This window comes from Schistocerca nitens, chromosome 1 (assembly GCF_023898315.1).
Source record: "Schistocerca nitens isolate TAMUIC-IGC-003100 chromosome 1, iqSchNite1.1, whole genome shotgun sequence".
NCBI classification, from domain to species: domain Eukaryota; kingdom Metazoa; phylum Arthropoda; class Insecta; order Orthoptera; family Acrididae; genus Schistocerca; species Schistocerca nitens.
In genome coordinates this window covers 205,411,583-205,555,761 of record NC_064614.1, presented here as the reverse complement: position 1 = coordinate 205,555,761, position 144,179 = coordinate 205,411,583, and the positions used below count along the sequence as shown (strand labels likewise).

The 144,179-nt window shown below is 41.7% G+C and overlaps 1 protein-coding gene, 1 non-coding gene and 1 pseudogene across 2 annotated transcripts; 1 reads left to right on the top strand and 2 right to left on the bottom strand.

Annotated features, from left to right (window-relative positions):
• Positions 1-15,276: 15,276 nt before the first annotated feature.
• On the bottom strand, positions 15,277-15,394 carry LOC126211808 (5S ribosomal RNA; annotated as a pseudogene).
• A 12,795-nt stretch (positions 15,395-28,189) lies between these two features.
• On the top strand, positions 28,190-28,264 carry Trnat-ugu (transfer RNA threonine (anticodon UGU)). The gene has a single exon. It is a non-coding gene; the product is annotated as a tRNA-Thr (tRNA).
• Positions 28,265-54,999: 26,735 nt separating this feature from the next.
• On the bottom strand, positions 55,000-138,247 carry LOC126237166 (protein D2-like). The gene is made up of 4 exons (XM_049947064.1): positions 138,020-138,247; positions 91,025-91,117; positions 72,709-72,757; positions 55,000-55,199 (listed from the first exon to the last, which is right to left on the bottom strand). The coding sequence occupies exons 1-4, from the start codon at positions 138,245-138,247 to the stop codon at positions 55,000-55,002; spliced, it is 570 nt and encodes a 189-aa protein (XP_049803021.1).
• Between the last annotated feature and the right edge of the window lie 5,932 nt (positions 138,248-144,179).

The following is a 144,179-nucleotide window of genomic DNA, read 5'->3' as shown; positions in this document are numbered from 1 at the left end:
ACAATGTATTCTTGTTAACATTGTTATAAGGTTTAGGTAAATTTACAAACGGTATAACCGCAAATTTAGCTGTATTCAACCTATGTTCCAAGATAAACTATATGGTCCTCATTGCCTCGTTTGCAGGCCGGTGTGGCCGTGCGGTTCTAGGCGCTTCAGTCTGGAACCGCGTGACTGCTACGGTCGCAGGTTCGAATCCTGCCTCGGGCATGGATGTGTGTGATGTCCTTAGGTTAGTTAGGTTTAAGTAGTTCTAAGTTCCAGGGGACTGATGACCACATATGTTAAGTCCCATAGTGCTCAGAGCCATTTGAACCATTTGAACCATTGCCTCGTTTCTTCCTACATTTTTCTAGAGTTTAACTGATCTTCCCGAAGACGGATTCCACCAGTTTTTACATACATCTGTAAATAATTCATGACAGCATTTTGCATCCCTGACTTATTAAACTATTGGTATTCACAACTTTCGGTAACTCCTTTCTTCTCAGCTGGAGTTCTTAAGTTCTTGAAGTCTGAAGACGTTCGGTCTCTCTCACATACGTATCTTATGTATCAGAAATGCAGCAACACGCGAGGCAATGTTGATCCTACGACTTATCTTAGAAGATAGATTAAGAAAAGGCAAACCTACGTTTACAACATTTGTAGATTTGAGAAATCTTTTGGCAATATTGACTGAAATATCTTCTTTGAAATTCTGAAGGTAGAAGGGGTAAAATACGGGACCAAAACGCTATTTACAACTTGTTCAGAAACCAGGCGGCATTAGCAAGACTCGAGGAGCATGAAAGGGAGGCAGTGGTTGGGCAGGCAGTGAGACAGGTTTGTAGCCTAGCCACGATGTTTTTCAGTTTTTACACTGAACATACAGTAAAGGAAATCAAAGAAAAATTTGGAGTAGGAAGTTCTGGGAGAAGAAATAAAAAGTTTGAGGTTTGCCGATGACACTGTAATTCTGTCAGAGACTGTAAAAGTTTTGGAAGAGCAATTAAACGGAATAGACAGTATATTGAAAGGAGCATATAAGATGAATATCAACAGAAGTGAAACAAGCATAATGGTATGAGTCGAATTAAATAAGGCGATTCGGTGGGAATTATATTACGAAACGAGTAGTAAATGGGTTTTGCTATTTGAACAGTAAAATGACTAATAATAGAGAGGATATGAGATATATATTGGCAGTAGCAAGATAAGCATTTTGAAAAGAGAAATTTATTAACATCGGATACAGATTTAAAAGTTGGAACTCTTTTCTGAAAGTAGTTCTGTGGAGTAAAGCCACGTATGGAAGTGAACCGTGAACGATAAACAATTTAGGCAAGAAGAGAATAGAATTGCAGAAGATTGGATGGGTAGATAACATAACTAATGAGGAGGTACTAAAGAGAATGTTGGAGACAAGAAATTTGTGGCACAACTTCACTGAAAGAAAGGATAGATTGACAGGACACATTGTGCGACGTCAAGGGATTACCAGTTTCGTGTTGTAGGAAGGTAAAAATCGTTTAGGGAGACCAAGAGATAAATACAGTGAGCTGGTGCAGTAGTTATTCGGAGAGGAAAAGGCTTCCCAGGTTAAAGTAGCATGGAGAGCTGAATCAAATCAGTCCTCGGACTGAAGACCGCAACAGCAACATGTATCAGTCAGAATAGTTGGCTCTCCCAATGGTCACTATAATTACAGTCGCTTGTATCTATTCCTTACGAGTTCCTCTACACCTGTAAAACAGCCGCACTCAAAGTAGTCTCTAGGCTTATTTAATATTGTAACACTGTCTTCTGCAGGTTTGGGTAACTATTCTTATTGGCAAAAGATACCATCGTAGATCCCTCATGACAGAGCTCGTGAATATAACTCTCCCCTTTTCATTCCTTACGCGTATCACTTCACGAACCATCTCTGCGATCGAACAGGTTAATCCGCTGCCTTTTACTGACTTCACCGTAGAGCTGCTCTGACGGATACGTCCGCACAGCGTTTTGATGTATTGTTAAGAGTACTTAACTGAGCTAGAGTTGGTCTGGTTTCAGACATGCTTAAGTCGTCCCTTGCGGATGAAGTGTTACTGACTAAAAAAAATTAAATTGCGTATAGTAGACGATATGACAAGTGGGTTGTGTTGCAGTGGTGTTCATTGATATTGAATCGAGTTTACTTGTTATCTTCCCCGCCACTAGATCGCGTGGCACTACCGTTCGACTCCCGGTCGGGTTGGAGAATTTCTTTGTTCGAGACTGGGTATTTGTGTTGTCCTAATCATACCATCTCATCATCAGACGCGGAAATCGCCGAAGTGTCGTCAAATAGAGCGACTCTCACTAGTCGACCGAACAAACAACGACGGGGTCTCCCGGCCGTAAGTTCCATCCCAACATTTCATTTTCTTTTTATTTTTATTTTTTATTTTTTTTACTGGAGACCATCTAATGTACAGTTCTCGTGAACTGAAAACCTCGTGCAAATTCTCATGTATTCGCCACCACTTTAGCTAAACATATTGCATAAAAACACTCGTTATGTGTGATTCCTGAGCTCTACACCCTCTCTTCCATACTGATTGCGTAAATGGCATATAAAAATCGAAGTATGGTAAGAACTTCATCAATTATTTGTTGCAGGTATTCCAGTCTGCTTTCCTCTACAGCTTTTACCCTCCACAGCTCCCTCTAATACCAAAGGAAGTTACACTCCTGGAAATTGAAATAAGAACACCGTGAATTCATTGTCCCAGGAAGGGGAAACTTTATTGACACATTCCTGGGGTCAGATACATCACATGATCACACTGACAGAACCACAGGCACATAGACACAGGCAACAGAGCATGCACAATGTCGGCACTAGTACAGTGTATATCCACCTTTCGCAGCAATGCAGGCTGCTATTCTCCCATGGAGACGATCGTAGAGATGCTGGATGTAGTCCTGTGGAACGGCTTGCCATGCCATTTCCACCTGGCGCCTCAGTTGGACCAGCGTTCGTACTGGACGTGCAGACCGCGTGAGACGACGCTTCATCCAGTCCCAAACATGCTCAATGGGGGACAGATCCGGAGATCTTTCTGGCCAGGGTAGTTGACTTACACCTTCTAGAGCACGTTGGGTGGCACGGGATACATGCGGACGTGCATTGTCCTCTTGGAACAGCAAGTTCCCTTGCCGGTCTAGGAATGGTAGAACGATGGGTTCGATGACGGTTTGGATGTACCGTGCACTATTCAGTGTCCCCTCGACGATCACCAGTGGTGTACGGCCAGTGTAGGAGATCGCTCCCCACACCATGATGCCGGGTGTTGGCCCTGTGTGCCTCGGTCGTATGCAGTCCTGATTGTGGCGCTCACCTGCACGGCGCCAAACACGCATACGACCATCATTGGCACCAAGGCAGAAGCGACTCTCATCGCTGAAGACGACACGTCTCCATTCGTCCCTCCATTCACGCCTGTCGCGACACCACTGGAGGCGGGCTGCACGATGTTGGGGCGTGAGCGGAAGACGGCCTAACGGTGTGCGGTACCGTAGCCCAGCTTCATGGAGACGGTTGCGAATGGTCCTCGCCGATACCCCAGGAGCAACAGTGTCCCTAATTTGCTGGGAAGTGGCGGTGAGGTCCCCTACGGCACTGCGTAAGATCCTACGGTCTTGGCGAGCATCCGTGCGTCGTTGCGGTCCGGTCCCAGGTCGACGGGCACGTGCACCTTCCGCCGACCACTGGCGACAACATCGATGTACTGTGGAGACCTCACGCCCCACGTGTTGAGCAATTCGGCGGTACGTCCACCCGGCCTCCCGCATGCCCACTATACGCCCTCGCTCAAAGTCCGTCAACTGCACATACGGTTCACGTCCACGCTGTCGCGGCATGCTACCAGTGTTAAAGACTGCGATGGAGCTCCGTATGCCACGGCAAACTGGCTGACACTGACGGCGGCGGTGCACAAACGCTGCGCAGCTAGCGCCATTCGACGGCCAACACCGCGGTTCCTGGTGTGTCCGCTGTGCCGTGCGTGTGATCATTGCTTGTACAGCCCTCTCGCAGTGTCCGGAGCAAGTATGGTGGGTCTGACACACCGGTGTCAATGTGTTCTTTTTTCCATTTCCAGGAGTGTATTTTGTTGTCTAGGTAGCAGAATTCCTTAACTTGATCTACTTCGTGATCCCCAGTTATGATGTAACTTTTGTCGCTGTTCTCACCTATCCTACTTCTCATTACTTTCGTCTTTTTCTATTTACTCCATACCATATTCGTACCCATTAGACTCTTCATTCTGTTCAACATATCCTGTAATTCTTCTTCAGTTTCACTGAGGACAGCAATTTCATCAGCGAATCTTATCATTGATATTCTTTCACATTGAATTTTAATCCCACTCTTGAACATTTCTTTTATTTCTGGTACAGCTTCTTCGATATATAGATTGAACAGTAATGGCGAAAGTCTAAATCCCTGTCTTACGCTCTGTTAAATCCCATAACTTCGTTCTCGGTGTTTCAGCCTTATTGTTGCCTCTTGGATGCAGTACATATTGTACATTACCCATTTTTCCTTATTGTTTACCCCTGTTGTCCTGAGAATGTCGAACGTCATGCACCATTTTACATTGTCGAACGCTTTCTCCAGATCGACAAATTCTACGAACGTGTATTCGTTTTTCTTCAGTCTTACTTTTATTATTAACAGCAACAACAGGACTGCCTCTCTGGTGCCTTTATCTTTCCTAAAGCCAAACTAATGGTAATCTAACACAACCTTAATTTTCTTCTCTATTCTTCTGTATGTTATTCTTGTTAGTAACTTCAGCTGGTAAGCTGATTCTGCAGTAAAGCTCGCACTTGTCAGCTCTTCTTCGGAATTGTGTGGATGAAAGACAGATGGTATGTGGCAAGCCTCATACATTCTTCACACTAACGTGATAGTTGTTTTGTTGCCAATTTCCCCATTTATTTTAGAAATTCTGATGGAATGTTGTCTTTCCCTTGTTCCTTATTTGATTTTATGTCAGAGTACACAAATATAAAATATACGTACACGAATATACACAAAAACAATTCCTCTCTCTGCTCAGGGATTCCATCCTGCTCTATTCTCAGTGTTAAGTTCTTTCGTTGTTTCTTTTTCACTTTTTTCATGAAAGAGAATGGGTACTGCAGAGCTCTCTGGCCAGTCAAAACAAGTGTTGGTCAAACATTGGAATCACTTTTCCGATCAAGAGTTTGTTCTATGATCGAGGAAACGAAGCCTAGGATGTCGACTTCTACAATCTTCTCGCAGGAGTCAAAAATGAGTCAGCTTAACTTTTGTCCTTGTAATTTTCTTTTTTTAATCCGTCTGCTTGATCTATGCAGAATTCTACCCACAACTTTATTCATCGTCGATTAATAAGTTTATGCTTATTGTACTGAGCTATGGTATTTGTCTTTCCCATTCTGGGGTTCAGTATCCACCAGGCTGTAATACTCGACATCCAGTCCTCTCAGCAGAACTGTAAAGGAGAATATTTGTGTGTGGTCTTGTCTTTACATACTTTTATCTCGCTACGGTCGCAGGTTCGAATCCTGCCTCGGGCATGGATGTTTGTGATGTCCTTAGGTTAGTTAGGTTTAACTAGTTCTAAGTTCTAGGGGACTAATGACCTCAGCAGTTGAGTCCCATAGTGCTCAGAGCCATTTGAACCATTTGAACTTTTATCTGTAAAAATAATCGCCTGAGCTGTCAAGTCGTCTCTGCACAAGTCTCTTACTTTATTCCTGACGGAGCTACGATATATTACGGTAGTAACTCATTTGATATGTATTATAGCAATGTTAATTCCGTTTTTAACTATTTCTTTCCGATATTACTTCATACTCCGCGATGATTGTATCGGGTCTATAGGGAGCTTAACTTATTGTTGTCGTCTTGTAAACTTCTTAAACTAGTGCCTTGTATGCAGACTGATGAGAATACCTTTTCCCAGCAATCTTGGAAGTTTGAGCCGTCGTGTGACGCTAGCATAATTTTAACGTATTCCTTGATTAGCCTTGTGGCCACTGTTGTTTTTAAACTTTCTGTGTGTGTGTCCGTTTAATTTGAGTAGTAGAGCGTAGCTGTACCATCAGCTAGTGGCCTAAGTTCGATACGAGTCGTTATGTATCTTCATAACTAGAGTAAATTTTTTCCTTGGTCGTGTTCCTACGACTGTAAATGGCTCATGTAATTAAGCTAGACTACTTTATGAATAATTATTTTCTTATTTTAGATTTTCTTCGAAAATAATAGCAATGACCAGTTTCTATGTATACAGGTTGTAAACCTCTTGGATCCTAAATCGTTTTTCTTTGAGATAAATAAAAATGGTAGGAAATCTACACTCCTGGAAATTGAAATAAGAACACCGTGAATTCATTGTCCCAGGAAGGGGAAACTTTATTGACACATTCCTGGGGTCAGATACATCACATGATCACACTGACAGAACCACAGGCACATAGACACAGGCAACAGAGCATGCACAATGTCGGCACTAGTACAGTGTATATCCACCTTTCGCAGCAATGCAGGCTGCTATTCTCCCATGGAGACGATCGTAGAGATGCTGGATGTAGTCCTGTGGAACGGCTTGCCATGCCATTTCCACCTGGCGCCTCAGTTGGACCAGCGTTCGTGCTGGACGTGCAGACCGCGTGAGACGACGCTTCATCCAGTCCCAAACATGCTCAATGGGGGACAGATCCGGAGATCTTTCTGGCCAGGGTAGTTGACTTACACCTTCTAGAGCACGTTGGGTGGCACGGGATACATGCGGACGTGCATTGTCCTCTTGGAACAGCAAGTTCCCTTGCCGGTCTAGGAATGGTAGAACGATGGGTTCGATGACGGTTTGGATGTACCGTGCACTATTCAGTGTCCCCTCGACGATCACCAGTGGTGTACGGCCAGTGTAGGAGATCGCTCCCCACACCATGATGCCGGGTGTTGGCCCTGTGTGCCTCGGTCGTATGCAGTCCTGATTGTGGCGCTCACCTGCACGGCGCCAAACACGCATACGACCATCATTGGCACCAAGGCAGAAGCGACTCTCATCGCTGAAGACGACACGTCTCCATTCGTCCCTCCATTCACGCCTGTCGCGACACCACTGGAGGCGGGCTGCACGATGTTGGGGCGTGAGCGGAAGACGGCCTAACGGTGTGCGGGACCGTAGCCCAGCTTCATGGAGACGGTTGCGAATGGTCCTCGCCGATACCCCAGGAGCAACAGTGTCCCTAATTTGCTGGGAAGTAGCGGTGCGGTCCCCTACGGCACTGCGTAGGATCCTACGGTCTTGGCGTGCATCCGTGCGTCGCTGCGGTCCGGTCCCAGGTCGACGGGCACGTGCACCTTCCGCCGACCACTGGCGACAACATCGATGTACTGTGGAGACCTCACGCCCCACGTGTTGAGCAATTCGGCGGTACGTCCACCCGGCCTCCCGCATGCCCACTATACGCCCTCGCTCAAAGTCCGTCAACTGCACATACGGTTCACGTCCACGCTGTCGCGGCATGCTACCAGTGTTAAAGACTGCGATGGAGCTCCGTATGCCACGGCAAACTGGCTGACACTGACGGCGGCGGTGCACAAATGCTGCGCAGCTAGCGCCATTCGACGGCCAACACCGCGGTTCCTGGTGTGTCCGCTGTGCCGTGCGTGTGATCATTGCTTGTACAGCCCTCTCGCAGTGTCCGGAGCAAGTATGGTGGGTCTGACACACCGGTGTCAATGTGTTCTTTTTTCCATTTCCGGGAGTGCATATATATTTTTATTAATGTAAAATAATGTTCTGTTATATTAAGTCAATCTCATTGTAAATGTTCAAAATAAGCCCCAGTAGTGTCAGTACATTCACTACAATTGTGCATAAAATTTTGCCGCAGTATTTCAATTATCCCTGTTACATGTCGTGCAATGTAACGTCAAGATACATATTCCGCTGCAAGCCACCATACGGTGAGATACGGAGGGCACCCTGCACCAATACTAGTCATTCCCTTTTCTGTTCCATTTACAAACAGAGTGAGGGCAAAATGACTCTCGTGCTTACGTATAAACCCTGATTTCTCTTCTCTTCGAAGTCCTTACGCAACATATACGTTGGTGGTAGTAGAATCGTTGTGCAGTTAGCCGAAATTGCCGATTCTCCAGACTTTCTCATTATTGCTTCTCAAACAGAATGTCTTCTTCCCTCCAAGAATTCCCACTTGAGTTCACGGAGCCTTTCCGTAATACTTGTATACTGATGAAACCTGATGATAACAAATCTAGCACCAACCTTGTGACCTGCTTCTATATCTTCCTTTAATCCGACTTGATGGAGATACTAAACACACCATTCGCCTTTCCTACAACAGACCTAACATGCTTTTTCCATTTCATGTCACTTTGCAGCTTCACACCTAGGCATTTAGTAGACATGGCTATCAATCAGCACGTCATTAACAGCGTTTGGAGTATTGAAGGTTGTATTGCCTCTCATCTGTATTAACTTACATTTTTCCACATTTAGAGCATTTAGGAGGCAGTTACCAACTCTTATATGGCTTCTATTGGGATTCGTTCACTTTATGTAACGTTGTTTGTTGGTGTGGTCTTCAGTCCGAAGACTGGTTTGATGCAGCTCTCCGAACTATTGTATCCTGTGAGAGTCTCTTCATATCCGAATAACAACTGCAGCCTACATCCTTTTGCTTCTGCTTGCTGTATTCATCCCTTGATCTTCCTCTACAATTTTTATCCACCACACGTCCCTCCTGTATTAAACTGTTGATCCCTTAATGTCTCAGAATGTGCACTGTCAACCGATCCCTTCTTCTACTAAGGTTGAGCCACAAATTTCTTGTCTCCGCAATTTATTCAGTGCCTTCTCATCAGTTAGGTGATCCACTCATCTAATCTTAAGCATTCGTCTGTAGTACCACATTTCAAAAGCTTCTGTTCACTACTCATCCAAACTTTTTATCGTCCATGTTTCACTTCCATACACGGCTTCACTTCAGACAAATACCAACAGAAAACACTTCCTGACACTTAAGTCTGTACTCAGTGTTAACAAATTTCTGTTATTTGGAACCGCTTTTCTTTCAGTTGCCGGTCTACATTCCATACACCCTCTTCTTCGACCATCAATAGTTACTTTGCTCCTCAAATAACTAAACTCATCTACTACTTTAAGTGTCTCGTTTCCTAATCAAACTCCCTTGGCATTCAACTGACGTAATTGGAATATATTCTACACTCCTGGAAATGGAAAAAAGAACACATTGACACCGGTGTGTCAGACCCACCATACTTGCTCCGGACACTGCGAGAGGGCTGTACAAGCAATGATCACACGCACGGCACAGCGGACACACCAGGAACCGCGGTGTTGGCCGTCGAATGGCGCTAGCTGCGCAGCATTTGTGCACCGCCGCCGTCAGTGTCAGCCAGTTTGCCGTGGCATACGGAGCTCCATCGCAGTCTTTAACACTGGTAGCATGCCGCGACAGCGTGGACGTGAACCGTATGTGCAGTTGACGGACTTTGAGCGAGGGCGTATAGTGGGCATGCGGGAGGCCGGGTGGACGTACCGCCGAATTGCTCAACACGTGGGGCGTGAGGTCTCCACAGTACATCGATGTTGTCGCCAGTGGTCGGCGGAAGGTGCACGTGCCCGTCGACCTGGGACCGGACCGCAGCGACGCACGGATGCACGCCAAGACCGTAGGATCCTACGCAGTGCCGTAGGGGACCGCACCGCCACTTCCCAGCAAATTAGGGACACTGTTGCTCCTGGGGTATCGGCGAGGACCATTCGCAACCGTCTCCATGAAGCTGGGCTACGGTCCCGCACACCGTTAGGCCGTCTTCCGCTCACGCCCCAACATCGTGCAGCCCGCCTCCAGTGGTGTCGCGACAAGCGTGAATGGAGGGACGAATGGAGACGTGTCGTCTTCAGCGATGAGAGTCGCTTCTGCCTTGGTGCCAATGATGGTCGTATGCGTGTTTGGCGCCGTGCAGGTGAGCGCCACAATCAGGACTGCATACGACCGAGGCACACAGGGCCAACACCCGGCATCATGGTGTGGGGAGCGATCTCCTACACTGGCCGTACACCACTGGTGATCGTCGAGGGGACACTGAATAGTGCACGGTACATCCAAACCGTCATCGAACCCATCGTTCTACCATTCCTAGACCGGCAAGGGAACTTGCTGTTCCAACAGGACAATGCACGTCCGCATGTATCCCGTGCCACCCAACGTGCTCTAGAAGGTGTAAGTCAACTACCCTGGCCAGCAAGATCTCCGGATCTGTCCCCCATTGAGCATGTTTGGGACTGGATGAAGCGTCGTCTCACGCGGTCTGCACGTCCAGCACGAACGCTGGTCCAACTGAGGCGCCAGGTGGAAATGGCATGGCAAGCCGTTCCACAGGACTACATCCAGCATCTCTACGATCGTCTCCATGGGAGAATAGCAGCCTGCATTGCTGCGAAAGGTGGATATACACTGTACTAGTGCCGACATTGTGCATGCTCTGTTGCCTGTGTCTATGTGCCTGTGGTTCTGTCAGTGTGATCATGTGATGTATCTGACCCCAGGAATGTGTCAATAAAGTTTCCCCTTCCTGGGACAATGAATTCACGGTGTTCTTATTTCAATTTCCAGGAGTGTATTATCCTTTTTTTCTTTCGTTGATATTCAGCTAATATCCTTTTTTCAAGTCATTGTCCATTCCGTTCAACTGCTCTTCCAAGTTCTTTGTTGTCTCTGACACAATTACAATATCTTTGGCAAACCTTAAAGTTTTTATTATTTCTCCTTGAACTTCAATTCCTACTCCACATTTTTGTTTGGTTTCCCTTACTACTTGTTCAATGTACAGATTGAATAACATGGGGAATAAGCTACAGCCCTGTCCCACTCCCTTCTCAACCACTGCTTCCCTGTCCTGTCCTTCGACACTTATAATTGCCGTCTGGTTTCTGTGAAAGTTGTAAATAGCCTTTCGCTCCCAGTGTTTTAACCCTGCTACCTTCAGAATGTCTAAGAGGATACACCAGCCAACAATGTCAAAAGCTTTCTATAAGTCTACAAATGCTATAAAAGTGGATTTGATTTCCTTAATCAATCTCCAAAGGTAAGTCATAGGATCAGAACTGTCCCCCGTGTTCCTACATATCTCCGGAATCCAAAGTGATCTTCCCTGAGGCTAGCTTGTACCAGTTCTTCCATTCTTCTGTAAGGAATTCGTGTTAGTATTTTGCAACAATGACTTACTAAACTGACAGTGAGGCAATATTCACATCTTTCATAATGTGATTTCTTTGGAACTATTATATTCTTCTTGATGTCTGAGGGTGTTTAGTCTATCTCATACACCTTGCACACCAGTTTTGTCATGGCTGGCTCTTCCAAAGCTATCAATATATGTGACGATATGTCGTCTACACCCGGGCTCATGTTTCGTCTTGGGTCTTCCACTGTTCTGTCGGATTCTTCTCGCAATATCTTATATCCCATCTCACCTTCAATTACATCCTCTTACAGTTCTGTAATATTGCCTTCCAGTTCATCTCCCTTGCATAGACCCTCTATATACTCCTTCCACCTTCCAGCTTTCACTTCTTTCTTAGGACCGCTTTTCCGTCTGAGTTCTTGATATTCATATAGTTCGTTCTCTTTTCGCCGAAGGCCTCTTCTAGTTTCCTGCTACCTGTATCTATGTTTCCCCTAGTGACATATGACATATGTTTCTAAATTCTTATATTTGTCCTCTAGCCATTCCTACTTAGCTATTTTGCAGTTCCTATCAATTTCATTTTTTTTTTTTACCTTTCTACTGCCTTTCACCTGCTTCATTTACTGAATTTCTATGTTTTCTCCTTTCATCGATTGAATTCTGTATTTCTATATTTCTACAAGTCCTTGTCTTTTTACCTACTTGAGCCTCTGCTGTCTTCATTATTTCAACTCTCAAAGCTACCCATTCTTCTTCTACTGTATTCTTGCCCCTGTTCTACGCACTCGTTGCCTAATGCTCCCTCTGAAACTCTCAGCAACCTCTGGTTCTTTCTACTTAATCTTCTACCTTTCTACAATTTCTTCACTTTTAATCCTCAGTTGATAACCAATAAATTGTGGGTAGAGTCCACATCTACCCCTGGTAGATCTGGTCCCGAAATCTCTGTTTTACCATTACATAATCAATCTGAAACCATGCGGTGTTTCCAGGTCTCTTCCACGTGTACAACCTTCTTTCATCAGTCTTAAACCAAATTTTAGGTATGATTAAGCTATGCTCTGTGCAAAATTCTACCAGGAGGCTTCCTCTTTTGTTCGTTTCCCCCCCAGTCCATATTGACCTACTATTTTTCCTATTCTTCCTTTTCCTACTATCAAATTGCAGTCCTCCATATCTATTAAATTTTCGTCTCCCTTAACTATCAGAATAATTTTTTTTAGCTCATCATACAGTCCTTCGATCTCTTCATCAATGTACGGAGCCATTTTACATATAAACATGTGCCACTGTGGTGTGTGTGAGCTTCGTGTCTATGTTGGCTACGATACTGCGCTATACATTGAAGCTTACCAGCATTCCTATTTTATGGTTCATTATTAAACCCAGTCTATTTCCCTTTTTAAATTTTCAAACCTACGCGCGACATTCCAAGCTCCAATCCGTGGAATGCAAGTTTTGTTTCTCCTGATGATGACATCCTCGTGAGTAGTCCCCGCCCGGAAATACGAATGGGAGACTATTTTATCTCTGGAATATTTTACGCAAGAGGACGTCATCATCATGTAACCACGTAGTAGAGTGGCATTCCGTCGGGAAAAAGTATTACTGCAGTTTCTCCTAGTTTTCAGCCGTTCACAATACTTGACCGATTGAGGGGTGTAACATTTCAAGCTCCTACCCGTAGAATGCCAGTTTTGTTTCTGCTGATGGCGATATAGGTCGCTAGTTTTGTTTCTTCTGATGATACCCTCCGGAGTAGTCCCCGCCCAGAGGTCCGAATGGGGGGCTGTCTTGCCTCCGGGGTATTTTACACACGGGGATGCTATCATCATTTACGTATGTAGTTGAAATGCATGCCCTCGGTAAAATAGTGGGACTGTAGTTTCTCCTTGCTTCTATCCGTTCACAGTACCAGCACAGCAACGTCCTTTTGGTTGATGTTACAAGACCGGATTAATCAATTACACAGACTGTTCCCCCTGCAACTACTGGAAAGGCTGCTGTCCCTCGTTACGAACCAAACGTTCGTCTGGCCTCTCGACAGATATCCCAACGTAAATGTTGCACCTACGGTACGGATATCTGTTCCGCTGAGGTCCGCAAGCCACGTTACCAACGGCGAGGTCCATAGTTCATTTGTGGTGGGAGGGGGGGGGGGGGGGGGGAAGAGGGGGAGTACATGTAATACAATAGAAAAAAACAGCAGAAAAGAGGAAGCACTGATTAAGAGACGCATTGTTCGCGTGTTCAGGAATATTGATGTCGAAGTGAAATGGTACACGGTTGTGTATGGAGTTGGCGTCAAACATATAAATATGACATTACGAGAAGCCACTACTACCGAAAGTAGCTGCGAATGTGAAGTGGATTTCTTGCATGCAGCAACAATATAGTTTTTTCACAGAATCAAATAAGGTTAGGCGAAGGCTATGACAAATCTAGATGGCAACGCAGCTTAGCAACAATTTGCAATGATTTAGTTACAGAATTTTTATAGAATATGTTTAACTGAAGTATGAAGATTGTGCGTGGCCTTATAGATCAATGATCACTTACACTGATAGCTGATAAACCAAGAGAACATCAGTTACATAATTTCCAGTTCGCCCCTTCTTAGCGGCAACTTTAGATGTCCTGAGACACTCGCTGAGATCTGTCCTGAGGTGCTGGAGTCCATTAGGGATTTTAGTGCGAAAGAGGGGAAGAAGTCCATTGTTCACTCTGTGTGCATACCAGGGTGAGTTGTCTCAGATATGGAACGGGTCCTTCCATGTGTCACGAAGTAAATAGGGTTCCTGTGGGTGGTGGCTCATGTTCAGTACTAACGATGTGTGTCGCTTCGGATTAGAATAAATACTGTCAGGAATGCGGTGGCTAGCTGAAGTGGTAAAGACCGCCAGTCTTGCTTGCAAGATGAAGGTGGAGCTCACCACCTGCAGTATCGATGACAGGATCGATAGCCGACCTTTGATACAGAGCAAAGAGCAATATCTGAAAGAGAGTAGATCAAACACAAAGCGGAGGTAGACCACGAAAACGGTATTACAGTTGTATATTGTCGAAGCTGTGTTGGGGAAGAACCACGGCTTCAAGATTCCATAGAAACCACTAACGTATAAATCATTATAGGTATTAAAAGTTTCTACCGAGGTCCGTACGGTCTATAGAAATAATAGTCTAAACTCAATTGACAGTGAAGTGTTGCTGTTACAGTTAGTTTATGTAGGACTAAAATCGAGGTAAATAGCTTTTGTGAGTCAATATGGATAGAAGCTAGTCGACAACCGAAAAAATTTATAAGTTAACATGTTCTTTTTACTAACAACCCTCGCCCCCGTCCCCTCCCCGCCACCATCCCACCTCGACTCAAGGGATACACTTTATGAAAGGTTTACGGAGAATTTGAGTCTTATTTTCGAATAGGTAGCCAACTCATGCAGTTGTAGCTGGTGATGACTTCAGTCTACTTTAGATATTTTGACAAACATTTATATTGAGTGTTGGTGAAAGACACAAATTTTCGTCCAAAATTGTACTAAATGCTTTCTCCGAATATTGTTTTTAGCAATTAATTCAGAAGCTCACATAGGGTGTAAATGGTTGCAGCAACATACGAGACCTCTTAGCAACAACCAATGCAAGGCAGCCGCAAAACGAATGGAGAGATGACGACAAGACCGTTGTAACGAGATGAATACTGTAATATCTAATTCCAGCAAAATATGCAAAATATATGTGTTTAAAAAAGAAGATAGAAATTCATTTGACGCCTTCCTAAGCGACAGTCTCCATTCCTCTACTTCTATGTAAGCGTCTATCAAAAAGCACTCCGTCTTCAGGCCACAAGTGGCCCATCGAGACCCTCCGACCGCCGTGTCATCCTCAGCTGAGGAGCGGATAGGAGGGGCGTGTGGTCAGCACACCGCTCTCCCGGTCGTTATAACGGTTTTCTTTGACCGGAGCCGCTACTATTCGCTCGAGTAGCGCCTCAATTGGCATCACGAGGCTTAGTGTACCCCGAAAAATGGCAACAGCGCATGGCGGCCCAGACGGTCACCCATCCAAGCGCCGGCTACGCCCGACAGCGCTTAACTTCGGTGATCTGACGGGAACCGGTGTATCCACTGCGGCAAGGCCGTTGCCCAAGCGTCTACCAAACTTGGCTCAAAATTAAGGAAATTCTGTTGGTGACAAATTCTTGTAAAATGCAGCTGAAAGTTGATTCATGCGAAGTAATGAAAGCTATTAGAGTATCTCAAGCTGAATCCATATTTAAATATTTCCTTATAAGCGGCTTTCAGTTACATTGACGGCTCATGGAGTTTCTTTTCAAATGTGCGATAATCTCAATACCACCACTGCAATGGCGCATAAAATTTTGCGCCACTCTCTCAAACACCCCTGTTACAAATAGTGAACTGAGGCAAGCACCAAGGATCTTGCCAACAGATCCTCTTCGACTGCTACTGGTGTTTCACACACCAACGACACCATGGACACTGTAGGTGTACATCTTGTTCCATCATAAGTTAAATGTAGTTTTGAAAGTTCATGTAGTGAGTAAAACTCCGTATCTGAAAACCAGTCAAGGTCTGCAAACCTGTAAACTGTTCAATGGAAACACTAACGATGGTTGTGTAGTTTTACAAGAAAGCGTCACTAACGTAAATACGGCAGGTTGTTGTCTTATGACATATAAGCTGCTTACACACACATGCCACACACACACTGCGCATTCAGATCTTAGTACTGCTTGAGATATTAATTTCCATCATTGGTTTCTTGTCTCACATTTATTTCAGAATCGTCCACCGTCTGTATAATTTTGACTTTCTCTGTATCTACTAACGTCGCTGCAGTCTCAAGAAACGAAGCGATTAAGCGATACATTACCCTGTGGCGTGCCTTTGCTTCTTACCTTCTGATGAATGTTTTCCAGAGGCGGCCCCAGTCGCATCTTCTGAGTGAACCCTTTTGTTTTATACTTAATCGCAACAGGCAGGTACTTAATGTCACTGTTTTGAGGAAAGACCCTAGTGGAAGTTGTTTGCGATGTTTATAACTAGATGTACTCCGTGAAGAGGTGTGAGATTTAACCCAGTATATTGGAGCATAGCCTGGTGATCAGCATCGGAAACTGTACCTCATTAACCCTACTCCTCTTGCCACTCTAATCCCGTTGATTACATCAGAAACCTAATTCCACTTGTGAAATTTTTCCTGCTACCAGCATAATAATTTAAAAAAAAATTTTTATTCAATGTACGCTGTTACAAAACAGATTAGTTTCTTACTACTGAATAACAAATTTTAAAAAAACACTACGGTTTTTTTACAAAACTTTATTTCATTTATGAAAGAGGTTTTTATTAAAATTTCCACTCTGGATAAACTAATTTCATTAAAATATCGAACTACAGCCTAGATCCTAAGACTTGTATGTTTGATGTGAACGACAAATCGTCAATTTTTCAGCAGAAGTAGGCTCTTAATAGCCCACTGAGTTGAATATGCACATTCCTCTGCTTACATAGTGCTGACAATTTTCTTGTGACCTAGTCTGTGAAAGCAGACACGGCCATTTACTGTGTTCCTTAGTTCCATAATATTCCACTGTTCCGCATTTTGCGAGATACTGCATCATTGCCGTAACAGATTACCCAACAAGTAATTTAATCTAAGAAAGATTCACCTGTTATACTAATGATTCAGTTCAGAAAGAATACATTAAATACAATTGCTGGTGGAGTATTTATTGTTGTCAGAAGTAATTTACCTGCAGTGAAATTGAAGTAGATAGTTCCTGCGAAATACACTCCTCGAAATTGAAATCAGAACACCGTGAATTCATTGTCCCAGGAAGGGGAAACTTTATTGACACATTCCTGGGGTCAGATACATCACATGATCACACTGACAGAACCATAGGCACATAGACACAGGCAACAGAGCATGCACAATGTCGGCACTAGTACAGTGTATATCCACCTTTCGCAGCAATGCAGGCTGCTATTCTCCCATGGAGACGATCGTAGAGATGCTGGATGTAGTCCTGTGGAACGGCTTGCCATGCCATTTCCACCTGGCGCCTCAGTTGGACCAGCGTTCGTGCTGGACGTGCAGACCGCGTGAGACGACGCTTCATCCAGTCCCAAACATGCTCAATGGGGGACAGATCGGGAGATCTTGCTGGCCAGGGTAGTTGACTTACACGTTGGGTGGCACGGGATACATGCGGACGTGCATTGTCCTGTTGGAACAGTAAGTTCCCTTGCCGGTCTAGGAATGGTAGAACGATGGGTTCCATGACGGTTTGGATGTACCGTGCACTATTCAGTGCCCCTCGACGATCACCAGTGGTGTACGGCCAGTGTAGGAGATCGCTCCCCACACCATGATGCCGGGTGTTGGCCCTGTGTGCCTCGGTCGTATGCAGTCCTGATTGTGGCGCTCACCTGCACGGTGCCAAACACGCATACGACCATCATTGGCACCAAGGCAGAAGCGACTCTCATCGCTGAAGACGACACGTCTCCATTCGTCCCTCCATTCACGCCTGTCGCGACACCACTGGAGGCGGGCTGCACGATGTTGGGGCCTGAGCGGAAGACGGCCTAACGGTGTGCGGGACCGTAGCCCAGCTTCATGGAGACGGTTGCGAATGGTCCTCGCCGATACCCCAGGAGCAACAGTGTCCCTAATTTGCTGGGAAGTGGCGGTGCGGTCCCCTACGGCACTGCGTAGGATCCTACGGTCTTGGCGTGCATCCGTGCGTCGCTGCGGTCCGGTCCCAGGTCGACGGGCACGTGCACCTTCCGCCGACCACTGGCGACAACATCGATGTACTGTGGAGACCTCACGCCCCACGTGTTGAGCAATTCGGCGGTACGTCCACCCGGCCTCCCGCATGCCCACTATACGCCCTCGCTCAAAGTCCGTCAACTGCACATACGGTTCACGTCCACGCTGTCGCGGCATGCTACCAGTGTTAAAGACTGCGATGGAGCTCCGTATGCCACGACAAACTGGCTGACTCTGACGGCGGCGGTGCACAAATGCTGCGCAGCTAGCGCCATTCGACGGCCAACACCGCGGTTCCTGGTGTGTCCGCTGTGCCGTACGTGTGATCATTGCTTGTACAGCCCTCTCGCAGTGTCCGGAGCAAGTATGGTGGGTCTGACACACCGGTGTCAATGTGTTGGCTTCAAATGGCTCTGAGCACTATGGGACTCAACTGCTGTGGTCATAAGTCCCCTAGAACTTAGAACTACTTAAACCTAACTAACCTAAGGACAGCACACAACACCCAGCCATCACGAGGCAGAGACAATGTGTTCTTTTTTCCATTTCCAGGAGTGTAGTATGGGAGGAGGTTATGCTTGAAAATCGGACTAAACTATTAATCGGATCGTTTTACCGACCCTCCCGACTCAGAAGATATAGTTGCTCACCAATTCAAAGAAACTTTGAGTCTCATTTCACGTAGGTACCACATTCATACAATTATAGGAGCTAGTGCCTTCAACCTACCCTCAATATGCTGCAAAATTATACGTTTAAAGCCGGCGGGAGGCATAAAACGTCATTCGAAAGTCATTCGAAATTGTACTGAATGCTTTCTCAGAAAATTATTTTGAACAATTAATTCATGAGCCCACTCGAAGAGTAAATGGTTGCTAGTGCATACTTGATCAGTGAGCAACAAATAATCCTGGACAAACGGGGAGTATCATGACGAATACAGGAATTAGCGACCACATGGCAGTTGCTGCTAGGCTGAGTAGCGTAACACACACAACCATCAAAAAGAAACGCAAAGTACCTCTACTTAAAAAGGCTGATGAAAATGCTCTTAACGCCTTTTTAAGAGACTGTCTCCAATCCTTCCAATCTGATCGGGTAATTGTAGAAAAGATGTGGAATGATTTCAAAGACATAGTGTCGACGGCAATTGAGAGACACATACCACATAAATCAATAAGTGATGGTACTGATATCCCATGGTACACAAAACGGATCACATCTCTGTTGCAGAAGCAACGAAAAACAGCATGCCAAATTCAAAACAACGCAAAATCCCCAAGATTGGGAAAGTTTTGCAGAAGTTCGAAATATAGCGCGTGCTTCAATGCGACTTTTAATAATTTCCACAACGAAACTCTATCTATGAATCTGGTAGAAAACCCAGAGAGATTCTGGTCATAAATGAAGCACACCAGTGGCAAGACGCAATCAATACCTTCATTGCGCAATAACAACAGTGAAGTCACTGTTGACAGTGCTACTAAAGCAGTCATTAAACACAGATTTCTGAAACTCCTTCACCAAAGAAGACGAAGTAAATATTCCTGAATTCCAATCAAGAACAACTGCCAAACATAGAATTAAATATCCTCGTTGTAGCAAAGCAGCTTAAATCACTTAATAAAGGCAAGGCCTCCGGTCCAGATTTTATACCAGTTAAGTTCCTTTCAGAGTATATTGATACAATAGCTCTATATTTAACAGTTATACACAACCGCTTGCTCATAGAAAGATCCGTACCTAAAGCCTGGAAAACTGCTCAGGTCACAGCAATAACCAAAAAGGGAAGTAGGAGTAATCCGCTGTATTACAGGCCCATGTCACTAACGTCGATTTGTAGCAGGATTTTGGAACATATACAGTTTTCGAACATTATGAATTACCTCTGAGAAAACGATTTATTGACGTATAGTCAGCACGGATTCAGAAAATATCGTTCTTGTAAAACACACCTAGCTCTTTATACTCATGAAGTAATGGATGCTATCGGCAGGAGGCGTCAAGTTTATTCCATATTTTTAGATTTTCAGAAGGCTTTTGACACCGTTCCTCACAAGCGTCTTCTAACTAAAATGCGTGCCTATGGAATATCGCCTCAGTTGTGCGACTGGGTTCGTGATTTCCTGACAGAGAGGTCACAGTTCGTAGTAATAGACGGAAAGTCATCGAGTAAAACAGAAGTAATATCCGCCGTTCGCCACGGAAAGGTTATAGTCCCTCTATTGTTCCTGATCTATATTAACGACGTACACTAGGAGACAATCTGAGTAGCCCTCTTAGATTGTTTGCAGATGATGCTGTCATTTAGCGTCTTGTAAAGACATCAGTTGACCAAAATGAATTGCAAAATTATTTAGATAAGATATCTGTATGGTTTGAAAAGTAGCGATTGACCGTGAATAAAGAAAAGTGTGAAGCTATACACATGAGTACTAGAAGAAATCCGCTAAATTTCGATTACACGGTAAGTCAAAAACCTGAAGGCTGTAAATTCAACTAAATACTTAGGCATTACAATTACAAATAACCTAAACTGGAATGATCACATAGATAATGTTGTGGGTGGAGCAAATCAAAGACTGCGATTCATTGACAGAATACTTAGAAGGTGCAACAGGTCTTCTAAAGAGACCGCTTACACCATGCTTGTCGGCCCTATCCTGGACCACTGCTGAGCGATCTGGGATCTGCATCAGGTGGGACTGACGGATGACATCGAAAAAGTTCAAGCAAGAGCATCTCGTTTTGTACTGTCGCGAAGTGGGGGGAGATAGTGCCGCAGACATGATACATGAATCTGAACGACAATCGTTAAAACAAAGGCGTTTTTCGTTGCGACGGGATCTTCTCATGAAATTTCAATCAACAATTTTCTCCTCTGATTGCTAAAATATTTTGTTGTCACCCACCTACATAGGGAGAAATGATCATCAGGATAAAATAACAGAAATCAGGGCTCGCACAGGCTTCCACAGGCATACCGACCTTCATTGCACGCCAAATGTTTGCCTGTATCCCAAGATATTAGCGACTGGCCTTCCGTTCACAGTGAATCATTGCTATTTATTATCTGGCCAAGTCAAAAGTTAGGCCTCCCAGCACTTGTGATCTGGTATGCTGACCTAAAACATCCGTGTCGTGATTGGCTGTGTCTAGATCTCGATTCTATATTTGGCGTTTTAAAGTCTCACCGCGATTTTTTTCTACGACTGAATGACAGCTATTCAAATGTGCATCCTCGTCTATGTACTTACTCCACAGATCACCATACGGTGCATGGTGGAGGGTACCTCGTAACCTGGTACATTACTAGTCACTTGCTTCCCTGTTAGACTTGCAAATGTAGTGCGGGAAAAACGACCGCCTATATGACTCCGTGTGAACCTCAATCTCTCTGATTCATCTCCGCGTTTCTTGGGCGAAATGTCCTTTGGTGGCAGTAGAATCAGAAGGAAGGAAGGTGAGGGTTTAACTTCCTGTCGGTTGCATTAGAATCGTTCTGCAATCAGCTGAAATTTTTGGTTTTCTAATTTTTCTCGATAGAGTATCACGAAAAGAGTGTTGTTTCCCATGCAGGGATTCCAATTTTGAGTTCAAGAAGCACCTCTATAATACTCATGTCTTGATGAAACCCACCAGTAACAATTCTAGTACCCCGCTTCTGAATTGCTTCTATGTCTTCCTTTAACCTGAACTGGTTGGGATTCCAAACACTGGAGTAATACTCAAGACTGTTCTGTATGCGGTGTCCTTTTATAGATGAGCTACACCGTCCTAAAATTCCTCTCATAAACCGTGGTCGACCGTTCGCCTTCCCTAATATCGCCCTACGTGCTCGTTCCATATCGAAAAATGATGCTTAAATATTTTATTGACGTTCTGTGTCAAGTAGCACAACACTAATACCGTATTCTAACACTACAGGATTGGTTTTCCTACTCCTCTGCACTATCTTACATTTTATCTAGAAGTCGAGAAATCTACATTTATCACACCAAACAGAAAATGAATAGAAAATCCTTCCTTTCTCTTTTAACTCACTATTTTGCCTCAAATCTGAGATACTTCGGAATCAGTTGCAAACTGAACCGATCAGATCCTTCCTCTATTTTGCAATCTTGCTACTTTTACGGACCCATTGAGAATCGCTTCCTGACTGAGATCAGCTTTTTATCTTTTCCGGAAGTATCACATTTAAATCGTAAATAAACCGCCACATATAAACACCATACTAACCCGCTGTAGCACGGGTCTTTGTGTCTTTGTTACCGATTGTAATAGTTATTTGTGTAACTATATAGCCGTTATAACAACTTCTGCGAGATGATATCTATATCAGCTCTGACTGATAAAACTCAAATCTCGAGCTGTTTACAAACTGCCAACCGTGTTTGCTCCTGTGAGTAAACGAAGTAGGCCTAGCGGTTGTAACTGTTGCCATAACCCAGTCCAACGAATAAAATTTAAAATGGCGCTGTTTCTCGTAGATAAATACCCAATAGGCAAAGAAGTGGCTTTAGTAATTATGTAGAAATTCGAACAGTGAGACAAAACAATGAAGTGAATACTCTTCTTGTGCACCTAAAAAACGCACTTAACGCAACCACTCATGATTTAGCGCTCTTACTAGTTTAAGATTTCATGGAAACAGTTGATAATATAACACAGTAACTAGAAAAAGCACTAACCCATTTACCTACTATGATTTGTCAACAAAAGTGAAATTTCGCTCATTAATTTTAGGAGTAGTTTTCCGCATTTTAATACTTCTCACAACACTCAGTTAAGGAAGTTCAGCCAAGAACTCAGCCAATCACTATTGGATATTCCTTTTCTAACACGCGCACTTTTACATGACCCTTACATTCTGACGTATTCCATGACCGACATAGGGATAAAATACTGCATTGAATTAGCATTCAAATCGTAAAGGACCTGTCCCAATTTAAACTTACTTATTATTTTGCATAAGTTTTAGTATCTCCCTCTTTCTCAAAATTGCCTGGTATCCTGTCTCACTAGCGCACTCCGTCGACAAACGTTAAACGTTTACAAAAGTGAAGAATCAGCCTGTGATTTATTGTCTTTATACAATGAAAGACGTGTTTGTATATGCCATCAATGGCAGTACAAATTTTGTTGAAATGCGCTGCTACTGTCGATCTGCGTGTACCGTCTCCTGCCGCCGGACAAAACGTCGTTTTGGCACCTTGCTTTCTGATGTACTACACATATTTGCCTTAATACTGACATAAATAGGCAAGCATCAGCAATTATACACACATATATTTCAACAATATCTTCTGCCCTCCATATAACATTCATAAAATACTTGATATGTTGCCGGCCCGAGTGGCCGAGCGGTTCTAAGCGCTTCAGTCTGGAACTGCGCGACCGCTACGGTCGCAGGTTCGAATCCTGCCTCGGGCATGGATGTGTGTGATGTCCTTAGGTTAGTTAGGTTTAAGTAATTCTAAGTTCTAGGGGACTGATGACCTCAGAAGTTACGTCCCACAGTGCTCAGAGCCATTTGAACCATTTGAACTTGATATGTTACTTTCAATTTAAACAATGTACTGAAACACAGAGAATGCAAACTTGACTGTTCTCTTTGCAAGTGACATAGTGATGTGTTTGCACAGGCTGACCGAAAAGGAACAGAGCAGATGCTGTGCTTCAAAAGAAAGATTGGTGGTAGCCGTAGCTTTTAACACAGTGTGTGTTATGTCGGCTGATACGCGTGAAAAAATGCCGCTTCACGCATGAAGTTGTAATACATTTATTCTTTACTGCTAAGACACCCCTACAATCGATTCAAGCTAAGTAAATCCCTGACACCTGGCAGCAGTTTAGACAGTTTTCAACTGCGAAGCGCAAACGTCTATAGAGCTATGTAGAGGTGTTGCCATAGAGACGTTTACAAAATCTCGTTGTAGGCACGCGAAGCAGCTGCTCCTAGCTCACAGGAACTGATTCATAATTTCAAAGATGTTTTCATGAATACATGCAAATGAAATTTTTTCGATATTACACTACAAACGCAGTTCATTTTTTGGTTTTCTTTCTAATAGGAAATTTTCAAAATACGAGGGCGGTTCAGAAAGTAACCTCCGATTGGTCACAGAGCGGGTTGTGGGGGGAGTAGTGACGCCATCTGTGCGTTCACGCACTCAACAGGTCAGTCGGCATCAAGCCGTGGTCGAGTGAACGTCGTACCTGCGCTAGTTTAGTTTTTGTGGCAGTTTGAAATGTGTGCTGCAATAGAAAACCCCGCCAAATGTGAAGTGCGTGCTGTCATAAGGTTTTTTACAGCCAAAGGATATTCTGCAGCAGCTATTCATCGTGAGCTTTGTGCCGTGTACGGACCAAGAGTTATGAGTGAAGGAGTTGTCCGTGAATGGGTACGTTTATTTAAAAGTGGACGAGAAAACGTTCATGATGAAGAGAGGAGTGGTAGACCATCATTGGTGAGTGACGAACTCGTTCAGACAGTTGATGCAAAGGTTCGTGAAAATCGACGTTTCTCAATGTCGGAGTTGTCTACTGGTTTTCCACAGATTTCTAAGACTCTCTTGTACGAGATAGTGACAGCAAGATTGGGTTACCGTAAGTTCTGTGCACGATGGGTGCCCAAAATTCTTACCGACCACCACAAAACTCAAAGAATGGCCTCTGCATTAGACTTTCTGTCACGTTATGAGGACGAAGGAGAACCATTGTTAAACAGAATCGTGACCGGTGACGAAACCTGGATTAAGTACGTGAACCCTGAGACGAAAGAACAATCAAAGATGTGGGCACATTCAAATTCGCCTACCAAACCAAGAAAAGCCTCGCAAGATTTTTCTGCCAGAAAACTGATGGCAACGGTGTTTTGGGATGCCAAAGGGGTGTTGTTGGTTGAATTCATGGAACGTGGTACGACCATTAATCAAGACGTGTACTGTGAAACAATAAAAAAGTTACGACGGGCTATACAGAACAAACGCCATGGTATGCTGACTTCCGGTATCGTTTTTTTGCACGATAACGCCCGTCCTCACTCTGCTCGCAGAACAACGGCCCTTCTTGAGTCCTTCAAGTGGGACGTTATCAACCATCCACCTTACAGCCCAGACCTGGCGCCAAGTGATTATCACCTCTTCATGCATTTGAAGAAATGGCTCGGGTCACAGCGGTTTGATGACGACGAAGAGCTCAAAGATGCGGTCACAGGCTGGCTCCAGGCACAAGCGGGTGATTTTTATGCAGAAGGAATTTCAAAGCTTGTGAAGAGATACGATAAGTGCCTCAATCGCTATGGAGACTATGTAGAAAAATAGTGCAAAGATGTAGTTGTAAGATGTATATATTAAAATATTTTTATTTAACTTGGTGTATTTTTTTAAATCAACCGGAGGTTACTTTCTGAACGGCCCTCGTAAATGCTCAGATAATGCTGGGTTTGTCAGGTAGTAATATATCATTCCTGTACCAGTATGTTAAGAAAAATTAAGAAAAAAACCGTCGACACACACACGCACACGCACACGCGCGCGCACACACACACACACACACACACACACACACACACACACACACACACACACACACACACAAAAGTTGATTACTTGCTTCATCTTGCTTTAGATACGAAAAGGAATGAAATGTCTAGACTCCGCCAGCTACATACAATTAATTTTTCATGTCCCCACTTACTTAACTGATATTCCAAACTTACTCTTGTATAACAGACGAAGGACGAATGATAAACATAGCATCTCACATACATAACGTTTTAATAACTGAGTATTGTACTACATTGTCCTCTGACAGCCCTCGGTATCATACTTTGAGATGACATACATTCTTGTTAACTTGTTCTTTAGCCTTTTGCGTATGACGTCATGACCTCGATGTTTCAAAATATTATTATTTGAATTGCAATGTACAGTCAACTAGAGAGTCAAACTGCAGAAACTACAGAAATGTGAGCCTTCCAGTGTCGAGTCCCTCCTTTCCCATCGTCTTCCACGTAGAAACCTGTCTTCTCCGATCATTAAGTGGCATATATAAAATAACGAAGCGTAGGTAAAACTTACAAATAACTAGCGGCTTATTATGAAGTCTTAATCACTGCAGACAACACATCGTATACAATTAAAATTACACAGAGTCTTGCAATAACAAGCACGTCAGCTTTATCAGAAAATTTCACATTTAATAAGGCCTCTTGAAACACTCAACATTTTGATAAGAACAACCGAATTGACATCCATTGTCAAACAAAGCTAGTACTCAACTTGTGACTTGATACTAATCTTACTGTTCATGCAATGTTATAAACACTACATCTGTCGTCGAGTTTTCGGCAAACTATTGAGTGCAATAATTTGTCACAATCAGTTAAAATCCGATATACCTCCTCATTTCATCGTGAATTTACTTCTTTTCCTTACAACAGCAAAAGCCAAATCAGAGCACAATCTTCCACAATTGCTCAGAAAACTGTGGACAGACAAAGCGTACAGAAACATGAAGCTGTTCTCAGTATCTCATAAATTTCTGAACACCCATAGTATCTTCAAACTCCACGACATAACCTCAGCAGCCACATTCTTCTGTTTTCTCATTTAGAGGAAAATTGTAAAGAGATTAAAAGCTGTGCCAAATTATTGAAGAGTGTGTCACAAGACAGTTTTCAGAGTGTTCTTTCACGCAGATTTGAAGCTTCAAGGCCAGAAACACAAGATTTTTTCTAACAAAGTAAAAAATATTTCTCGAAACGTAAAAATTTCACTCAAAGTTGCAGGTGACACCACCGCCTGTCTTTATTACCTCACCTAGAAATTTGAATTAACTACAATATTTACAACCAGGGCTGGTCGGGGAGGCTATTTTACAATGTTTACCCTCATTGGGAAACTTTGTAATGATGCTGAATGCGTTGATTTGGTACAAAATGAGGCTAAAAAACTAATTTTTTAAAAAATGTTGTGGTTCACCAAAATATCAGTGCATTCACTACAGCAGGCCTCTAATACGTTTTCTATTCCAGTAATAACATGCTCTCGTGGATTGCTTCGACGTATTTTATTTATAAACTGACAACGGATACAGGTAAATATATTTATGTATCATAAAGCATTACTTTCTTATTACATCTCAAAATACAATCAGAAAATAGACAGAGGTCTATTTTGCTCTGCAGAAATGTGAAAGCCTTACATCAAGGCAACCCGCTTCTGAAACGACATTTCCGGTTTTTTTTTTTTTTCATGATCTCAAGTAGATGTATATCAGGGAACATCCTGGCTGTTGGTGATGGCACAGGCTTTCGTAATCTGGGACGTTTTCTCATTGTTCCCTTTCGTCTTCACTCTCTTCTTTCTCTCGTATACTCTCTTCACTATCACGGGTTTATTATGAGAAAATAATCAATTGTTTGATAGTGTATGGTATATTAGCACTTGTTAAACACGTTCTAGTACGATATTACTACAAAAAGCAGAAATTATCTTTCTTCTCGAAGCCATGCTAACACTATGATAAAGATATATATGACGGTAGTATCTGTTCCCGAAAGAACAGTTACCGTGGATGACCATGCAGCTTTGCTAGAAATGAATGATAATTAAATGGACACCCTAGCTGCAACCAAGCGTTGATATACTTCATTGGGGACATGTTGAAAATGTGTGCCCCGACCGGGACTCCAACCCGGGATCTCCTGCTTACATGGCAGACGCTCTATCCATCTGAGCCACCGGGGGCACAGAGGATAGTGCGTCTGCAGGGACTTATCCCTTGCACGCTCCCCGTGAGATCCACATTCACAACATGTCCACACCACTACATTCGTAGTGCGCCTAATAGATGTTTGCCCATCATACTCACTACTCGTGGCAGATTAATCTACTACCGTCATATATATAGTTAAAATATGGCTTCCCGGCCATTGACCTTCTTGTGCGAACGCACACGCTATGCCCGAACTCGTACGGGACTTGGTAGATTAATCTGCCACGAGTAGTGAGTATGATGGGCAAACATCTATTAGGCGCACTACGAATGTAGTGGTGTGGACATGTTGTGAATGTGGATCTCACGGGGAGCGTGCAAGGGATAAGTCCCTGCAGACGCACTATCCTCTGTGCCCGCGGTGGCTCAGATGGACAGAGCGTCTGCCATGTAAGCAGGAGATCCCGGGTTCGAGTCCCGGTCGGGGCACACATTTTCAACATGTCCCCAATGAAGTATATCAACGCCTGGTTGCAGCTAGGGTGTCCATTTAATTATCATTCACTATGATAAAGAGCTTCCTTCAGCTAGATGCAGGAATCTATTGGAAGCATGTAGAAAAGAAAACAAGTGATTCACAAAAAGCACGTGGTGTAAAATACACACTGTAATCAGGCAAGTTTAATTAATTGCCTCCGCTATAAGAATAAAAATTGGATATAGCATAAATCCCCGTGTTCACTTACGTCTGCGATTTCTGATCGGGGTCCTTGTATTACTTCTGTACTAATTACTAGTATACTTTGTGTTGTTATACACGTGAGTTCTGGTGCTGAATTTGCATGTTTTGTATTCGTAATTCTTCTTGCAATACGTTCCATAGTGATTTTGTCTTACGTTCCTCGTTTCTTAAATTTCATACTTTCATGGAACATCGCACTCAGTATCCATAAATATGTCTGTTGAAAGAAATTGTAGTAACTGAACTCAGGCATACAGGCTTATTATATTTGCACTACAATAAATACGATATTCTATCACAAAAAATATCGCATACAGTCAAAAATATTGATTTTTTTATAGACAACGCACTCTGGACCACTCTGTGGGTCCTTCATCAAGCGACTACCACAGCCTCTTCACGCTGTGCTTCGAGTTTCTGTCACGGAATTTATGAAAATGTGTGTGCTAGTTCAACTAGTTGCAATGTTTGTTGTAAGAACAAATTAAGGACATTCACACACTCTACAAATAAAAAAAGTTACAGCTTTAAACATGAAATGAAAATTGTTGCTGACTGCAGAGCTGGTAGGACGAGGTCACCAAACGTCAGTAGCACGTTATGGGAATGATCAGTTTGTGTGATTGCTTTAGGCATGTAAAATAGCATAGCTAACGAAATAATCCGTTTATTAAACAAAAGATACGTGGTAGAAGATCTCTATCAAGAACCAGAAACTTATTTGCAGTTTTTAATGTTATATGAAAGATTTAACCAGAGAATCGATCTTAACCTCTTTGCATGGTGTATTAGAGACAGTCGTCAGTGCCATGGAAGTTACTTGTGGCAGCCTATAGCGTGCCATGTCGGCAGCTAACAGTAACTTAATATGTTTGCAGCACAACCATAACGTTTACGTGTTACTTGCAAATTAGGTAACGATTGTAAGTAAAGCTTCTTGCATTCCTTGCGAAATACAATCCAAGAGAAATTCGACGAAGGCTATAAGTAAGACCGATTGTTTACTACAGCTTTAAATTTTCGTTGTGAATAATGATTAAAGGCATATAACTAATCACAGAGATTAATAAAAAGCAGAGAAACAGTTTTAACAAGGGCTTAAAGGACTCATTGAAGTATTAACCATCAAACAATGAATCCGAAGGTGCCTATTGCATCAAAATATAATGTCCGCGGGTACAGTGGTTTTCTTTCTGTGATAGACGCACGGATTCAGACTACTTCAGGAGTCTGCCATCTTTAATTTAACATCTGTTTTACCCCAGTGCATGACAGGTATTCGTTCACCTTGACTCCTCGACATTTTCTATAATCGTATCTTATCTCAAATTCTTTACAGTATCTTCTCTTCGGAGAGCTGTGCAACCATTTGTATAACATAGGAAATTCGTTTCTAATATGTGTTCTCTTAGCTTCTCTCGATGCCAGTGTCTCTGCCTCTCTTTTGTACATTAAAGTAGACACAGAAACAGCTCTGTTGAGCTCAAGGTATCTATCGTTCCTTCCGTACCCGTTCATGGTAATTTTTAAGAGTTCGGTGTATGATGTCATAACAATACCGTTGAGTGTTTAATTTATTAGTAGCTACATTGTTATTCTCGATCCACAGTACTTTACACCGCATGTAAGTGATAAAATTAAATAATGTACACACGACAACATTGTGTACACTTTTGCACTTATAACTGTACCGCAAACATCTCTGTTCGAGTGGGAGGCGCAAGGCACTTTAGACATAATCATTCATATTTTTCTTGGGCAGTAATTTTCAAATAACTCACGGGAAGCAGGCTTATTGCTCTTCTAGATCAATCATAATGTAAGGAAATGAACGTAGACCTTCAGGAAGTTAGTAATATAAATTCTGATGAGCGAAAGATTTGCGTTGACAGGCTGCTTGCTTCAACCAAAAAAATTCTTTTCACTACGTACCCCACTGCAAATAAATGATTTATTTATGTATTGAAGTAATTCTTAAACGTACAGTTCAGATGCAATCCCTTTATCCGTGCTAAATGAATTCATTTTGTCTGTCCTAACAAAAAGAAGTGCGCTGCAAAATGTCATTAAACAAAGTACGCAAAATTCAATGATTTTTCCTTGAACGATTCTGGTTCATTCTTAACCCGGTCCACACATGCTCTCTTGTTGAAAGTAAACATTATGAGAACCTCGGTTGTACTATAGTTATCAGGTTTATAATTTAATGTCTTTGAAAATTTTGTTACGTCACGTATGCGAAGTTGGTTCTCGTTTTGTAAATTTTGAGCGTGTATGCTGCCATAGAACATAGAATAGTGGGTGTTGAAGCAGTTTCCAGAGAATTTAACAGCAGTTGCATAGTGCAGTGTGAAAAAGTGTTCACTTTAAAACGTGTAACACAAATAAATATACGGTGAATTCCTCTCATTCAGTCAGACCCCACTTAACTTTTCCACGCATTTAAGGTTTTAATAATTATAAAATCATTTCAAGTGTATTTCCATGAAGGTCGAAGAAATGGAAACTAACACTTCTCGTAAGTTTAAACGAAGAACGTTTTGTATTTATCTTACTACATAAAATGAACAATGAGCACAAAAAGAGGCCCCAGTAGGAAACCAAGAAAATCTGGAAGAGGCATCTGAAGATGGATTTTCAATAAATCCGAACCAGTATAGGTTTGTTTTAAATAAGCTCTTTCAATGAAATGATTGCTATTTTAAATTATAAACTTTATACATATAATTCTGTAACTTCAGGCAAATTTGCAACAGTGAAACCTAACGATAAACGGTTACACTATTTCGTATAGTAGCATCAGTAGTGAAGTTTTCCTCGTTCTTGATGCTCTGGCTCTATTTCCATCAGCATCAACACGATCTCATTGTCTTCATTTGGTGTTACATAGAATATTTCTGTAGAGACAGCCTACTTTTCCTTGATTTTTCCAAGTGCCCTCATTACTGAGAGAGTCCTCCTGTACTATACTACAGTGGTAATTCCATTCTTTCTGCTAACTGAATTATATTTTTTTCTTTTATAAATACCCTGTACTTTTATAATTTTGATGTTTCGGGTCTTTCTGACGTAACTTCATTACAACTGTTCGGTCTGCTCTCTGAAACTTGGATATGACGTCCCTGATGTTGGTTTCTAACCTGTTGAATAATTTGCTTTTCGTAATGCTGGGGAAATGGTTATTTTTTTATAAAGGTTCACGGTCATTTGTTTCTTTGTTTCGTTTTTGTGCTCCGCGTTTTGACAGGTTTTCATGTGAATCACTATTGTCTTCGTAAGCCACACCACAGCCTAAATAATTAATTTGATTTAATAACTGTATTATTTCATAATTCACATTTTATGTAATTGGGAAATATTTCCAACAGAAACAGTTTATATCAGTGACCACATTCTCCACAAATTCTTTTCAGAACTCGATTTTCTTCTTTAAGACACCTTTTTGTTGCTAGCAGTACGGTATGATCTGTGCGTAAAAGGCAGTTCAAAGAAATGTGCATATAATCTCCAAAAATACTGGAAAGATGAGTGAAATGAGAAATATATTCTGTCCTCCTTTTCTGTTGTGACAGGTGTTGTCAAGATGTAGTTATTGTCTACAGACAAATTTTCGTAAAGTTTATTGCATATTATTTGATTATTCCCCCTTTTTTACAAATTGCTAAAGGTTTTCCCTAATTAACGTAATAAATTGCTTGTTCGAGACAAATTAATACTAAATGAGTCCCACTGTAACACTCTTTTTTAGCAGTAATCTGCCGTAACACGTACGACAGCAGTTGTTAAAATCCCTTTTCTAAATTCCATTTCTTATTCGCGTACGGTGGTTTCCAATATAGCTTTTAGTTTGTCTAGAACTGGACATTCCTTATATGCTGCATCTAATAGACTGAGTCCTCATAATCTATCATGTATTAAGATCACAAGCATAGTAATACTTTGATCTTTGAGTATAACTCCACTTTTCTAGCACACGGTGAATACGTGGTTATGTTTTGAGGATTATTTTTTATTCATCATATCAAGAACACGAAGTGGAGTTTATCATATTATCGTTAGTCTTAAGCATGACTAATAAAGTCTATGACCGATTGTTTTTTGTGGTTTGGTGTGGAAAATAAACATTCTGCACAAATTTAGTTTAGTTATTTTGTTACTTTATTATCCTCAGTAACATTTAGGTTGATTACAAAGTGACGAACGACGAACCAAAAATTAACCAATATATGGTCTGCCATTATAGTTACTGCCAATAACTTCATAATTGTCTCTTCGAATCTAAAGTATACGGGTATGCCCTGAATGTTTGCACCACACCGAACACATATGACGAAAGAGTTGCCTAGCCACAAGGCGGCTCCTATCTGGAGAATTTTCAAGACACAGCGTACAACGGCTGCTTTTAGCAATTTCTTGTTGGATCACCCTTCACACAGAAAGATTCATACTTTACCTTTTATATTTAACTATGAGTTGTCTAACGAACGTACACCTGGCATCCCTACAATGTGCAGTGGAGTGTAGATTCTGGGCCTCTTGCTGCGTTTACATGCAAGAAAAATATTTTCTCGAAGTGAAAACTGCCTTACTGCGTGTGAAAATGCATCTATAAGTCTAACTAAATCCCCAGTAGTATCATTTGGTACACTGACTTTTATAATATTAGGATAGAAACCCGCGAATTTTTACACTTGCTGGAGTGACACGTTGGGTAATCAACATGTTATTTCCTCACTTTCAGGACTGATTCCAGCTGTATGTGTTTTGTGGAACAAGTCTGAACAGCTTTACAGACTTCCTTGATGTGTGAAAATTTAAGAAAGCTGTAATACTGCTCACTACAGTGGTGCTGAACATTAAGTGTCACGGAAACCAGCTCTGTTAAATAATCCGAGGTCACCCTGTTCTTGTGTCTGTGGTAGTTCAACAGTTCGCAAATCGACAGAATTGGTGGTTTTTCGTACATTTTTTACAATGTTAATATGCATTTAGTGCAGGTGTATTTGGTATTTCCTCTTCAGTTTCAATGAATTGTAGTACAGTGAGTATAGTCCAATTTCTCCTACTCGTTTTCAACTTCAATGTGGATATAATAATACACACTAGGTATTCTATAATATTGTAGCTTTTTCGCACACACAACAATTAATTTAGTTTGAAAAAATTGGGGAAATTGTGAATCTATGGGTTGTAATATTTTCCAATGTTATAGACACCTCTTCCACTTCAAAGTTTTCAGTGCATTAAATAAAAGTGCGGTATTAAATTGTGTATTCGTCCGTACTTTCTAAATATCACGATCGTGCTGCAGTGTAGCGGCTTACGGGTCTCACGGACACGGGTGACCATACTGTAGGTGCAACCACATCAGAAGGTATCTGTGGAGAGACCAGATTAACATAAAGAAGACGTTATTAGTAACGTTGAAACCTAGGGAAACGATAAAGTTAACCTGCACCTGTAGGCTGTATATTCTTATACAAACAATATCAGTTGCTGTCGCTGCATAAAAATGTTAAAAATTATAAAATTCGTGTCAGCCAAGGCCCAGAAAGCAGCTAATAAGTACGTAAATGTTACGCATAAGATCTGCAAAACAGGTATGGCCATCACTTTTATTAAACAGAAGACGTTATTACTAACGTTGAAACCTAGGAAAACGCTAAAGTTAACCTGCAACTGTAGGCTGTATATTCTTATATCAACAATATCAGTTGCTGTCGCTGCATAAAAATGTTAAAAATTATGAAGTTTTTGAACTGGGGCGTCAAACTATTCAGCAGTTGCAGGGTCAATAGTCTGGATGGCTGACGGTTCTGGCCTTGCGTCATGAGCCAACACTATCATGCTGTAACCAGATCTTCGTAATGGTTTATTGCTGATGACATCCTACAGCGTAGAAAGTTCTCCCCCATTCATCTCCGGATGTGGATTAGTCTGGAGGTTGTTACTGAGAAGCGAAAAGATTTGCCGTTTTACGTGTAGAATCGTGGAGTATTACATCCATTACTCGTGTAGGTAGATCTCAAAGGGAGAAATAATGGATAGGCTTAAGTAACATGTAATGGGAACAAAGCATACCTTTTTCTGCTCAAGTGAGTACTGTTTATTAACATCAAAACAAATAGGGATAACGACGAAGCAGATCTAATAATGAAGAAAAAACTGAATTGAGTTTAACTAAGCAAAAGAAATGAAATGATCGTATGGCACTGTTGGCCGGGAGGCCCCATGCGGGGGAGTTCGGCTGCCGTATTGCAAGTCCTCTTTAGTTGGTGCCACATCGAGTCAATGATGATGAATATGATGATGGACACACAACACCCAGTCCCCTGGGGGGAATCGAACACGGACCCACTGCATGGAAGGCAGTAACGCTACCGCTACGCTACGGAGGCGGACTTAACTACGCAAATCGTAGCGAACAGAATATCATAGACAAAACTTACACAAAGCCACGACATATCTCTGTAATATAAGTACATATACAGACGGTCCGACAAGTTCCGAAAGTGCTTTTATTCTGAAATTATAAGCCAAGTCAGTACAATGACTATTGTTCCAGCTTGCACTAACAACTGTAAACAACAGATGTGGTTTCTGCCAGTCACTTGTTAGCAGGCAGTCTTAAGGGGCTCCGGAACGCCATATACTTGCAATGTTAAAATAACGCTTATAAATTACATCTTTCCTCACAAAGTATTTGAGGTAGGAAGTTGAACTTTTTACAGATTATTTATTAGAATATGGGCTACAACTTAACACAGGGATTTTACAAAATTTTAGTTCAGTTATTAAAGATGATTTTTTTCCAATTGTAATGAAAATTCACAACATTTTTTTGCAATTTTTTATTTATATATTCAAAAATATACAGTTTTTTGGAAAAAGGCTGTGTTCAATTATGCAGAAGGTGCTGTGTAACATTTACTGAAAGTTTGAAACAAATATGTTTGGAAGATCCTCAGAAAACATGTAATTAGTATGAGAAAATAAAAGTTTTGGGAATCGAGCGACAAAGATTGGATTAACTTTTTAGTGCATTCCAGGTCCATAGGATGGATTATCTTCATCCTCTGCAAACTCCTCCTCCAGCTTCCTCTTGTTCCTCCTCCTGTTTACTCTTGCTTGTATTTCTAGACTCTTTACAGCCCTGTCTGCAGCCCGAAGGCGTTCCTTGTCTAAAGCAAGCATCGCTCGTACCATGTTAGAACCTATCTTCATTCCCATATTTCTAAATACCTTTGGCTTTCCAACATTTCTCCTTTTCTTAAAAGCCTTCAGAAGATTTCTAATAACTTTACTTTTACTCATTATTATACTTCAACAAAACAGAGACTCAAGAAACAGAATTAATTACGAATATTTTCGAGATAACGACAGAGTAAATAAACATGAAACAATCGACATTCACACCAGCGATATATATTGAACCATCACAGGTTAGACACAACACATACTTTATCTCACATCACTAAAATGTACCTGATGAACACGGACGTTAATAATAACTCCATTTGACAGCAGTTTAACAGCGCCACAGTGGGTCACGCCCATGTAGAACACATTTCAAAAAAAATTTAAAAATAGTTGTACTCTTCGGAATTGAATAAATTATATATCTATTAAAAGGTAATAGTCTGCAGATTCAGAAAACGCAAAAAAGTAAAAATTGAACTTTTCATGATTTTGAGCCTTTCCGGAGCCCCTTAAGCAGTTTTCGTGCAGCTGTAGTGTGTCAACGTTGATGCGTCACAATTTGCAATGAAGTAACTTCTCTATATCGTGTTAAATACTTTTAACAAAGATAAAAGTGTGTCCAAAATTTGCCCTGCAAAAGAAACGACACACGGACGCATGCTGCAAGTGATTAGAATGCTAAACGCTGACAGCTACTTCCTCGAAAACGTGATCACGGGTGACGATACTTGGTGCTAATCTACCACAGAACGACAAAGTGCAGAAATCTGCATGAAGTGTCAACGCTATGACGACATAACCGACACTGAAGCCAATGTGACGCGCGAGCTGAGCAACATCCCAAAGAAGCACTTTTCTGGCAATTTCATATGGCTCTATGAACTTTTTCTGTGTTGTACTGCAGTGTATAACAATTGAAGCACTACAATCACAATCTTAACTTTTCTCTTTTTTAACACGTTTTTATTAGTTCGTTTTCTTGTCTCTTTGTTTGCTCGATGCAAATTTTGCAATTGATTTAAACTAAGTTTCCGATGAGCTAGACGCTTGAAACTTTCAACATAGCTCAGATCTGGATCACCAATGCAATATTAATTCGCTTTCGTGCCTGCTGTGTGTCGGAGGGCACAATCTGTCTGTCTGACTGTTCAGTAGAAGCCGGCCGGAGTGGCCGTGCGGTTCTGGGCGCTACAGTTTGGAACCGAGCGACCGCTACGGTCGCAGGTTCGAATCCTGCCTCGGGCATGGGCGTGTGTGATGTCCTTAGGTTAGTTAGGTTTAATTAGTTCTCAGTTCTAGGCGACTGATGACCTCAGAAGTTAAGTCGCATAGTGCTCAGAGCCATTTGAACCATTTTGTTCAGTAGAAATTCAGCATTTGATTACAAAGTAACCTTTCGATGAGCTAGTTAGTGACTTGTAAGTTCCTACATTGTTCAGAACTTGATAACAGTACAATATTAAATGGTATTCGTGTCTGGTGTGTGACGGAGCGTACTTAGTGTACCACTGTTAGTTCTCCCCTTTTCCTGTTCTTGTGGCGAATGATTCGCATTAAGAATGATTGCTGGCAAGCCTCCGTGTTAGCTCAGTTCTCTCTCATTTTTACTTCACGGTCTTTTCTTGAGATATACTGACGAGGAATCAATATATTGGTTGACTCAGGTGAAGGGAAACCTGAAATGTACCACGTATTTGTTGTAATCTCATCAGAATATTGAAACCAATTGAAAAACTTCACACTCACAGGACTAAAAAGAAGAAAATGATCGTTTAATTATTTTCTTAATATAACACGTTTCAAAAAAGTACTGAACAATTTCTCCTAGCTTCATGCAGATGTCTAACCCCATACAGACAGATTAAAGTTTGTCCTTGTGAATTTTTAATAGCTACGACAATACTTGTAAAATTCAAAAGGAAATACGTGGGGCGCATGCTACAGATAACAGTAAGCATCGTAGAGAGTAGCTGTCGTTGAGGGGGTAATTACAGAACGGTTCATATCATATGCAGTACCAAAAAATTGTGAGTAACTTAGGTGAACAATTGATGTACCAGTTTTGTATTGCATGCGCCCCATGTTTTCGTTTTGTCAATTTATGCAATAAATTGCAGAGAACTGTCACAGCTGCATTATTAATTTTCTTCATTACTTGATCACTAGTTTCAATTGTTACAAGTACTACCACAGATGTTAAAAATTCACAAGCACAAATTTTCAGGATTATCTGCGTGGGGTGAGGAATGTGTATTGTGCCAGGAGAAATTACTTCATGCTTTCTAGTCCGTTTTAAAAAATGTTATATTAAAAAGTTTATTATTTAAATAATTATTTTACAAACCATGTCTTGAAACTTTTTGGACTGCAGATAACAAAGAGATTGAAAAAGGTATGGTGAAAGAAAAGGAGGCCGTAGAGAATACATTGCTCTAACAAGGGAACCTCCCCATCGCACCCCCCTCAGATTTAGTTATAAGTTGGCACAGTGGATAGGCCTTGCAACACTGAACACAGATCACTCGAGAAAACAGGAAGAAGTTGTGTGGAACTAGGAAAAAAATGAGCAGAATATACAAACTGAGTAGTCCATGTGCAAGATAGGCAGCATCAAGGATAATGTGAACTCAGGAGCGCCGTGGTCCCGTGGTTAGCGTGAGCAGCTGCGGAACGAGAGGTCCTTGGTTCAAATCTTCCCTAGAGTGGAAAGTTTACTTTCTTCATTGTCGCAAAGTTATGATCTGTCCGTTCGTTCATTGACATCTCTGTTCACTGTAATAAGTTTAGTGTCTGTGTTTTGCGACCGCACCGCAAAACCGTGCGATTAGTAGACGAAAGGACGTGCCTCTCCAATGGGAACCCAAAACATTTGATTGCAAGGTCATAGGTCAACCGATTCCTCCACAGGAAAACACGTCTGATATATTCTATACGACACTGGTGACGGCATGTGCGTCACATGACGCGAATATGTTGTCGACTTGTACACTTGGCGACTGGGTAGAAAGATTCTTCTACCTTGCCCTATTTAGGTTTTCTTGTGGATGTGATAATCACTCCCAAAAAAGTGATGAAAACTTAAGAATTTGTCACATAAACTGCAACAAATGAATGCAACAGTTTCACAGTCGCTCAGTTTTCCTTGTGCTCTGTCAAAACATATGTTTTTAATGTTTTCAAATTTTTCCGTGTGTAGATCGTCAAATCCTGCATATGTCCAAGCAAATCTGAACATGTCCTGGAATTTTGGAGAGCGAAGTTGATTTTATGTGAGTGCCTGAACTTTGATAATTGTCTGAAAATAAAAAGTTAAAATTTTCACTCTAGGGAAGACTTGAACCAAGGACCCCTCGTTCCGCAGCTGCTCACGCTAACCACGGGACCAAGGTGCTCCTGAGTTCACATTGTCCTTGATGCTGCCTATCTTGCACATGGACTACTCAGTTTGTATATTATGCTTATTTTTTTTCCTAGTTCCACACAACTTCTTCCTGTTTTCTCGAGTGATCTGTGTTCAGTTTTTCAAGGCCTATCCACTGTGCCAACTTATACAACTTATAACTAAATCTGAGGGGGGTGCGATGGGGAGGTTCCCTTGTTAGAAGAACAGGTTAAACGAAATAGTGTCGTGAAACAAGGCAATAACACAATTACAAAAGTAAATGAAAGTAACGCTTCTTACTCGAATCAGATGAGGCTGGGGGAATTTGACTTCAAAACGAAACACTAAAAATACTGGACGAGTTTTGCTATTTGGGAAGCAAAATAACTGTCACTTTCACAAGTAAACAGAACATATAATACTGAACGGTAATAACAAGAAAAGTTTTCCTGAATGAAATGTTGTAGCAATTGACATTAATTTAACTGTTAGGGAGCCTTTTCTGAAAGCTTTTAATTGCAGTGTCGCCTTGTATGGAAGCGAATTAGAGACAAACAACACACACTAGAAGAGAACAGAAGGATTTGAATCGCGGTGCAACAGGAGAATGAAGATTACCTCGGCAGACTCATTAGTTAATGAGGTAGTGAATCGAACTGACGAAAAAATAAATTTATGGCACAACTTGACTAAAGGAAATCAATTGACAGGACTCATCATGAGCCATCAACGAATAATATCGGTTTCAGTGTTAGGAGGTTTTGCTTTTTGAAACATTATTTGTCTAGAGAGAAGCATTACACAGAAATAAAATGCAGAGAATTGAATGTTTTGATATGTGGTACTACAAAAAATGCTGACGATTAGAGAAGTAAATTGAGTGAGTTATGAAGAGATACTGAATCGAATTGTGGAGAAAAGAAGCTGTGTGGCACAACTTGACTAGAACGAGGAACAGTTAATATCGTAAGAGAGAAAATTGTTTAGCAAGATCAAGGCTCGAATGCGGTAATGCGGTAACCAGGTTCGAGTGGGTGTGGGTGGCGATGAAAAGACTTGCAACAAATTGAATAGCCCACAGAGCTGCATCAGACCAATCTTCAGAAAGAAGACATCAACATATATCTATATCCTATTGGCCTGATATTCTCACACATCGCGTCCCATTGTGCATTTTTCAAAATGTAGGTTATGAACTGCAAGATGAAATACCAAAATCTGAAACAGAGCATAATATTCCAGTGAATCACATACAAATGCATATTCTGCCTGCCTGGAATGTTTTCATTGGTACGATGTAATTATTTCTGCGTCCCATCCGCTTCAGAGATAGGTTCAAATGGCTCTGAGCACTATGGGACTTAACATCTGTGGTCATCAGTCCCCTAGAACTTAGAACTAATTAAACCTAACTAACCTAAGTACATCACACACATCCATGCCCGAGGCAGGATTCGAACCTGCGACCGTAGCAGTCGCGCGGTTCCGGACTGAGCGCCTAGAACCGCGAGACCACCGCGGCCGGCAGAGAGATAGGTACTTCGGCCAAAATTTAGCTCCTTATCAAACTAAAACGATTTCAGTGTGACTTCCTGGTAACACTGAGTTTCACGTACCTGTGTCAGTATCTAGTCGAACGAATTATGTGCGTTAAGTAATTCGTATACGAAGCAGTACTTTTTTATTCGTCAAGCATCTTTCAGTTTCATTCCATTTTAGTGTATATGAATTGGAAGTCTGCACTCTGCAAAATGCTGTTGTCTTGATTTATCTTGTAATTCAGGAATGGACGACCACATTACAAAAGCGTGCAGTACATGTGCGTAATAAGGTGTAATCTAGATTGATCAATTCCCAGGAACAATTAGATAGTATTTATCTTTCTTAATCATTAACTTGTGCGAATGAGACAATGTAAAGTATCCATTATTTGTATTAACAGAATTCATCAGTTTTACTTGTAATTCTAATAAGCTTGAGCAGTCGCCGATTAAAGTTGTCGTCCTACAGTTAGCAACGAGCAGTGATTCCTCACAATTAATTATTGCTATAGTACAAATCTAAGATCTGCGAGATTATTGGTTCACCTCTGCACAATATTACAAGTCTTCTTGTTTCCTTCTTCATCTGGCACGTACGCTAAATCATTACTTGTAACATAGCAATAGAATTAGCGGATCACACGGTGGAGTACTTGTCGTTTTAAAGGTGATATACAAACAGTTACTTTAACGAATGTGTTCGTAGTGAGCGTCCACATAAAATGAGACGTTTTAGGCCTAATTTTGCGCTCGACAAACGTTAGTATATCGTATTTACATTCCTCAGTTTTTACTAAAAGCATTTAAACTAAGTGATGTTTTGATTCATAGAAATGTTTTAAAGGGTCTGTGGGATAGATAAACGACTTTACAGAAATATACACTCTTTATTAGGGTCCACTTAAGTGTAACTGCACTATTCGCATCCACTCATTTATTGCGATCCATTTCCCTTTAAAAACTTCATAAAACCGAAAAATGCCTGTGGCAACTGTGGAAGCTGCCGTAGATTCGTTTATTACAAAGGGCATTGCAAAGATTGTACATTACGCATTAAACCTGAAGTCTCTATGCAGAGAGAGACTTCCACGGAAGTGTAGAAGAGTAGAAAATAATCCGTCAGGACAAGAAAATTTTGGTAAAGCAACAGTGCGTGAAATCTGAACGAAGCAAGTTAAAGGAGGGTGCGGGGGGGGTTGTGTGTGGAGGATGACTGCTACAATAAGACAGCAAGCAAATAAAGAAATGGTACAACAGGATTAGCACATTCGACCTAAACCTAATCATTTTTATTTTACTCGTCACCTAAGCTAGACAAGCAACAGCCTCACACATAGAGAGAACAGAATGCGGTTGACGTAAACTGTGACAAGAATCTGGAGAAAAACCTTTCAGGAAAAGACGACGTGTGTTGTAGATCTGGGAGGAGTGTTAGCCACCAGCGATAGAAAATATTCGCCCAAGAGCTATGTGAAACCTAATGCTAACTATCCAGGTAAGTAAAGTTTTAGTAATATTATACAGTGCTTTTACCAAGGTTGATGATAATGCCATGAAAAGCTTTCCTCCTTATACAGTGATAATGCCTATATCAATGAAACTTTTTTTATCAGCACTTATTGGCCCATAAAATAAACCTAGTACAACTCCATATTTTCGTACGATTTTTACAGCAGTTTTGTGTATTTCGCTCATACGTATCCACCGTAATTTATTCTTTTGTTTAAATCAGTTTAAAGCAATTCTATATGACATCTAGTTTTGTGAGGGGTCTGTTCGTTTATATTCAACAGATGCGAAACGGACAGATGAGTGCTATGTAGCGCTACTTCTCTTGAAGATGAGCAATATTGAAAGACGTCCAGATCTGCAACCACGGACGAAAACTTTGAGAAGATGCACATTACACTCTTGGACGATTAGCAACTAATTATGGATTAAATATTTTACGAAATATGCACGGAAATCAGAATGAACTCCTGCGTCAGTCAAGTTGACTGTCTAGTCTGCTTAAAACCCAACCGTAAGCTAACCATAAAACAAATGTTTTCAGTAGCGGCTGAGCCACTTTCAAAGAAAAATAACTGATTTTATTCACTGATATGTTAATACGAATGAGATGATTCACTATTTCGCGCCAGAAACGAAACAGTAATCTAAACAGTGGATGTGCAGCCGGTAGTCGTGGAATAAAATGTTGGTTTTTGTATATGAAAAAGATGGCCAGTATTTTCTAGAATCCAAACGCGATTTTTCACATTGACCTTGAATTTTAAAATGCAAGACAGAGCTTTCATTTAACTCCTGATATTTAATTTTTTCTTGAAACTTTATCATATTATGTTTCCGGGATACGGTTACGTTTTACACTACTGTTGTTGTTGTGGTCTTCAGTCCTGAGACTGGTTTGATGCAGCTCTCCATGCTACTCTATCCTGTGCAAGCTTCTTCATCTCCCAGTACCTACTGCAACCTACATCCTTCTGAATCTGCTTAGTGTATTCATCTCTTGGTCTCCCCCTACGATTTTTACCCTCCACGATGCCCTCCAATACTAAATTGGTGATCCCTTGATGCCTCAGAACATGTCCTACCAACCGATCCCTTCTTCTGGTCAAGTTGTGCCACAAACGTCTCTTCTCCCCAATCCTATTCAATACCTCCTCATTAGTTACGTGATCTACCCATCTAATCTTCAGCATTCTTCTGTAGCACCACATTTCGAAAGCTTCTATTCTCTTCTTGTCCAAACTATTTACCGTCCATGTTTCACTTCCATACATGGCTACACTCCATACAAATACTTTCAGAAATGACTTCCTGACACTTAAATCTATACTCGATGTTAACAAATTTCTCTTCTTCAGAAACGCTTTCCTTGCCATTGCCAGTCTACATTTTATATCCTCTCTACTTCGACCATCATCGGTTATTTTGCTCCCCAAATAGCAAAACTCCTTTACTACTTTAAGTGTCTCATTTCCTAATCTAATACCCTCAACATCACCCGACTTAATTCGACTACATTCCATTATCCTCGTTTTGCTTTTGTTGATGTTCATCTTATATCCTCCCTTCAAGACACCATCCATTCCGTTCAACTGCTCTTCCAAGTCCTTTGCTGTCTCTGACAGAATTACAGTGTCATCGGCGAACCTCAAGGTTTTTATTTCTTCTCCCTGGATTTTAATACCTACTCCGAATTTTTCTTTTGTTTCCTTTACTGCTTGCTCAATATACAGATTGAATAACATCGGGGAGAGGCTACAACCCTGTCTTACTCCCTTCCCAACCGCTGCTTCCCTTTCATGTCCCTCGACTCTTATAACTGCCATCTGGTCTCTGTCCAAATTGTAAATAGCCTTTCGTTCCCTGTATTTTACCCCTGCCACCTTGAGAGTTTGAAAGAGAGTATGCCAGTCAACATTGTCAAAAGCTTTCTCTAAGTCTACAAATGCTAGAAACGTAGGTTTGCCTTTTCTTAATCTTTCTTCTAAGGTAAGTCGTAAGGTCAGTATTGCCTCACGTGTTCCAGTATTTCTACGGAATCCAAACTGATCTTCCCCGAGGCCGGCTTCTACAAGTTTTTCCATTCGTCTGTAAAGAATTCGTGTTAGTATTTTGCAGCTGTGGCTTATTAAACTGATTGTCCGGTTATTTTCACATCTGTCAACACCTGCTTTCTTTGGGATTGGAATTATTATATTCTTCTTGAAGTCTGAGGGTATTTCACCTGTTTCATACATCTTGCTCACCAGATGGTAGAGTTTTGTCAGGACTGGCTCTCCCAAGGCCGTCAGTAGTTCCAATGGAATGTTGTCTACTCCGGGGGCCTTGTTTCGACTCAGGTCTTTCAGTGCTCTGTCAAACTCTTCACGCAGTATCTTATCTCCCATTTCATCTTCATCTACATCCTCTTCCATTTCCATAATATTGTCCTCAAGTACATCGCCCTTGTATAGACCCTCTATATACTCCTTCCACCTTTCTGCTTTCCCTTCTTTGCTTAGAACTGGGTTTCCATCTGAGCTCTTGATGTTCATACAAGTGGTTCTCTTATCTCCAAAGGTCTCTTTAATTTTCCTGTAGGCAGTATCTATCTTACCCCTAGTGAGAAAAGCCTCTACATCCTTACATTTGTCCTCTAGCCATCCCTGCTTAGCCGTTTTGCACTTCCTGTCGATCTCATTTTTGAGACGTTTGTATTCCTTTTTGCCTGCTTCATTTACTGCATTTTTATATTTTCTCCTTTCATCAATTAAATTCAATATTTCTTCTGTTACCCTAGGATTTCTACTAGCCCTCGTCTTTTTACCTATTTGATCCTCTGCTGCCTTCACTACTTCATCCCTCAAAGCTACCCATTCCTCTTCTACTGTATTTCTTTCCCCCATTCCTGTCAATTGTTCCCTTATGCTCTCCCTGAAACTCTGTACAACCTCTGATTCTTTCAGTTTATCCAGGTCCCATCTCCTTAAATTCCCACCTTTTTGCAGTTTCTTCAGTTTTAATCTACAGTTCATAACCAATATATTATGGTCAGAGTCCACATCTGCCCCTGGAAATGTCTTACAATTTAAAACCTGGTTCCTAAATCTCTGTCTTACCATTATATAATCTATCTGATACCTTTTAGTATCTCCAGGGTTCTTCCATGTATACTACCTTCTATCATGATTCTTAAACCAAGTGTTATTTACACAACTATGAAGAGTAAAATAAATCTGCATGTATGGAAACAATTTATCACACAATTTTTAGTCCCATTTTTTCATTATTTTTTTTTCTTTGAATGAATCGACATGTTTACTTGGATGTAAGCAGGTTCATAACTACAACAACTTTAATTAAGGTCGTTAGGCCAGTGCATACATAAAACGAAGTGCTTACGTGTTCCATCAATGCTTCAAAAGCAAGGGCCTTCTTCTGCTACAAAGTTATGACGTCACCAACAACTATCGATTATCAAACCAGAACTACCGCTTTGATTAAAATCAAAAACGTAAGTACTGATTACTGATACACTTAGCTGGGGAAATTTGAGAATCGGATTGGGTTTTTCTAAGTGGAATTTTTGCAAGTCGCTATGAAAGAAGTGACAGTGAGAATTTGCTGGACAGTTCTATAACATTAAAAATGCCTGCCAGACATAAACAGATGAGTGAAATGACGTTTTCAGCTTTGGATTGTGTTTGTTACTTCTATTGCGGTATTGGACAATTTCGGCTGTTATGACATTTTCGAGTGATACTTGACTTGTACGAAGACAAGCCACCAAGTTGCCAAGTTACCGGCATATACCGGCACACATTGACTTACAAATAGCGTACAATCCACATAATAATGTCCGCAAATGATTTATTTTAGTTCCTGTCAAAGACTGACGTTACAATTCGAGAAGTCGTAATTCAAAGATTGTAACATATCTCATCACAACTAAGAAAGTGTCTGCAAACAAGTAAGCACATTACTGTCTATGTGTACGAAGTAATTGCCTTTAATACAGACAGGCAGCATAAACAATCACATGGATGAAATTAGGAAAAACATTCAGTCGAAAGATTATCTTTCGTCGCTGCACAAAAATATTGGGTGGCTTGGACCATTCAGTTAGAAAACAAAGTGAAACACCAAGCTTTTCTACACGGAATTGGTGCTAGCGCTGAGCTTGCTGCTTGCGACGAGGGTCACCTCACTCAGTTTCCGACTGTGTTGGACATTTATATCCCTTCTACTGACATTAAAAATTCGTCACAGACCGGAGGGGCATTTGCTCTGCCATCGTCCTTCGTCAGCATTATCATTTTTAATACTTTATGTACACACAGAAGTAGAGGACTGCACCATATCACCCATGCGAAACATTTATTGAGGAAAATGTAATATGAATTCTTGTGAATAGTTGATGAACGTTTTTCATTTTGGTATACTTGTACATATCTACATTCCTGTATCTAGTTGTCTATATTTTTGCTTACGGAAAGTACATTGCTATAATTTTTTGTTGTAGTTTGTCACACGTCTTTCATGGTAATGTAGAGAATATGGTATTATGAAGATGGTACTTGCTATGTACTGAAATGTTTTATATGTTTAAGGAACTAATATCCACAAAGAAAATTAAAGCAAAAAATTTATTCTAAGGAATGCTACATAGAAGGAAATGTTCACAATTACATAATGAAATGAAACTAACTAATGACAAATTTTGGGAAATATGCATGAATGAAGAAAACAATAGAAGACAAGAGCGCTCTTTTTTTCTCTTACCATAAGCAATACATTTTCTTTTCTCCTTTAAATTTATTTTTTTCTGCTATGGCATAGTTTAAATTTTAATGTCATAAGATTAAATTATGTAGAAATATTTGCTTGTGAAAACGTTCTTTTCAGCTTTTAGGAATAACAATACATAATAAAGGTGAAATTTAGGGACGTAATGGATTTAGGTAAGTTACAGTATACGACAACATGAAGCTGTAAGCCTGGAGAAAGATCAAACGAGCATAAGAACTTTTTTTTCTTGTAGTGAGCGTGCTGGAGAAATGTAATATTTGATTGAGTGTGTGTATTTAGGTTTCACCTGCACTATGATGGCAGTGGTTATGAAGAAGTAAGATTAAATCTGTAGAGTTGATGGCATGTATTTATGTTTTCCAGCTTTTTGTGATGTTGATGATTTTGAAATAGAAAGATGGGTATAGAAGTATCCTAATGAAGTAAAGATGTTTCTGGAAAAAATAAATTATGAAATGTTGACAGAGGAAATAAAGGAAGCAAGTGAAGACATTTTTGTTGTTGTTAAATGTATATGAAACTAAAGGCGTATAAAGTTAGGATAATAAGAGTTTTTGTGTCACTGGTGATTAATGACTTATCAACAGTTTTCTTGCAGCCAATTCTTCAGATGCTTTCAATAATCTTTTCATGAATTAGTCCAGTCATCATTGTTCACTGTCCTCGTGTGTTTGAAGTTAATCGTTACCTGTCCTTAGATAAGTTGTAGTTGAATTATTTCGTGTCCTTATATGTGCTTGTAGTGGGTTAATAGTCGTTTGTGTTCTGTGTATAGTTGGGTCAAATTTAAAAAAAAAGTCTTAGATTGTGCACACAAATAATTTTTTTCATTCTTTCTCGCCATTTATTATTAATAGGTAATATTTTCATGTTTACTGCTGTACATGTTTGCTTTTCCTGTTTGTTTTGTAACATTTGAAATATTTTACATTTTATATTTTTGCTTATTTCGACTGTTGTAATTACATTGCATGGGCGGTTTTACATTAGCACTTATGAATGATTACTACGACTTATGTTCCTAGTTTTTGTGAAAAATTTACTTATATCAGCTTAAGCATACGTTATCATACATCTCACTGCTCATGTTTCACAATTTCCTTTTGCTTTGTACGGCTTGTCAATCTTAGATTATAAAATATGTTCTACAGTAGAGCGTCGATTATCCGAACGTCGGTCAACCGAACGACCGCTTAACCGAATTGTGTACTCGCTCGCCTCGCACCTGTTACTCTCAGACCCTACCGTCCATCATCCCCCTCACTCCCAAACCAAGCAATAGATTGCCACGAATGTGATGAAGAAGACGTTCACGAATGGATGAATATCGATGATGCAGATCCAGGACACCAAATCGTGCAGGACACCGAGATTGTAAACGTCGTCACTGATAAAGATGACGCCGCCAGCATCTCATCAATCAGTGCTCCAGAAAGTGAAGATGAAAGTATACCAACAGCTTCTGAGGCGTTCACTTGTTTAGATACTGACTTGCGATGGTTTGAAGCCCAAGATGAATGTGACCAGTTTCAGATATCTGTAATGAAAAAAGTACGTGACTTAGCTGCTCGTAAGCGTGTAGGCTTGCTTAGACAGACCAAAATAAAGGACTTTTTAAACGTTAATTTTGTATACTGTGTGTATTGTTCATACAAAATGCGTATGTAATATGTATATATATATTTTTAATAAACTGTGACACATACTATGTATTCCTACTGAAGCTGCCTTTGTATGTTACTTTGTAATACTAAAAGAGATGCCTGTTTTTATGAATAAATTTACTGTACAGTCTTCTTTTTGGCAAATAAACATGTACTGTTCGATTATCCTAAAAAAACAGTTTTCCGAACACCCATGTCCCCAATTACTTCTGATAATCGACGCTCTACTGTGTTATGTTTCATGTTAGCTTTGTGAACTTGCCAGGGACAATACTATCACTACCAAAGCAACACTCTGAGAGAAATGGGCATTCTCCAGGTTAACCCTGTATGGTTCCCATCACTAAACTGCAATACTGGTCTGATGGCATGAGTGAGCCATCAGCGGATGCGCCACTATGAATAACGGATTTGTGGGCTGTCACTAATAATCACACACCACCTGTCATGCTGAGTGTTCGTCTACCGGAAATACTGCCTCATGCATCAATGTTACAAGTGATGTGCCAATCATTGTGGTTTCAAAGAAGATGCTAGACGGGTTGTCAGTGGGGGACATATCACATAACTCCCTATCCGAGTCTATCATCTAGTCGTTACATATGTACTGTTTCAACACTTTCTACTGATTTCATTCTTGACAGAAAACTTTGGAGAATCTTGATGTGTTGTTGTGTGATGTGTGTATGACAATTGTGTAATGCACTTTTACTTACCTCTCTGAGCAGAACATTGTCCTTCATTTCTTATGTTATACTACTTAATTGTTTGTTGATTAAGTCATAACCTAAGTATACACAGCTCATGTAATCAAAAGTCTAATTTCATTACTACTGTCTTATATATTGGAAACGTAATAGCTTTTCTTACTTGTCAGAGTCCTTCTACTGATAGTTTTGTTCAAGATTTCGACGTATTTTTTTCTTTTATCTCTTTTTATGATTTCCTATATTAGGGCTCCTTGTCTGTTCCTTCCTATTTGTAAATAACATCATGCCAAATTCCAATCGATAAAAGGGGGTTGGGTAATGCTAAGGTTTCTGGTTTATTTTCCGCATTCAAGGAAAGTGAAATCAGATTTATATTTTCATTGGATATGTCATATTTCACAATTGTCATTTCTGGACTCTAGTTTTCGATAGTCGATATGTTATGCCACAGAGGTTCTGAGTACATGCACTATAATCTGTGGTTTCCAGTAGTATTGATATTGTAGTAGGCATTCTGAGCTAAGCTAGTGAGGAAGACTGGTGTTGATTATGCTACTGAGCGGATGGAAATAGCTTGCAGAGCACAGAGATAAAGATACAGAGAAAGATGAATTGTGAATTATGACTTGGTTAAGATTAATTGGACAAGTAAAACTTTTATGAGGTAAAGTTTTGGTGCATTGCTTTGCTTGCGCATAATTCAAGATTGAATAATGGAAAGTTTTGATGGAGTTTTTCTTTATTAGTCTGAGTTAGTTAGTGCATTGTTCAGATTAGAATAAGTAAAGTTAACAAGTCACATGGCTTGCACTCAGAAGTTACTTTTATCATTCATTTACCGTATTGGTAATTAGGCAGAGTAATATTTGGTAGAAAATGTCATTTTTGCTAAGATCATTGTAATTGTCAGAGGATGAATTCATTATTCATAATATAGCTTTTTAAAGATCAGTTCTTGTAATCATTTAGAAACTTCAAATTCCAGCACTGTCTCCTCACGAAAGAATTTTATTTCCTGATTATGTGTGTCAACACATTGCGTGTAGGGGAACACATATGCACAAATCAAAAGCAAAATCTCTTTAGAACAGTTGCACGTCCTTGCATTCCACTGCACCACACTTTTCATTCCTGTTTGCTAGCTTGCTGCTATGCTGTATACTTTATGTTCATAACTTCAAGCTCTACCAAGTTGCCGTTGCCACAGATAAGCCATAAAAAATTTGTCACAGCCAGTTACATTTCAGTTATCATACAATGAGATCGTTCAATGTTAATCATTGTTTTTCTGAATTACTATCAGGTTCGGGTTAGGTAAAAATCAGTACAGTTTTCGTTTCATACACAAACAGTTTTATTTCACAGTGCAGTGTCACATTTGCGTGTGCAGTATTCATTAGTTGGAATTTATTTAGTCAGACTGTGAACATAAATGCACATGGAATTTTTATACACACATTTTGGTGGTTCATTCTTTAAAAATTTGATTAGTAATTTTATAGAGCGTTTTTATTCCATTAGCTTGTGTGTTGGAATTACAAGTCACGTTTTGTGACGTCACACACGCACTTCTCACTCCTGCACAATACGTAGTCTCATAGGATATCTTATTTAACTTACAGTTTTGGTTTTCTAATTAATTAAAAATACATAGAGTTTCAGTGACTCATTTTATCAGATATAGCACTACCGTAATTACATCAATTCTACTGTTCAGTATTATAACATAGATACACGAGCTATAAAGAATAGTAGTTCACTTTACTCTAGTTCCAGTCCACAAAATTAAACACTAGAAAATGTACACCTTTCAATGTCGTATTTGTTGTAATGAAAACATAATCAATATATTTATGCAAGAAGCAATCTCATTCAATTAATCTTCATTTTACTTACTACCTTTCATTGGTATTTTCTTTGACTTCTGAAGTTATTACTCATCATCTTCTCCTCTGGTGATTCATATTTATCACTTGTCTGTTTCTAAATACAGAGTGTAATGGTTAGAAGTGCAGATATTTTTATATACAATACCTTAAAACATACATATATCAGTGAATTGGTTGTTTTCTTCTTTTTTTCTGCATCGAATAGTCTTCGCACAAACACGACACATAATTTAATACAAGATTTTTTGTGCACAATAATAACTGCACCACTACATCTTCGGCAACTGCCAGTATAGACTAACCGTTTTGTGTCCATACATCCACATGTCGACAACTGACCTGCTACCCAGGGGAAAGTATGTCTTAATGTCCATCTCTTGCCTGATGTACTTGGATGTACTAACGAAACTAAAAGCATAAGACTTGTAATAGCTATTATTATTAGTCTGCAAATGTTAATGTTGTTCATTACACTGCCCTCAGTGACCAATAGAATTCTCTGTACTGAAACACTTTGTACCCTGTAGAAAACTACGGAAGCCATTGTACAGTGTGTGGCAGAGAGTGCTCCGCATTCTACTTCATTCAGACTTTGATCGAGGAAAAAATTGCTGTCAGCATACCTCCATGCGATTACTTAACTTCCTCACTCCTGAGATCAGATGTTGTGACAGAGAAGTTCATAATAGTGATCAATCCGGTTTTCTGAACGAAATAAAGCAAATTTTCCAAAAATGTGATTCACTAAAATATTAGAGCACTCGCTACGTTAGGACTCAGTTTATCCTAATAGTATCATGCTCTCAGGATATGTTTTAAGAAGGAAGTATTCCACATCTTGTAAACATTTGAAGAACGTAATGATATACCCCGAAAAGCTGTGATAAAACTGCTGTATTGAACAACCAGTTTCCGTTCACAGACGATCAGCAGGTACATAAGAAAATTTTCTACATCGTAAATTTACAGCGCTGTACTACGCGATAAAATCAATAATGTCAAGTAACAAAATCCATGAGTTCGTCACTGTTGCCAAATAGTACAAAATTACATCGTCAGTGATAAAAATATGCGAAACAGTGCGCTCATTGATGTTATATGAACAGTGAGAATTAACATTACGAATGGCGGCATTCTATGTAGTAACCAGGGAACGGTTTGACGGATGTTATTTATAAACTGACAACTGAAAAACATAAGCATATTTATGTAAGTACCCTAGAGTGTTATTTACGTAGTACATCTCAAAAGACAGTCCGTAAATTTTTCACATGCTGCCGGCCGGTTTGGCCGAGCGGTTCTAGGAGCTACATCTGGAACAGCGCGACCGCTACGGTTGCAGGTTCGAATCCTGCCTCGGGCATGGATGTGTGTGCTGTCCTTAGGTTAGTTAGGTTTAAGTAGTTCTAAGTGCTCGGGAACTGATGACCTCAGAAATTAAGCCCCATAGTGCTCAGAGCCATTTGAACCATCTTCAGATGCTACTTTTTTACGCAATTGCAAAAAAAGTCTTTTTTGTGAAAGATAGATCTATTTTGCCTTTAGTGTTCTGCACAAATGTGAAACGCTTACATCAAAGCAACCCACAAAGATTTTTCTGGGTATCTGACGCAGATGCATGGCCTGAAACATTAAGGCTGTTTTCTCGTTGGAAGAGCTTCATCTTCAACATATCTTTTCTTCTTCACTCTCTTTTCTCCTTCCTCCCCTTGCATTCTCTCTCGTGATTGTGAAGCTACACATCGCCGTAGAACGTAGACCAAGTGTTACACTGAAAAAATGTACCGCTGTGTTGTAGTGACGAAGCAAACATGCACTTATTCGCTAGCGTATGTACCATAAGCTAGCGTGTGTACCACACGCATATTAAACGTATTGCAAAATCATTCTAGTTCAAAATGACTTGATATAAGCAGAGATTTTCTTTATTTCGAGAAGCCATGCCGAGACTGCAAAAATTAATTTCCTTCTGTTAGGTGCTGGAACCTAATGAGAACTTACAGGAAAGAAAACAAATGATGCACAGAAAGCACATGATGTACAGTACATGCTAAAATTGGGCACAGCAAGTTTAAGTAAATGCCTGAGCTAGAAAAAAAAATGTTGGATGTAGCATATATGCTACATAGTGAATGAGGTGGTTAATCTAAAACCAATAGTTAGTGTGAAGTAAAAAAGGACATCTGCTTGACCCTTGCACTCTCGGTTATTATTACAGCAGAAATTTTCCAGGTGGTTCTGTTAGCAAGTGTTCAACTAAAGTTGCACCACTGTACCTACATTAGGAACAACACATTTTAGCAGAGTTCTCAAATAAACAGAAAAGTAAATAACCCAATAAAGTGAAGTTAACAAACAGTAAAAGTAAATAATACAATAAAGTGAAGTTAAAAAACCCAGCTTATGAATAGAAATTTCTTTCAGCTAATTAATACTTATGTTTCTTTGCTTTAATTAAGTGGTACAATTGTAAGACCTGTATATTTCTACTGTCTATTGTCGAACCACAATTTATGAAAGATATGTATATTTTGTTAATAGGATTAAGTAGGAATAATTAATATTTGTTATGTTGGAAATAATTGTGGTAGCAGGGAATGTCTGCACCAAAGTATTGTTGGCAAGAGAGACCGCAAATTGATGTAATTTTAAAAAGGGCGGGAGAGACCGCGTATGGATACATTTTAAGAAAAGAGCGGGAAAGACATAGCATTGATACATTTTGTAATGGTAGCAGGGATTGTCTGCACCAGAAAGCATTGTTGGCAGGAGAGACCGCACTTTAGCGTTCGTAGGAACTCAGTAGTAAGCGAGACGCAAAGCGAGTCGGTAGCAGGTCTGAAGCGAGAGGTTGAGAGGAGCAGTGTGCCTGCCAGCCACCAGCTATGATTTACAAGAGATTATAAACGGATGTACAGAGACATCAACTAACTATTATCATAAGAGGAACTAATATTATTGAATTATTTTCTTTGCGAAACTCAAGACTACTGAAGGTATGTTTGCGCAATGCTAGTTGTAAGATTATTGTAAAAAGTAAGTACCATTTGAACGTTTGTAAAATCATTTCATTACCAACAGTAAATATTTGAAGCGTTTTCAGAATAGAATTAATTTTTGCCAGCAATGTTGCATTACTTATTATAATCCATCCCAAAAACCATCAACGTAAAACTTTGCAAAAATTTTATTGTTGTAAAGAAAAAGTGTAACTATGAATTACGTAACTTCAGTCAAATTAATTAAAGAATAACGTCAGCTTTGCTATTAAAGATTAACGTCAGGTTTGGTAATAAATACAGCCACTTATTATGACAGTCCACCAGCAGTTAATAGAGTATAGTAAACCAGAGTAAGTATATTCATGTCGCAGTTCGATGTAGCAGTCAGATGGCGATCCAGTAACAGTAAAAAAGGTAAGGAACAGTTTTGCATTATTGCAGATAACGAATGAGGGCCACGACGACGACATATTCTATGTTTCGTCCAAATAATCAGAAAATCACTTTTAATAAGCAGCAATTAAATTTGTATGCAAAGATTGAGAAAGAGAATAAATTTCAAAGGGAAGATTTCATTTGTTATTATTAAGCAAGAGATAGAAATTCTTAGGAAAGGTTTCATAGGTTATTTAGAAGGGAACAAAAGAGATACAGAGGAGATGGGATGGTTTCACAATCAACTATCTTCTCCTTCTCGATTTCTTCTTCCCTAACGTACAGCTTCACGTCAGAGACACAAAAGCAGATGGTGGTTGCTCGTCAAAAACTGGACGCCTGTGGCCGCGAGGGAGGCGCGGTCAGTAGGCGGCGCGGAACTGCGCGCCGGCCAGCGGTCCCTGCAGACAGTAGGGGCCGGCGTCGCGCAGGAAGTCTACCAGGCGGAACTGCGGGCGCAGCGCGGGCGCCCGCAGCAGGGCTCGGCCCGCGGGCTGTCGGTAGGCCAGCAGCAGGTAGCGGTGCGCGCCCGTGCCCACCGGCGGCTCGGGCTTCTGGTACTCTGCAACAACACGTCACACACTGACCACACCGGGGGTACCTAAGGCGCTGGGGACATTCCTATAACTTAGTGCAGTCGTTTCTCAACCTTCTCCCGAATCAGAACGGACTCAGAAAAAACCTTTAATACTTGACACCTTACAAACTGTCGATTCAGTACGAAACGAAGCTGGAAAGTTCCTGACGCCATTTCTTTAGTAAACAACATGATACAAAATTCTAGCGAACTATACGATACATTAATATTTCACATACGATTTGTTGGATGTATGTTTGATTACTTACGAGTATTACTGTCAGGTCATTTGTACGAGGGTTGAAACTTAAATAGTGGCAACTACTTATTCACAACCGATACAGAAGAGTACATGTTTACACCTGTTACTGTCCTTCAAAGTACAGGGTGATGAAAAAGTCAGTATAAATTTGAGAACTTAATAAACCACGGAGTAATGTAGATAGAGAGGTAAAAATCGACACACATGCTTGGGATGACATGGGGTTTTATTAGAACCAACAAAAAAAAAACAAAGTTCAAAAAATGTCCGACAGATGGCGCTGGACAGCAAAACTGCTACCGTGATGGGTGAGAGGTACGCCAATATATTACAGAATCGCATCATCCCAAGCCTGGCTGATAAACGCCTGCTGGAATGTACGATGTTTATACCGGATGGAGCTCCACCCCATATTGCTAGACGCGTGAAAGATCTCTTGCGCGCATCGTTTGGTGATTATCGTGTGCTCAGCAGCCACTATCGTTATGCTTGGCCTCCCAGCTCCCCAGACCTCAGTCCGTTCGATTATTGGCTTTGGGGTTACCTGAAGTCGCAAGTGTATCGTGATCAACCGACATATCTAGGGATACTGAAAGACAACATCCGACGCCAGTGCCTCAACCATAACTCCGGACATGCTTTACAGTGCTGTTCACAACATTATTCCTTGACTACAGCTATTGTTGACGAATGATGGTGGACATATTGAGCATTTCCTGTAAAGAACATCATCTTTGCTTTGTCTTACTTTGTTATGCTAATTATTGCTATTCTGATCAGATGAAGCGCCATCTGTCGGACATTTTTTGAACTTTCGTATATTTTTTTTTTGTTCTAATAAAACCCCATGTCATTCCAAGCATGTGTGTCAATTTGTGCCTCTCTATCTACATTATTCCATGATTTATTCAGTTTTCAAATTTATACTGACTTTTTGATCACCCGGTAGTCACCAGCGTTGTGTAGAACCCGTTGTCAGCGATGTAGAAGGCGTAGTATACCGTTAGCAGGGCCTGTTCTGTTGGTGGTGCGAATGGAGCGATCTAGGAGCGGTCTACTGCCTGTCGAATCTCTGGAACAGTTCCGAAGCGAATGCCACAAAGTGGTTCCTCCATCTTTGGTATCAAATCAAAGTGACTAGGACTTACGTCCGAGGAGTATGGGGGATGGTACAGTACTTCCCAGTCCTACCGACCGAAGAGAGTAGCCACAGTTCGCGCTCTATGCTCCCGTTCATTGTCGTGCAAAATGATGGGTGGGTTGCGCAGAAAGTGTCACCGCTTCTTTCGCAAAGCAGGTCGCAGGTGATGCTCCAAAAACGAACAGTAATACTGTGCATTGACGGTCTGCCGTGAAGGAACGTAATGTGTTAGGATAACACCATCACAGTCGTACACGAGAATCACCATAACTTTAGACTGCTCCATTTGCACCATCAACAGAACAGGCTCTGCTAACGGTATACTACGCCTTCCACATCGCTGGCAACAGGTTTTACACTACGCTGATGACTTTGAAGGACAGTAACAGGTGCAAACATGTAACTCTTTTGTATCGGTTGTGAATAATTACTTGCCACTACCCTCGTATTAAGTTCACGTTTGTGCGAGGGTAGTTTGAAAGTTCTCGCATTAGAATAATAGAAACGACTTACGTCAGTAAATTTTTTGTTATTTTCTTTTTTTGTTTTTCAGTGAAGTCTTCCTGTACAATAATATACTCTTCCACTTCCTTCATCCAACGTAGAAAATCTCTTCCACTTCCTTCATCCAACGTAGAAAATTAAATGCCTCCAGGCGTGCAAAACTACGGTCAGCTTCAGTTGTCAGTTCTTTGTCTGAAGAGAATCTCCATCACTAAGCCCAATTTTGAGCTTGAGGAACAGATTGATGGTTGAAGGAACCAGATCGGCTATTCTCATTTGTGAGTTGACGCGCATTGTCTTGCTGAAACATGACTTTCTTCCTTGCCACACATGTCCTTCTTTGGCGTATTTTTTGCTGTAGTTAGGCCGTAAGATTAGCGAGGTATTGTTCAGTAATCGTTTGACCAGTGGAAAGATAATCTTCAGCAGAATCCCTTTCGCATCTCTGAAAACTGAAGCCCCAATCTTTCTGTCTGACCGTATTGCCTTTGCTTTCTACGGTGGTGATGAATCAACACGTTTTCACTCCTTTTGCTGTTATTTTACCTCTAGGGTATAGCAGCGGACCCAAGATCCATCTATTATCACAAACCGGCACTAAAAAATCTTTTTGGTTGCTCTGAAAATGAATCAAATATTGCTCAGACACTACCATTCTCCTGCATTTAATGTGCCTCTTCAGATGACATCCCTACAGCTTAAGCAATTTCTCGCACTTTCAGTCAACGATCGCCGTGACAATTGTATAAACTTTTGCAACAATTTCTTGGATGGTGTTACATCTTCGCTGACCACTATGCAGATCATCATATAAGATGTCCCGAACAAATTTAAACTCGTTTGTCTACTAGGCAACAACTGAAATTTCCCTTCATATCTTTTTTTACGAAGTAGTTAATCACAGCTCGAATCTCGGTTTTTTATATCTTCGCTAATCAAAAATCATCGATAAGTCGAAAAGCTAATTCCCTTTTCTACATACCTCACTCTGGCCAGGACATATTCGCCATTGTTGTGCATTCGTTCATCTATCTTAGGCCAACCATCTGTGACACGGGAAGCTGTGAAGATGAGATAAGAAGACGGATCATACTAGGGTGAGTGGCTATGGAGAAGCTCACCAAGATCTGGCAGAACAGAATAATAATGAACACAACAAAGTTCGCGCTTGTTGAGATGTTTTTTTTCTGTCTCGTTTTATGGTGGAGAGACATGAACCATTAAGACCAGAGAAAAACAGCGCATCGATGAATTTGAGCTCTAGTGCTGGCGCAGGATGCTGTGCATAAAATGGACTGAAAGAAGGATAGATATGCCTGTTATTGAGCAAATCAGTATTTCCACATGCCTATCTTCTCGTGTCAGCCAAAAAATTCTCCAGTTCTTTGGGCATATTGTTAGAAGAGATGGAGAGAACCTGGAGAAAATAATCATGGAAGTGAATATCAAGTGCAAAAGACCGAGAGGAAGAATAGCGAACAGGCAGATTAATCAAATCAAGAAGATATTGGGTCTGCCTATTCTGCAGGTTCTGAAATAAGCTGGCAACCGTCCAGGATGGAGATGCTTGGTTCATTGGGTCATGACTCTCTGCGGAGGCCACAACGACTTGTGATGATGGAGCATTTTTCATTCTGGTGATCTGTTATTTGAACAGGTATAATCTCGAGCTATTGTAGATGTAGCACTTGATAAGAAGGGGAAAAAAGCAAGAGATACCATTGAAGTAAATGGCTTTGGAAAGAAAGAAGCAGAATGAGTGGGAACCTCCAGTGAGTTTTCAGACAGACCTTATTTTAATGAAAACATGGGAAAGTAAAGAAAAGTAACAGCCGAAACAAATGAGTATACTGAAAAGCATATAGATCCATTTAGAATAATAGAGAAACTGCATCCTAATGCTTACCGAATGGAATATTGAAAAAAAATAAAAAAAGCTTTATGATTGAAAAATACTGTAGCATAGATTTAAAACGAAATGTACATTAAGAAAAAGGAATGAGGATGATACTTTAGGAGGCTTGCATTTTTGCTATCCTAGGTGACTGATGATCTCCAGATACCCATGTTATTGGCAACACTACTTCATTTTCTTTTAGCATATCATTCTTTGCCTTCTGTGATTCTGAACTGTATGTATCCCCTTATATATTCTTTCCTATCAAGAGAATCTGAAATAGGTGTTGAGGAATGTTAGAATGAGCATGATGCTTAAAATTGGCATCTATCTTCTGTACGAAAGTTTGATCTTGTTGTATGTGCGTTGAAATGCACATCTGACAAGATCAAACTTATGATATATTTGTGTCCTGGTTTAACCTTAATCATATAATCTGAACGGCAAAGTGAATTTTCACACTTCTGTTTGAAGAATAATTTATCTTCTTCAGTGTCTGTATCCCCTCTCATATCTCCTGGACTTTAGAGAGCGTTCAGCATTGTTGTACATATGCTTTACTTGGTGTGGTTGATGTATTTCAAATGTGTAAAAGGTGCGTTAGTACGTTGTATTAGTCTGTCATTATAATCTCGTTATTCTACTTCGGTAGTCCTTCGGTTTTCTTCACTGCAAGGAATTTATGACTTCTAATAGTAACATGAAATTTTTTTCACCGTTCTTGATAGTGTACTGAGTCAATAGTTGTTATTTGTCGTCTGCTCATCATTACTTATGGGTGAAGGTCTTAACATACTGTTTAGTTTGTGCCTTAAGAGCTTCATTTATTAGTTTTAGATTTCAATGCGAATGTTATCACTAGTATCAATTTAACGTACTACCACCATTAGAGTCACATTTCTTCGAATGCTTAGTATCTACTGATTCGTGTGTAACAGCTGGTTGGACGAAACTTTACTTAGAGTTAGTATCGTATGACTACAATGGAGTAGTCACTGGTATATTCGAAGTTTTTATCGTTCTAAATGGAGCATTTCATGATTTTGTATTTGTTACCATCATGGGGTAAATGGGCATTAGAAGCGAACTAGAGAAACACAACTTCCCGCCCCCCCCCCCCCACACACACACACACAGAGCTAAGTTATGCTGAGAGTTATGGTTCCTTTATATGCAGTGCAATACATTTTTTATTTAACTGATTCTGTGATTATATTTTACTATACACCTCACAACAGCATGTCGTCAGAGGCTGATGAAGATTGCTGAATTTGATTAGACAAGGGAGTAATGAGTAAAAGAACGTAAACGTAGACATAATTTGAGAATTATGCTGAAACTGACACATGTGATCTTCTGAGAATACAGTCTAATACAAGAACACGAGCCAGATGCTTTGTCGACTGAACCTGTGTCCAAGAGGCATTATTGTTTAAGACATTGATATAATAAAAAAAAGGAATTTTTGTACCTTCACATACAGGGTGATTCAAAAAGAATACCACAACTTTAAAAATGTGTATTTAATGAAAGAAACATAATACACTCCTGGAAATTGAAATAAGAACACCGTGAATTCATTGGCCCAGGAAGGGGAAACTTTATTGACACATTCCTGGGGTCAGATACATCACATGATCACACTGACAGAACCACAGGCACATAGACACAGGCAACAGAGCATGCACAATGTCGGCACTAGTACAGTGTATATCCACCTTTCGCAGCAATGCAGGCTGCTATTCTCCCATGGAGACGATCGTAGAGATGCTGGATGTAGTCCTGTGGAACGGCTTGCCATGCCATTTCCACCTGGCGCCTCAGTTGGACCAGCGTTCGTGCTGGACGTGCAGACCGCGTGAGACGACGCTTCATCCAGTCCCAAACATGCTCAATGGGGGACAGATCCGGAGATCTTGCTGGCCAGGGTAGTTGACTTACACCTTCTAGAGCACGTTGGGTGGCACGGGATTCATGCGGACGTGCATTGTCCTGTTGGAACAGCAAGTTCCCTTGCCGGTCTAGGAATGGTAGAACGATGGGTTCGATGACGGTTTGGATGTAGCGTGCACTATTCAGTGTCCCCTCGACGATCGCCAGTGGTGTACGGCCAGTGTAGGAGATCGCTCCCCACACCATGATGCCGGGTGTTGGCCCTGTGTGCCTCGGTCGTATGCAGTCCTGATTGTGGCGCTCACCTGCACGGCGCCAAACACGCATACGACCATCATTGGCACCAAGGCAGAAGCGACTCTCATCGCTGAAGACGACACGTCTCCATTCGTCCCTCCATTCACGCCTGTCGCGACACCACTGGAGGCGGGCTGCACGATGTTGGGGCGTGAGCGGAAGACGGCCTGACGGTGTGCGGGACCATAGCCCAGCTTCATGGAGACGGTTGCGAATGGTCCTCGCCGATACCCCAGGAGCAACAGTGTCCCTAATTTGCTGGGAAGTGGCGGTGCGGTCCCCTACGGCACTGCGTAGGATCCTACGGTCTTGGCGTGCATCCGTGCGTCGCTGCGGTCCGGTCCCAGGTCGACGGGCACGTGCACCTTCCGCCGACCACTGGCGACAACATCGATGTACTGTGGAGACCTCACGCCCAACGTGTTGAGCAATTCGGCGGTACGTCCACGCGGCCTCCCGCATGCCCACTATACGCCCTCGCTCAAAGTCCGTCAACTGCACATACGGTTCACGTCCACGCTGTCGCGGCATGCTACCAGTGTTAAAGACTGTGCTGGAGCTCCGTATGCCACGGCAAACTGGCTGACACTGACGGCGGCGGTGCACAAATGCTGCGCAGCTAGCGCCATTCGACGGCCAACACCGCGGTTCCTGGTGTGTCCGCTGTGCCGTGCGTGTGATCATTGCTTGTACAGCCCTCTCGCAGTGTCCGGAGCAAGTATGGTGGGTCTGACACACCGGTGTCAATGTGTTCTTTTTTCCATTTCCAGGAGTGTATATGCCGAGTCTTAAAGTGTAGACATTGGTTGAAAACAGATCTTACTTATGATTTGTCAGACTGAAATTTGGAGGTTCTAAGTCTACTATGCTATTTTTTTAAATTGCTATAGAAATTTAAGAACCACAGCTAGCGTAGCAATATGCCTTGACGCTTAGGAAGCGCTATGATTTCTCTGTGCAGCTGCTGCTTCAACAAAACTGCAGATGCTAGCCAAGCTTGCAGATTATGTTGTTGTATTTGACCACGAACGTCCTCAAAACGATGAAAGTGTCAGTCGTGGTCACGACAGTGTTCTGTGTAGCTGTGAGTGCGTTATGTCGAAGATAAGTGAATTCGAACGTGGTCAAATTGTTGGTGTTCGTATGGTGGGTGCCTTCTTGTCCGTAGTAGCCAAACTGTTGTGTCAAGAGGCGCCGTATGGAAGAGTAATACCATAGGCCTATACAGGACAAGCGGAGAAACATCATTCGCCAAGTCACAATGCGGGGGAAGTGTGTGTTGAGCGCTCGTGACAGGCGGTAATTGAAGGGAATTTTGGCGAAAAGTAAGAGGAACATGGTGAGAGTTCGGTGACGATTTCGTCAACCATATCGCGGTATTCCATGGGCACCATGATTACTGTTCATGGTCGCATTACTGCCAACTATTACAATTTTGGGTGATCAGGTCCATCCCACGATAAAAAAATTTGTTCCATAATGATGTTGTTCTGCAAGACGACGAGCCACTGATTCACACAGCTCGCAGCGTCCACAACTAGTTTTGTGAGCACGACGATGAAATGTCACACTCCTAGGCCTTCACTGTTACCAGACGTCAATATTGTTGGGTCTTTGTGATTAACTTTGGAGAGAAGGGATCGTGATCGCTTTCCGCCTCCATCACCATTACCTGAACTTCCACTGTTTAGCTGGAAGAATGGTACAAGATTCCCTTACAAAACATGCAGGACCTGTACTTATCCGTTCCCATACGACTGGAAGTTGTTTTTAATGCTAACAAGTTTTCTACAGCGTATTAGCATGCTAATGTGTTGTTTCCTTTTTGTGTTTGTGTGTGTGTGTGTATGTGTGTGTGTGTGTGCTTCCCCATTTTTCTCCAAACCCCGTAGGAAAAAATTTTACTGCAAGGACCTTTTTTCTTTTAGTACGTATGGCAAGATGTGATACATTTAGCTCATTCTGAATCCTGTGCACACATATAGTGCAGCTCATTTATTCTACAGCTTAAGTCACCTGAAGAATTAGGATAGACCGTGCGTCTGAAGATTTCGCCTGATGTAAGTGCTTTCTATGTTAGTAGGAAGACAGAAGAGTAAACCAAGCTGCCAAAGGATGTATTCACATACTTGGAAAAAGAGTTGAAACCTTGCAAAAGGAAATCAACATGAGGTCCTCTATCTCAAAGGTTACTGTTAACGGCACAAAGATGCTCTGTAGAGGTGAATGTACAACAGCAGTGTTATTACAGAGATCAAGAATGCTCACTCTTAATCAAAATATGTCCTGATTTGAAACTTCCTGGCAAATTCAAACAATGTGGCGGATCGGAACTCCAATCCGGAAGCTTTGCCTTTCACGGGCCAACGCTTTGTCGTCTGAGTAGCGCGTGGATAGCTCAGACGGCAGATATTTTGCCCGCGAAAGGCAAAGGTTCCGGGTTCGATTCCTGATCCGCCACGCAAATTTAAACTGACAGGAAGTTTCAAGAAATGGCTATATTGGTGTGCCTTACCCATTTGTTAACTCTTGTGACATATTATGAGACCTCTAAAACTGTGATCATCTACGATTAACGTTTATAGTAAACTGAGTAGTATACGTATTGTATCATTACTGGCCTGTTTCTGTTACTCTTGACTGTCACGTATGCCTCGTATTATGGGTAACACTGACTTGCATGAAAATAAAGGGCTCGATATTTGGTTGAGCACTCTCCCCAAATTGTGCAGTCCTGTGCTTATGTGTCAGTTTATTTCCTGACCTACAAGTAGTGTAACTAGCGTTCGGCAAAAGACTGGGAATAAAGTATGAAATTTCGAAACGATAGAAGGGTCCACATTAAAAAAGAAAAAAAAGAGAAATGCATAAGTCTGTAACGGCGCAAATATGTTTTCACACGAAAGGAAAACACGGTAATAAGAGAAAAGGGAATGAAGGTTAGAACTTAAAGCTTCCTCGTAGTGAAGGTCGTTACTAGTCGAACACTGGATGAACCTGAAAGATAATAGAAGGAATCGACCGCGGCCTTTTCAAAATGAGCCTCCAGGCACTCGCCTGAAATAATTTAGCGAAATTGCGTCAAGCCTAAAGCAGGATGGCAGAATCGAGAATTTAACTCCGCTACGAGAAGTAAACCACTGTCTTTATCACTGCATCGTCTCAAAATAAATTTTCAACTTTTCAATGGTTCTTGCATTACTGAAGCACAATACACTTCTTAGACTGATTAATCATCAGATGACGGATGACCATGTAGTTACAACGTTTAATATTATTGAATTATCACAAAAAATTAAATAGCAATGTTTGTATTTAAACTGACTTTGGGGGTTTGGTGCTTGATTAATATTACATGACCATAAAAGTAATCTATATAATTACATCATCAAAGCTATTGATTGAAAATCTTGGATGTAGGTCGAACCAGCATCTGTTACTGTGCTATCAAAGACTAATTCTCACGTTTTCTTGTTGTTGAATGAAGTACCGGTCCAATCTGGACTGCTTAAAAGTTTCCACGTTGCTGTCTCTACTGTTTTCGACATCTGCTCTCCAGCCAACGGAATATCAATACCCTTTGTGCTTGTCTCTCGTCAACAACCCTGTCAACATTGCCTCACCTCATCCAAGTACGCAGTACGTTATACAAACCACCCACGTTGCTTCAGAAGGGGATTCCACTACAAATTATACTTGCTTCTGTAATTGTTCCACATTTCGCACAAATTGTACGAATATCCAAGTACTGCTCTGTATCATTTCACAATGACGTACTTACGCCAATTTTTCCTTTCTTGACGGAGAATCAGATAGTTAATTCTGAGACACCTTGAAGCAAAGTCTATTCAATGAGCTTCAATGACCTTTCATTAGAGACAGAGTTCGGCTTAGTGGACTAGTCGTAAAGAGCACGCCTGCAAACGGAAAGGTCGTGGGACCGAATCGTGGTAAGATTACTGACTTTTTTGTCTCCCTTTGATCGAGCCTTCACCTCTCAATGACGTGAAGATTCGCCACGAATGAAACGTGGTTGGGTTTCCGCATTAGCCTGTAGTTTCCCATCCCCTGACGTGGGCAGCTGTAGAAGGGTTAAAATATCCTAATGGGTTTGTTACTCAGGTAACATCCAATGCCTAGTCCACGTTGGAAGACACTGAGGTCTCCTGATCGACCCACACTGCTATGACTGCTTCTTTACTGACAACACAATACTCCCCGCTTCGTGTCATTCGGCCAGTGGATTGGCGCAGTGGTGTAAACACTGTACACGCATTCGGTAGGATGACGGTTCAAGTCTGCCTTCGTGATTTCCTTTATATTGGCGGGTCCGCTTCTCGTGACACACAGCGATCAATTCCGTGTAACATAGAGATGTCCAAATCAGATAGTTTACCTCATCTGTGATGTTACCATCTTATGCTTCAGTTGATTAGCCTCAAGTTCATATCAAACAAAGTGCTTTAGTTTTATTTCTGAAGCCTTCGACTATATAGAGTCGGTAAATTTATCAGTGAAATGTCAGACATGTTTTAGAAAGTTGAGCTTTCGTCTACGACTGTACATTTAGCTTCGTTCAGTGCTTTCTGCACTGACTGTACTGCGTTGTTTCTTCAGTATCGATTAGACACTGTATTGCTTTCAATAAATGTTATGTTGCTATATTCCTGGTACGCGAATCTTTCGTACCGTAGATGACTACTCAAAAAATTGGAAACGTTCTGCTTCTTTTGGCTTTGGTACTTCAGTTCGTTGCTTTCTTGGACGCCTGGCTGTTGGCAAGGCTCTCATTTTTTGTGAGATTGTCTGCATCGGTGTAGTCTATTATTCTTGGCGTTAAGTTTCCGTTTCGCTATTTTACAGATGTATATTTTTAAAACTCCCCTGCAAATTTTCTACCGTGACATTAGCAGTATTTCTGTACTCTGCAGATTCACTTGTGTAATAGTGCAAGATTAGTAATGTACCATCTGTTAAGGATTTTCCTTTAAATTTCTCGAGACGCTTCATTTGCGAATGTAGCATAGAAGTAAAAACAGCTTATATGCCTCTATGGAAGCAACTGTTACTTAATATTATGTCCACTATCCCTATGGAAGCAGTATTTAGGACAGTGTAGGATATACCTCGATTTCTTACTGAAAATACACTCCTGGAAATTGAAATAAGAACACCGTGAATTCATTGTCCCAGGAAGGGGAAACTTTATTGACACATTCCTGGGGTCAGATACAACACATGATCACACTGACAGAACCACAGGCACATAGACACAGGCAACAGAGCATGCACAATGTCGGCACTAGTACAGTGTACATCCACCTTTCGCAGCAATGCAGGCTGCTATTCTCCCATGGAGACGATCGTAGAGATGCTGGATGTAGTCCTGTGGAACGGCTTGCCATGCCATTTCCACCTGGCGCCTCAGTTGGACCAGCGTTCGTGCTGGACGTGCAGACCGCGTGAGACGACGCTTCATCCAGTCCCAAACATGCTCAATGGGGGACAGATCCGGAGATCTTGCTGGCCAGGGTAGTTGACTTACACCTTCTAGAGCACGTTGGGTGGCACGGGATACATGCGGACGTGCATTGTCCTGTTGGAACAGCAAGTTCCCTTGCCGGTCTAGGAATGGTAGAACGATGGGTTCGATGACGGTTTGGATGTACCGTGCACTATTCAGTGTCCCCTCGACGATCACCAGTGGTGTACGGCCAGTGTAGGAGATCGCTCCCCACACCATGATGCCGGGTGTTGGCCCTGTGTGCCTCGGTCGTATGCAGTCCTGATTGTGGCGCTCACCTGCACGGCGCCAAACACGCATACGACCATCATTGGCACCAAGGCAGAAGCGACTCTCATCGCTGAAGACGACACGTCTCCATTCGTCCCTCCATTCACGCCTGTCGCGACACCACCGGAGGCGGGCTGCACGATGTTGGGGCGTGAGCGGAAGACGGCCTAACGGTGTGCGGGACCGTAGCCCAGCTTCATGGAGACGGTTGCGAATGGTCCTCGCCGATACCCCAGGAGCAACAGTGTCCCTAATTTGCTGGGAAGTGGCGGTGCGGTCCCCTACGGCACTGCGTAGGATCCTACGGTCTTGGCGTGCATCCGTGCGTCGCTGCGGTCCGGTCCCAGGTCGACGGGCACGTGCACCTTCCGCCGACCACTGGCGACAACATCGATGTACTGTGGAGACCTCACGCCCCACGTGTTGAGCAATTCGGCGGTACGTCCACCCGGCCTCCCACATGCCCACTATACGCCCTCGCTCAAAGTCCGTGAACTGCACATACGGTTCACGTCCACGCTGTCGCGGCATGCTACCAGTGTTAAAGACTGTGCTGGAGCTCCGTATGCCACGGCAAACTGGCTGACACTGACGGCGGCGGTGCACAAATGCTGCGCAGCTAGCGCCATTCGACGGCCAACACCGCGGTTCCTGGTGTGTCCGCTGTGCCGTGCGTGTGATCATTGCTTGTACAGCCCTCTCGCAGTGTCCGGAGCAAGTATGGTGGGTCTGACACACCGGTGTCAATGTGTTCTTTTTTCCATTTCCAGGAGTGTATTTTGGTACTTAATTTCTCAGTAGATATTTGCGAGATAGCACATGTCTTTCCCTAACCACCTTTCACTTCGGAAGCTTCTATACCTCTGTGACACCCTCTGATGAATTAAAAGAACTTGTGATTAACTTCCATTTTAGCAAACTAGCAATTACGTGACAGTTTCAGTCATTTCTTATTTGCTCTTTTCATCCAGTATTCTGTCGTGTGTTATTCGATTTTGAAATAACGATGACTGCACACTTTTGCAAACAAATGTGTTTTTTCTATAAATCGAAACATGCTTAGGCCCGTTTGTGTCTTTGTATTTCTGAAGCACAACAATATCACCAAAATGTCCTGTGACCCAACTACAAGGTACCAGGGAAACATTTAACCAACACTGAAAAACATCAACAATACAATCACAAAGGGCCAGATAAAAACAATGGCACGCAAAAATCCAAAAGCACCTACTCTAAATTCCTTAAAGAATGTTCACAAACAAAATATGTCCAGATGACCAGTCATTTACTTCAGAAAGGCTCTGTCTTATCACCTATCCCAGCACACGTATACATCACTAAAGAAAACACACATTTCTGAAAACAGTAGGAACCTAGAAAAATCAAAGGAATTGGTACATAGGTCCAAGAGGATAGACTTTCCAAATACATCAAGCCTTACATCGTTTGATGTCACATTCATGTACACTTGCATTCCAGCAGACGAAAAAATCAACATCATCACACAAGGACTAAAACAATAAAGCAATACACCAGACACACACACAGACATTAAAGGAATACCAACCACTCTAAGAACTATAACAGCATAAAATCAGTTGATATTCAATAAGTAATTTTATTCCCAATGTCAAGAACAGACAATGGGATCACCGATTAGTGGGCTCTTAGCCAACATATTCATGAACCTCATAATAAAGCAAAACAGAACAATTCGTACTTATATACTGGTACTGTTATGTTGATGACATAATACACCTGATTGAAAAACCACATACACACATAAAACACTTACATAATGAACGAAACAATTTACACACGAACATTCATTTCACATTAAAAACAGAACAGACAATGCACTAAATTTTGTCGATCTAATGATAAGAAAAATCAACACACATTATTTGCAATATACACTAAACCTACAAGCACAAGCAGAACAATCCACAGCTGCTCCATCACCCCTGGAAACATAATGAAGCAAGCTCAAAATGCATCCTCCACAAATTAAACAGAAAACACAAAAGCAAACATAACAACATACAGAAGTTAAATACACTAAAGCAAATAGCACTGGAAAATGGTTACGATACAGATATGATACAGAAACGAAACCAAAAACTATGTAAACTAACATGGAATGAACATACAACATACACAAATGAGCTTTCGACGCAACACAAACGAACACAACATAGAGACAGTGGCCACCCACAAGATAAAACAGTGAAGCACCCACACACAAAAGCAAAATAGCAATAATAAAATATTTCACAGAATAGGCAACATTTAAATAAACAGAGATCTCAGATAGGGTAAAAGAAAACAACAGAACACATGACATCTCAGAACACAGGAAACACCTACAGATCAATTCAACAGAGAGGGTGTAAGCGAATTTACATGAAATTATTGTCAGTATACGTAGGGAAAACATGTAGCAACTTTAAAACAAGATATTCAGAACACCTATGAGTTCTCACAAGTAAGTGGTCCCACAGCAGATTCACTGACCACTTAATAGCCCATAACCATTACACAACTAAAACAGAAACAAACTTACAGCTACAAAAAACCCAGCCACAGCCTAAACCGTAAACAAACTAAAGACGACACAAACAGATAAACACACATACATGCGCACGCTCTCTCTCTCTCGCACACACACACACACACACACACACACACACACACACACACACACACACACACACACAAATTTGGTTCCAAAATGATACGCGAACAAGTCAACAACAACAGGGATTGGGCACAAAGAAGCAGCATAAACGCGGTGTTTTGTGAACTGAAAAAGAGTTACCTGCGAGTGAAGTTACTCAGATTCATGTATTGCGTGTCTCTGTTCATCTTAACAACAGATGAGAATGGATATTTTGAAATTAGCTTTAAATAGTCGCAAGATATAATCGCGAAATATTTTCACAAAGCAAAATTACTTTTATAGATACTGTAATTTCTTAAATCGTCAACCAAACCCACAATGGCATTATTTAAATGCAGATGAGAAGCTACCAATAAACAAAAATTTACAGAGAGTCTTACACAACCCAGCAATACAACAAAAATTTAGATAGTAAGAACAACAGATAAAAGCTGTTTTAGGCCTAATTACGTCAGAATAATTGTCACTTAAAACGCACAGGGAACTGAATAATGAGAACCCACTGCTATGGGCACAAAGCTGCTAAAGCATGTTTGGGTTTATATAAAAAATGGTTGCTCGCTTAACAGGCAGATGCTAAATACAGTAATTTTTTCATCCTTTAATCACAGTTCTTTCCACTTTCTTCAGATCACCTCACACCTGTTATCTTAGTGCTTCTGCTTTAGAATCTTTTAAATTTAACATTTTTCTTCCTGAAAAATCTCTTTCTCCTGCTTCTTCCGCTTTAATGTTGTGCATTTCTCTTGGATCCAGCTAGTTTTAAATTTCTTTTCTTAAAGATACATGAAGATGTATTCTGTCATACTATTTTCATTCATCCAGAATAAATGACCCAAAAACATCAGTCTTTCTTTTCTTAACGTTTCTGGTACTTTTTCTATATTTTCATAGTTTTCATCACTGATTTCTAATTTCCAGTCTTAGTTGCTTATTATTGCACTTAGAATTTTCTTCATGATACTTCTCTTAAATATTTCTGGTTTGTCTAATTAACAGTTCAGTGCTAGGCATTCACCTGCGTAAAGGCATTCTGGTTGCGTTACAGTGTTTTAGTGTATTACGAGGGCTGGAACATAAATAGTGTCAACTATTTATTCACAACCGATACAAAAGAGTTACATGTTTGCATCTGTTATTGTCCTTCAAAGTAGTCACCAGCGTTGTGTAGAACCCGTTGCCAGCGATGTGGAAGGCGTAGTATACCGTTAGCAGAGCCTGTTCTGTTTATGGTGCCAATGGAGCGGTCTACTGCCTATCGAATCTCTGGAACAGTTCTGATGCGAATGCCACGAAGTGGTTCCTTCATCTTCGGAATCAAATCAAAGTCACAAGGACTTCAGTCGTATTACTGTTCATTTTTGGAGCATCACCTACGACCAGCTTTGCGAAAGGAGCGGCGACACTTTCTGCACAACCCACCCATCATTTTGCACGACAATGCGCGGGCGCATACAGCCAAAGCTGTGGCTGCTCTGTTCGGTCGATGGAACTGGAAAGTACTGTTCAAATGGTTCAAATGGCTCTGAGCACTATGGGACTTAACATCTGTGGTCGTCAGTCTCCTAGAACTTAGAACTACTTAAACCTAACTAACCTAAGGACATCACACACATCCATGCTGGAAAGTACTGTACCATCCACCATACTCCTCGGACTTAAGTCCTTGTGACTCTGATTTGATTGCAAAGATGAAGCGACCACTTCGTGGCATTCGCTTCAGTACTGTTCCAGAGATTCGACAGGCAGTAGACCTCTCCATTCGAACCATCAACAGAACGGGCTCTGCTAACGATGTACTATGCCTTCCACATCGCTGGCAACGAGTTCTACACAGCGCTGGTGACTACTCTGAAGGACAGCAACAGGTGCAAACATGTAACTCTTTTGTATCGGTTGTGAATAAATAGTTGCCACTATTTAAGTTCCAACCCTCGTATTTTTACATCTCATGATATGCTCTCTTCATTGTGAAATTTTTTGTTATTCCATATGCACTTCATATGTTTCTCTTCATATCTGACCAGAAAAATTTTGATGCGTTTTTTACGTTGGTGATGAAATGGTTTCCGCTGCAAGAACTGTTAAACCTCCTCTAGTAACAGATTGTTTCAAGACGTTAAATTATTATTCTGTATCCAAAGGATTTTCAGATACTACAGCAAAATCGTGTGCAGTCATATTTTCAATGGACTATTTCTTCCTTCCCAGTTTTACTGATATTCTTTTACTTTTTCATTCCAAATTCTTACTACTTTTTTCTAATTCGCAGTGGAAGAATATTTAGAAATTACGCACACAAACGTTACTTTTGAGACTGTCTGTAAGAGTATTATGGATCTGCTAATTTAGTTTTAACACAAAATTGTCGGATTACTTTGCACAGAGTTTGCTTGTCAACAGAGTCAAATACGCTCTTGATGTGTACAAATATTATAGCTGCGCCTTTAGACTTAAAGTAGTCTGTAACGGATTATAAATGCAAATTGAATAGCGGTTCTGCCTTTTTTAAAACCTTCCTTGATATTTCTTTGGTTGTCGATCGAGAGGTTTCTTTTCTTTCAGTTCTGTTCAGTAGAGTTATTGAAAGTACATTAAATACTCAAGTTGTAAGAGAGATATTCTTCGGTAGTACTTGACATCTTTTTAGTCACATTTTGTACAGTGAGGAGTTATTAGGTCGACTGCCCATTTTTCTGTACTCTTCTGATTTCTACATCTCTTCAAAACACATTTGCAAATCCTTTAAAGTCTATGTTCGTGACCAGTACAGCTGTTACGGAATCTTCCCCAATGGCTTTGCTGTTTTACGTAATTTTAATTGTTTCTCTAATTTGTTTGGTTACTGAGACGAGTAAAAATTTTATTTTCTTGTGCTGGTATTATTTACTAAGTAATTAAAAGCCACAGTTAATAAAATGCCTATTTTACGGATTGAGGATCAAAATTTCAAGCCATTAACTGTCATTTTTCTGAGTATCAGATAAGCGAGTTAAAACTCCAGGTTCTTATTATTCATTTCTTACCTGCTATGACGTTGGCAGAGTCGAATATTCCAGAAGCAAAATCGCCACCCTGAAAAACGAAAAATATTGCAGTGAAAATTTCATCTCAACATTACTTCAGTTTCTAACTTAAAATTATTATAAACAGTTATTTATAATCAGGAAGAGACATATTTTATGTTTAAATAACGGAAAACGTTTGTGCAAGAGGAGCTGGCAAGAAACTGGATATTTTCTGTGATCCTAGTACGCTATCAACCAGAAATATTTCACTCCAAAAAGTTGAAATGATTCTCTTTGCCACATATAAGCAATGATACTGGGGCCAGAGTTTTATGTTTGCGAAAAGAGAGGTTCATATCCTATCTGATTGCTCTATTTAAATATTCTATTTTTGCCGAAACGGGTGATGATGAACGCCAGGACGAGTCCTTCAGTAATATTAAAACCAATTCCCATTCTATGCTGGGAAGAAAGCAGCTTTTGTTTCCACTATAGCGAGCTTTCTATCAACTGGACAATAAAAGCTGACTGATTCAATCTTATGACTGATCTTGTGCGACCCGCCACTAATTCCTCCCCTGTGCTAGCCAGCCTCTTCACCTTAGAATAGCATTTGCAACTTACGTCTCAATTATTTGCTGGATGTGTTCTGATTTGTTTTCCTCTACAGTTTTTACCGTCTACAGCTCCCTTTAGAACCACGAAAGTTATTCCCTGATGTCATAACAGCATCCTGTCCCTTCTTCTAGTCACTGTTTTCGCTATATTCCTTTCCTTGCCGATTCTCCGGAGAACCTCCTCATTCCTTACCTTATCAGTCACCTAATTTTCAACATCCTTCAGTAGCACCACGTCTCAACTGCTTCGATTCTCTTGTATTCTGGTTTCCCTACAGTCCATGTTCCACCACCATACAATGCTGTGCATTAAATTAAGGACTGTGTTTGATACGAGCAGACTTATCTTGACCAGGAATGCGGTTTTTGCGGTGCTAGTCTTCTTTTTATGTCCTCCTTGCCCCGTCTATCACGGGTTATTTTTCTGCCTGGGTAGCAGAATGCCTTAACTTCATCGACTTCGTGATCAGCAATCCTGATGTTAAGTTTCTCACTGTTCTCATTTCTGCTACTCCTCAATATTTTCGTCTTTCTTTGATTTACTCCCAATCCATATTCTGTACTCATTAGACTGTTCATACTATTCAGCATATCCTGTAACTCTACTTGACTTTCGCTGAGCATAACAACGCCATCAGCGAATCATTGATATCCGTTCACCTAGAATTGTAATTCAACTCCTGTAACTTCCTTTTATTTCCATCAATGCTTTTTCGATGTATGGATTAAACTATAAGGACGAAAGACTACATCCCTGTCTAACACTCTTTTTAATCCAAGCACTTCGTTCCCCGTCTTCCACTCTTATTGTTCCCCCTTCGCTCTTGTCCATATTGTACATTACTCGTCTTTCCCTATACTTCACGCGTGTTTTTCTCAGAATTTCAAACATCTTGAACCATTTGACATTGTCGAACGCTTTTTCCAGGTCGACAAATTATATGAACGTGTCTTTATTTTTCTTCAGCCACAACGTCAGAACTGACTCTTTACCTTTCTTAAGGCCAAACAGATCATCACCTAACACATACTCAGTTTTCTTTTCTATTCTTCTGTGGATTATTCTTGTAAGGAACTTGGATGCATGAGCTGTTAAGCTCATTGTTAGATATTGTCGCACTTGTCGGCTCTTGCAGACTTCTGAATTGTGTGGATGATATTTTTCCGAAACTCATGTGGTACACCGCCAGACTCATATAGTCTACATACGAACACGAATAGTCGTTTTGTTGTCACTTCCTCCAATAATTCTGATGGACTATCACCAATACCTTCTGCCTCATTCGATCTTAATGCTTCCAAAGCTGTTTTAAATTTTGATTTTAATACAGAATCCTCTCTCTCTTCCCTTGACTTCTGTTTCTGTTTCTATCATGTCATCAGATAAGTCATCCCCCTCACATGTTCACTGTTCTGGCATTAAACTGATTCGAGTCATTCTGTTGGCCATGTTGTTTGTTATTTGGACGCTAAGCTGATTCAGGTCGTTCTACTGGCCGTGTTGTTTGTTATTTTGACGGTAAACTGTTCGGGTCTTCTACTGGCCGTGTCTGGCCGATGCCTTTGAGTGGATCAGCAGCCTGGCGATAAGAATCTGAGAAAAATACTCATGTAATGGTAAAAGGCTATCAGTTTCAGTAGGCCTATGTGTTCTATTATTATTAAAATTTAAGTGTATGTTGTGTCCTGTATTTAAGTGCCTCTTAATATTTATCTTCTTTTTATATCTACTAGCGGGCCAATGTACTCATTTGTATAACCTCATGTTTCTAATATATTCAGTAGCTGCGTGATTTAATTTTTGCTGTGTGTATACGTCTTAGAATATGTCATTAAACTTTTTGGGGCTTCGGCCGAAATTGAACCGTTTCATAATTCTCTAATTTTTATCCTTCAGCACCCTCGCTTGCCTGCGATTTCGTCGCTCGTTAATGTACTTGGTTAAACCCTGAGTCTGCAACACAGAAGTGTACATGTTTAATTTTCCGCTTCATATGATTATGCATATTACTGCAAAGGGCTGCTTCACAACCATATGTGTAAAGTCAAAAATCAAAAGTCTGCTTCACATACGCATACATTAGTTTAAATTCTCTTGTGCCTATGATTATGTCTACTAGTGATACAGACATTTCTCTTTAGTTCTTTAACAGTTCTGTACGTAAATTTACAATTTTGTCCGTCAGTTTTATTTTAAAATCCGCTTTTTATGTTATTGAGTTTGTTGGTGTTAAAGCCTGCTTCACAGACGTGTACATTATTTTATATGCTCATCAAATAGCAACTCATTTTGGCTGCTTCACAGCCGGATATGTAAAATTTTAATACTAATTTATCCCATTCGGGGTCTATTTTATTTTTTACAAGAATCTGCTCACAGAACGGTACGTTAACTCACATTTCTGCTTTCCCTGAATGTCCAAACGAGTTGGATAACATTAATTTGCTTACCTTATCAGCTGTGTACGGAAATTTTTAAAACAAATTTTGGTATTTACAAATGCTACTGTCTACGCTCTATCCTGCCGGCTTCATAGACGTGTGTATAATTTCCTGTATCAGCTAATTTTGATAAATTTTGGATATTTCTCAGAACCTAACGTTTTGTTTTCAGACTTAGTCTCTGTGGTGAGCTAGTATCACTTGCTTCTATAATTAAAAATCGCCCTTAGGGGTAAATAAATAAACAAATTTACTTCTAATATTATTTTATTTTCACTCAGCACTTTACTACTCCCACATCATAGCTTCCTACCAGCGAGTTTATTTAACAAAAAAGAAACTACTGTAATATAATCACGTAATTTTAATCCAGAACTTCTTATTTATAAACGTGGTCTTCACATTTAGTAATAAGCGTACTGGTAATTACAGAAGGGAGAGGGAGAAAAATAATTGCTGATGGTGCTGTTTGTGTACTCCTTACTGTAATATTGTGAGATATAACATTTTTGCAAGTGCAGACGTATACTCTTAAATAATTATGAATTTTTTGAGAAACACAATTTCCTGGCATATTTCTCGGGAAGTTAGTTACAAACCGAACTCCAATGGATCCACGACCATTCAGGGGTCCAGATGGCTCTGAGCACTGTGGGACTTAACTTCTGAGTTCATCAGTCCCCTAGAACTTAGAACTACTTAAACCTAACCTAAGGACATCACACACACCCATGCCCGAGGCAGGATTCGATTCTGCGACCGTAGCGATCGCGCGGTTCCAGACTGTAGCGCCTAGAACCGCTCGGCCACCCCGGCCGGCACGACCATTCACTCAGATATAAACATATTTTGTCCCACACAGGTCGATGGTAGACAGATTCGATTGTCAAGTACCATGCGTGCTAGGTGAGTGAATGTGATACTAGCCTGCCCGTAGCCGTCGGTCATTGGGCATAACGTGGTTGAAATGACCAGGGAAAGTATCCCGTGATGCCGTTTCAGCTGACAGTGTCCTCACCGCAGCGGGTTGAAACTCAATGAAACGTTATATCGATAGGTGACGTTACTGCCCAGGTTTCAACAAGTTTGTGGGGTGCCGAAAATCCGCGTTCGCGTCGACTGCGCCGGCCACACTGCATTGTAGTGAGGACTGGGTGTGCTAATTATTGTTACAGCGTGCGGTGATGTACAAAAGAATTTACGTGTGTTCTGTTTTCTTAACCGTGACTAGATGCGTAAGACGAAAGTAGTTTCTGCCTCACATTGTGTATAATCAGAATACATAGCTCAAATATTATAAGACATCTTGACATTGGTTAACATTATTGAGCAGCAGCATTCAGGTTAGAAATGACTCCCGAAAAAGTCGAGCTCTATTAGCACTTATCTATTAGATTGCGGCCACATAAAACTAGAACTCTGGCTGCTATGCGGTTATCAACAATTGACGGAATTTAATCGGAAGTGTTTAGAGTCTCAACCTTCATTTTTCTTGGCTCTAAAACTGTCCATAAAAGGAAACCGATAGTATAAGGCAATAATATAATTTTTTATCAATAACGGTACAACATGAAATAAAACATGAGTACTGAAAAGAACATGGACTGTAAACGATGTGTTATGTACCTTCTTACATGTTTCAGTTTAGCAACCGTGGCTTTTGCTGTAAAGGCGATTTTGGTGGAAAAAATGTTAGCTTAAGCTTACTTAACGTACTGTATTTTCTTTCGTTAATAGCAGAGATAATAGTGTGAGGTGGACCTAACTTAGATGCTAAGTATTGATCATGAACATGGAATGAAGATAAAACCCGCACACTTCTTGAAGTCAACTACATGATCCACTAGACCTAGCAACGGTTTCACAATAGAATGATTGACTTGTGAATTTTGCCATTACAACTGGTTAGAATTTGGAATCGATAAATAAATAAAAAATGAGCGTATGGCATCGTTGGCCAGGAGGCCCCTATTCGGGGAAGTGCAAGTCTTATTTCATTCGACGCTTTATTGGGCGACTTGCGCGCCAGTGTTGAGGATAAAATGATGATGAGGACAACACAACAGCCAGCCCTCGAACGGAGAAAATCTCTAACCCGGCCGGGAATCGAACCCGGGCCCGCTTGCATGGGAGGTGAGCATGTTGCCACCCAGCTAAGCAGGCGGACATGGATAAATAAAATACATGGAACAAAAATGAGCTTCACTGTTAATAACTTAACCTGATACTGGAAAATGTATAAGCTAATTATCGTGTAAAAAGATATGCAACAGAATTCTAATAACCCAAAGACGCTTGCGGACAATAAGCACAGACTGCACCGCAACTCTTTCTACCCATACATTCATTATAATTGTAAATACACTGCCTCACTAAAAAGCGAATCACGCAAAATGGCAGGAAGAAAATGAATGAAACTTCACTGGTTGAAAGGATACGTGATGTTATTGCCGCGATTACAACATAGAGTCCATTTACAAAGAAGTTTTCAGTATTTGGTCACTTACCAGTATGAATTTGCACTACTTATGGTCTGGACGAATGCACTGATTCGATTGGAGAGGGTGTCATAATGTCCTCATGAGGAAAACTGACCCACAATTGTTGTAAATGGTCCTCAATATCCTGAATACTGCTATGGAGTTGATTTCGAGCTGATCCTCCACATGTTCTGTGGGGGCAGATGTGGCGATTCTGCTTGCCACGGGAGTACCTCACCATGCAGACAGCTCATAGTGTAGCCATGTGTGAATGAGTGCTGTCGCATGAGGGATAGATATCACAGGAGGAAGCAGGATGTCCTTTACCGCTGTATCGTCAGAATTCCCGCAAACACTGTCACCCGTGATATGAAGTCATTCCCGATGGCTCCCCACACCATGAGGAAAACCGCTATGCATCTCCAAAACATTGGAAGAATGGGGTCTCTGCTTAGGTCGCAGTCATACTCTCCGACGATCGTCATCTGGATCACGCAGAACCTAGATTCGCCGCTGAACACAATGCGACGCCATTCATTAGCAGTAAATGCTTCCCAGCCAGAGCACCACTCCAATCCAGCCGTTTCTTTTGTGGTCTTGAATGGTTCAAATGGCTCTGAGCACAATGGGACTTAAAATCTGAGGTCATCTGTCCCCTAGAACTTAGAACTACTTAAACCTAACTAACCTAAGGACATCACACACATCCATGCCCGAGACAGGATTCGAACCTGCGACCGTAGCAGCAGCGCGGTTCCGGACTGAAGTTTGTGGTCTTAACGGCAGCCTGCTCATGAGACGGTAACTACCTATCCCGTTCTCTGCTGGTAGTGCGAGATGGCACAGAATGTTGCTGGAGTCAATTATCTGTTCTCGGGTGGTAGGCGAAGACATACTTTGTGCACAGTACGGTGATTCTCCCTTCTGGTGATTACAGGTTGTAGACTGAAACCATAGCGACTATTATGTCTGACCTTACGTTCCCATGCAGTCTATGATCGAGGCACTGTCACACCCGAACGCACCACAAATCTGTATGTACACGATTCGACCAGCCAGCCAAATGGAGACCCACAATGAAGCCACTCTCAGACTCTGTCAGGTGCTGACAAAGCTATCTCACACGAGTACACGGCATTTCCGTGTCCTTCACAGTGACTACTCAACAACTGATTGTTCATGTCCCTTATATGCCCCACCAGGCCTGGTAACAACACTAAACATGAAGAACATTAACGCATTCTAGTGGCCGTTCTGCCTGTCACAGAGAATTGCAACTGTAATCATTTACATATCCGCCAATAGTGTGTATGTGTACGAAGTTACAATGACCTTAGACCATGTCTTCTTAGTGCTCACTTTTTTGGCAGGCAGTGTATACGTGTATGCCGAAATTAATAAACATAAATTAGTTCATTGTGCATAACAATCCAAATCACACAATTAAGTTAAACGTACTGGAACTTATAAACCATATGAGACATTCTACATCATAGCAAGACATGGCACATAAGGTCAATGGAACATACAAGTAACTATCTGAGTTATGGCGACGGTGTCTCACATTTCGATTCGGTGATACGACTAGTGCCTACGTTACAAGTGATAAACTGTTTTGGAAGCTGGAAGAAATTTCCAAACGGGGCATTTAACTATTACACAAAAGTGTAGGCAGTAGCACTACCTTTATATATAGCAAAGGTATGTCTGGGAATAATTACAGGCTTTGACGTAAGAGATGTTAGTCCTACAAGGACGGATTACACACCCATTCCAACAAATACCACGAAATTAGTGACAGGTGTAGCATGTCGTACGAGCTTGAAGTGGCAATATTTGCAGACAAATTTGAGGAAAACTGAGGCGGATCGTTACTTCTCTTTGCGGATAAAGAATTTAGTGGAACGAAGTTTTTACTCCGCAGCGGAGTGTGCGCTCATATGAAACTTCCTGGCAGATTAAAACTGTGCGTAGAGCACTTGGCCGCGAAAGACAGAGGTCTTGAGTTCGAGTCTCGGTCCGGCACACAGTTTTAATCTGCCAGGAAGTTTCAAATAATTTAGTAGCTTAACATAGTACCTCATGAACTTGACATTTGATTTTTGCACCAGCAATGCAAACACATGGTATACATACGGCGGCATCTTTGTTAATCTTTTCCTCAGTCGGGAGACAACATATACAGGGTGATTGAAAAAGAATACCACAACTTTAGGAATTTAAAACTCTGCAACGACAAAAGGCAGAGCTAAGCACTATCTGTCGGCGAATTAAGGGAGCTATAAAGTTTCATTTAGTTGTACATTTGTTCGCTTGAGGCGCTGTTGACTAGGCGTCAGCGTCAGTTGGTGCTAAGATGGCGACCGCTCAACAGAAAGCTTTTTGTGTTATTGAGTACGGCAGAAGTGAATCGACGACAGTTGTTCAGCGTGCATTTCGAACGAAGTATGGTGTTAAACCTCCTGGTAGGTGGTGTATTAAACGTTGGTATAAACAGTTTACAGGGAGTGGGTGTTTGTGCAAAGGGAAAAGTTCTGGACGGCCGAGAACGAGTGATGAAAATGTAGCACGCATCCAGCAAGCATTTGTTCGCAGCCCAGGAAAATCGACTCGCAGAGCTAGGAGAGAGCTGCAAATTCCACAATCAACTGTATGGAGAGTCCTACGAAAAAGGTTAGATATGAAACCTTATCGTCTGAAATTGGCAGCCCGTGACAGAGCACTTCATCACTGGCCTCCAAGAAGCCCTGATCTTATCCCCTGCGATTTTTTCTAATGGGGGTATGTTAAGGATATGATGTTTCGGCCACCTCTCCCAGCCACCATTGAAGATTTGAAACGAGAAATAACAGCAGCTATCCAAACTGTTACGCCTGATATGCTACAGAGAGTGTGGAACGAGTTGGAGTATCGGGTTGATATTGCTCGAGTGTCTGGAGGGGGCCATATTGAACATCTCTGAACTTGTTTTTGAGTGAAAAAAAAAACCTTTTTAAATACTCTTTGTAATGATGTATAACAGAAGGTTATATTATGTTTCTTTCATTAAATATACATTTTTAAAGTTGTGGTATTCTTTTTGAATCACCCTGTACATTGTCGGAAAAAGAAATTAGTACACTTGGGAAGGAGACGTCTATTTCGATTAGATGACGCATATGCCACCTGGGTGATAGTAGATGCAATACCAAAGTGCCATCTGTGTCCATCCTTTAACAGTAAATGTTCATGGCCAGAAGACTCAGTGAGGTGCAAACATGTGAAGCAAGCAGGCAACCATGCCACAGAGCCGCACTCGTGCTTCTTACAGCTAACTGACCGTAACTGAAAGGGGTCAAATTGTGGCTTTCCTCCGGCCGGGGTGGCCGAGCGGTTCTAATCACTACAGTCTGAAACCGCGCGACCGCTGTGGTTGCAGGTTCGAATTCTGCCTCGGGCATGGATGTGTGTGATGTCCTTAAGCAGTCGGCATACGGACCGTGCATCCGAACGTTGAGCGTTGAGCGTGCCCAGTTTCTGACGTCATAGCGTGGAACAGCACGCTCGTGAGTCTTTCCGAAAGTGCAGAGCAATATCTAGTATGTCAGATATTCTGAGTGTGCGTCTGAGCGTTGACCAATGAGATGGCACAACGCCACCTACGTCACACGCACGCCGTCTCCCTTCAGCACAGAGTAGTGAGGCGCCATACTGGCATTCATTTCGAGTCTATACATGTATATGCCGTTTCTGAGCACCAGCGAAGTGAGAATAACTGGGAACCCCGTTGTTAACTGTGTGATTCGTTCCAATAAAATAATGAGAAACATCATAGTTGTGGCAAAAGAATTATTGTAACGAGCGTATTATGAGAGTAGGCTATTTGAAGACAGCGACACACAGAACATCCATCCAAAACGCATTGTTCTTCGTACAATTTGTTATAATTAAATTTCAATTACTAACATAATTATCTACTATTAACGTTTCTGGCAAGGGGTAACCGAATATGATGAAGATAGAGGATTTTGTTGTATGTTTAGCGTAATGAGTCGCGTCTGTGTCCAGTAATGAATTTTTGTTGGGGCGGTGGTTCGCGTCTGAACAGTTCCAAATTTTGTTTCCCAACATTCGCGTTTTTATTAGGTTCTGATACTTTATTATTAGTTTAATATAAGAATATGCTACAATATTTGATGTTATGTAAATATAAGTTCACCTTTTTATGAGGGGTGACTGTTGGATTGGCTTAATCTACAGGACAGCTTGCGCTACTTGTATAAAGATATTTTGCACCTTTTTCTTTTACGCTTCGTAATTCACATGTTGCAGAGATTCTGCTGCTGGGTAGGAACAGTGATCAAGTAAGACTGACCTTGGGGTTTTACTAAAATGTGGAATGATGAAATAATGTTTATCTTATTCGGAGAAGTATTCTAAATTTGTACCGCACTGTTTGTAACGGAACTTTTATAAGCCTGTGTGCTTATTGATTGGACATGGTACTTTCCTTTTCGTGGACGATGGAGGAAACGTGCTTTTTAATAGAGCTAACGTGGGAATTTTTCGCTCGCCCGTTGAGTGAACAGTGTGATTTACGAACTAGAAGAGTTCCAAGATGGCCGCCGAGTAAGTGACGCCAGAAACCATTTCCAGAAAGTTAAGTGATTTAGACAGGAAGATAATTTAGTTTAACGCCGAAAACAAATTAAGTACGTGCATTAGTGTATCGTTTAGTCTTGCCATTAAAGGTTTGACTTTTCTTTGCGTATTTTTTCAGAAAACACGAAAAGATCGTAACTTCGCGAAGTCGCGCTTAGGCTTAAATTTTGTAAACGTGTTTGTTTATTGTTTCACGGTAATTTAACTAGTTTCTCGGTAACAAATAAGTAAACTAACTTCATTGTTTTAATACAGATTTCAGAAAAACAGCGTAACTTCATATCAGAAACTTACCTATATACATTTGTTTATAGGCCTAATTCTCGTAACGTTTTTGGAGAATCAAAGTTAAAGTACCTCGTTTAATTGTCCTTTTTTTCATTCAATCGAGTGAAATATATAATAAATAGCGTATACCTTCATTGTTTTAATACAGATCTCAGAAAAACAGCGGAATTTTAAATCAGAAACTTGCTTATATACATTTGTGAATAGGCTTAATTCTTGTAACGTCTTTTTTGATTTTCGGTAATTTAATTGATTTATTCTAGCCAAAGTATTATTTTTGCCATGAGTGAGAAGTGCCTGACCTGCCGTAGAATTGTTAGTTCCGGGGTTTGGTGTGATGGATGTAGTAGTTTTTTTCACTGGGGGGATTGCAGTGGCATGGGTGTTGGGAAAGTGGATCAGGCTCATCAGTGGTTATGTAGGATTTGCAGCAGAGATAGGAAGATAGTGGAACAGGAGGGGAAAATTGCTGCCCTTCAGGCTGCGCTAGATCAGGCTAGGGAAGATCTGGACAGGTTAAGGAGGGAGAAGGGCAAAGAGAGGTGGGAAGTGGCAACAGGTAGCAGAAGGAACAGGCCTAGAACTAAGTCTGACAGTTTTGTGGTGAATGTCAAAAATAAGTTTGACCTGTTGCTTCAGTTAGAAACTGATGAGCCTCAAGCAGAGGTAGGTGTAGACAGGACACAACAAACTTTCAATAGGAAATTGAAAAAGAATGTAGGAAAGTCATCTAAAAGGAAGAAAGTTTTGTTGTTAGGCAGTTCTCATGCCAGAGGTGTAGGCCAACTTCTGCAGGAGGAATTAGGACCAGAATACCAGGTCACAAATTTTTTCAAACCAAGTGCTAGTCTGGATCAGGTGACAGAGGATTTAGGTTCACTCTGTAAAGGATTTACCAGGGAAGACACCGTGGTTATTGTGGGAGGGCCAGGGAACAGCATCGACAGAGATCCTGGGTACAGTATAGAGTGTGACCTGGTAAAGATAGCGTCGGCATCGAGACACACCAATGTTGAATTTGTATCTGTCCTGAGACGCCATGACCGGCCTCATTTGAACTCTTCTGTTGGGAGAGTTAATTTGGAGTTGGAACGGCTGCTTGGGTCGGGTGCGGGGGTTCATATTGGTGTGGTTCCTGTTGATTATCTCAGTAGGTGGGACTATACCAGGCACGGCCTACATCTCAACAGGAAAGGGAAGGGGAAACTGGCTGGGGTAATAGCAGGAAATTTAAGGGGGGGAGGCACTGCCATGAATGGTAAAATACCAGTGGTTACAGGTGTTGGAGCAGCACCTTTTTTAGGATAGGTAAGACAGAAAGATGTCAAGTTCTACGAGAGTTCAGGATTGAAACAAATCTTCAGTTTAGGAAAGAAATTAAACAGCACAATTCTAGCACATTGGATCACCAATCACAGCTACCAATTATAAATTTTCACCAATCACCAGAAATTTTATCTCCACCAAGTTGTATCTCAGTCCTAGGTAATTGCATTGATGAATTAAAGTCACCCAACCCAGTTGACATAATCTGCCTCTCTGATCACCATGTGACCACTGGTATAGGAACTAGGCCTAAGCACAATGAGAAACTCAGACAGGAGAGTACTGCAAATGTTAGAATAAGGAAAGGTTCTCATAAAAGTATAATTAAAAATAATGTAAGTATATTTCATCAAAATATTGGGAGTTTAAAGAATAAAGTAGATGAGCTTCTGGTTTGTTTAGAAGATTTAGAAGCTGAGAATGAAATAGATATACTATGCCTGTCTGAGCATCACATTGTTACTGATATGGATAAGGTAAATGTAAGTGGATATAAGCTCTCTGCACATGTAATGAGAGAAAATATGGAGAAAGGAGGAGTTGCCATATATGTCAAAAGTTATCATTGTGCAAAAAGTATATAAACAAAAAAGTTTTGTGTAGAGAAACATATAGAAGCATGTGCCTGTGAGCTTAAATTAAATAAAAGCACATTTATAATTGTAACTGTATATAGGTCCCCATCAGGAAATTTTCATCTATTTCTGAAAAATTTGGACTCCTTGTTGTGCTATCTGTCAGACAAGGGGAAGCAAATTATTATTTGTGGGGACTTCAATGTAGATTCTCTGAAACAGGGTAATAGGAAAAATGACCTTGAAGTATTACTCGGTTCTTTCAATTTGACGCCCGTTATTGATTTTCCTACTCGGGTGGTAAAGGATAGCAGCTCACTGATAGATAACTTCTTTATAGACCAAGATAAGTTTAACCAGATAAATGCTCAGCCTGTTGAGAATGGTCTTTCTGATCATGGTGCACAGCTAGTTACAATATATGACATAGCTCCATTCAGCAATACTAAACAGTCCTCCAAAGTAGTACGTCCAGTCAACGATTTAACAATTGCAAATTTCAGGGAAAGCCTACAGCAGTTAGACTGGGATGAGGTGTACCGTGAACCTGATGCCAATTTAAAATATAATTTATTTCATGACATTTTTGTAAATGCATTTGAAAACTGCTTCCACAAGAAAATAGTTAAATATACTCGTAGGAAACCTTGTAACAAACCATGGCTTACTAAGGGTATAAAAATATCTTGTAACCGGAAAAGGGAAATGTATCTGACAGCAAGAAAGAGTAGTGACCCAGAAACTATCAAAAATTATAAAAACTACTGTGTTATACTAAGAAAAGTTATTAAAAACTCCAGGAGTATGTGTATCATGTCTGAAATCAGCAACTCTGATAATAAAATTAAAACAATTTGGAATATTATTAAAAGAGAAACAGGTCAACCAAGAGCAGAGGAAGACAGTATTACCATCAAATTGAATGAAAACTTTACGAACAAAAAGTCAGAAGTTGAAAATATTTTTAATAATCATTTTCTAAATGTTGTGGATATAGTAGGATCCAGGTGTTCATTAGAAGATGCTAGGCTGTTAATGGAAGAGGCCATACCTATGCAATTTGATACAATTGAAATCTCACCCACTTCTCCCTCTGAAATTAGGAAAATAATAAACTTGCTTAAAAGCAAAAACTCACATGGAATTGATGGCATTTCCAGCAAAATACTAAAAGCTTGTTCTCAACAGATAAGTAAGATTCTCAGCCACCTGTGTAATAGCTCTCTGGAACGGGGCATTTTCCATGATAGACTGAAATATGCTATTGTTATACCTTTGCATAAAAAGGGGGATAGATCTGATGTCAACAATTACCGTCCAATCTCCCTTCTAACAGCTTTATCCAAAATTTTTGAGAAAGTAATGTATTCAAGAGTAGCTTCACATATCTGTAAAAATGAAGTACTAACAAAATGTCAGTTTGGTTTCCAGAAAGGCTTTTCAACAGAAAATGCCATATATGCTTTCACCAGTCAAATTTTGAATGATCTGAATAACCGAACACCACCCATTGGGATTTTTTGTGATCTCTCAAAGGCTTTTGATTGTGTAAATCATGAAATTCTGCTAGACAAGCTCAAGTATTGTGGCATGAGTGGGACAGTGCACAAATGGTTTAATTCGTACCTAACTGGAAGAGTGCAGAAAGTTGAAATAAGTAGTTCTCGTAACATGCAAAGATCAGCACATTCCTCAAACTGGGGAACTATCAAGAATGGGGTTCCACAAGGGTCAGTCTTGGGTCCTTTGTTGTTCTTATTATATATTAATGACTTGCCATTCTATATTCATGAAGAGGCAAAGTTAGTTCTCTTTGCTGATGATACAAGTATAGTAATCACACCTGACAAACAAGAATTAACTGATGAAATTGTCAATACTGTCTTTCAGAAAATTACTAAGTGGTTCCTTGTAAACGGACTCTCACTGAATTTTGATAAGACACAGTACATACAGTTCCGTACGGTGAATGGTATGACGCCATTAATAAATATAGACCTTAATCAGAAGCATACAGCTAAGGCAGAATATTGCAAATTTTTAGGTGTGTCCATTGATGAGAGATTAAATTGGAAGAAACACGTTGATGATCTGCTGAAACGTTTGAGTTCAGCTACTTATGCAATAAGGGTCATTGCAAATTTTGGTGATAAACATCTTAGTAAATTAGCTTACTACGCCTATTTTCACTCATTGCTTTCATATGGCATCATATTTTGGGGTAATTCATCACTGAGGAATAAAGTATTTATTGCACAAAAGCGTGTAATCAGAATAATAGCTGGAGTCCACCCAAGATCATCCTGCAGACATTTATTTAAGGATCTAGGGATATTCACAGTACCTTCTCAGTATATATACTCTCTTATGAAATTTGTTATTAACAACCAAACCCAATTCAAAAGTAATAGCAGTGTGCATAACTACAATACTAGGAGAAAGGATGATCTTCACTATTCAAGATTAAATCTAACTTTGGCACAGAAAGGGGTGAATTATACTGGCACTAAAGTCTTTGGTCACTTACCAAATAGTATCAAAAGTCTGACAGATAACCAACAAGTATTTAAGAAGAAATTAAAAGAATTTCTGAATGACAACTCCTTCTACTCCATAGAGGACTTTTTAGATATAAATTAAGAAAAAAAATATTTAAAAAAATAAAAAAAATAAAAATAAAAAATAAAGAAAAACAAAAAACACAATAAAATAAAGTTGTTATATTAACTTAAGTATGTTGTTAAATTAACCTAATTATGTCATGTATTGGAAAATTCGACTCGTTCCACATCATTACGAAATATCGTATTCATGATCCATGGAACTAGTATTAATCTAATCTAATCTAATCTAGAAACATCCCTCAACTGCCGCTGGAGTACGTTGCGATCGCGTATACCATGTTGGGACCCACGTACCGTATGCACAAGTCGCATCGTTCCTGAACGTTCAGCAGCACGTTGAACTTTGCACACTCAACGTTAACGTTCGACAGCACGGTCCGTGTGCCGACGGCTTTAGGTTAGTTAGGTTTAAGTAGTTCTAAGCTCTAGGGCATTGATGACCTTAGAAGTTAAGTCCCATAGTGCTCACAACCATTTGAACCATTTTTTGTGGCTTTCCGAGTGGCAGGATGGTCCTTTGGAGGAGAATTGCCGCACAAGTTATACGTGTTGCGTCAGTTGTGCAGCGATGCTGTTATCAGTGGTCCCGTGAAACTTCTCTGCCCATAGACGGGGTTCTGGAAGTCCACGTAACACAGACGTCCGCCAGGATCGTCGTATTATAAGATCAGCAGTGGCAGATCGTACAGCTACCACAGCACAGAAAAGAGGGCTTCTGAGCCCAAACGTGTCAACACTAATTGTTGCGAACTGATTGTTAGCAGTGAGACTACGGGCACGCACACCTCTAGCCTGTCTTCCACTCATGACACATCATCGACGGGCACGATTCGACTAGTGCCGTCAGGGGCTCACTTGAAAGATGGAGTGGCATGCCGTGGTCTTCAGCGATAAAAGCATATTTTGCAGGCGCTGGTTGTTTGCTCGTACAATGTAGACCGGGTGAGCGCTGTCTCGTAGAGTGCATTCGTCCAAGAGAAATGACCCCACCCCAAGCCTTATAATCTGTGGTGCGATAAGCTATAACTCTCGTTCACCTTTTGTGTTTCTGGAATGGACGTTAACCAGCACTCTGTAAGTGCATAGTGTTGTTAGACCCATTATTTTGCCGTTTTTACAACAAGAAGTTTACATCTTGTTCCCACAGGATAATCGTCACCTACACACTAAGCGTGAAACTCAACGTGCTGTGCAAGATGTGCAGCACGATCTCCGGACTTGTCTCTAACGTGCGCGTGTGGGATACGATGGGACGAGAAGTGACTCGTGCGACTCGTCAACCAACAACTATGTGAACATGGCCAGCAGGTGTGGCATAACGTAGGCCTATCCCGGCACAGTGTTCTTCATCTGTATGTTCGATTCGATGCCAGCAGAGAAGGGTACACCACATACTACCGTTAACTGATTCAGCATAGATTGATACTTGACACTTCATAGGCGCTTGTGCTATTGATCTGCAAACGTAATCATTTCATGTACTCCGTATGCACTGTTGCAACAATAAATCTTGTGTGAATTGAAAACCTCTATAAAGATAGCAAAACGAGGATAATGGAATGTAGTCAAATTAAATCGGGTGATGCTGAGGGAATTAAATTAGGAAATGAGACACTTAAAGTAGTAAAGGAGTTTTGCTATTTATGGAGTAAAATAACTGATGATGGTCGAAGTAGAGAGGATATAAAATGTAGACTGGCAATGGCAAGGAAATCGTTTCTGAAGAAGAGAAATTTGTTAACATCGGGTATAGATTTAAGTGTCAGGAAGTCGTTTCTGAAAGTATTTGTATGGAGTCTACACATGTATGGAAGTGAAACATGGACGATAACTAGTTTGGACAAGAAGAGAATAGAAGCTTTCGAAATGTGGTGCTACAGAAGAATGCTGAAGATAAGGTGTGTAGATCACGTAACTAATGAGGAGGTATTGAATAGGATTGGGGAGAAGAGAAGTTTGTGGCACAACTTGACTAGAAGAAGGGATCGGTTGGTAGGACATGTTTTGAGGCATCAAGGAATCACAAATTTTGCATTGGAGGGCAGCGTGGAGGGTAAAAATCGTAGAGGGAGACCAAGAGATGAATACACTAAGGAGATTCAGAAGGATGTAGGTTGCAGTAGGTACTGGGAGATGAAGAATCTTGCACAGGATAGAGTAGCATGGAGAGCTGCATCAAACCAGTCTCAGGACTGAAGACCACAACAAACAACATATAAAGATATACTAATCTTTTAGATTCTTTGGTTTGCAGTTTTGTGTAATCTTCCTATATAGCAGAATTATTACGGATACTCTGAAAAAACAATTTTGTTTCGAACAACAGGCTATACAACGAAAATAATTAGTGGTCTGGAAAACAAACTAACGATTAATGTAAAAACAAAAATAACAATACCTACAACAAACAATATTTCGGCATAATTATCAAGTCACTGTTGTTCATACATTTAACATTTTCGGATGTTTGATTTGATTTAGGCGCTGAATCCGTCCTGGTAATGGAAACAGAGAATTTGTTTTCTCTAAAGATCTTTCTACAAACACGGCCGAGCAAGAACATTACATTCTCCGTTTATATGTACTATCATCCGATACAAAACAACGTAGTTAGTGAAAGCTGCCGGCCACGGTGGCCGAGCGGTTCTAGGCGCTTCAGTCCGGAACCGCGCGACTGCTGCGGTCGCATGTTCGAATCCTGCCTCGGGCATGGATGTGTGTGATGTCCTTAGGTTAGTTAGGTTTAAGTAGTTCTAAGCTCTAGGGCACTGATGACCTTAGAAGTTAAGTCCCATCTTGCCCACAACCATTTGAACCATTTTTTGTGGCTTTCCGAGTGGCAGGATGGATGTGTGTGATGTCCTTAGGTTAGTTAGGTTTAAGTAGTTCCAAGTTCTAGGGGACTGATGACTTCAGATGTTAAGTCCCGTAGTGCTCTGAGCCATTTGAACCATTTAGTGAAAGCTACAATATAGTAAGTGCTTCTCACGAATCGTTGACATTATTTGCGCAACACAAAACACAATTAAAATTTGTTGAGAACTGCTTGTTGCTTTCTCCTCGGTCTTCGTAGTTCTAGTCTTGCTATCTAATCTACGACAGTCGTACGAGCTGTCATCGTGTTGCTCAAGGACATCAGTCACTTTCTGGAAGAGACTGCAGAATGGCCAGCGCGCTAGTCACACATCTGGCTTGCAACATCGGGAACAAACTGTGCACCAGTTCAAACCACTTAGTGGTGCCTTATCAGGGCCTGCGTCTATTTACAGAGCAGCAAGACTGACAATAACAGGCCGCGACACGGCAAGATGTTGACAGAGTGAAGAGAACATCCTACTGACCGGGATGTTAGCGACAATCCAGTGCAGCCAGAATCTGCCCGGCCTGTGTCCCGGGACGTCGGGGTCCAGCATGATCAGCGTGTAGAGCGAGTCCTGCAACACGGGTGATCGCCGATCAGAACGGGAAGCGGAACGCTGATGATGTCAAGATCACTAGATTAGCTGGAAAAGCATAGGAGAAGTAAATAGCCGATACACTTCTGACCATCACTATACCAATATGAACGTGAAGTGATTTATAGGAAATGAGGGCCCCAGCCATAAGCCATAATCCCATGTTCTCCACCTAGAAAACTAAGGCCGGCAACTTAATCTTTTGGAAGCCCTTTAAATCAATAAACGTCTGACACACGGTCCATATTTAATATTAAATGAGCCAAAAACGAATTGGATTTTATGGGTTGCACCACAGATAGGGTTTGCGGAAGCTTATGCTTTTAATCATTTCATGGCGTCGATTACCGTCGGTTACATGACCAAAATTGCTAAACAGTGGCCTGATGCTGGTAGTGGACCACCCAAAGTGGTCGCAGTTAAATAATAACTACAGACGCGTATCTGACGGTGCTATTTATTGTTTCAAGTCGTGATTTAGGTTTCCCGTGGTTTCCCTAAGTCCGAGTTGGTTCCTACCATGGACACTATAACGCACGGATGAGATCACAAGGTGTATGTGCAATAGCAGCCTGTGCCGCTGGCGTCAGGGTAAACCCAACCAACGCTCAGTAGCTCGCAATTTCAATATCATACTGTGTTGTAATTGTGTTTATGAGCGAAAACAAAGTTGTCTGCGGCAGTGTGAAATTTTATTAGTGGCTGGTGTCTGAGCACAGAGTTACCCCGTATCGGTGATTGAGGGATTTTTTAGAGTAAGTTTATAACTGAAAATAATGGTTTTCAGCACGATCGCTAGTTGTACTAACCACAGCAGGCCTGTAAGTAACTAAGTCTAATAATAAGAGAAATATTGGGGTTCAAAAACGAAGCTACCGTAAAGAAGTATAACATGCACACATCAAAAAAGTTTTGCATCACCCCGGTTCCCAGAACTCCTGAAGATAGACGTTGACTGTGGATATTGTATCAGAGACACAATCCCTTTGACCGTTCAGAGATGTCACTAAACCAGCTCAAAGATGTAAACAACCATGAATGACCAGCGTCTATCAGACGGAGAGGGTCCAACAGTCGATCAGAATCAGTCATTCCACCAGGAAGGTGTTCTCTGCAGTTTAACCACGCCAAGACGGTCAATACCGCGGTTCGATCGCGTCCGCATTGTTACTTTGTGCCAGGAAGGGCTCTCAACAAGGGAAGTGTCCAGGCGCCACGGAGTGAAACAAAGCGATGTTGTTCGGACATGGAGGAGATACAGAGAGACAGGAACTGTCGATGACATGCCGCGCTCAGGCCGCCCAAGGGCTACTACTGCAGTGGATAATCGCTACCTACGGATTATGGCTCGGAGAAACCACGACAGCAACGCCACCATGTTGGATAATGCTTTGTGTGCAGCCACAGGACGTCGTGTTACAACTTAAACTATGCGCAATAGGCTTCATGATACGCAACTTCACTCGCGACGTCCACGGCGAGGTCCATCTTCGCAGATGGTACATGCAGCGCGGTACAGATGGGCCCAACAACGTGCCGAATGGACCGCTCAGGATTGGCATCAGGTTCTCTTCACCGATGAGTGTCGCATACGCTTTCAACCAGACAATCGGCGGAGACGTGTTTGGAGGCAACCCGGTTAGGCTGAACGCCTAGAGACACTGTCCAACAAGTGCAGCAGGGTGCAGGTTCCCTGATGTTTTGGGGTGGCATTACGTAGGGCCGACGTACGCCGCTGGTGCTCATGGAAGGCGCCGTAACGGCGGCACAATACGTGAATGCTATCCTCCGACCGATAGTGCAAAATATTGGCAGCATATTGGCGAGGCATTCTTCGTCTTGGACACAATTCGCGCCCCTATCGTGCACATCCTGGAGATACTAGAAGGTATCAGATAGATTATATAATGATAAGACAGAGATTTAGGAACCAGGTTTTAAATTGTAAGACATTTCTAAGTGCAGATGTGGACTCTGACCACAATCTATTGGTTATGAACTGTAGATTAAAACTGCAGAAACTGCAAAAAGGTGGGAATTTAAGGAGATGGGTACTGGATAAACTGAAAGAACCAGTGTTTGTACAGAGTTTCAGGGAGAGCATAAAGGAACAATTGACAGGAATGGGGGAAAGAAATACAGTAGAAGAAGAATGGGTAGCTCTAAGGGATGAAGTAGTGAAGGCAGCAGAGGATCAAGTAGGTAAAAAGACGAGGGCTAGTAGAAATCCTTGGGTAACAGAAGAGATATTGAATTTAATTGATGAAAGGAGAAAATATAAAAATGCAGTAAATGAAGCTGGCAAAAAGTAATGCAAACGTCTCAAAAATGAGATCAATAGGAAGTGCAAAATGGCTAACCAGGGATGGCTTATCTCGCTAGGGGATATATATACTGCCTAAAGGAAAATTAAAGAGACCTTTGGAGAAAAGAGAACCACTTGTATGAATATCAAGAACTCAGATGGAAACCCAGTTCTAAGCAAAGAAGGGAAAGCAGAACGGTGGAAGGAGTATATAGGAGGGTCTATACAAGGGCGATGTTCTTGAGGGCAATATTATGAAAATGGAAGAGGATGTAGATGAAGATGAAATGGGAAGAGTTTGACAGAGCACTGAAAGACCTGAGTCGAAACAGGGCCCCGGCAGTAGACAACATTCCCTTAGAACTACTGACGGCCTTGGGAGAGCCAGACCTGACAAAATTCTACCAACTGGTGAGCAACATGTATGAGACAGGCGAAATACCCTCAGACTTCAATAAGAATATAATAATTCCAATCCATAAGAAAGCAGGTGTTGACAGATGTGAAAATTACAGCTGCAAAATATTAACACGAATTCTTTACAGACGAATGGAAAAACTTGTAGAAGCCGACCTTGGGGGAGATCAGTTTGGATTCCGTAGAAATATTGGAACACGTGAGGAAATACTGACATTACGACTTATCTTAGAAAATAGATTAAGGAAAGGCAAACCTACATTTCTAGCATTTGTAGACTTAGAGAAAGCTTTTGACAATGTAGACTGGAATACTCTGTTTCAAATTCTAAAGGTGGGAGAGGTACAATACAGGGAGCGGAAGGCTATTTACAATTTGTACAGAAACCACATGGCAGTTGTAAGAGTCGAGCGACATGAAAGGGAAGCAGTGGTTGGGAAGGGAGTGAGACACGGTTGTAGCCTCTCCCCAATGTTATTCAATCTGTATATTGAGCAAGCAGTAAAGGAAACAAAAGAAAAATTCGGAGTAGGTATTAAAATCCATGGAGAAGAAGTAAAAACTTTGAGGTTCGCCGCTGACATTCTAATTCTGTCAGAGACAGCAAAGGACTTGGAAGAGCAGTTGAACGGAATGGACAGTGTCTTGAAAGGAGGTTATTAGATGAGCATCAACAAAAGCAAAACGAGGATAATGGAATGTAGTCGAATTAAGTCGGGGGATGCTGAGGGAATTAGATTAGGAAATGAGACACTTACAGTAGTAAATGAGTTTTGCTATTTGAGGAGCAAAATAACTGATGATGGTCGAAGTAGAGAGGAAATAAAATGTAGACTAGCAATGGCAAGGAAAGCGTTTCTGAAGAAGAGAAATTTGTTAACATCGAGTATAGATTTAAGTGTCAGAAGTCGTTTCTGAAAGTATATATATGGAGTGTAGCCTTGTATTGAAGTGAAACATGGACGATAAATAGTTTGGACAAGAAGAGAATAGAAGCTTCCGAAATGTGGTGCTACAGAAGAATGCTGGAGATTAGATGGGTAGATCACATAACTAATGAGGAGGTATTGAATAGAATTGGGGAGGAGTTTGTGGCCCAACTTGACAAGAAGAAGGGACCGGTTGGTAGGACATATTCTGAGGCATCAAGCGATCACAAATTTAGCATTGGAGGGTAAAAATCGTAGAGGAAGACCAAGAGATGAATACACTAAGCAGATTCAGAAGGATGTAGGTTGAAGTAAGTACTGGGAGATGAAGAAGCTTGCTCAGGATAGAGTAGCATGGAGAGTTGCATCAAACCAGTCTCAGGACCGAAGACCACAACAACAACAACATCGTACACATCCTGTGAATGACTTCATTCAGGATAGCGACATCTCTCGACTAGAGTGGCCAGTGTGTTCTCCAGACATTAACCCTATCGAACATGCCTGGGACAGATAGAAAAGGGCTGTGTATGGACGACGTGCCCCACTAACCGCTCTGAGGGATCTACACCGAATCGCCGTTGAGGAGTGGAACAATCTGGACCAACAGTGCCTTGATGAACTTGTGGGTACTATGCCACGACGAATACAGGCATTCATCAATGCAAGAGGACGTTCTACTGCGTATTAGATGTATCTGTGTGTAAAACAATCTGGACCACCACCTATGAAGGTGGCACTTTAAGTGCTAATATATTAGTGGAAACTCGAGAGACGTCTGTTACTTCTGAGAAGCAAAACAGTTGTGTACAGCAAAGTAATTGCGACAACAAGGAAGTTGAAGAGATTGTTTCAGACGTAGGAGAATTTTTTGAGAATTGCACTGACTACGAAGAGGAAAATGTTCCAGATGTGAAGGAAAATGTTGCGCTCTTAGACACGATGTTACTCATTTAGCACATTTCTGTGGTAAACTAATTGCTCACGCAAAAGTTTCAGGAAAGAACTGGCTTCAAACAATTTCAAGAAGATCTTTAATGAAGTCAACTGGAAGTTTTGCGGAATGAGTTTTGAAAATGTAAAGACGATTTCAACAATTCCGCGGCAATTACACTAATCATAAACTAAAAGTTTTTATAAGGTTAAAGGGCATTATAAATGGGTACTACTCCTGAATGGAAAATTTTGCTGTAATATCTTCAAGAAGAAAAAAATGCAAAGGTAGTAAGTGAACTGTGAGTGGACAAAGATAAAAACTGAAAAAATGAAAATAGTTGTTATATAACTTTCCAGAATAGAAAATCTGTTAATACAGTTAAGAGTTTAAAATGACATTGTAGGGGTTTCTCGTTACTACAAGTCTATGTGGTCTGAGTTTGTGTGAGCCTCTTCCCACAGAAAAGAAAACCGTGACATCCGGGATGGTGAAAGATGTTGCCATCCTTCGGAAACTTTACACCAACTTTTCACCGACTATAGAAAAATAGTCTAATTAATATAAAGCTACAAAATAATAACAGTAACAATTAAACACTAAAACACGGAAAATCCCGATTATTGTCATACTTGCGTATGGGTTAAACATGTGAGCGCCGTGTTCCTACAAGTTTCAATGCAATGAAGCGTGGGCGTGAGGGTTCACGGTGACGTCACATCTGAGAGCCCGCCTGCGCGTGACCGCTGCCGTGTATTCTAGTAGCAATGATTCTTGCTATAAGGCCGCAGCTGATTATCTAACCCATCTTCTTCAATCTAGACCTCTAAATGTGTTTATGCCTGTAGACATAAGGTACGTAATTTTTGTAATACTTAAATTGTAGTACATGACATGTCCAGTATCATTGTCAAAAAAAGTTGCCTCATTCCTGATGGGACCGAATAACTATTTCACGGTTAACTATTCCTCTATAATTCTATTAAAGTAGCGAGCTTACAGAGGATGGGCGAAGCTAGGAAAGAAAGAGTAGTTTGACGCAGGCGAAGAACGGCTTCTTCATGTCAAATGCTGACATGAAATTGACGGAGAAGTTCCTGGAAGCCTGCTACACAACACCGTGTGGGAGTGAAACGTGGATCTTGGCAGTATCAGAGAAGGAGTAAAAGTAAATGGAATGCTATTTTGTCGAAAATTGACACGATGAGTAGTGGCTATGTGAAAATACAAGTTAATTCTTAAAATAAAGAAAAAACAACAACCAGCCACCAATAATGTTATTTATTAGGAATGAGTAACACCGTCACCGGTTTCGAACCGATCGGTTCATCATCAGACGGCTCTTCGCACTTAAAAATACATTACGCTGTGCATATGATGTTCGCTGATTGTGACGGACATACCTTGTGTGGTAGTGCTGTCTGAATTCCTGAGTCTTTTTATTGCTCTGTTGACTGTTTTCGAAAATGTAAAATTATGTCACTATTTCTACATGTTGCTACCATCTGTGTAGAATGGTCTGATTATAAATTGTTTCACGTATTGTGGTTTCTTCTGGCCCTCGGTTACACTACTCGTTAATGTACATGTACATGTACCACCAATCTCTATGCTCACTCCTCCCTGCTTTTCCTTTTCGCGTGTGTTTCCGTAGCAGTCTCTCGTTATCTACTCCAGTTTTCCGCGAATTTTCTTACAGTATCTGCAGTGGTATATATGTACACTGATGAGCCAAAACATTATGACCACTGCCCATAGCACTGAGGGCACGTGATGCTTTGAGAGAAGTACGAGGTGCGACAAAGTAAAGAGAATGATGTGGAAAAAAATGTTGCTTACCGTTTTAGTCAAGTTTAGTGTTGTCTCCTTCAAAGTAGTTCCCTTCTGATTGCACACACTTTTTCCAGCGCTTCTGCCATTGACGGTAACATTTCTGGAACTCATCTTCTGTAATATTCTCCAAGACCCTCGTCACAGCTTTTTGGACATATTGTGTTGTTTGAAAATGGTGTCCCCTGACCGCCGTTTTGACTCTTAGAAACAGAAAAAAGTCGCACGGAGCGATATCTGCTGAATAAGTTGGCTGTGGTAGTACTGAAATTTGTTTTGAGGTTAAAAATTGCTGTAATGACAGAGTAGTATGGGATGGCGCATTATCAAGATGCAGAATCCAATTATCAGCAATGTTGGCACGGACACGAAGAACTCTTGTATGAAGTCTTTCTAAAATTTCTTTGTAGTAATTTTGGTTAACTGTTTGTACAGAAGGCACCCATTCTTTATGAACAATTCCCTTGGAATCAAAGAAGCACACAAGCATGCATTTCAGTTTTGACTTTGACATGCGAGATTTTTTTGGTCTGAGTGATCTCTATGAGCACCATTGCGAACTTTGGCGTTTTGTCTCTGGGTAGTACTGAAAAAACCAACTTTCATCAAAAGTGATAACACGGCTCAACAATTCTGGATTGATTTCCGTTTGCTCTAACAGATCGGCTGCCACATTTTTCCGTGTTTCTCGGGTTGTGCTGTGAGATTTTTGGGGACCATTTTTGCACAAATCTTTCTGATACCTAGATCTTCAGTTATTATTAGACAAACCGTTTCTCGATTGATATTCAGTTCTTCTGCAATCATTTTCACAGATATTCTTCGATCAGATCGTACGGGTTCACCCTGGCCAAGCTGACATCCGTCCGTGAGGTTGATGGTCGTCCACTGTGGTCTTCATCTTCATGATTCGTTCTGCCTTCACTAAACATTTTATGCCAACGAAAAACTTGAGCTCTTGACATAACCTCCGCTCCAAAAGCCTTCTGAAGCATACCGTAAGTTGTCGTCGCATAATCACCCAATTTAACACTAAAAGAAATGGCATACCGTTGCGCAATATTACGCGATTCCATTTCCGTGACAAGGGACACAAACACGTGTTAACTTACAGGGTGTTTCAAAAATGACCGGTATATTTGCAACGGCAATAAAAACTAAACGAGCAGCGATAGAAATACACCGTTTGTTGCAATATGCTTGGGACAACAGTACATTTTCAGGCAGACAAGCTTTCGAAAGTACAGTAGTTACAATTTTCAACAACAGATGGCGCTGCGGTCTGGGAAACTCTATAGTACGACATTTTCCACATATCCACCATGCGTAGCAATAATATGGCGTAGTCTCTGAATGAAATTACCCGAAACCTTTGACAACGTGTCTGGCGGAATGGCTTCACATGCAGATGAGATGTACTGCTTCAGCTGTTCAATTGTTTCTGGATTCTGGCGGTACACCTGGTCTTTCAAGTGTCCCCACAGAAAGAAGTCACAGGGGTTCATGTCTGGCGAATAGGGAGGCCAATCCACGCCGCCTCCTGTATGTTTCGGATAGCCCAAAGCAATCACACGATCATCGAAATATTCATTCAGGAAATTAAAGACGTCGGCCGTGCGATGTGGCCGGGCACCATCTTGCATAAACCACGAGGTGTTCGCAGTGTCGTCTAAGGCAGTTTGTACCGCCACAAATTCACGAAGAATGTCCAGATAGCGTGATGCAGTAATCGTTTCGGATCTGAAAAATGGGCCAATGATTCCTTTGGAAGACATGGCGGCCCAGACCAGTACTTTTTGAGGATGCAGGGACGATGGGACTGCAACATGTGGCTTTTCGGTTCCCCATATGCGCCAGTTCTGTTTATTGACGAAGCCGTCCAGGTAAAAATAAGCTTCGTCAGTAAACCACATGCTGCCCATATGCATATCGCCGTCATCAATCCTGTGCACTATATCGTTAGCGAATGTCTCTCGTGCAGCAATGGTAGCGGCGCTGAGGGGTTGCCGCGTTTGAATTTTGTATGGATAGAGGTGTAAACTCTGGCGCATGAGACGATACGTGGACGTTGGCGTCATTTGGACCGCAGCTGCAACACGGCGAACGGAAACCCGAGGCCGCTGTTGGATCACCTGCTGCACTAGCTGCGCGTTGCCCTCTGTGGTTGCCGTACGCGGTCGCCCTACCTTTCCAGCACGTTCGTCTGTCACGTTCCCAGTCCGTTGAAATTTTTCAAACAGATCCTTTATTGTATCGCTTTTCGGTCCTTTGGTTACATTAAACCTCCGTTGAAAACTTCGTCTTGTTGCAACAACACTGTGTTCTAGGCGGTGGAATTCCAACACCAGAAAAATCCTCTGTTCTAAGGAATAAACCATGTTGTCTACAGCACACTTGCACGTTGTGAACAACACACGCTTACAGCAGAAAGACGACGTACAGAATGGCGCACCCACAGACTGCGTTGTCTTCTGTATCTTTCACATCACTTGCAGCGCCATCTGTTGTTGAAAATTGTAACTACTGTAATTTCGAAAGTTTGTCCGCCTGAAAATGTACTGTTGTCCCAACAAACGGTGTATTTCTATCGCTGCTCGTTTAGTTTTTGTTGCCGTTTCAAATATACCGGTCATTTTTGAAACACCCTGTATTACAGCACAATTCACGACTGAGCAGTTGCATCGATGTGCCACTTGGACTAGAAGCAGCTTATAGACCAAGGTCAAATATATTGTGGCGAATGGGGAATCATTCTAGCGACAATAAGTGGCACTAATGCGGTAATCCGCCGACTTAAACCGACTTTGACAAAAGCCAGATTGTTATGGTCCAGTGACTGGGAGCGAGCATCTCGGCAACGACAAAGCTGGTCGGTTGTTCGCGCACTACTATCGTGAGAATCTATGGAGAGCGGTTGAAGAATGCTGAAACCACGAGTAGGCGACAAGACGTTGGACGTTCATACGTCAATACAGAACATCGGAATCGGAGGCTTACCAGCTGTCCAAAGCAGTATAAGCGGCGATCTGTAGCAGATCTGACGAAAGAGTACAGCTCTGGCGCAGGCGCAAATGTTTTGCAGCACATCGTTCAGCGAACAGTGCTGAACATGCTGTTCCGCAGCAGAGGACCCCTACGTGTTCCCATGTTGACTCTCCAATATCGTCAGTCATGATTACAGCGGGCACGGAATCATCGAGATTGGACCGCGGATCAATGGAATCGTGTCGCATGGTCGGACGAATCTCGTTTATTCTCGAACCAGGTCGATGGGCGTGTCCAGATACGCTGTCACCCAGGCGAACGTCTTCTCGAAACATGCAGCGCGCCACGGACGCGGGTCGATGGGAGTAGTATTCTGTTATGGACGACATTGATCTGGGCTTCCTTGGGATAGTAATCGAAGGCAATATGACAGCTGTAGACTACGTGAACATTATTAGGGTCCACTTGAAACGGCTTACGCTTGATGTCCTCCTCGACAACTGTGACATCATCCAGCAGGATAACTGCCCGTGTCACAAGGCCACAATCGTGCTGCAGAGGTCTGAGAAGCATGATAGTGAACTCACACTGGTGTCTTGGCCATCAAATTCGGCCTATCTGAATGCAGTGAAACCTAACTGGGACGCTCTCGGGCGCCAGCTACACGCCCGCAAATTACGCGCAGTGTGTGACCTATGCTTAGGCATCTGGTGCCACAGACCTCTGGAAACCTATCAAGTGCTTTTCGAATCCATGGCACGCAGAATCACTGCTGAATTGCGTTCCAGAGGTGGACCAACACGCTTCTAAGTAAATGGGCGTAACGTTTTGGCTCGTCAGTGTATTTCCACAACACTCGGGCAATCTGTGAGCTTTGTAGGGTTGTATTCTTCATATAGGATAATATGCCTTGCGCGTCCTCCTTGTTACAGTTCTCAGGTGAGAATTCAATTCTAAGACAGAAGACTCCGTTTACAACTTCTTCGTTATCTACAAATGGTTCAAATGGCTCTGAGCACTATGGGACTTAACATCTGAGGTCATCAGTTCCCTAGAACTTATAACTACTTAAACCTAACTAGCCTAAGGACATCACGCACATCCATGCCCGAGGCAGGATTCGAACCTGCGACCGTAGCAGTCGCGCGGTTCCGGATTGAAGCGCCTAGAACCGCTCGGCCACTGCGGCCGGCCTTCGTAATCTACACCAACTTTAGTGTTAAGTCGATTTCTGGCGTTATTCCTTGCCTTCACCCATTCATTTTACTCCGTCTTCAACAAAACCCTCTACTACAAAGCTAGTGAGCGATAATTTTCGACTTTTAAGACGAACTCATAGCCAGTCGCACCGGCGCAAGGAAGAACCGGTACATAAATATCAAGTACGCCATCTCCTTACACCTGCGGCATCATAAGGTAGCAAAGTACTACATCTGGACACTACAGTACAAACCAGAAAAAAGGGCCTAAAATTGGCTGTTGTTTACAAACGTACTTTATGAAGTTCTGATGCTCTCCCTAAACTGAAACTATTGTAACCACTGTAAGCTCTTGCTCCATTATATTCACTGATCTCTAAGTATTTCTTGTTCGTGTGCATAGAACACCGTGTTGATGAACTGAGATCAGAACCAGCCTCAGCATAAACATAAATTTTAAGACAACCTGTGTACAGTGAATTTTATAAAACATTTACTAGCTGTTGAAACCGCCTTATAAAAATGTTTTTAATTAGTTTTATCCGTCTCGATGAAGACGTGGTGATGAATCCGCATCTGAAGGATTTTAAATAACTAGAAATTCTTTTGTTTACAACAACTACTTAATTTTATCTTTTGTTGTAGCAAGACAGATTCTGAAATACATAATTCCATTTCCAAGTACACACTGTCTTTCGTTTACCGTGGCCGAAAGAGTGCTCTGAATACTCATCCAAAAATATGTTGTGAGCACACCTGTGTTGTAAACTTTTTCAAATCATCGTTTTAATCAAAAACATACTAAATTAGAAGGAAGTTGAAAATACGAAATATGCACTTTTACCGCAAGACCGCTACGGTCGCAGGTTCGAATCCTGCCTCGGGCAAGGATGTGTGGGATGTCCTTAGGTTAGTTAGGTTTAAGTAGTTCTACGTTCTAGGGGACGACCTCAGCAGTTAAGTGCCATAGTGCTCAGAGCCATTTGAACCATTTTTGCCCTTCTACTTTTCCCAGAACCTGAATTTTATGCTGTGCATGATAATACGAGACACAAGCAGTGCCCAATCTGACGCTACGTACTTTCTGCTGTGTTATAGAAATCCTCACCGAGCGACGTGGCGCAGTGGTTATCACAGTGGACTCGCATTCGGGAGGACGACGGTTCAAACTCGCGTCCGGCCATCCTCATTTATAGGTCCTCCGTGGTTTCCCTAAATCACTTCACTTAAGAGAAACGCCGGGATGGTCCCTTTGAAAAGACATGGCCGACTTCCTTCCCCATCCTTCCCTAATCCGATGACCTCTCTGTTTGGTCCACTCCCGCAAATCAATCAACCATCCAACCAAAAACCCTTGCCTTACCTTGCCATTGCTGAGATTTACCCTTATCGACGGTGCAACGCTACCAGTTCGCCTAACTTGACTAAATGTTAGACTGAATCTCTCTGACCAACTAAGCATTATAACGTGTAGACCCTATTAGCTTTAAAGCCATTGGCTCTTTTCTGCGTACAACAATATTACAATTTGTGCTGGCCTTGTATTTGACCCCCCATGAACCATGGACCTTGCCGTTGGTGGGGAGGCTTGCGTGCCTCAGCGATACAGATGGCCGTACCGTAGGTGCAACCACAACGGAGGGGTATCTGTTGAGAGGCCAGACAAACATGTGGTTCCTGAAGAGGGGCAGCAGCCTTTTCAGTAGTTGCAGGGGCAACAGTCTGGATGATTGACTGATCTGGCCTTGTAACATTAACCAAAACGGCCTTGCTGTGCTGGTACTGCGAACGGCTGAAAGCAAGGGGAAACTACAGCCGTAATTTTTCCCGAGGACATGCAGCTTTACTGTATGATTAAATGATGATGGCGTCCTCTTGGGTAAAATATTCCGGAGGTAAAATAGTCCCCCATTCGGATCTCCGGGCGGGGACTATTCAAAAGGACGTCGTTATCAGGAGAAAGAAAACTGGCATTCTACGGATCGGAGCATGGAATGTCAGATCCCTTAATCGGGCAGGTAGGTTAGAAAATTTAAAAAGGGAAATGGATAGGTTAAAGTTAGATATAGTGGGAATTAGTGAAGTTCGGTGGCAGGAGGAACAAGACTTTTGGTCAGGTGATTACAGGGTTATAAATACAAAATCAAATAGGGGTAATGCAGGAGTAGGTTTAATAATGAATAAAAAAATAGGAGTGCGGGTTAGCTACTACAAACAGCATAGTGAACGCATTATTGTGGCCAAGATAGACACAAAGCCCATGCCTACTACAGTAGTACAAGTTTATATGCCAACTAGCTCCGCAGATGATGAAGAAATTGATGAAATGTATGACAAGATAAAAGAAATTATTCAGGTAGTGAAGGGAGACGAAAATTTAATAGTCATGGGTGACTGGAATTCGTCAGTAGGAAAAGGGAGAGAAGGAAACATAGTAGGCGAATATGGATTGGGGGGAAGAAATGAAAGAGGAAGCCGCCTTGTAGAATTTTGCACAGAGCATAACTTAATCATAGCTAACACTTGGTTCAAGAATCATAAAAGAAGGTTGTATACCTGGAAGAATCCTGGAGATACTAATAGGTATCAGATAGATTATATAATGGAAAGACAGAGATTTAAGAACCAGGTTTTAAATTGTAAGACATTTCCAGGGGCAGATGTGGATTCTGACCACAATCTATTGGTTATGAACTGCAGATTGAAACTGAAGAAACTGCAAAAAGGTGGGAATTTAAGGAGATGGGACCTGGATAAACTGAAAGAACCAGAGATTGTAGAGAGTTTCAGGGAGAGCATAAGGGAACAATTGACAGGAATGGGGGAAAGAAATACAGTAGAAGAAGAATGGGTAGCTCTGAGGGATGAAGTAGTGAAGGCAGCAGAGGATCAAGTAGGTAAAAAGACGAGGACTAAGAGAAATCCTTGGGTAACAGAAGAAATATTGAATTTAATTGATGAAAGGAGAAAATATAAAAATGCAGTAAATGAAGCAGGCAAAAGGGAATACAAACGTCTCAAAAATGAGATCGACAGAAAGTGCAAAATGGCTAAGCAGGGATGGCTAGAGGACAAATGTAAGGATGTAGAGGCTTGTCTCACTAGGGGTAAGATAGATACTGCCTACAGGAAAATTAAAGAGACCTTTGGAGAGAAGAGAACCACTTGTATGAATATCAAGAGCTCAGATGGCAACCCAGTTCTAAGCAAAGAAGGGAAAGCAGAAAGGTGGAAGGAGTATATAGAGGGTTTATACAAGGGCGATGTACTTGAGGACAGTATTATGGAAATGGAAGAGGATGTAGATGAAGATGAAATGGGAGATAAGATACTGCGTGAAGAGTTTGACAGAGCACTTAAAGACCTGAGTCGAAACAAGGCCCCGGGAGTAGACAACATTCCATCAGAACTACTGATGGCCTTGGGAGAGCCAGTCATGACAAAACTCTACCATCTGGTGAGCAAGATGTATGAGACAGGCGAAATACCCACAGACTTCAAGAAGAATATAATAATTCCAATACCAAAGAAAGCAGGTGTTGACAGATGTGAAAATTACCGAACTATCAGTTTAATAAGTCACAGCTGCAAAATACTAACGCGAATTCTTTACAGACGAATGGAAAAACTGGTAGAAGCGGAGCTCGGGGAAGATCAGTTTGGATTCCGTAGAAATGTTGGAACACGTGAGGCAATACTAACCTTACGACTTATCTTAGAAGAAAGATTAAGAAAAGGCAAACCTACGTTTCTAGCATTTGTAGACTTAGAGAAAGCTTTTGACAACGTTAACTGGAATACTCTCTTTCAAATTCTGAAAGTGGCAGGGGTAAAATATAGGGAGCGAAAGGCTATTTACAATTTGTACAGAAACCAGATGGCAGTTATAAGAGTCGAGGGGCATGAAAGGGAAGCAGTGGTTGGGAAAGGAGTGAGGCAGGGTTGTAGCCTCTCCCCGATGTTATTCAATCTGTATATTGAGCAAGCAGTAAAGGAAACAAAAGAAAAATTCGGAGTAGGTATAAAAATTCATGGAGAAGAAGTAGAAACTTTGAGGTTCGCCGATGACATTGTAATTCTGTCAGAGACAGCAAAGGACTTGGAAGAGCAGTTGAACGGAATGGACAGTGTCTTGAAAGGAGGATATAAGATGAACATCAACAAAAGCAAAACGAGGATAATGGAATGTAGTCAAATTAAATCGGGTGATGCTGAGGGGATTAGATTAGGAAATGAGACACTTAAAGTAGTAAAGGAGTTTTGCTATTTAGGGAGTAAAATAACTGATGATGGTCGAAGTAGAGAGGATATAAAATGTAGACTGGCAATGGCAAGGAAATCGTTTCTGAAGAAGAGAAATTTGTTAACATCGAGTATAGATTTAAGTGTCAGGAAGTCGTTTCTGAAAGTATTTGTATGGAGTGTAGCCATGTATGGAAGTGAAACATGGACGATAACCAGTTTGGACAAGAAGAGAATAGAAGCTTTCGAAATGTGGTGCTACAGAAGAATGCTGAAGATAAGGTGGGTAGATCATGTAACTAATGAGGAAGTATTGAATAGGATTGGGGAGAAGAGAAGTTTGTGGCACAACTTGACTAGAAGAAGGGATCGGTTGGTAGGACATGTTTTGAGGCATCAAGGGATCACAAATTTAGCATTGGAGGGCAGCGTGGAGGGTAAAAATCGTAGAGGGAGACCAAGAGATCAATACACTAAGCAGATTCAGAAGGATGTAGGTTGCAGTAGGTACTGGGAGATGAAGAAGCTTGCACAGGATAGAGTAGCATGGAGAGCTGCATCAAACCAGTCTCAGGACTGAAGACCACAACAACAACAACATTGTATTTGACAAAGATACAGAGTATCAAAAGCATCGGTCTTTGACTCGGCTGACAGTACATATTGATCTACATACTCGGTAGCGACTCATATCTTGTACAAGTTTTCACAACTGCGGCGTTATACCTTCATTTTGTGTCAGTGCGTATTTATACGTTCCTTAAAGGGTGCAAGACAGGGCACACTGAAGTGAACGGAAAAAATCGTGCGTGATCAGCAGCGTCATAAGACGCACGTCAGTACTGCATGCACAGAAAGCAAGCTATCATGACGTAGAGTGCTGAAAGGAAGTCAGCAAATTCTTGCTTTCTCTGCAGCCGCTGCTTTACAGGCCATGGCAGTGAACAACGCGAAATAAAAAGAAAAACGGTCTTGCTGGGAGAAAAATTGGGTGAGCTGACTAAAGGAGAGGGAGAGCTTAAAATATCTTAAAAATCTTCTTTTAGAGAACATATACTCATTTCTAAATGAGTTTAGAATGAGAGAATTACTTATTCCCACTGGACCTTGTGCAACAGACCTTAATCTTCCTCACACAAGATGCAATATGTGGACACATGTCATTTGTCGTATACGACACTTAGCTAAAAAAAATTTTCCCCTTATGAATCAGTTTCATTTGGTTTACGTACGTAACACACACTAGCGTTGTTTCCTGATGCAAACGAAAAGAAACAAGTCGTGTCGGGTCTGATACCACCTAGTGGTAGGAAGGTTACCCCTTTCAGACTCTGGCTACAACTGTGTACACTAATTTCTGATGTGTCTTAGCTGCAAGGGAAACATTTTTCCCCAATAGAAATCCGAGGTACACATTTGCGAATGTTCATGCTTTTCATCGTGCGCAAGTGCTGCCAACTATTGGTCATCACTATGAAAACATCAGCAAGTCAATGTAGCAGTGAGCAGCAGGTCGTGACCACCAGAATACACGGATGTGGTTGGTTCGCTATATTCCACTATATAAATGGATATTTTTATTGTTAATTTGAATGGTAGTTATTGAATAATCATTTTATTATTATTACAATAGAAAATATTTCGTAATTAGTTATTTTGTCCATAAAATGAAGCCAAGTGTAGAAAGTACCTCTTAAAAACGGATACATGTTTTTGTACAAATCTTGCATCTTAAGTCATTTAAAAATCGCCTAAGAGCATTACCACACAAAGAAGAAATTCGGTGGCCGAGCGGTTCTGGGCGCTTCAGTCTGGAACCGTGCGACCGCTACGGTCGCAGGATCGAATCCTGCCTCGGGCATGTTAGTTAGGTTTAAGTAGTTCTAAGTTCTAGGGGACTGATAACCTCAGATGTTAAGTCCCATACTGCTCAGAGCCATTTGAACCATTTTTGAAGAAATTCGGATAGGTAATGGTTAATTAAATACGACATTGTGATGAAAATAGAAATTATTCTTCCTGGAAGTTATCAGATGCTCTAAGATTCCATGCCACTGCTGAGTCAAAATGTGTGAAAAAATCTACACTGCTGGTGGTAAACATCCTCACTGTCGGCAACTCTTCTCTTTGCTGTCTCAGTTATACATTTTATGGGCAGTAATTTTAACACAATTTTTATTTTCTCTTTAATTTCCACCACTGTTGTGCGCAGCCTCCATTTTTAAAACGTATAGTATAAACATATTTCGCTTAAATCTGTATTACGTTCGCTCCTGTTGTGATAATCTTTATTTCTGATGCCGGAAATACACGGCTGCGGATCATCATATTCAGTTACAGCACCCAAGACTCTTTGCACCAAACTGCCCTGTTCTGCCTCCTTTCTATTCGAAATAACTCTGTCAGCGCCCCGTTAGACCCGTCTTGTGCACAGCTGCAGGCGTCCACACCGCTTGACGGCATATATGGCGTCAACACTTCGGCTTCTGTCGGCACCATTCGTGTAACACTGTAAGCGATTTCATGTACGGATATAGACGTCGCTACTGTTTCTTGCGACGTGAAGCAGCTAATTGGGCGTAGCGAGTTGTGCAGTCTGCAGAACTCTGCGGACTCTCGTTGTGCTCTGAAAGCAACGTGTAAATAAGAACTTAGGGGGCCCGGAAGCGATGACATCTGCCTCACGCGCAGGCCGCTTACCGTCTCCCACACTGATCCTCAACCAACTTATAAAATTCCTCTCCCTCCTCTTCCACCTTGAACACATCCGATTATCCTACGTTGCCCGTAAACTCGACACTACCCACCCCTTACTTCCCCCCCTGATCACTACTCTCTCATCACCCTGGCGTGCCTCTACCACCACATTCCCCCAACTCTACACCTCCACACGCTCCACATCCTCTTCCAACGAACCTTTAATCGCCTTCCCTTATCCACCACGAAATCCACCCTGATTTATACCCATCCTACCAGACCTAAGAGAACGCAGCCTGCCTCCCCAGTCAGGGATCCCTTCCTCTCTACTCCTCTTCACCAACGTCGGTTCTGAACCGCATCCCTCTTCACTCTCCCGAATTCCTCCTCCAAACACCCTCTTATTCACTACCCCAACTGCTACATTCGCATGATACCCCTCTTCAGTCTAGGTCCAGTCATCAAGTCACTCGTCAATGTATCTATTTTAGTCAACACACTAGATTTTTACTTTTTCAACTTATGCAAGTGTGCCTCTGTCTTTTATCTTTCGTGAAACATTCATCTGCCATTTCATCTGCTTTAGTCTTTTAATTAATCAACACATCTCTCTTTTACATTTTAAATTATGCGACTGAATCTTTGTCTTTTTATATGGCAATTCAGTTTCAAAATACGTTTTAAACTTTTTACTCTCATTTGGCTGAAGAGCGCCGACAGCTCACCCCCCACCCCCCACCCACCCACCCATATGGGGCGAGAGGAAAAATGCAGAATTAAAAAAAATGTGGACTCAGTTACGGCGAGATTTAGCAAACAACGTTCTCGACTGGAGATGGCGGCCAGATGGATCGCTGAAATGTTTGTGTGTATCTTTCGTAAACAATTGGACGATTATGTAGTAAACTTTTTACCTTTTACATACGTACATTCCAAATGCTGCCGCCACGTGTCTCCAGAAGGATAGTGACAAGCTCGCTCTTCCTCCCCAGAACATCACCTAAGCTGAAGCAATCCCCTTCCATAACAGTAAACAACAAACACCACCACAAGTAACAGCTCTTGGCAGAGCTTTCTAGATGCATTTTTTGGGAGAGCGAGGGGGGGGAATTAGGGTGTCATCAGTCTTATTCTGACTGGGCAGGTTAGACGTGCCCCGCCAGAATTTCTCTCTTCACCGCAGAACAGCACTTGCTCCCAATGCCTTCAGTCACTTGTTTCTTCTCTCCATGAACTTCTAGAAACATGGAAGTTATTCTCCACGAGTAAGTAGGTATTGCTTCCACAGTCCCTGAATAATTGAGGCTGGCTTTGCCTTAAGAGATTTAAGGAAGCAAAAGTCCGTACGTCTGGATGGGACTTAAAATAATAGTCCCCTCCTACCCCTTCGTCTTCTCCCCATCCCCCCCACCCAAAGAAAACAAATACCCGTACAGTGTCTTAATAGTTGTTTCCTGTCAGTGACTACAGGTTCCTGTAGCACCATGGAAGTTATTCTCTACAAACAGAAACTGTTGCCATAAAATGGTTCAAATGGCTCTGAGCACTATGGGACATAAGTTCTGAGATCATCAGTCCCCTAACCCGTACAGTGTCTTGATAGTTATTTCTTGTCAGTGACTGCAGGTTCCTCTAGTACCATGGAAGTTATTCTCTACGAACATAAACTGTTGCCATAAAATGGTTCAAATGGCTCTGAGCACTATGGGACATAACTTCTGATATCATCAGTCCCCTAACCCGTACAGTGTCTTAATAGTTGTTTCTTGTCAGTGACTGCAGGTTCCTCTAGCACCATGGACGTTATTCTCTACGAACAGAAAATGTTGCCATAAAATGGTTCAAATGGCTCTGAGCACTATGGGACATAACTTCTGAGGCATCAGTCCCCTAGAACTTAGAACTACTGAAACCCAACTAACATAAGGACATCACATACATCCATGTCCGAAGCAGGATTCGAACCTGCGACCGCAGCGGTCGCGAGGTTCCAGACCGTAGCGCCTAGAGCCGCTCGGTTACTCCGGCTGGCCGCAGACTTTAGGTATTATTACGCTACTCAAATGAAAAATGGGGTATTATCCAACAGCAATGAAAGTTGCAATTAATACAACTGAGGATAAGCGGTTATCAACTAGAGTAATTGCCAATAGACGTCTGGCACATTCCTATGCAGCTGCAGGATGCACCTAACCGAGTCATCAGGTTACAGTAGAAAGATATACAACATCAGTCCAAAAAGTTTAAACTGGGTTAATAAAAACTGAGAAAAGCTGAGAGTGTGGTTTTAATACTTTATGTGTTCTACATAGTCTCCCCTCACTTTAAGTACACTCACAGAGCGTTCATATAACCATGTGAAACTGTCACCAAAGTCCTTCTTCGAGTTGTTGGTAAACTCACGCGTCGGATTCGCACCTTCTTCAAAATGGTTCAAATGGCTCGATGCACTATGGGACTTAACATCTGAGGTCATCAGTCTCCTAGACTTAGAACTACTTAAACCTAACTAACCTAAGGTCATCACACACATCCATGCCCGAGGCAAGATTCGAACCTGCGACCGTAGCAGCAGCGCGGTTCCGGACTGAAGCGCCTAGAAACGCTCGGTCACAGAGGCCGGCGTACCTTCTTCGGTCTTGGCTTACTAACAGAGATTCATTCTGCGCTTTGTCTTTTCGTGGTAGGTTCGTGTTAAAAACATCTAGCCTCGTCACCCCTAATGATATTTTCCAGAAAAGAATCGTCCACGTGCTGAATTTCAATCAAGTCGTAGCAGTTGTCCATACGTAGTTGTCTTTGTTTGGGACTCAAGGTGTGCGGGACAGACTCAAAACATTTCGGAGAATGTCTTGAACACTTGATTTAGAGATATTCAGTTCGTTTCTCCATAGTGATTTGTGATACTACAGCGTTGAGACACTGCAGTCGCACGTCCACTACTCACCACTGTCTGCTAACAATGACTAGTCGAATACACGTCTTTTGTTAATAGTTGTTAGTTCAAGCTGGCACCGCAACACTGCGCTGACTTCGCTTGTACGCCAGGAATAAAAATAGGTCTCGTTACATGTTGCAGGGATGATTCATGTGATCAAATAAATACCAGAATTGCTTTTTTTCCTGAGTCTCGCTGCCTGCAACATATCTAAAATTTATCGCTTTATATGAACTAGCGTAAGCAGGAATATGCTTCCTCAGATGACTCTGTGAAATACAACGGTAACTTGTCTAAGAACGTTTATAATGTAGAAATGAAAAGTGGGGGCTTAAGAAATTAAGGCAGCCAAAAGATAACATCGTATGCCCGGGCATTTAAATACACTCCTGGAAATGGAAAAAAGAACACATTGACACCGGTGTGTCAGACCCACCATACTTGCTCCGGACACTGCGAGAGGGCTGTACAAGCAATGATCACACGCACAGCACAGCGGACACACCAGGAACCGCGGTGTTGGCCGTCGAATGGCGCTAGCTGCGCAGCATTTGTGCACCGCCGCCGTCAGTGTCAGCCAGTTTGCCGTGGTATACGGAGCTCCATCGCAGTCTTTAACACTGGTAGCATGCCGCGACAGCGTGGACGTGAACCGTATGTGCAGTTGACGGACTTTGAGCGAGGGCGTATAGTGGGCATGCGGGAGGCCGGGTGGACGTACCGCCGAATTGCTCAACACGTGGGGCGTGAGGTCTCCACAGTACATCGATGTTGTCGCCAGTGGTCGGCGGAAGGTGCACGTGCCCGTCGACCTGGGACCGGACCGCAGCGACGCACGGATGCACGCCAAGACCGTAGGATCGTACGCAGTGCCGTAGGGGACCGCACCGCCACTTCCCAGCAAATTAGGGACACTGTTGCTCCTGGGGTATCGACGAGGACCATTCGCAACCGTCTCCATGAAGCTGGGCTACGATCCCGCACACCGTTAGGCCGTCTTCCGCTCACGCCCCAAAATCGTGCAGCCCGCCTCCAGTGGTGTCGCGACAGGCGAGAATGGAGGGACGAATGGAGACGTGTCGTCTTCAGTGATGAGAGTCGCTTCTGCCTTGGTGCCAATGATGGTCGTATGCGTGTTTGGCGCCGTGCAGGTGAGCGCCACAATCAGGACTGCATACGACCGAGGCACACAGGGCCAACACCCGGCATCATGGTGTGGGGAGCGATCTCCTACACTGGCCGTACACCACTGGTGATCGTCGAGGGGACACTGAATAGTGCACGGTACATCCAAACCGTCATCGAACCCATCGTTCTACCATTCCTAGACCGGCAAGGGAACTTGCTGTTCCAACAGGACAATGCACGTCCGCATGTATCCCGTGCCACCCAACGTGCTCTAGAAGGTGTAAGTCAACTACCCTGGCCAGCAAGATCTCCGGATCTGTCCCCCATTGAGCATGTTTGGGACTGGATGAAGCGTCGTCTCACGCGGTCTGCACGTCCAGCACGAACGCTGGTCCAACTGAGGCGCCAGGTGGAAATGGCATGGCAAGCCGTTCCACAGGACTACATCCAGCATCTCTACGATCGTCTCCATGGGAGAATAGCAGCCTGCATTGCTGCGAAAGGTGGATATACACTGTACTAGTGCCGACATTGTGCATGCTCTGTTGCCTGTGTCTATGTGCCTGTGGTTCTGTCAGTGTGATCATGTGATGTATCTGACCCCAGGAATGTGTCAATAAAGTTTCCCCTTCCTGGGACAATGAATTCACGGTGTTCTTATTTCAATTTCCAGGAGTGTATTTGCAGATGGGCAGATATGCCAACATTATTTGGTTACTACACCAGTTTCTTGTCACAACACGGCTTGAGCTTACGGTACTTTGTGTACTTCGTGTGTTTGATAGTCGCATGATAGTGGAGCCAACTTGTAGGATCTCTTAGGCTGCGCGGATATGAAACTCATTGATGCATAGCGTGGCGTATGTATTCGGAATAGTGGGCAAAGGTGCGAGTATCAGCTGTAAATAATACAGCGATGAAGTATTGTAATTTCACGACTATGAAGAGCGAAGGCTAATAACAGTTTTATGAATCTGGGGTCCCAGATTAATAAATCAGATGCCTTACTGACACCGTAATTAATCTACAGGACAAAGAGGCGATCGTTAGGCAAGTCGAGCAAATCGGGTGGTTCTTTTGCTAGGTGTGATCTAAGATGGACCTTAGGCAGTTTATAAAAGTACACTTTTTCAAGGCTGGTTCCCGAGAAAACCCCAAAAAACCGTGTGATTTTTGGGCACGGAAAGTAGCAGTTGGGGACGGCCACTGCTGTAATTTCTATTCATGGAAGATGGTTGAAATTAATTTTTATCATAGTTCTTAAGATGATACTCTCGAGGAACGCCGAAACTTTTTTCGATATCGTGATCCGTTACAGACATCCGGAGGTTCCACAGTTACCGTACTTATGACTGATTTTTAGCCGGTTTGGCGCCATCGGCTGCAATTATCTAAATAAATAACCGTAGCGAATGGCTCGCATTTTAGCTGTCCATTCTTTAGAAATTCTTCTAGAAAAGCCGTTTCCCGTTTTCGAAAATATGTACCCGTTATCAAGATAAATACGAAAAACAATTTGTGGGGACGGTAACTTCTATAATGTCTACTCGTGGCGAATGGTCGAAATTTTTACCACATATCCTCAAGATGATTTTCTGGGGAACCTTGAAACTTTTTCGATACTATTATTCGTTCCCGAGATCCAGAGGTTCAAAGTTATCTTACTTATGCACGTAAAATACGCGTGTTGTATCAGGTATGAGGCATAAACCTAGTTTGAAATGACACAAGGGTTCTGATGCCATTAAACTACAGTATGTTCTAGTCAGCATTTTTACACCGTATAATTGGCAGTTCACGCCTATACAAATGTGCCCAAAGTGACAAAAATAGGCTGGAAAGGGTCTTATCATGAGTGTAAAGAAATTAAAATGGATGCCGAAAATTTTGTAAAACTGGAAGACTACAAATTCATAAAAATATTTATAATCACATTTTTACTCTTTTAAGATACAAATCACAAGCTGGAATTGCCATCTACGAACAAAGAATCCAGAAAAAAATGTAAAGCAAACGATTTTGTGTTAACCTCGTGTTATGTGTACTTTTTAGGTGTTTATGTATGTCAAAGTACATAAATGAGTTGCAGTGTATAACCCAGTTAAAAAATCTCCTACAGCACAAAAATGCAAATATGATCCTTTTCATTAAAAGATTCTGACTGAAAAGTGTGGTAACAGTTGCTTCATTCTACATTCCTTAGCACCTTTAAAAAATTTCGCAAAAATATTGGCATGCGAACATATTCGTGCTCTTTTTAAACATGCAACTCACCTATCACTCCCACAAGCTGCCCTGTCTGATATTTGCGCACACCCACTAAGCAAGCAGTCGCTGTAAGTCTCGCATGGCCATCCTCTTCCAATTGCCCATTTCACTCACTCATTGAGCCCAACTCATTGTCCGTATCTCTTTGTGACTCCCCAACTATCACTGTCTCCTGATGCACAGCTACAGAGTTGTCTTCGTTCTGTCCTATTACTACTGCCTCCTCTCACCGTCGCTATCTCCCCCTTGTTCTCTCTTACTACTATCGTTCATTCCTCCCCACTGCTGCTGTCTCTTCTCCTTGTCATTATCTCTCTCTTCCTCGTTGTCACTGTCGTAGACTCTGTCTCTCATTATCACTGGCTCTCATCTATTTCCAATTTCTCCTTCTCTTTAGTTCTCTCCCACTGATACAGTCTCCTTCACTCTTTTGCTAGCCCTGTCCTCTCACTATCTGCTGTGTTCCACTGCCACTGAGTCCCTCTCTTTCTCTCACACCGCCATTGTCTCCTTCACTCTTTCTACACCACAACCACTGTCCACTATTTTCCAGTATTTATTACTTCTCCGTTTCTTTCCCTCTGCCACGGTCTCCTTCCCTTTCAGCATATAAAAGCGCGAATATGTTCGCATGCCCATATTTTTGCGAAAATTTTAAAGGTGCTGAAGAAGGTAGAACGAGGCAGCTGTTACCCTATTTTTCATACAGTGTGTTTTAATAAACAGGAGCATATTCACTTTTTTTGGGCTCCAATAGGAGAATTTTTCCGCTTGGTTCCTTCTGTTCCGTGCCACAGCGGGGCATGACACTCATACGTAAAGAACTTTATAGGTCGGTAAAATTTTGGTAGTTTACTTATTTGAAACTGAAATAACGCTAAACTAATTTTACACCTGAGCCCTATTTTACGTGCACAAACAGGGTAAATTTGAACTCCCTTATCTAGGAAATGGATAAAGATATCTATAAAGGTTGTTCGAGAACGGAATCTAGAAATATATCGTAAAAATTAGTCATTTGGTGTGCCTAGCCATCTTGGAATCCGCGGACGGGGATTGGTACCAAAAAAATCATGTTTTTAACCATTTTTAAGCCTACAGGTAATTCAATTTTGACGAAATGTATTCGCAAAATTTACGTAAATGCATCATTCATTCATTCATCACAGGTATACCCATCAATTTAAATCACGGTATACATGCATGTAACCGTCATCACCAATCACCATCTAATTTATTTAATAATTTTTAAGTGTCCGTTTCACTTATACATGTATGTAACTTTGAACGGGTGTATCTTGGAAACGAATAAAGATATCAAGAAAATTTTGAAGGTAGTTAGAGATCGGGATCTTAGCATAGCTAAAAATTTGACCCATTTGCTTGCATAGGCATCTTGGAATCCTCGGCTGGGTATTGGGTTGCTGCTGAAGGCGAAAATATAATTTAAAAAAACTTTTTGGGGTTTTCCGAGTACCACCCACAAACTAATGATACCTCCTTAAGTCCCATCAAGCCCACCGTAGACCACATCAGATTCAAAAAGAACCAACCGATTTGGTGCATTTGCCTAAGCAGGAAGAAGTGTGTAATATTCATACTTTGGCCATGTACTGTAGTACAGTGTCGCTAAGACGATCCTTCTTTTGGGTATTCAAATGGTGCTTAGCCCAAGGGCTATTCAAAATCCTACCTTTTTATCACCAATAGAACCCAATGTATAGGCACCGGAAAATCCCATTTTTATGCCTGGCGTTTCGGGACATATTGATAAGCATGCTGTCGCATGCATACCGATGAACTGCCGAAACTTTACTGACCTATAGAGTTCGTTTTATCTAAACAGCACACCCTGTTGCAACAGAGAAAAGACGGGAACCAGGCGAGACAATGGTCCTGTCGAAACACAAAAAAGGCGAACGTATTCCTCTTTTAAAGCTATCAGAGACAGAAAGCTGGTGGTCCAGCTGCCCCAATCCTATTGTCGCCTCCCTCGCGAAAAACTTGTGCATGAGAACATATTCGTCCTTTATTTGTACCGAAAGAGAGTAGCTGAGAGAAGTGACGGTGGACGAGAGAGTGCCAGAGAGAGAGAAAGAGGGAATGGCGGAAGAAAGGAATTGGCAGTGAAAGAGAAGAGATGGATTTGGAGCCATAGAGAGACGAGATATTGCTGGCCAGTGAGAGACAGTGGCGATAAAGGAGAAAGAGGGCTGAACAGTGACAGAAGCGATGGGAGCAAAAGAGAGAGGAGACTGTGGAAGCCGGCCGCGGTGGTCTAGCGGTTCTAGGCGCTCAGTCCGGAACCGCGCGACTGCTACGGTCGCAGGTTCGAATCCTGCCTCGGGCATGGATGTGTGTGATGTCCTTAGGTTAGTTAGGTTTAAGTAGTTCTAAGTTCTAGGGGACTGATGACCACAGATGTTAAGTCCCATAGTGCTCAGAGCCATTTGAACCATTTGACTGTGGAAATGAAAAATATAGATGGGTGGAGACCATACGTAGGTTTGAGAGGGAGGGGGGGGGGGGGCGTTGGATCCTCCCACACCGGCGAACTTTTAACACGTAGTTATAGGAGACGACGCATTTTGGACTGAAATTTTAAAGACTTGGATATAGGGGCAAAAACGAACTGAAATTTTGAATTTTTGAGCTGCCGTGGCATGGAGACAGTGGCAGTGGGAAAGAACGACAAAAGAGGACAGTGTAAGTGAGAGACGAGACAGTGCCAGTGCAATACTCTGCAAATTAATACGAGAAAAAAACGAGTGAGGGAGAGAAACATATAGAAACAGTGGCACTGAGAGGAAGATGCTGTGCACGAAGGCTTAACTGCAAAGAGAGACTTATAATGCACAGAGCTAAAACAACGCAAATATGTTCGCATAACAAAGTTTTTGGTGAAGGAGGCGGAATTAGGATTGAGGCAGCTGGTTACTCACTTTTCTATCAGTCTTTCAAAGAGGGACATATTACCCTTTTTTGTGCTCCGACATGAGCATTTTTCCGAGGTTTCGTATTGTACCGATAATCATGAAGTAACTTTTGTTTATTCTTCAGTTAAATTTCAAATTTGCTACTATTAAATCTCACGTAAATACATCTGTATATGTGTGTGGGAACAGTAAGTGATTGCAAAAAATAAATTAAGATTGTTTGATGTCAGTTTGCTACTGCTTAGAACTTATGAAACGTCCCCTTTGAACAATTATACCTGACTGTGCTTAACCTGACACACAATATTTTTAGCGCAACGCAATCTGACTTTCAAAAATCCCTACAAAAGAATGGCCCTGACTAACATTAACCTATACCTTTCACAAATCACTTACCTCACCAAAAATCTTCGTTACTCGAACTACTGAAAAACAGCGAGCGCCACTACTGCCAGCTAAATAAAAGATTCAAACTACGGAAGGGACTAACTACTGATAGGCATAGTTAGCAAATGAAAGATTTTGATAGAGAACAAACAATGTATTTACCTTAATAGTCATCAAAAGTCATAATATATATAGGAGTGCATAACATCCATTCTTACAAATATCAAAACTCCGCCATTTCTCTCCCCACATCCACCACTGCTGGCGGCTCACCTCCAACTGCGCAACGCTACGCGCTGTTCACATCCAGCTGCCGCTGCCCACCACTACAATGGCAGACAACAATGCAAACTAGCCACAGACTGCACACAGCACACCCAGTGATTTTCATACAGAGCGCTACGTAACGTTGCCAATAAGATAACATAAACAGCCTACTTACAAACTGTAGAAGTCGAAGTGAGTGGACGTGGTAATACTTTGCCGTGTGATGAATGTGGAAAATTGTCTATTGCATTTGTCTGTTAGTTATCTAGTATAATGGAGAAGAACCCCATAGAGAAACATGCCGAATGAGTTAGTCTCTGGAAATTCCATCAAATAGCGTATCGACAGCACCAGCCTAGAAAATTCTAGCAACAGACGGAATTGCAGCAAACTGTTAAACTATTAAAATTCGTTGGGTCTTTGTATCACACTTTTTATCTTACTTTTATTTGCCGAATTATTAATTTTAGAATATATTTAATTAAAATTATTCTTGTTAACTAATCTCATTATTAAGTAACAAATCCACGATGATATTGTTCTTACAATTACAACCATCACGAAAAGCTCAAAGCACAAGTAGCTTAAATATTCTTTGCTAAAAAGCATTATGCTGTACAGCATAAAGGCAATGATTCCTTAATTGTTGCACATGTATTATTCACCAACACTGCACTTCTCTGTTGGACACAAACAGTACTGCAGCCATTATTAATTGAAAGATTCTTTTCCTTAATATTTACTCATTATATTAATACTCATTTTATTAATACTCTGAGACTATGAATGGATGTGGTCAATCACCTGAGGAGTGAATACTGTTCTTGTATTTGTGTCCCATTCGCAAATAAACAAGCACCGAACTCTGTTGCAGTGGTTTCATTGGTCGCGGAATGAAAGAACTTTGGGATGGTACAGTAATTTATTAGTAACGATCTATGGGCACATTTCTTATGTTAAACGCACAAAATTTGAGCTGCTCTTTTAGAAAGGGGAATGGAATTAATAACTGCACTGTTAGGAAGCCTACTAAAGCGACACGAATTTGTTAAACTGTCCATTGTAGAAACAGGTTAGTTATCAGCGTGTTTAATGAACTCTTAGAACAGTTGCGAAACTAATAGCGTCAAACTGAATGATGAAACTAGATTATTCAGCATTTAAAAATAGCCTAGCAAAGTTCGTACCGCCGAGCTATAAATGATTCAATTTCACGAACGTTGTTTTCTGTTTTGAGTGTCAGTTCGCAACGATGGGAGTAACTCTCGATTATTTTAAACACTACTTTACCACCAGGTTTGACTATTGTTAAAGTAATGCAGTGGGGTAAAGAAATGTTTTATCAAAGATCCTCTATCTATAAACAGCATGGAATTTGTGGAGGCACCCGTTCAATATTTCTTCACACAAATTCAGGGGCGTAACCACGTAGAGATGCTGAAATTTAATTAAATTGCGGTATAATGCATAAGTAGTTGGTGCGAATCTCACTGGCGAAAGATATTTTTGCCGGAATCTGGTCAGCAAGAGGACGAACATTGTTAAACGTTGTTAAATTGTTTCTGGTCTGCGGACTATTATGAGGGGGGGTTCGTGTACTGGACGTTGGTGACCTTCAAAAACTGTAGGTTGTGCGCCAGCGAAGGTTCTTATTCTACTATTAGTTATGCAAATGGAACATTTAACTGCTGTTTTACATGTTTCATGAGGCTGGAACATGAGGCATTGCGATGCTGTTAATTATAAACAACAAGGCAGTCGAGACTTGGATGCGAGACCCTCGTCGGTGCAGCCCTAGTCCTTTCTCAAGCCGTGGGAGGAGTTTAGCGATGGAGGAAGCGCTTCTTGAATAAAGTGAAAATGTCAAGAAAAATAGCAGCAGTGTTGTGGCAGTGCAGCCGTTGAATATGTACGTTTAGCAACGTACAGTATTTTGCCCCAGTATCACATATGTATCGATATTTTTGGAAACATTCTACTTTAGTAAAAGAGACAGTGTCCTAGAGTTGAACCGATTATGCAGTCTGTGTAATAAAATTTATTTATAGATGAATAAATTGCGCATTAACTGTGAACTCTACTAGCTAAATGGGTAAGGTAAAACGCGGCGCTATGGCACTATGTGGGCTAATCGGCCCGACCCACCGCTGTGTCAACCTCTGCCACTGATGTCACCGGATGCGGTATGGCGGGAAATGTGGTCAGCGTACCGTTATCCCGGTCGTTTTCGGGTTTTTAGACCCTAGAACCGCTACTAATCGGCCGAGTAGCTCCTCAGTTGGACTTTCGAGGCTGATGGTACCCAGTACCAGTCCTCCCACCGAGGAAAAATCCCTGCCAGTATCGGGAATCGAAATCGGAACCTCCCCTTGCAGTCAGCCGCGCAGACCACGCAGTTAAAAAGGAGGACAGTTATTAAATACCGGGAGCTTCGGTTAGTAACTAGCATACGTATTTAGTATGCAGATGTATGTAAGTCATGGAAGGCGCTTTTGTGGCTAAGAAAAACTAATTTTTTGTAATGTAACTCTTTAAGAAAGACATGTACGTAAGTCAGTTGCATATTCTTTTTTAGTATTCTAAGTAGGAGAATAGTAAACAAAGAATATTGGATTAATTATATCGGAACAGCTACCATTACACTATTTACTTAAGGCGTAACACTTTCGACAGTTCACCACGAATTCTCAAATGCCACACAGATCTTTCTTGTGAGGCCATTAAGGAGAAACTTTTAAACGCAATGCCGTAAAGGGCTAACTGTGTCGCTCATACAGCGTGGCTACTGAGCTGACGATTATTACTGCTCATGGGTTGTCACTCTGATGTTTAGATGTTCTGCTATGTGGATGATTCACATGCTGTACTTAGATGGTTCTGTACAGCAATGACTTTCAATGCTTCATTTTTCTTAATGGCTTCATAAGCAATCTTTGACATTTGAGAACAGAAACGAACTCCTCAAACTAGTTATGCCATAGATAAATGATAAAATTACTACTGTTTGGAGATAATTTACATCAAATTTTCGAATTTAATAAACTCTGCGATCCGCTTTCAAGTGTATCATGATGAATAAGATCCTACAGAAGTAAATAAATAAAATACAGGAAAAGCCACCCAAGCTTTCTGTCCCACAGCCCGTTAACTGAATATCCACAACAGTCTGACGCACTTAACTAAAACACTAAAGTATCTTGGACTAACAGTCGACCAGAAATCGACTGTCATACCAACTGCTAGCCATACGAGCATGCGGATTAAAATGCAACGATCGTCATCCAAACGTGTAAAAACCCATCCTCCCATCCCTACCCATCCCATTGTAGTATGGACTTCCATTCCTCCAAAATTTTATAACTGCGTCGAAATCCTGGAACGATTGCAAATACTCTTTACTTGCAGTATCAAACAACCTTCTCGCAGTTGTGTCCTGTACCATCTCATAAAGTTCCCGCACCTCAGCCACCTAGAATACCTTCTCTTCTCCCATAGGCCGGCCGCTGGTGGCCGAGCGGTTCTAGGCGCTTCAGTCTGGAGCCGCGCGACCGCTACGGTCGCAGGTTCGAATCCTGCCTCGGGCATGGATGTGTGTGATGTCCTTAGGTTAGTTAGGTTTACGTAGTTCTAAGTGCTAGGGGACTGATGACCTGAGATGTTAAGTCCCATAGTGCTCAGAGCCATTTTCTTCTCCCATATCTCTTGTAAATTTGAGTCCCAATACCTTAGTCTCCCCCATCTTTGCGAAACTTAGTCTACTGCCGCGTGTCTGTCAAAACGTCCCGCCATCCCTTAATTTCCAAGTAGGCGGCGACCAAATTGCCACTCCTCAGCCATAGAACAATAACTTCTTTTTAGTCTTTATATATACTAAAAAGAAGTTATTGTTCTATGGCTGAGGAGTGGCAATTTGGTCGCCGCCTACTCGCCCCAAGTGGGGGAAATGTAAATGACTGCCAAACAAAAAACAAACAAATAAAAATTGTTTGGGGAGAGTATTCCCTCTTAGACCAGAAAACGACGGTTACACTGATAAACAATGTCCCTGCCATTCTGGTACATACACCGTCGGGGAAAAAATTGCAACATCAAAAATGAGTTGTGCGACATAACTGAAAGTGGATAGGCATGTTTCTACATCTGAAAGGTGATGTTGTAAGGTGCCTCTTACGTGAGGAAGACATTTTTACCAGTTTTAATAAATTATTGTCTCTTATTGATGTATTCACGATAGTTAGGAAGTTCTGTAGTCCGTAGCCGGCCATGAGTCGGAGAGCATTTCCCACGCTAGCTGGCTAGCTGACGAGGCGACCTTATGTCGCGCGTAGTGGGGTGGGGCTCGGCGCTGGACCGTAGCAACAAGCCTCAGCCTGGGAAATATACATGACGGGAAGTACCGCCATCTTGGCACCAAAGTCACCGATTTTGTTTATTTATATTTAATAATTACAGTCGTTTATGACAACATGAATACTAGGAGGAGCCTCTGGATGTTTAAAACTATTTATCATAATTTTGCCTCGTTAAAATTCACACCCGTTCATTAACAAATGCATATCTTAGTAAGTACGAACTTGATCGGAAATCCACGAGCCGTGACGAAACTAGTAAGAAATACGGACTGCGCGCCAAAGTCGGCAGTCGGCGTTAGAGCTCTTCCTGTCTTCTTCTAATAATTTCCGGGTATGCAACCGGATCCCGTCGACATTCTGCCACGATATTTCGGCCCAGAGACGTCCGGCCATCATCAGGTGAGTACACAACTACTGAAGAGCCCAGGTGCAGTCGCGGTATTTATGGCGAGTCTCGCGCATGCGAAATGTACTGGCATCCTACAGCGCATGCGTCAGGTGTTGGCATGCGCAGCATAGCCGAGTTGTACGTGCTGCCCTCGATGGTGAAAATAAAGGTTCATCTAGTCATTGAGTATCGAATGACACTGTCGATTCCACTGTGATTGTATAATTTTAATAACAGGATTCCAATTTTTATCCACCTGAAAGCCGTTGTCACGATTTATAAGATTATTGGCAAGACGTATTTCCACTGATTCCTTGATTACGGAATCCCAAAAACCGGAAACCGGGGCTAAAATTTTTGTTCCATTGTATTCCATGGAATGTCCCAATGAAATACAGTGCTCTGCTACTGCCGATTTTGACGGTTGCCGCAGACGGGTGTATCTTTCATGTTCTATCCATCGTTCATGGACAGTTCTTGTCGTCTGGCCAATATATGCAGAGCCACATTCACAGGGAATTTTGTAGACGCCTGCTTTCTTCAGTTGTAAATCGTCTTTAACGGATCCAACCAGGGCTCGGTTCTTTGGTGGTGGACGGAAGATAACCTTTATTTTATTTTTCTTCAGTAATCGGCCTATTTTCGACGACACATTCCCGGCGTATGGAAGGAACGCAGTTGATTTAAAGTTGTCATCAGCGTCCTCAGTGCGTTGCTTCTTGTTATGATAGTTGCGCATGGCCTTCCTTATTTGGCGAGAAGTGTAGCCATTCTCTTTGAAAACCTTCTCCAAGTGTGCGTGGAGGTTTTCATCATCCGATATTATATGCGCTCGATGTATTAAGGTACTGAGAACACCGGCTGTTTGTGCTGGGTGATGGCAGCTTGACGCCTGGAGATACAGATCTGTGTGGGTCGGTTTCCTGTACACAGAATGTCCTAATGACCCATCATTTTTACGGCGTACTAGCACGTCTAGAAATGGTAAAGTGCCCCCTTTTTCAATCTCCATCGTAAATTTGATGTTCTCATGTAATGAGTTTAAGTGATGAAGGAATTTCTCCAGTTCCTGTCTGCCATGAGGCCATACAACAAAAGTATCATCTACGTACCGCCAGAAGACCGTATGCTTTAAAACAGCAGACTCAAGTGCTTTCTCCTCAAAGTCCTCCATAAAGAGATTAGCTACCACAGGCGACAAAGGGGTCCCCATGGCGACGCCGTCTGTTTGTTCAAAGAATTCGTCATTGAATAAAAAGTACGTTGAGGAGAGTATATGTTCAAACAAGGCCGTCATTTCTGCACTGAATAAGTTACCAATAAGATGTAATGATTCCATTAAAGGCACTTTGGTAAAAAGTGAGACCACATCAAAGCTGACTAATAAATCCGGTGTTCTCAGTACCTTAATACATCGAGCGCATATAACATCGGATGATGAAAACCTCCACGCACACTTGGAGAAGGTTTTCAAAGAGAATGGCTACACTTCTCGCCAAATAAGGAAGGCCATGCGCAACTATCATAACAAGAAGCAACGCACTGAGGACGCTGATGACAACTTTAAATCAACTGCGTTCCTTCCATACGCCGGGAATGTGTCGTCGAAAATAGGCCGATTACTGAAGAAAAATAAAATAAAGGTTATCTTCCGTCCACCACCAAAGAACCGAGCCCTGGTTGGATCCGTTAAAGACGATTTACAACTGAAGAAAGCAGGCGTCTACAAAATTCCCTATGAATGTGGCTCTGCATATATTGGCCAGACGACAAGAACTGTCCATGAACGATGGATAGAACATGAAAGATACACCCGTCTGCGGCAACCGTCAAAATCGGCAGTAGAAGAGCACTGTATTTCATTGGGACATTCCATGGAATACAATGGAACAAAAATTTTAGCCCCGGTTTCCGGTTTTTGGGATTCCGTAATCAAGGAATCAGTGGAAATACGTCTTGCCAATAATCTTATAAATCGTGACAACGGCTTTCAGGTGGATAAAAATTGGAATCCTGTTATTAAAATTATACAATCACAGTGGAATCGACAGTGTCATTCGATACTCAATGACTAGATGAACCTTTATTTTCACCATCGAGGGCAGCACGTACAACTCGGCTATGCTGCGCATGTCAACACCTGACGCATGCGCTGTAGGATGCCAGTACATTTCGCATGCGCGAGACTCGCCATAAATACCGCGACTGCACCTGGGCTCTTCAGTAGTTGTGTACTCACCTGATGATGGCCGGACGTCTCTGGGCCGAAATATCGTGGCAGAATGTCGACGGGATCCGGCTGCATACCCGGAAATTATTAGAAGAAGAAATACGCCGGGAAAATTTCAGAAGTCACATCTTCCTGTCTTGTTCGATGGTAGCCATGCTCTCGATTACGAGAAGTTTGTGACATGAGTGTTTCAATATTGATCTAATAGGAATAAAAGTGACATTACGGCATTCTGAATGTTAATTTCGAGTAAATAGATACCCCAAAGTTGATCGACAGCGCCGCGCGGTATTAGCCGAGCGGTCTAAGGCGCTGCAGTCATGGACCGTGCGGCTGATCCTGCCGGAGGTTCGAGTCCTCCTTAGGGCATGGGTGTGTGTGTTTGTCCTTAGGATAATTTATGTTAAGTAGTGTGTAAGCTTAGGGACTGCTGACCTTAGCAGTTAAGTCCCATAAGATTTTACATACATTTGAACATTTGATCGACAGCAATTTCAGATAATTAGCTTCCACCGACAGAGACAACCAATACGTCAAAGAAGAATCTGCACGGGACGACATTTACGAGAGCTGCACCGCGCACAGGTAGGAGGAAATCCGACGACACGACCCACCAAGGCGGATCAAGGAAGGTCTGACTTATACTCGCAAATTCCGGGTGGAAATGATGACCAGTTATACTGTACGTCAGATATACCACCCTCTACGGACTCGCGGCTAAGCTGAGTAATAACAGTATCAGTTTAGAAGCAAGGGAATCTTGCAATGTCTATTCAAATTTCACACCGACTGACAGTGGCGCTAGTAACGCCACTATGAGGATGCAAGTCAATTTGTTTTAACACTCGTGAGCGTTAGTTGCCTTTGAGATTGGATGTGATGGGTCCATGTTGGTTAAGAATGCCTTCAAGGCGACGCACACGCCATTATCAATACCTCACTGAGTTTCAGCGAGGTGTAATATGGCTACGAGAAGCTGGATATTCTTTGTGAGATACTGGAGAAAGGCTTGACAAGAATGTGCCACTGCACGTGTAGCTGGTGGCAGTAGTCACGAGAACGGACTGTCACAAGAAGATTGGGCTCCAGACGCCCAGTGGCACTAGCGAGCGGGAAGACCGTCGTGTTTGGCGGATGGCTTTGGTGCATCGTACTGCACCTGCAGCAGTAATCTGAGCAGCAGTTCACACCACTGTGACACAACGAGCTGTTACAGATTGGTTACGTGAAGGACAGTTCCGAGCTAGACGGCCTGTAGCGTGCATTCCGCCGACCTAAAACCATCGCCGTTTGCGACTTCAGTGGTGTCAAGCGAGAGCTCATTGGCTGGCAGGTTGGAGGTCTGTTGTTTTTTCTGATGAAAGCTGGTTCTCCTTGCGTGCCAGTGATAGCGGTGTGTTGGTTAGAACGAGACCAGTTGAGCCTCCAGTCAACCTATCTGCCTGCTAAACACACTGGACTTGCACGATCAGGAGCACCATCGAGGTTATCCGACGCACCCTGATTGAAAATTTGTACGTCAGTCTGGTGATTCGACCTGTTGTTCTTCCATTCATTAACAGTAGCCCAGGGGGTATTTTCCAACAGCGTAACGTTCGTCCACATACCGCTGTTGTAACCCGACATGATCTACAGTGTCGACATCTTGCCTTGGCGTGCTCGGTCAGCAGAACTGTCGGCAGTCGAGTACATATGGGACATCATGATATCTGTTTGGTAACTCAAAGCTCCAGTTTCACCACTGCTGAAAGCACATTAACAGCCGACATGTAGATCCTGGACACATACTTCAGGAAATGGTGCCTCTGCCTAAACCCTCAGAAAACTGTTCCACCTACGGAACAGACACTCTGACTATAAACCAGAAGTTAAACTCCGAGCCGGCCGCGGTGGCCGTGCGGTTCTGGCGCTGCAGTCCGGAACCGCGGGACTGCTACGGTCGCAGGTTCGAATCCTGCCTCGGGCATGGCTGTGTGTGATGTCCTTAGGTTAGTTACGTTTAGGTAATTCTAAGTTCTAGGGGACTTATGACCTAAGATGTTGAGTCCCATAGTGCTCAGAGCCATTTTAACCATTTAAACTCCGAGGCCAAACCTTGAAGTACTGCAGCACACCGAAGTACCTCGGAAAACACTAGATAGGTTGAAACGTCCCCTTTTGAACAATATACACGACTGTCCTTAACCTGACACACAATATTTATAGCGCAACGCAATCTGACTTTCCACACACAATATTTTGTTAACGCAACGCAATCTGACTTTCAAAATTCTCTACAAGAGAATGGCCCTGACTAACATTAACCTGTACTTTTCAGAAATCACTTACCTTACAAAAATCTTGGTTACTCCCACTACTGCAATACAGCAAGCGCCACTACTGCCAGCTAAATAAAAGATTCAAACTATGGAAGGCACTAACTACTGATAGGGATAGTTAGCAAATGAAAGATATTAATAGAGAACAAACAATGTATTTACCTTGATATCATGACAAATTACAAAACTCCGCCATCTCTCTCCCCACATCCACCACTGCTGGCGGCTCACCTCCAACTGCCCAGCGCTACGCGCTGTTCACAGCCAGCTGCCTAACACTACAATGGTTGAGTATTACAACAATGCAAAGCAGCCACAGACTGTACATGGCACAGCCGGTGATTTTCATACTGAGGTGGCGTTACCAATAAAAAAACCTAAACAGCCAACTTACATATTACATAGCCCCCATGCTCCCCACAAAAAATTTTACAAATTGGGTTGGGCAGTGGGCAATACATATTTGTTAAAATTTTTCATAATCGTAATTACAATAACAAATAAATCAAATGCACACACTTATTGATACAATGTTGGTCAAAAGCTAAAATTTTCTCACAGTCCCTAAAGACAGTCCTGATCATTCATCACATTGCAGTGTTTTTCTCAAAGTCTTAGCAGTAAAAGAAAATGCACACGGAAGTAGTGGATTTCCATGCAGTCTTGAAGAAGTATCGTTGTCCTTCCAACGGAAAGACAGTGCTGACTCTCGACATGCCGACAGGTCATGGGCCACAACAGAGCAAACCCACAGCGGAGTCAGTCGAAGTTTTGAAGAGTATTGGTGGGTGGGTAGGTCATCACAGAGCAGACCCACTGTAGTCCTGGTAGAGATTATGGTATTGGTGGGCCACCAGAGGCGCAGACCCACTGCAGTCCTTGTAGAAATAATGGTACTGGTGAGTCATCAAAGGTGTAGACCCACTGTAGTCGTTGTAGAAATAATGGTATTGGTGGGCCACCAGAGGTGCAGACCCACTGTAGTCCTTGTAGAAATGACGGTACTGGTGGGCCACCAGAGGTGCAGACCCACTGTAGTCCTTGTAGAGATGGCCAGCAACCATCTGTTGTGACTGTGCAGGTGCACAATCACCATCGAAGAGTCTTGCGGATAATGTAGCAAGTCCATAACCACCACTTGTGCACTCACAAAGTTTTTGGAATTGTCCTCAGAACCAGCAATGCTGTTATCCAGTCCCTTGCTGAATTATTAACACACGTGCAAACACTAACAGTCCCTACTTCTCACATATTGTCCATATACTATGACCAACAGAAACGTGTGCAGTGAAATGTAACTTAAAAGTTAATAATATGATGAACTGGTGTCAATTACAATTTTATAGCATAAGAATACAATAACAACGGTATAAAATACATCATTAAAAACATAATAATACAGATAACATTTGTAGGAATAGGGGCTTTACAAAAGAATAGAAATAAACATATACATCAGTGTTACAGGAATTATGACATGAGTACATACATAAAAGATCAGAATAGCTTTTGAAACATCAACTTTACACATGAGCATTAAAACAAAACAGAACAAATACTGTATAAACATCTTTACAAAGTAAATAACATGGTATTAGAAAAATTCTACAACATAGGTCTTATCAGATAAACAACTAAAGACAGGAAGTACACAAATACACAAGGGAACACAAACACATAGTGGGATAACACAATGGAAAGGACAGGGTTCGTTTTTGGTACTGCAGTCCAACCCAAAACTTCATTCCATAGATCTTTCGTCTTATTTCAACCTTTGCTTCCACCAAAAAAATCCTATCCAAGCATGCTTTCTGTATTTATTTCACATATTTCTTACCTCATTATTTATTTCCAAGAAAATCCTACCTATACCTGCTTTCTGTACTTTTTTCGTATGATTTCTCAATGCATTTCTTCCAATTCATCGCAACACAGTCTCTTATATAGTCTACCCCCTCTTAAGCTAACTTAAATCTACTGAGCTCAGATGCTAAACTAAGGGACGAGGCAATGCAGCAACACATAAAACAATAAACGCAAACAGCAATGACAAAAATTGCAGATTTGCAAAGGAAGCAGCATTTTAGAAATTAGCAAAGCAATTGTAATATTACAACTAATCTAAGGTAATGTGCAACAAATAATAACAAGAAATCATTAGTAAAACTGGCTTAACAGAATAATACAAAGTCAAATTCAATAACACTATGCCTGGCAAACAGCAGCAACTTATACCTAAACATGACATAGCTCAAGCAGAAAAAATATTACAGTAAAAATGGCCATGTTTAAAACTTACGTCACATCTTAACACTAGAGTGATGCATCACAAAAACTTACTCTACGAAAAAAATTAACAAGTAGTTGAAAAGAAAATTATGTATGCAGTTCCTGTTATTAGTCCCTTCTTATTGGTCTTTCCATTCCAAGAGCTCCTTTTTCGAAGAATGTGGGTCATAAAATAATTATTTAATAGATCTGTTGACAGAAAGTGTCCACATTAGCAAATGAATTTTTTTTTATTTTTTTTTTATAAAACCTATGCTGCAACACAGCTGGAAACTAGATATCAAATGGAATAAGCAACTATGTACAAAGTAAAGCATAAAATAATCATTCAGTAGTCATGAGGTATTTCATAAGTTAGTAGAAAAATCTCTCAACTAGAGAGACAGTAGTCATAATCAGGTGTATAGACATAAAAATATTTCTCGTCATTTCATTAGGCATCCAGTGTAATCATATGTTTTCAAGTTCGACTGTGTCGTTTTTACGATGCTTTCTACAAAGGAATGTCAGAAGCGAAGTTAATAGCTTCCCCCTTTTTTTTTTCTACCTGTGCCGCTGGAAGGCTAATGGCTTTTTTTTTTCGGGCGGCTGTCGCCCAGGTGGGTGCCCGCGACGCATTACGTGCAGGTGGTCACTGAACTTTCTTACCGAAATATTTACGACAGCAGTTTCCGCTACGACAGTCTCACATAAAAATATTTCACAGGTCAAGAATTAGCGTTGCAAATCTGTAGAAACAAAATCTTATTGATATAACAGTGTCCAAAAAATTTTCGTCGGCATTGTGATACATTCACGCATTTACACACATTTCACAACTCTTAAAGTACGATTCTTGGTTTCCAACAACCTTTATCACAAATCAGAGTCCCTAAATCACTATTCATTACTCCTTACCTTATTACACATATACAAATTCGTCGACGCGTCTTCAATATTTCCTGTTAATGAATACGTAGCATAATCAAATAACTCATATAGCATCAGCTTCTTGACCATAAACATACCTCAGCAGCATAATACACATCGTCGTCGTAAAAATAACATCATAACACCTCAGTCAAATCTCAAAATCGTCGTAGCTTCCTCCAATAATTTCAAAACCTAGAAAAATTCTCTGCTCATTTCAGTAGTGTCATCTACCTCAAACGTACTTTAAAATCATGCTCCCTTACCAAATATATCATTCAAAGCTCTCATAGTATCACAATGGGTCCAAAAAAATATGAACAGTTCACAAAGTATAGACAAAATACAATTTCGTAAGTGTGAAGGTATCCAACTGTGTAATTACGTAAACATCTGTCACTGATGTAGTAAAAAAAATGTTTATCTCTCAGTTAAATGATCAGATAGCTGTGTAATTTGTGTGTTAGAGAAATATGGTACCGATGTGTAAAGTTGTATAAGCAAATACCATATTAGCTAGGGCTCCTTGTGCGTGCCAAACACATGGTACACAAAGTAAGCGTGTACCCCCCTGAGGATTAATGTAATTATACCTTCAGGTGTTACAGATTACAGCAATGGGGTACTGTAGCGCTAAACTGTGCGTCATGTTGTAAGATAATCTCTGTGGAACTGTCATAGTTATCGTCCTCTGTAAGCAAAGTTCTGCAGAAGTCAATGTACTTACCTCATGAGAAACAAAAGTGAAATGCTTTGCGTATAGATATCTTAGTTATTACGCTTATTGTTGTGATGAAGAAAGTACTGTGCTGTGATGTATTGTTGTGCCACGGACAAGGCTGTCTCATTGTAGCTATACCACAAAAGTTAAATACTAAAACATGTTTTACTTTCCAGAAGAATTCAGAAAAATTGTGCAGATATAAAACAGATACACCGCAAAAGCAACATTGTAAATTGTCACTCATTAGTAGCGTCGTGATAAAACCGTGTAGTTGTCACATAAACTAACCACTGTGTCGTCTGGTATCTCACAGAAAGCACTTTAATTTCAGAATGTATTTTCAAATAAACCAAAATGTTGCATTAAAATCTCAAGTTAAAAAAGCACATTATCTCTCAATAAACGGTGTTACATGTGAAATGTGGTGTAAACCTTTGCTCTTCCTAGTACGCAGAGTTTCAACTTTAACGCAATTATCAAGTGGTATACGTCGGTAAAGAATACTGGAATTTTTCTCAAGGTTAGCGCCTGTGTTATTTTTCTCGGAGCCAGCGGGCGCACGCGGCTGCCTGCTGTGCGAGTCATTGTCTGTTTCTTTGCTGGCGCGCGTCGTTATTCGGATTAGGAGACCGAACTTCTACAAATTCGCCTTGCCGAGAGGGCCCAGCTCTGTTTGAATCCCGCCAGTTCTGATGCAATTCAGGTCTGTCGTTACGATCACATCGTCTGTCGTCATGTCGGTAGTTTCTGTGGTTTCTTTCTTGTCGGTTAAGTGGTGGAGAATTTCTCCCTGAATCGTAACTGCGCGCTGGACTGTTGCGTCTGAAGTTATTCTGTCTCCCTTGATAATAATTGTTTTGGTTCCCATATTGTCTGTTTCTAAGGTAATCTCTGTCATATTCATTACTACGGAAATGCGATCTTTCTCTGTAACTATTGTTACTCTGCCAGTGGTTGTCATATGGGTGGTGTCTGTTTTGTTCACGATTTGCGTTGTAAGAATAGCCTTGTCGTGTCCAGTTATTATTTCTTTCATCGCGGAATTGTGACGGATGTGACCTGCAATTGTTGTATTCCTGTTTTCGCATCCGGCGACTGTCTGTGTCAATTTCTAGTTCTTGTAGGAGTCCCTGAAAAGCTTCAATGTCGTCTTTGCAACGTCCTGCTAAAATAATATGTCGTAAATGTTCAGGCAATTTGAGTAAGCAAATGCGGATGAGTTCTGAGGGGCTATATGGGTTTGACAGGTACTGATTCTTGTGCAACATGTCTTCAAAATATTTCACAAGACTTGAGAATTCAGATTGTTCGAAATGTTTCATCATTATGATGCCATGTTTTACTCGGTCTTGTGTGGCTTGAGACCAATATGCTGAGAGGAAGGCATGGTAAAATTCTCCTTCACTATGACAATCGTGAATGACCGAACGCATTCTTACAGCTGGTTCATTCTCTAAATAGCCACACATAAATTCTAATCTGTGTTCTAACGACCAGTTAGGGGGAAAACAATGAGAGAATTGATGAAGCCACGCTTGTGGATGAATGTCGTTGGCAGAATTCTTAAATGTTTTGAATTTACGTGTAGTAATGAACAGCTTATAGTCAAAATCATCGTGTCGGCGAGTAGCATATCGGTCATTATTACGTCGTTTCGGCGGTTCCATCTCAAAATTCGGTGTGCCTTGCCAATTTCTGTCATAATTTCCGAAGTGTCCTGTGTTATTATTTTGTGGCTGTTCCATATTGCTAAGTCCCTCTTCCCGTATTGGGGCGCGAGTGTCCTCCGAAATACGTAATTCTTGTACTACCTGTGTCAGCTGATCTTGTACTTCGCGGATTTCTCTTTGGTGTTGCGTATTAATTTGATTCTGATTTTGTTTGAATTTCCTAATTTGTTCGCACTCTTCTGTGTCATTAAAGACTACCGGTTTTGTGTCATTCAGATTATCATCTACCTTCGTAGATAAATTATTTAGCTGATCCGAAAGTTCAACTACTTTCTCTGATAATGTACTAATTTCCTCCATGTGTCTTTCTACTGTGTCTTTTAAGTTTTCCTGGGTTTTTCCAAGTTGCGTAACCGAATCGGTAGATGCAACTGAGTCAAATTTAGCTTGCAAGGTCTCATGATTTTCATGAACAGTAGTTTGCAGTTCTTTTATGGCTACTTCGTGATTCTGTAGTGCATTTTCATGCCGCGAAAAAATAGGTTGGAAATGCTCACAAATTTGTGTTTTTACGTCGTTACAGACTTTTTGACATTTCGATTCAATGTGATGTAACTCATTAGTTAAATCCTCACGTGTTTGTTCAAGAGTTTGCTCCAATGAGTCTAACTTTTGAAGCTGTTGCTGTGTTTGACTCTGATTTTGTTCCATTTGTTTCTGATTTTGTTCGATTGTGTCTAATTTTTGAAGATTTTGTCCCATTTGTTTCTGATTTTGTTCGAGCGTTGTATCTAACTTTTGAAGCTTTTGTTGTGTTTGTCCCATTTGTTGTATTAATTGTAATAACAATGCACTGGTGTCTGGAACATGTTCCTCAGTGCTTTTCGGCAGTGAATTTGCACCGGAAACATTCACATTTTGACAAGCAGAAAATGTGTCTTGCCTCATTTGAGAAAACGGTGAGGACCCAAATCCTGAATTCACAGCATTTGCGAGATTGTTTCCATCGTTTCGGATTCCTGAGGCGAGCTGTCGCCGACCGATCGATCGATAATGCTTCCCTGTTCTCTAATTGTTTCGCTGTCTACACCATTGTTTGCAGCCCGCTCCATTTCCCTATGCACAGCTACCAAATTATTACTTTGAACATCTGTTAATTCATTACACAGTGGTGCTGGCAAGCTACGCTCGTCGTCACTATTATTTCTCAGTTTGCTTTGGAGCCTAGTGTTACGTTTTTCACACGCCATTATTGTCACAGTATTTCACACGACAACACAGAAAAACACAATTTGAAGAGCAAAAATAAGAAAACACATTAACATAGCACTGAAAATAATATCTAGTTAATTGCAAGCGCAGCTGCGAAATACTTGCTGCAAATCTACATGCATGCCACAACTGTTTTACTGTACAACAATGAAAAACTACAACTACAAAGGAAATTCTCTCTATAATTACGCGCTAGCAATAAACAAAATCTACACTAATTACACAAACTACAAGGAAAAAATCAGAAGATTCCAGTGAGGTATCCTCGGCTAAGGGTCGACATATGAAACGTCCCCTTTTGAACAATATACACGACTGTCCTTAACCTGACACACAATATTTATAGCGCAACGCAATCTGACTTTCCACACACAATATTTTGTTAACGCAACGCAATCTGACTTTCAAAATTCTCTACAAGAGAATGGCCCTGACTAACATTAACCTGTACTTTTCAGAAATCACTTACCTTACAAAAATCTTGGTTACTCCCACTACTGCAATACAGCAAGCGCCACTACTGCCAGCTAAATAAAAGATTCAAACTATGGAAGGCACTAACTACTGATAGGGATAGTTAGCAAATGAAAGATATTAATAGAGAACAAACAATGTATTTACCTTGATATCATGACAAATTACAAAACTCCGCCATCTCTCTCCCCACATCCACCACTGCTGGCGGCTCACCTCCAACTGCCCAGCGCTACGCGCTGTTCACAGCCAGCTGCCTAACACTACAATGGTTGAGTATTACAACAATGCAAAGCAGCCACAGACTGCACATGGCACAGCCGGTGATTTTCATACTGAGGTGGCGTTACCAATAAAAAAACCTAAACAGCCAACTTACATATTACAAGGTCCTTAACTTTCCGACAACATCTCTCCAACGTGGCCGCAAAAGTGAAGACCCGTAATAATATCTTTCTGAAGCTTGCTGGGGTTGGAGCGCTCAAACCCTAAGATCAACTGCTTTGGCACTATCATATTCCGTCGCTGAGTACTGTCGTCCAACTTGGATGAACAGTGCTCACTGTAGCAAGATAGATGCTCAACTCAACCAGACAATGTGACTTATCACAGGCTGCATACGTAGCACTCGAACTGCATAGCTACCAGTTTTAAGTAACATCCAACCTTCAGATCTACGAAGATCAGATGCTCTCCTGAAGACCTGGAGAAATGTTCAGAAGAACCCGCAGCTACCCGTACACAGCGATATATTAATAGCAGAACATCAGCGTCAGAAGTCAAGAAAACCACCTTGGTGAACTGCACGACACCTTGAAGCCTCCGACTTTGACATCAACGAAGGATGGAGAAGTCAGTGGGAAGAATCGTCAGTGTTCAACGGTCGTCTGGTTGAAAAGCCTTCCATGCGAGTTCCAGGTTTCACACTCCCCAGACGCCAGTGGAGAACCATCAACCGCACCCGAACAGGACAAGGGAACTGCTGATATATAAAGCACAAATGGGGCTGGGCAACATCTCCAGATTGTGACTGTGGAGCTGCCGTACAAACAATTAATAACATTGTTGGTAAATGCCCGAAACGAGCCTTTGGGGGATCAATAAATGACATCCACCACGCATCACCTGAAGGGCTCAACTGGATCAACAGATTGGATGTAGAAATCTAAAAACTTGTGTCATGTGTAGATAATTTAGGATAATACTGTGAACATTTGATTCTGTACATGTATTTTGCTTGTCATTTCTTACACTGTATACCCTTAAAATTATGTATTTGATCCAAGCTCCGTATCATCATAAGATATATAAATAAATAGGACGACAACTGCAGCGTCATCCAGAAACAGGATTAACCGTCCCTGTATTGACCGACCAAGTGGAATTCCATTCCACAAACAATCCGGCACCTGTACAACACAATTCGTGCACGTCTGTATGTCTGCATTCAACATTCTGGTGGTTACAGCGGTTGCTAGTTACAGCGGTTGCTACTGTATCAGTACTTCACTTTGCAATGGATTATCTCACACTTATATTAACCTGTGATCTTGCAATGTTGTTGTTGTTGTGGTCTTCAGTTCTGAGACTGGTTTGATGCAGCTCTCCATGCTACTCTATCCTGTGCAAGCTGCTTCATCTCCCAGTACATACTGCAGCCTACAATCTTCTCAATCTGCTTAGTGTATTCATCTCTTAGTCCCCCCTCTATGATTTTTACCCTCCACGCTGACCTCCAATACTAAATTGGTGATCCCTTGATGCCTCAGAACATGTCCTACCAACTGATCCCTTCTTCTAGTCAAGTTGTGCCACAAACTCCTCTTCTCCCCAATTATATTCAATTCCTCCTCATTAGTTATGTGATCTACCCATCTAATCTTCAGCATTCTTCTGTAGCACCACATTTCGAAAGCTTGTATTCTCTTCTTGTCAGAACTATTTATCGTCCATCTTTCACTTCCATACATGGCTACACTCCACACAAATATTCTCAGAAACGACTTCCTGACACTTAAATCTATATTCGATGTTAACAAATTTCTCTTCTGCAGAAACGCTTTCCTTGCCATTGCCAGTCTACATTTTATATCCACTCTACTTCGACCATCATCAGTTATTTTCCTCCCCAAATAGCAAAACTCATTTACTACTTTAAGTGTCTCATTTCCTAATCTAATTGCCTCAGCATCACCCGACTTAATTCGACTACATTCCATTATCCTCGTTTTGCTTTTGTTGATGTTCATCTTATATCCTCCTTTCAAGACACTATCCATTCCGTTCAACTTCTCTTCCAAGTCGTTTGCTGTCTCTGACAGAATTACAATGTCATCGACGAACTCAAAGTTTTTATTTCTTCTCCACGGATTTTAATACCTACTGCGAATTTTTCTTTAGTTTCCTTCACTGCTTGCTCAATATACAGATTGGCTACAACCCTGTCTCACTCCCTTCCCAACCACTGCTTCCCTTTCATACCCCTCGACTCTTATAAATGCCATCTGGTTTCTGTACAAATTGTAAATAGCCTGTATTTTACCCCTGCCACCTTCAGAATTTGAAGGAGAGTATTCCAGTCAACATTGTCACTTAAATATGTTACCTACACAAATGTATTCCCGAAATTTCATTACTGTATATTATTTTTTGGTGTCGATTTTTTCCGGTCAGTTTATGTGCAGAGCTAAGTTTCGATGCCGACTGTTAGATGCTGCCCAACAACTTCTGTTCATCTATTGTACTTAAGATCCAGCCCTGTCCGTAGGCGCATGCTTGCCATACCGTGATTACCTGGAGTGCCGCTGGGAAGGAAACGACGGGCGCTGCCTCGAACTGCTCCTTGTCCACCTGCTGGTCGCAGCGCACCCACGTGCCGTTGGCGCTGGTGACTGTCAGGCGGGCGGCCGGGGCGTCGCACACGTTACTCATGCGGCCCTCTCGCGCAGGACACGGCGAGCCCGAGGCCCGCTGGCCGGCTCCGCCCACCAGAAGCATCAACAGCGTCCACCGCCAGAGCATGGTCCGTGCAGTCTCGTGGGAACTCGCGCGCCAGCCGGCACTAATACCCGCGCCGTGGGAAGTGCCGGAAGCTGGGCTCACGTGCTCCGCTAATGGCGCGCGATTGGCGAACGGCGGCTTTCATTCCGGGGCACACTTCCTCGCTCTGCGGTTCCGCACTCCAATTGCCGTGAGAAACGTGTACGTTCCACGTCTCATTATTTGCTAAACCATTGGCCTTGAGTAGATTCAAAGCGACATATCACTATTTGGACCGAAGAGTGCACCATGTGTAATGTTGACTACTGCGTGGTAAGTAGTCTTTATTGTTGGTTGAAAATTACCGATTGTCAAATTCATTTCGAATCGGGGCAGACGGCAGTACCTAAGCAAAGAGAATCGTAATCATAAAATTTACTAGATAACTGCGAGTACGATGTTACATCACCTGCAGGGTTTACTACAGACACGCGAAAATTGTGCCTAGCAGGGTCTCAAACAGGGATTTTTTGCACATGGCGCGTGGTCACCATAACCACTTCGGCTTTCTGTGCAAACGTCCTGGACAATCCAAATTTCCAAATGTCATACTGTCTACGTCCCACAGTGATCACACACAGTTCGTGTGAATCTCACATAGGGATTTTCCTTGCTTTGATGAAACAGAAATTTTCTGGGGTCTATATTACACCATGTGTTGTTGTTGTGGTCTTCAGTCCAGAGACTGGTTTGATGCAGCTCTCCATGCTACTCTGTCCTGTGCAAGCTTCTTCATCTTCCAGTACCTACCGCAACCTACATCCTTCTGAATCTGCTTGGTGTATTCATCTCTTGATCTCTCTCTACGATTTTTTACCCTCCACACTGCCCTCCAGTACTAAATTGGTGAGCTCTTGTGCCTCAGAAAATGACCCACCAACGGATCCCTTCTTCTAGTCAAATTGTGCCACAACCTCCTCTTCTCTCCAATTCTACTCAATACCTCCTCATTAGTTATGTGATCTACCCATCTAATCTTCAGCATTCTTCTGTAACACCACATTTCGAAAGCTTCTATTCTCTTCTTGTCTAAACTATGCCGGCCGCTGGTGGCCGAGCGGTTCTAGGCGCTTCAGTCTGGAACCGCGCGACCGCTACGGTCGCAGGTTGGAATCCTGCCTCGGGCATTGATGTGTGTGATGTCCTTAGGTTAGTTAAGTTTAAGTAGCTCTAAGTTCTAGGAGACTAATGACCTGAGATGTTAAGTCCCATAGTGCTCAGAGCCTTGTCTAAACTATTTATCGTCCTTGTTTCACTTCCATACAGGGCTACACTCCTTACAAATACTTTCAGAAACTACTTCCTGACACTTAAATCTATACTCGCTGTTAACAAATTCCTCTTCTTCAGAAACGCTTTCCTTGCCATTGCTAGTCTACATTTTATATCCTCTCTATTTCGACGATCATCAGTTATTTTGCTCCCGAAATAGCAAAACTCATCTACTACTTTAAGTGTCCATTTCCTAATCTAATTCTCTCTGCATCACCCGACTTAATTCGACTACATTCCATTATCCTCGTTTTGCTTTTGTTGATGTTCATCCTATATCCTCCTTTCAAGGCACTGTTCATTCTGTTCAACTGCTCTTCCAAGTCCTTTGCTGTCTCTGACATAATTACAATGTCATCGGCGAACCTCAAAGTTTTTATTTCTTCTCCATGGATTTTAATACCTACTCCGAATTTTTCTTTTGTTTCCTTTACACCATACAGCCGATATAATATCGTCTTGGCAGTCTAAGGATATATTTCATCATTTAATACGACTGTAGATAGTCATTAGTGTCTGTTTTTCAGACATGCGTTCGTGTACGTTGTACTAACTGTATTTAACGCCAAAGTAAGGAGAAGCGACGAGAAAAACATTGCCTCTGGCTATGCAGAAATAACAAGAACGGTTTAAAAGCAGCGTGGTACGTAGACACCACGTCGTATGGAAGTTTTAATCGGTCTGGGAGGCATGCACGGATAGACACAGTGGGTAAGCCAACCGCTGACGATAAGCGGGAAATCTGGATTCGAATCGCGGTCGGCCAGAATTCACATGTGTCTTTAGTAAATCATACAGCTGACGTAATGTCGTATTCGCAATTTGTGAGTATATTTCATAACTTACTATGGTTGTAGATAGTCAGCAGTCTCTGTTCAATCAGACATGTGCGTCGAACTACACAGACACTGTCAAATACAGACACTGCTCTAACTATAGAATGATAATCAAGTGCCAGATTCTGGTCATAGTATAACATGTCATACCCAGCATCGCCGTGAAGTCGTCCTCCTCCTTGTCGAGAAAGCAGTAGTCAGTATCCAGTTGACAGGGGACCGCTGTCGATCCTAGAGCTGAAGGGTTGGTCGTACCTTCATCTGTCTACAGTGCCAGACCCTACTTTTTATTGGGTCGTCAGTGTTCGTAAATGTTTGATGTGTCCCGCCACGCCTTCTTCTCCTCTACCAACCTTTCAATCGCGGAGTAGCCCTCACACCCAATATCGTCAATTATTATGGTGGATATATTCCCGCCTGTCTCCGCCTACAGTTGTTACCCTCTAAAGCTACCTTTAGTACCATGTCCTATCACGTCTACCTTCTTTCTCGTTGCTTTCCATACATTCCTTTCTTCGCTGATTCTGCAGAGAATTTCCTCGTTTCTTATCAGTCCACTGAATATCCTACTATAGCACCACATCTCAAACGAATCGATTCTCTTCTTTTCCGGTTTTCTCCATGTCCATGATTCATTTGCATAAAAATTGTGCTGCAAATTTACCTTCTCGAAATTTTCTCCGACAAATAAAGGCGGATATTTAATATTAAGAGACTTCTTTTCGCCATAAATGTCCTCTTGTCCTGTGCTATTCTGCTTTTTATTTCCTGCTTGCTCCGTCTGCAGTATGCTGTTTTGCTTCCAAGGCAGTACTGCGTATACTTGATGGTCCCCAAATTTGATGTTAAGTTTGTCTTTAAACGTATTTCTACTCCTTCTCATTCCTTTCGCCCTTTTTCTCAATCCATATTCTGTTCTCTTCAGGCTATTCGTTCAATCAACCGTTCATGCAAGTCTTCCTCACGTTTTATTGAAGATAGCAATGTCACCTGGGAGTCTTATTATTGACATTTATTGGCATCCTTACACCCTGAATTTTTTTCTGCCATTGCTTTTCCATTGTATAGATTTAACTACAGGAGCGAAAGACTGCCTACCTACCTTTAACCGTTTTTTATTCTAGTTCTCCGTTCTCTATCTTCCATTTTTATCACTCCATCTTAGTTCACGTAAAAATTGCATATTTTCTATTGATCCCTATAGATTTCACCTATTATTCCGACAATTTAGAACATACAGCACCTACTGGAAATAAATTTCCAAAAAATTTCAGTATTTTAAACATAGCTTCACAACAGCAACGGTTCCACGTAATAAAATGGTTAAAATGGCTCTGAGCACTATGGGACTTAACATCTTAGGTCATCAGTCCCCTAGAACTTAGAACTACTTAAACCTAACTAACCTAACGACATCACACACATCCATGCCCGAGGCAGGACTCGAACCTGCGACCGTAGCAGTCCCGCGGTTCCAGACTGAAGCGCCTAGAACCGCACGGCCACCGCGGCCGGCTCCACGTAATAAAATTATAAACAGCCGACCAGTTGCAACGGATAAAGAATTCTTTACCTAGGTTTCAACAAATTTGTCTTCTTCAGAAGGTGGCAATTTTACATTAGTAAGGACTAATGTGCCACCGCCGTTTTTACAAATGTCGCCATAGATCCATTTGTCAAAATTAAAATATAGCCCTAGAAATAGGGTTTGTCACGTAAATATAAATTAGTACATGGATCTTGCAGAGCTCACAACCGACTACGTGACAAACCCTATTTCTAGGGCTATATTTTAATTTTGACAAATGGATCTATGCCGACATTTGTAAAAACGGCGATGGTACATTAGTCCTTACTAATGTAAAATTGCCATCTTCTGAAGAAGACAAATTTAAATTTGTTGAAATTCTTTATCCATTGCAACTGGTCGGCTGTTTATAATTTTATTTCCAAAAAATGTTACTTCTGGAAGCAGCCCTCGCCAGAGGAGTACTTTTGGTAAGAGAAGGCAATGACCAATGAGAATTCCTCCACTCTGCTACTGAGGCTACTTGGCTGAAAGGTAGGACTGAATTAAGATTTTCGGGAGACGGTGTTAGCACAGAGATTGAGGAGCAGACTGGCACCCCTCCTCAAAGTAGAAGGCAAGACGTGAACCCCCTGGATCAGGAGGTGCCTTATTAAAAATATTTTGTAGCTGTACAGTTACAAAATATTACAGTTGGATAGCTACATATAGCATGGAAAATGGTAGTCGTATCAACGTCGCAAAATAAGTGGCGATGAACATCGGGTACGGACTGCCTGAGGACAGCGTCACCCCCTTACAACTCGGAGATACTTTGAAATGCCTCGGCCATGATTTCACAGACGATATACGACGAACCGCTGCTCACAGCTTTCGACAACGTTTACAAAATGTTCGGACTGGGATAGTCAATAACCGCCTACGAGCCCTGGACATCGTCCAACGGACCCAGTATGTCAACACACATTTAGCGTCACGCATTCCGCACATCGCCCAGATATTACCTATACCGGTGATGTTAGCTCGCCGTATACTGGCGGCTTTTGAGTCCTTCGTGAGTTCAGAAATGCTTTTCAAGATCACGTATGAGACTCTCACCCTTCCCCCGGATCGGGGAGGGCTTGGCCTTTATCTCGTTCATGACAGAGCGGTCGCCCTATTTGTGAGCACATTAGTCAAACTATGGCACCGCCGTCCGGACAGTCTGACCAGTTTGTTAATAGAAGAACTAGCACCGCCCTCCCTGTTGCCACCTCTGCCGATACACCACGTCCCCTCCTCGCTCTTCTACATCGATGTCTTTTACCTCGAACTCAGTTACGTTCGACTTGCCTTACCAGCGACTCAACTGGCGACGGCAAAGACGGTTTATCGGGTCCTGCAACGTGGACGACCCGATAATGTCGTGGAGAGGAAGCACCCGAACGTCAACTGGCGAGTAGTGTGGAGGACAATTCACCACGTAACACTGGACACTGACGTTACTGCGATGTGGCATATCACTGTCAACGGTAAGCAGGTGACCAGATCAAGGCTAGATGCGATTCACATGGTAGACTCACCCACGCGCACGAGCTGTGGCGTTCAAGACAACGATGAACACCGTCTCAGCTGTGGCGAGTCTGCGGCAGTGTGGCATTTAGTGAGGCAAATGTCAGCGTACTTCCTTCGGGTAATGCCGGATCATATCGACCCCAAGACTGTCTTATTCCCGGATGAGACGTATTACCCACGAACTAAAACTAATGCAATGGCGTGGCTTCGTGGACATGCAGTGCTTTATTTGTTTCAAGACAGCACTAAGGACACTTTAGACTTTTGGAACTATTTGCAGGAACTTGCAAGATCCTCCGTAACCTGAAGTATCGACAATATTTTTCTAGTTTTTTGTGGAGTGCGTTCCACGACCCTCCACGCAGCTGGAACATCACGCGTAAGAGAGGCTAAAATTACAAGACGATGATAGAACACTACATGGTACAACGTGGGATCTACCTTGGCCGTTGCGAGAAGTCATACCTGGATGATAAAGTAGATAGAGTGCTTCGTCGTGATTTCTTGCACTGTGTAGCACTATTTGCCCCCTTTCCTCTTTTTGTCCCCAGTGCGAAAGATTCTTCACAGTTTTCGTTTCCCATCCGATGCAAGATGTGGTACCGGTTAATGCTGATACGGATCCCACACTTCGGTTTTGTTTAATGGCTTCGTTAGCCTCACACTTTGCTCCCTTTCTTTTTGTCCTTTGCTGCAACTATAAGTATGTCTTCACTTAAGTGAG

Bases quoted from the DNA above. Each gene is read 5' to 3' on its own strand.
- LOC126237166 (XM_049947064.1), bottom strand. From the start codon at position 138,247: ATGCTCTGGCGGTGGACGCTGTTGATGCTTCTGGTGGGCGGAGCCGGC. The intron at 72,758-91,024 runs GTCAGTAGGATG...TTCGTTTTTCAG, and splicing joins GGATTGTCGCTAACATCCCG to GGTGGCGATTTTGCTTCTGG. The intron at 55,200-72,708 runs GTAAGAAATGAA...GTGTTGTTGCAG, and splicing joins CTCTGCCAACGTCATAGCAG to AGTACCAGAAGCCCGAGCCG.